This window comes from Gopherus evgoodei, chromosome 7 (assembly GCF_007399415.2).
Source record: "Gopherus evgoodei ecotype Sinaloan lineage chromosome 7, rGopEvg1_v1.p, whole genome shotgun sequence".
Lineage (NCBI taxonomy): Eukaryota > Metazoa > Chordata > Testudines > Testudinidae > Gopherus > Gopherus evgoodei.
This window is the reverse complement of record NC_044328.1, coordinates 85,686,010-85,830,188: the sequence shown is the minus strand read 5'-3', so window position 1 is coordinate 85,830,188 and position 144,179 is coordinate 85,686,010. Positions and strand designations below refer to the sequence as shown.

Sequence of the window (144,179 nt, the reverse complement as noted above, 5' to 3'; positions counted from 1 at the left end):
AGATCAATTTATCATCCTCCCCTTTATAACAACCTTTTACATACTTGAAGACTTATGTTCCGCCTCAGTCCTCTCTTCTTCGGACTAAACAAACCTATTTTTTCAATCTTTCCTCATAGGCCATGTTTACTAGATTTTTCATTAGTTTTATTGCTCTCCTCTGGAACTTCTCCAATTTGTCCACATCTTTCCAGAAGTGTGGTGCTCAGAACTGGACACCATAATCCTTATCAGTGCTGAATGGCGCAGAAGAATTACTACTTTCATCTTGCTTACCACACTCTTGCTAATACATCCCAGAATGATGCATATTGACTCATATTTAGTTTATGATCCACTATAACCTCCCAATCCATTTTTTGTAATACTCCATCCTAGGCAGTCATTTCCCATTTTATATTTGTGCAACTGATTATTCCTATCTAAGTGTAGTACTTGCAATTATCCTTACTGAATTTCATTTTATTTATTTCAGACCATTTCTCCAGTTTGTCAAGATCATTTTGAATTTTAATCCTGTCCTCCAAAGTGCTTGCAACCCTTCTTGGGTCTGTATCATCCACAAACTTTATAAGCATACAGTCTATGCCAGGGGTGGGCAAACTACAGGCAACGGGCCAGATCCAGCCCAAGAGCCATACCACACAGCTCGTCCTGCTCCAGCGCAGGCATTGGGTTGGGGGCCGCACCATGCTCTGGCTCCAATGTGCTCCAAAGCGGTTCCGATATTCCAGATATGATGTGTTTTGTCAAATGAGTCAGATACTTGCTGCGAGTTGGCAGCCACAAGTGCCTCATTAGCAGTTTCTCCATCAGGCTAACCCTCACTGCAGCCCTGTTTTTCAGGAATCCTCCGTATTGCTGTTTAAAAGCAGGAAGCATTGTACAGACCGGGAAGTCCCTGATGTTAGTAAGACAACAAGCCTAGGCTCAGCGCAGCTAGTGGCTAGAGACCTTGCAAATCATTCCAGCTCATTCTTTCATCATTCCCAGAGATCCCTAGATAAAGGCACCTCGGAGGGTTGTTTGGGATATTCTGCTACAGCATGGGAAGAAATGCAATAGGTGTCAAGGATCCAGTTTTGATGAGGCTGAGTTGGATCACAAACATTTCCTTCCCTCCCATTTCCAACCAACCCCCTGTATCCTGATCTCAGCAGACAAACAACCTCTTACACAGGGGGAAAGAAGAAGAAGGTGGTGACAAATCGAGCTGTGATTGAGGAACGGCTCCTACACAACTGCTCTTCTTTGCAGATCTACACTCCATGTAGCATCTAGATAGAGGGATCTTTAAAGTGGAAAAGGCAGGAAAGCACCTATGTTGATTTTTTTACAAATTTCTTTTCCAACATAAAAAATAACACTGTACAGCAGTCTTGCAAAATTCTACTCGCCTGGGGCAAGTGCCTTTGACAGGCAGTGTAACTAAAATATAGTTAGCTGCTCCATTAGCAAGGTAAAGGGTGAGCGAGCAGATTTTATACCCGAGCTGCCAGCATTTTCAGGACAGCTTTGCAAGGCTATTGTACAACAGCTCATGTTGAAAAATCCTTTTCCAAACTGACATTCTAAAAATGGACTTCCAATGAGCTCCGTCGCCCAATTGTTTAGTATTAGCTGGAATTTGTATTGAAATCCAATGGGATGAAGGCAAAATACTGAGCAAGTTTCAGTACCCATTCAGCAAGGCTTTTCAGCATGTGTGTCACTTCACCACCTGGCCAGAGTAAATTGTCATCTCTCTATTCCTTAAAGTTAGGCACATGCTTATACATCTTTTCAAATCAGAGTCTTCACTAAAGGATTATGCTGAGTGCTCCTTACACCCCAGTCCTGGGAACCCCTAACTTTACTACTTCGATGATTGACTTCAATGGAATTACTCATGGGAGGGAAGTTAAGCAGGTCCATAAGGGTTCGCCTAGCAAGGAACATCTCTGATTGCAGTGGAATTACTCAAGAAGTAAGCTCCTATTCAGTTTAAAGAAGGATGGCTGTAAGGGATTATATCAGCTGCTGTGATACATATACACTAGGGCTGTCGAGCGATTAAAAATTAATTGCAATTAATCGAGCTAGTAAACAATAATAGAATACCATTTATTTAAATATTTTGGATGTTTTCTACATTTTCAAATATATCGAATTCAGTTACAACACAGAATACAAGGTGTACAGTGCTCACTTTATATTTATTTGTATTACAAATATTTGCACTGTAACAAAACAAAAGAAATAGTATTTTTCAATTCACCTAATACAAGTATTATAGCGCAATCTCTATCATGGAAGTTGAACTAGAATTATGTAAAAAAAAAACATGTATTCAAAAATAAAACACTGTAAAACTTTAGAGCCCCTAGCCCCTCCCCCACAACCTCAGCTCACTGTGCTGCCAGTGCTCTGGGCGGCAGGGCTGAAAGCTCCTGCCAGGCAGTGTGGCAGCATGGCTGGCTCTGGCTGGGTGGCACAGCTGCCAGTTCTGATGCTCTGAGCAGCATGGTAAGGGATTGGGCAGCTGTGGGAGGGGGGGTTGAATAAAGGGCAGCGGGTCCTGGGGGGCAGTCAGGGGACAGGGAACCAGGGGGGTTGGATAGATGTGGGAGTCCCAGGGGTCGTGTCAGGGAGCAGGGGTGTGGCTAGGGGTCGGGGCAGTCAGGGGACAGGGAGCGGGGGAGTTAGATGGGATGGGATTCCTGGGGGGCAGTTAGGGTGGGGGGTCCTAGGAGGGGGTGGTCAGGGGACAAGAAGCAGGTGGGGTTGGATGGGTCGGGGTTCTGAGGTGGGCAATCAGGGGGCGTGAAGTGGGAGGGGACAGATAGGGGGCAGAGGCCAGGCTGTTTGGGGAGGCACAGCCTTCCCAACCCGGCACTCCATACAGTTTTGGAACCCAGCCAAAAGGTTTGCCCACCCCTGCTTTAGAGCTTACAAATCCACTCAGTCCTACATCTTGTTCAGCCAATCGTGAAGATAAATAAATTTGTTTACATTTGCAGAAGATAATGCTGCATGCTTCTTATTTACTATGTCACCTGAAAGTGAGAACAGGCATTTGCATGACACTGTTGCAGCTGGGGTCGCAAGATATTTACATGCCAGATATGCTAAAGAATCAAATATCCCTTGATGCTTCAACGATCAATCCAGAGGACATGCGTCCATGCTGATGATGGGTTCTGCTCGATAACAATCCAAAGCAGTGCAGACCAATGCATGTTAATTTTCATCATCTGAGTCAGATGCCACCAGCAGAAGGCTGATTTTCTTTTTTGGAGGTTTGGGTTCTGTAGTTTCCACATCAGAGTGTTGCTCTTCTAAGACTTCTGAAAGCATGTTCCACACCTCGTCCCTCTCAGATTTTGGAAGGCACATCAGATTCTTAAACCTTGGGTTGAGTGCTTTAGCTTTCTTTAGAAATTTCACATTGGTATCTTCTTTGCATTTTGTCAAATTTACAGTGAAAGAGTTCTTAAAACAAATAGCATGTGCTGATCATCATCTGAGACTGCTATAACATGAAATATATGGCAGAATGCAGGTAAAACACAGAGCAGGAGACATAAAATTATCCCCCAAGGAGTTCAGTCACAAATTTAATTAACTTTTTTTTTTTAACGAGCGTCATCATTCTATCTGAAGCATGAAGAGGCATATGAATCTTTAGCACATCTGGCACGTAAATATCTTGCAATGCCAGCTACAACAATGCCATGTGAATGCCTGTTCTCACTTTCAGGTGACATTGTAATTAAGAAGTGGGCAGCATTATCTTGTGTAAATGTAAACAAACTAGTTTCTCTTAGTGATTGGCTGAACAAGATGTAGGACTGAGTGGACTTGCAGGCTTTAAAGTTTTACATTGTTTTGTTTTTGGGTGCAGTTATGTAACAAAAAAGCTACATTTGCAAGTTGCACTTTCATAATAAAAAGATTGCACTACAGTACTTGAATGAGATGAATTGAATAATACTATTTCTTTTGTTAATCATTTTTACAGTGCAAATATTTGTAATAAAAATAATATACAGTGAGCACAGTACACTTTGTATTCTGTGTTGTAATTAAAATCTATATATTTGAAAATGTAGAAAAACATCCACAAATATTTAATAAATTTCAACTGGTATTCTATTGCTTAATAGTGCGATTAATCATGATTTTTTTTATTGCGATTAATTTTTTTTAGTTAATCACATATATTAACTGCGATTAATCAACAGCCCTAATATATACATACATAATGATACCTACTGCTCTTACATAGCATGTTTCATCCATAGATCTCAAAGCACTTTACAAAAGGAGGACAGTATCATTATCCTCATTTTACAGATGGGGAAACTGATGCATGGATAGAGGAAGTGACACACCCTGAACTCCTCAATCCTAAGCCTGCTGCCCTATCCCCTAAGCTAGGTTGCGTCCCCAAGGATCTATAGCTGCCAGCTGGTAGTGAATACCATGGAGCTAGAGTTGCAAAATGACTTCCATTAAAGCCCACGCACACACACACTTATAACTTTATGAAATTTTCACCTTTGGAACTGAAAATTATCCATGATGCGCAATGCTGAATCTTTTCATAAAGTTGGAGCAAACACTGCTCAGCCTTTTTATGAAATACTAAGGAATGGGGGAGGAACCAATTGTACATTTTCTCCACAGTAAAAATAGTTCTCCCTCAAACTCCCAGGGATAGAACTGTAAACAAGGCTGAAACTTTCATCTTAGAACTTGCCATAAACATAGGCGTTAAAGAGTAATATGTGCTTCCATTGACTGAAAGATCGTAAATCCAGACGGGTCTGTTCTGATTTGAGCATATAAAAATGCTGCTGCTTCTTCATTATGCATCTCTGAGTACATGAAGATTCAGTTGTAAGATAACAGGGCAGGTCAGACCTTCCTTGAGAAGGACCATTCGGTTCAAGGTTTCAAACATGACAAGAAGATCATGCACGACATTGCATTTGAAAGCTCATATGCAAGAGAGAGGGTGGATATTTGTCAAATTTCATCAAAAGTTTTGAAATGTGGAGGAGGGAAAAACATCAGCTAGATTTTTGCAAAGAAAAAAAAAGTGTCCTTGTTTTTCCACCGGCTCTAGAGCTGGTTGGAATGGTTTGTATTTGTGTGGAAAGCTTCTCAGAGAAAAGCTTGGCCAATATTTTCACAGAACTGTTTGTCTTTCTTTGGACCAGCTGTAGCATGCGATCACAGGCAGGCCACAACCTTGCACTTGCAAAAGGGGCAGCGTTACGGTCATGTGCATAACCCAAACTTAGACGTTCCCTACTTTCCAGAGGCATAGCTACATAGTACAGAATAGTTTTCCATAGAACACCCAGTCCTAGTAGACCGCAATTAGAAGCTGACGTTTTGTTCTGTTTGTACAGCACCAAGCACAATGGGATCCTGCTTCTTACCTGGGGGCTGCTAGATGACACCACAAATAATGGCAATATGCACAGCACCAGTATTCCTGCAATGCTGCCAGTCTGGTGCACTGCAGCAGAAGTTTATATTGTTGTAATGAAAACCCAGCTTTCCTCCTCTGTCTGTTCCTCCAGTGCTCAGAGTTAAGGAGGTAACACTTCAACGTGCTCTCCTGGGCCATGTCTCCATCCTTCTCTGAGGCTCCTGGCAGGTAAAAGAGCACTTAGCGGTAAGTGCTTAATCTGTGCCCTCCTCCAGTCTCAGCAGCGTGTCCAGTGCTCATGCCTCAGCTCTCTCCACCAGAGATCACGGTCCAAACAAGGTGATGGTGCAGTGATCCGGTGCTGATCATCCCCCTGCCTCCCCTTCTTGCAGCTGTCAGAAATGCACTTTGAACTCAACAGCTCAACCAGACTCAGATGCAGATGACCCCCCGCCTGTCCCCACACCCTCTCCGCTGGCACCCACAACTCTTTAGTACCAGCCTCAATGGGAGAACAGCATGAATTCAGATTCGCTCTTCTCCAAGAGCTTAATAGGCAAAGGATACAGGAGCAAACAAATGAAGGCAGAGATGGGAGGGGTGGAGAAAAAAAAAATCTATGGTGACCAGCTCTCTGTAGTGTTGGTAAATATGCATGGAAATGTTTATAGCAGGGAGATTAAGTTTCAGTTTCTATCTATTAAAATGTCCTCAGGGTTGAACAGAGCAGAAAAAAAGAAAAGCAGATGTCTTGTCATGTCTGAGTGATAAACGCTTATCTCAGAAAATATGAAGAGGTTATTGTTCGGAGCCCCCCGGCTCCCATTCCCCTGCACCGCCCCTTGTAACAGGCAGCATTTCTGCCTACATTCCAACGACACATGGTTTGGGTTTCACCAGGCTTGGGAATGAGCAGAAAGAAAGGAGGAGGAACTATGCCATTGCAGTTCAAAGTTTAGAGGAAATCGACTCCTTTTGGCCAGCCAGCTCATAATATTTAATAGCAGGAACCACAAAGCCTAGCATTCCACCCCAAACAATGGTTTTGTATAAAAGTTATGCAGGCACTGAACAGAACAGACATCTGTACTGGATCAAGCACACCAAAAGGAAACACGCTCATTGCAGTAAAGCCAGGCTCCCTGAGCCGGGTAACTTACACCAGGTGGGGCTGGGTTATACATATTCCAATATAGGGCTTCCTGTTTTCAATGGAGATTTTTTGGAAGCCAAATGCCCAGCTGAGAGGCCTTGTTTCTTTCCTGCAGTTTCCTGTGCTTACCCTATCCCTGGCACAAAACTGACAAGGACCTGAAGCCAAAGTGGGGAGACCAGAAGCTAACGGTCTGACATTCACAGGTGACGAACTCCTGTGACTCCAGACAAAGTCTATGGTTCTTTAGCTTTTCTGAAAATCAGGAGCTGAGTTAAAATGTTTCCAGGCTTTGTCCCCCAGCCCCAGCTCCACTGAGCACTCTCTTACGTAACAGGCATTTGTTGGGAAATACTGGTTTATACTTAAAATCTGAAACCGTGGTTAAACCCCTTCTGCTGCAGAAGAGGCATGCTAGTGATAGTGCAGATATAAAACAAGGTATTACAATCCTCTTATTAAGCATCCTAAGTCCACTTTACATCGTGCAATCAAGGCTGGTCCCTTACTCACATGAGCAGCCCCAGTGAATAAGGGTTTGCAGGAGTGGACTCTACATGGCCTCATCGATCTTCTACATCTCTAGGTTCCATGATTCTCTGCCAGTTTGCAAGGCTATCTGGTGTTCATGGCAGAGTTTAGAGGAACGCACTGAACGTAAGATGAACAGCAAGAAAAATAGATATTCACAGCACCCGCCATAATACTAACAGTATTTAGCCCTTACAGCTTCAAAGTGCCACATGGAAATGTTGACTAGCTACTTCACGCAGCACCCTCGTAGGCATTATACCCCCTTTGGAGAAACGGGCAAACAGCAGGAAAATCCTTCAGAATGTGGAGCCCTTCCATCAAGTCACTGAGAGTCCACAAGCAGGTATCTCAGCACCATGGAGGCCTGGCCCCCCGTGACTTGTCCAAAGTTACACAGTAAGTCAGTGGCAGAGACGCGATTGGAGCTCAGGAACTCCTGAGTCTCAGCCCTGGGCTCACTCCTTTAGACCATGCTGACCTTCCCTCCACCTTCACCACTACCAAACATAGGAGCATATTGAACTTCTAGGCTGTAAATTACTATTCAGGTCTAAATAACCCCATCGCACTGTAGCCGCAACATATTCTAACAAGGCTGCACACTAACTTAGGGCACAATGCTGCAAAGGGATCCACCTGCCTAGGGTCAGTGAGTCTCTGCACAGCTTTGCTAGGGTCCACCTAAGTAGATCCCTGTGCATGATCAGGCCCTGAAAAACTGAACTGGTCAGGGCAGGTTCCAGGTCTGTGAAGCACCACGCACACCTATGCCCCGGCTTAAACAAGCCTCATTCTTTAGTTGGCCTGTAGCAGATCAAGTTGGCTTTTCTCCAGCATCTAATGACAAACTGGTGATTGTTATTTTCCCCACTAGATTGGCAAATTGAGAAGATAATCTGAGGCCAGAGGGATATTTTTGAGAGTGTGCATTTTTCTCAAAAAGTGACCAAAAGAATAAAGGGACAGGTCCCAAATCCTTGCACTGAAGATTGCTACTTGGATACAGCTAACACCACTTAGACAATTCTGACACAGATTCTCAACCCCTTCCCTTTATTTCTCCTTGGGAGTTGTAACCGTTCCTACCACACCTCAGTGGTGGGAACTGGTGAAAGCAGTAAAAGTTTGTGTGTCACACTGAACACATTAGCGAAGCAAACAACACAGGCTGAGCCATCCATTTTGTGCTTCTGGCCTCAGGTTGCACAACACAAATAACCAGGGCAGATCATCACAAATTATTTATTTATCTGATCATTGTAAGATTAGTGTGGTAGGCATCACAAGATGATTTACTACTACAGATCATCAGGCAACATGCTGGGCGGAGGCACAGTAAGTATTAAAGTTTGAAAAATAGAAGGAAGGATCTGTATTTTAAATAGGTGGATCAAGTTTTTTCTGCTGGGAATTTTGTTCACAGCACCAGGCATTATAATGGGAACTGCCCTTAGTCAGTTGGGCAGCAAAGACAGTCTATGTGTTAGTTAATTGTCTAGCATCCAGCCGATCTCCAGGACCTAAGTTCTAACTGAAAATTCCTCTTAATTCCTGCCAGAGGGATGCATCTGTCATGATTTACAGAAACACAGTTTCACCTTAAACAGGAGACCTTTGTTAAAATAAACCATGACAACTACAGTTTTCCACACAACTTGCGTTCCTGCTTTGTCTTCTTTATATACCAGGGACTGTATCCTGTCATGAACTTTATACAGCATATAGAGACCTGTAGTGACTAAATAATATAATGCACATAAACATATTACAGCACTCAGATTTCCAGCTGGCTGGGCTTTGATATTGCTTTCTTCATTTTAAACTCCATCACACCACCTCTTCCATCCCCTTGCTCCCCAGTGGGTAGCCTGATGGCTTAAACTGATCCCTTCCAAACAAAAGAAAACTAGAGAGGTTATCTTCATGGTTTAGGCTCCAACCTTGGAAATCTCACTTTAATACTAGTTTGTCACAAACAGGCCCCATGAAGCCACGCTAGTTCCTGGAATTATCACAGGGGAAACAGCAAGCTAAATTGATTGAAATTCGCTTGACTTGGGCAGAGTTACAGTAGGATACATTTGGCCACATACTTTTATTATGCTATTTTCTTCATAGGTACAAGCAGCAGGAAAATATGCAACTCCAAACACAGCCCGGGGAGATACATGCGCTTTATAACACATTCTTTCCAATCAATTCTTTCATGCTATTACACCATTTTCAACTGGCCATGTGACAATTCAGCCACCCACAAGCCATTACACACTACCAGCCAGATCTGAGCTTGTGTAAATAGCCATTGCAGCTGCAGCAGTTTACACTAGGTGAGAAGCTAGCCTTACAGGTGTCTCTGCAGTCACCCACAAAGCCCTGTTTGAGTTAATGTCTGATATCCAGATTGGACTATTTAAACCAAACAACGGCTGATGACAAGCATCCTTTAAGATGCTGCAACCCACAAAAGTAACCCAACTGGAAAGCACACACATCATTGCTGGACTCATTCAGATTTAAGAGAGCTTGTGTACAGACCCTTCTGAGCCAGACTTGTTCCGTGGCAGCCAATGCAGAATCTGTGGCTAGGAGAGAAGCATCAGGGGTCAGCCAACACAAGGCTGCGTAGCAGAAAACCTCCCATTCCAATATGGCCTTGTTCACTCCATGCACATATCAGCCTTGATCCTACAAGTCCCTGTGCAACGCGCCATGTTGTGCTAAGGACACAAGTGTGAGTGAAAGGCATCTGTGGCCAGGATCCGGGGTAAGCTCTAATCATAGTCCTTTGCATTGAGCAAGAGGTTCAAAATGCCTGTGCTCCTGCTCCATTTCTCATGGGCATCCAGGATGGGACATGGGTAGAGAACGGGCACGGAGACATGGACATAAACACGACCCTCATTCTGCTGAGATACTTAGCTACAATCCAGGAGTGTCTCCATTCCGCCCACATTCCATGCAATATGATTGAGCCTGGTAGGGAAAAACAGACTCTCCCTCACTGTATGTCAGGAGGAATCTTAACACTCCACCTTCTCCTCTCAGGCTTCATTCCTGCTAGAGGGCAAAAAGAAACTTGGTGGCCATGCTCATTAATACCAGGCCAGACACCCCTCACCTGCCCATCAGTTTTTATCTTGGGCTCGTGAAGGCAACCTGAATCGGGGGCTTCACACTTCTAAGATATTTTTAACAAAAATCACAAGGCCACTCTCTGGAGTGAAAGAGATGGTCCCCCCCAGTGCACAGCATCCTTCTGCCTAAGCAGTAGCAGCGCTGGATTGTATGCTGTGCCATTCACACTCATTGCACTGACAGCCTATTTTAGGGGCCGTAAGTAATCGTAAGAACATAAGAATAGCCATACTGGGTCACACCAAAGGTCCATCTAGCCTAGTATCCTGTCTTCTGACAGTGGCCAATGCCAGATGCCCCAGAGGGAATGAACAGAATAGGAAGCATCTAGTGAGCCATCCCCTGTCACCCAGTCTCAGCTTCTTGCAAACAGAGGCTAGGGACACCATTCCTGCCCATCCTGGTTAATAGCCATTGATGGACCAACCCTCCATGAATTTATCTAGCTCTTTTTGGAACCCTGTTATTGTCTTGGCTTTCACAACATCCTCTGGCAAAGAGTTCCACAGGTTGACTGTGCGTTGTGTGAAGAAATACTTCTTTTTGTTTGTTTTAAACCTGCTGCCTATTAATTTCATTTGGTGACCCCTAATTCTTGTGTTATGAAAAAGAGTAAACAACACTTACTTACTTTCTCCACACTAGTCATGATTTTATAGACCTCTATCATATCCCCCCTTAGTCATCTCTTTTCCAAGCTGAAAACTCCCAGTCTTATTAATCTCTCCTCATAGGGAAGACATTCCATACCCTTATCATTTTGATTGCCCTCTTATGAGCCTTTTCCAATGCCAATATATCTTTTTTGAGATGGGGCGACCACATCTGCACGCAGTATTCAAGATGTGGACGTACCCACAATCAAACAGGAGAGTCCCTGTCGCACGCACCCTCCTACAGTCACTTGTGTAAGATCTCCGCTGCCATTTGTATTACACACATGGCCCAGGGCTGCCTCGTCTCTCCAAGATTCGGCTGAACATGAGCATCGGGTGGGGTAGAGTTACAAGTCTGCACGGTCTTGGTAATGAGTTCCACATGTCAGATGGGGGAGGGGGATGTGCGAGGGTCAGCCAGTGTTTCATTGACTGGAGGACATGTGAGTGAGTGGGGAGAGATGGGGAAGGGATATTTCATTAGGCTGGGATTTACAAAGAAGACTACAGCTGGGAGAGCAGAGAAGACTGCTTTAACATGGTCTCAGCAGCAGCCCATTCCCTATGCACAAGTCCTCAGAAGAAGGAAAAGGGAGGATGTGAGAGAAGGAAAAGGTGGAAAAAGTTTAGAATGTGACCTATTCCTCCTTGGCTCACACCATAAGCTTGACTGTGGGCTGAGCAGGGATTGTTATTCAAAAGGTCTATGGCACAGAGGCAGACAGATGTACATACTGGAGCTGTGCAAATAGGTTTTTTGATTCGTTGGCTGAAAAAGTGGGGGAAAAAATTGTTATAGGTCAAAGCAAAATCAAATTTCTGTTGCAGTGTTTCATGGACTGAAAAAATAAAAACAAAATGCCCTGTCAGGTTAAATGAAAGGCCTCAGCTGTGAGGTGTTTTAAATTAAAAAAATGGAAGTAAATTTTGAATCCAAAAATCAAAAAACATTTCATTTAAAAAAAGTTTAAATGAAACATTTTAATTTAAAAAAGAATTGGGATTTCCCCCTTCAACCAAACAATACAGCGAGTTATCCAATGGTTCAATCAACTCGATTCTTCAACTTGCAGCAAAAGCCAGTTTCAGATGAAAAATGTTGCCCGACTCTGGGCATGTGACCCGGAGATAAACTTGGGAGAAAGGTTCAATCTAGCTGGCAGGTAGAAATGCTCTGCGTGTTACACCAAAAGGAGCAGCCCTCCTGAGGAGAACTAGACAACTCTGATCATGCTGAAGGATCAGAACCAAGATGGCAGCTGGGGTGGAGGTGTGTGGGGGTTCGGTGTCACAGATCAGTCCTAACCTAGGGCTGGGAGCATGTCTGAGAAAGCTATTCCTGCTGTTTTGGGAGGGTGAGGTAACTGTGCAGGAAGGAGGGAATTCTCCTTGGAGGAGGAAGGAAGCATCAGATGTAGACTCAAAATGATCTAGGAAGAATCCAGCAGCCAACAGTCAACATGCAGGAAAGCTCAAGCTGAGGAAACCAGCCTGGAGAGGGAGTCACTGGGGGAAGAGGTTGGCTGTGGGAACAGGGGAAGGCTCCCGTGAAAACTCTGTTGAGATCAGCCATGGGTTAGCAGCAATGAGGTGAACAGGAAATGAACGAGTGGGTGTATCTTTGTATCTGGATGGGAGCCCAAGCATGTTGTGTCCTAACTCGGCCTCTCTAAGTTCTCTAACAAACCAGGGACGTCATGGAGTGGCATGGGAGATGGAGGGAACACATCCTTGGGGTGCTCTGCCTTTGTGTGTCTTCCTCACACTCTCACAGATACTCTCTTCTGAACAGATGATGATTTGTGAAGTTTTTTTTCCCCTGGACAGTTTTAGTGGTGGGATACACCTGATGAGGCTAAAACCTAAAATGATAGGCTTGTCTCTTCTCTAAAGCTGCAGCTCGTCAGAGAGGGCCTTGACCTCGTGGGGCACATCCTAGCCCATCCACAGCTGGGAAATGGCAATGCAACGTTAATGATCACCACCACCTAGAGCATGGATTCTTCTGGCTCTCTAGGTACTTACACAGACTTTATCACATGGTATCTGAGCACCTCATCATCATCCATGGATGTTCTCCTCACAACACCTCGGTTAGGTAGGAAAGTATTCTCATTTTACTAGTGGGAAACTGAGGCACAGGGTAGACTTAAGTGACATGTCCAAGCTGACATAGGAAGTCTGTAGCTAAGCCAGAATCCATGTCCTGTGCCCTCACCACTACTCCATCCTTCCTAGCTATCAAGGAGTGACTGTCTTCAGGAGAGCTTGGCAGCAAAGAGATGTGGAGGAAGTGCTCCTGACAGAAATAAAGCACCCAGGTTAGGACTCAGGAATTATTGAGTGGTCATCTTGGCTCTCCCACTGACTTGCTGAGTCTCCTGGGTGAGTCACCTCACCGCTCTGTGCCTTGGTTTCCCCTGTCACTAATGCAGCATATACTCCTGATTATCCTGAGCTTGTGAGGAGCTGATCAAGTCTGCACAACACTTTGATCACGTGACATGTCGTATATGTGCTAAGGACGGTCATCAGCTAGGAATCGAGAGAAACTGACCAACAGGGAGGTTTGTGTGGGTGTCTGTGAAAACTCTGCAGCTGGATCGGGTGGGCACGATTCCCGTGATTGCTCAATGGTAAGAAGGCCTTTGCTGCATAGGCTGGGACCTTAGATATAATGCTACAATCCAGTCTCACCAGTGGGACCCAAAGCAGCCCTCCAGGCATGAGGCAGCTTTTTGCTGGAGTTTTGAGCTTTCCTTACAGCCATTTCACAGAGTAGCCACATGGGGACATCTGAAGAGATCAAGGAAAAACTCAGCTCCTGGCCCTTGGACAGCCCATATTACCTCAGAAAGCCTGCGAGGGAGAAACGCCGCCTCGTGATTCGGATCCCTGACCTGCTCGAATAGCAAGTTGTAGGAAGAGAGATGGTCCAAACTAAAACCCGTCCTTAGGCAGGATATGTGAGAACCTCCCTGGGGTTAAGCTGGCAGTGCAAGGATCTGGGATCCATTGTACTGTATGTTACCCTGTGAGACTGAATCAGGCCTATACTGCCAAAGGCAAAAGGCCTGGTTCTCCACCGGTTTGCGTAGTAACATACATTCACTTTCCATGTCTGCACATCAGAATGTCAGCACTACACACGTGCTCAGCACACGTGGACCTGACGATGCCAGGCACAGTGCAACGGAGAGCCGGGCCTGTGATCTTAGCGAGTGCCGAGGTCCAACAAGCAGGAGCAAACCTGACCTCTTCAGGCTCCAAAGACTCAACCGTGAGAGAACTTCCTCTTTCAGACGACGGTGTGCAAGTTTTCCTTTCTCAAACCTCAGCTTTGCACTGCTGCCACTGGTTACATAAGACTTATGCTATGAGCAGCTCTTGGCTCATTGCATCAGGTTTAACAAAAATTGCTCTTTATATTGTTCATGACTGAGCCCATTATGTTGCTCCCTTTTATTTTTTTCCCCAACTTTACCTGATTAAGAACATTGTTTGTAGGCGGTCTTCTTGCATAATCTGGGTGCTGCTGGAAATAGAGGTGGGTGTAAGGAACAATAGCTATGGGAAAGGCGTATGCCCAGACCTCACAGGTATTTAGGCACTTAAGTCCCATTAATTTAAGTGGGAATTATGCACCTCAATATCTTTGGGCCTTAGCCTTTTTGGAAAATGCTCCTTCAGAGTTGGACTATACCCTGGGAAGGGAGTTTGACATGCCCAGTCCTTGGAGCAGTTATACAGCTACTGAGCTTAGAATAGATTTTCAAAACCAGGCCTCAATCTCACAAGCCCTCACTGGGCATAGCCTGCCGTAATCTATTTTACCTTGTTTTATCCAGCCTATTTAGTGTGATGTGTAGTGCACATGCTAGCTCATCAGCGTATTTTGCTTTGTGTCCACTTCTGAAGTGAAATAACGGCCTACAAAGGCAGACGCCAAGCGTCCAGTGTCAGTACTGTTGCCAGGTGTCCGGTCAGCACCGCCGACCAGGCCAGTTAAAAGTCCAGTTGGCAGCGCAGCAGGGCTAAGGCAGGCTCCTGGCCTACCATGGCTCTGCACAGCTCCCAAAGGCAGCAGTATGTCCCCTCTCCAGCTACTATGCATAGAGGCAGATAGGGAGGTTACACCCGCTGCTCCCACCCCAAGCGCTGACTCTGCAACTCCCAATGGTCAGGAACTGTGACCAATGGGAGCTGCAGGGGCAGTGCCTGCAGACGGGGCAGTGCACAGAGCCTCCTGGCAGTGCCTTAGCATAGGAGCTGGAACAGGGACAGGCCATTGCTTCCAGGAGCTGCTTGAGGTAAGTGCCGCCTAAAGCCTGGACCCCATCATGCACTCCAACCCCCTGCCTCAGCCCTGATCTTCCTCCAAACCCCTTGATCACAGCCCAGAGCACCCTCCTGCACCCCAAACTGCTCGTCCCCAGCCCCATCCCAGAGCCCGCACCCCGAGCCAGAGCCTTCACACACCCAGCGCCCCAACGCCCTCCTCTGATCCCCCTTCCATATTCCAAACCCCTCAGTGCCAGCCTGGACCACCTTCCTACATCCCAAATTCCTCATCCCTGGCCCCACACCAAGGCCCACACACCCAGCTGGAGCCCTCACCCCCCACACCCCAACTCCCTGCAGCCCCCTCCCACACCCTAAACCCCTCATTTCTGGCCCCACCCTGGAACCCACACTCCAGCCCAGAGCCCATACCCCCCTGCACCTCAAACCCCTGCTTCAGCTCAGAGCACTTTCCCATACTCCAAACCCCTCAGCTCCACCCTCCAGCCTGGATCCCCCTCCTGCACCCCAAACCCCTCATCCCTGTCCCCACCCCAGAGCCTTCACCCCCAGCCGGAGGCCTGACCCCCTCCTGCACTCCAACCCCCTGCCCCAGCCTGGTGAAAATGAGCAAGTGAGTAAGGGTGGGGAGAGTGAGCGACAGAGAGAGTGGGGGATGGAGTGAGTGGGGGTGGGGCCTCGGAGGAGGGGGTGGGGCAGGGGGCAGGGCAGGGCAAGGGTGTTCAGTTTTGTGCAAGTAGAAAGTCCACAGCCCTAAGTGTCTCTTTATGTTACCTGAGAAGGACACAGTAAACTTAAACAGTACTTGTAAATGGCAAAACTATTCTCTTCCCAGGATTTAGTCCAACTTTGGGGCCACATCTTCCCATGATACTCAGCCTCTGCCAGAGATATATTAAACATTGTGAAGCACCCAAGATACTAGGTAATGGGGCCATATAAGTATTGCAGATAAAGAGAATCAAGAAAGAAGGAAGTGTCCGCTGTCTGTGTGTTTGGAAAAGGGAAGAAAAAATATAAGCGCTAAATGAAGTATCCCTAAAGAAATAGTTACACCCAAGAAAAACAGAAAGCCCCTTTTTGTAGCTGTGATGTGAAAGGGGGTGGCAGAGTGGTCTCTGTAACAGGTTTGAAATGCATCATGCTCCCAGGAATTGCAGCCCATCGATATTTCTGCCGGAGAGAAATTTGGTTTAATTAAGTTTATTCTGCATGGGTCTTACAGATCAGGGCTTAAAAACCTCCAATGTCCTTCTGCTCTATATGGAATTTAAGATGTACACTCTAAGCCTGGCCAGCAAGAGCATGCGTGCAATTTTGCACATGCATGTAATTGTACATGCAGCATGTCAGATACTGGATGATGCACTGTACAAATGCTAAGACCTGAGTGCACACTGAGCCAGCCCAAGCCCCCATTTTTGTTCTACTTCAGCACCATGTGAAGCGTCATGTTTGCTCGCTGCAGTAGGGTGGATTTCACCCACCTTGAATAGTCCAACGCTTTGCATGTGCAGGTGCTAGAATTTGCCCCAGAAAACTCCATTAGCTGCAGCTGGTTTTGAGGGTACAATTCCTAACATGCAGCATTAGCATTAGAACTGGCCAGAAAACAGACTCCCAGTTCCAGGGAAAAAAATTGGTGGGGGGGGGGCGGAATTCACCCCAAAATGGAACAAAAGTCCAAAACCTCAATTTTTACCCCCGCATACTGGAAGGCCTTAATAATTCATTCAGAAAACACCAAAACCTTCTCACTGTAGGATCGTTTTGTTGTTCCTGAAGTAAAATAGACTCCCCAGGAGCCATGCTACCAAGTAGCCAGGCAACTGGCAGGAAGCCTGCTTTGTTGCCATCAAAATGTCATTGACAACGACATGTTCCTGTGGTCTGTTTCAATTTTGATGAATCCGCATTTTTCGATGGCAAGCCCCAGTTAGAATATTCAAAGGGAACCTGCAGGCATTTGCACCTGCCAAGTGCCTGTGCAATAGTGCACATGTAAAGGAGAGGCTACTCAGGGGGAATCCAGCTTGAAAGATCCAAACACTTTCCTCCTCCCTTCTGCTATTTTGTAACATGCTGCACTGCACAATTCAGTGGTGCATGAAGTAATTCCAGTGTGTGAGAGATATACATCTACAAAGTGCCTTGAGATCTTTCAAGGCTATAGGAATGGAAGTGAATTCCTGCATGGGATTAAATTTGATGGTCACCATTCTAACCTCTTTTCTCTGCTATTTGTAATACTGGCTGTGGAACATTATCAGCCCAGCCAAACCAGAACACCTGGATAGTGTGATCACTCCCCACTAAACCTGGACAGTATTTATGGAGACAACACTGCAGTGACCACGACTGGTGTGTCTTTCAGGGAAAATGGGCAGCCCTATCCCTCCCATACACCCCTTCCCCCCACCCCCGATACTGTAAAGTCTAGAAATTAAGACACAGGAAAGGGACTCCGTGGACCGGCGCAGAGCAGGGGCAGTGTTAAAAGCATGTCAGGCATGACAATCCCATAAACTGCTACAAAACAGCAATATTGGATCTAAAGGAATCCCTCTGCCATCTTTGCAGGATCACATGTTTTACATGCGAACCCTTGATCCTAGATGATAACCTTGGAAAGGGCCCTCTCGAGTCAGCTGGTCCAGCCTGTGACTCAAATGCTCTGCACAATTCCATATACGTCTCTGATCAGCGCTCTCGACTCAACCGAATAAACGTTTCATGCAGTGAGCAGAGACTTAGCTGCACATCTTGTGTTGATGTTAAGGGACAATGAATGGATACATCCCCTTGAAGTGTGCTTCAATTTATACCCTCAAGGAGCCTGATTCTCACTCACACCAAGGCCTAGTCAACTTACAAATTTGCACTCATTCATGGCTTTAGTTCAACTAGTGCAGCCCCCCGTGTGGACACACTGGGTTTTTGTCATTTAGCAAGGATTGCCTTAAGCTAAACCAACAGTGGCCATTTTAAAATCCATTTCCACACTGGCGTATGCACAAGTTTACACCGGTGTAAAAATCTATTTTAGTGAAACCACTGTGAATTTGTCAGTAGACAAGGCCTTCAGACTCTAGACCACTCTAACAGAGCAATGGGGCCTTAAATGGGTGTAACTGGTACCTTTATACTGCCAAAGTGACTTAAATAGGGGCTAAGGGAAAGTGAAAATCAGGCCCTCAGTGTCTACTCCTAAACTAAGTAACTTGCTCATTTGAGAGAGGGTGAGGCGATGTCATATCTCTTGTACACTGGGGCATTTGGGTTTGAAAAGAACAGTCACCAACCAAACCATACTGAGGAATTCAGCTTGCTTTGATAAAAGAACCAACACTTGAATGTAAAAGTCTGGCTCCCACTACTGGGTGAATCTGGCAAAAAGACAAATCCTGTACTCTGTGCATTAGCAGAATGCAAGGATTTAACGAGCACCCTACTGGGCTCCTGGGATGGATAAAGGAGGGGTGAAGCTTCCACTGCTGCTGCCTTGATCCGATCTGCGAACAAACAGGGAATGGATAGCTGTCCCTGAGGCTGAAGACCTAGCACCTTTCACTAGTGCTAAACCTTCTCCAAGGGACTGGAAAAAAGAAAGCCGTCTGTCTGTATGCAGGCGTACGTGCACACACACGCACATGCACACACAAAGACTGGTTGGCTGAGTATTGATTGCCATTTCTTTGTCTCCATGCTTTGGTTTGTCCCAACAAACTCAAAGGTCAATACACGCTAGTTGAATTATCCCTGGGAATATAGATTCTTCGAGTTGCAAACTTTGGGGCCGGGAGTGTCTCACTATGCTTGCATAGCACCTAACGCAATGGGTCCACAATCTGAGCTAGGCCTTCTACGCGTTAGCGGAATAAAAGTAAACAAATAATAATTTGAGAAATTTGTTCAAACACATTCTTGCAGCTCTGCAGCTCCAATTATCTTAGGACCTAACATATTTGAGACAGAAAACACCCCCAAATCCCCATTTGCCTTGAAGTGAGGAAGATGCCCCATTTCCTGCCCATTTAGAAAACACAAGGCTACACAGAAGAATAAAAAGCTAGAGCAGCACTAGAACAAGTGCACACATATACTGAACTTGCTCCAAGATACAAAGCAGGACTTGGGAGATGCCCAGGGTTGAGAGAACACATAGTTCTCCCCTTGACTTTCAGGCTCCTAAATGCATGGAGATAAAATGTCAAGTTATTCCAAAGCAGTTTGACCCTTCACAAGAATGAAAGGAGACAGATGGCGTAAGGCTGAGCAGCAAAGGATTTCTAAAGATTGGCAGATGGAAAGACAGCCTAGAAAGACTGGGAGCATGGGTTATTTTTTCCCCTTAAATGTCATGTCTGTTCTTCCCTGAAGGACTTGTTAGAGGTCTCAGGTTTGATTTATTTATTCTAGGGACTGCCTCATACCTCTACTGAAGGAGGTGGCATTTTGAATATTTAACAAAGACTGCTCTTTCTCCCAAGGGTTTATTAGGCTCTGGAGTTATATTGGTGTTAAAATAAAATTTAAAAACAACTAGTTTAAAACTGTGGCTAAAAATGCCTCTCTCACTCAGCCAATCAGTTCTCAGCTTCTTGTCTCCTTTGAGATAATATCGGTTCGTCTACATGATGGAACATTTCTAATCCTTTACATAAGAACGGTCCTACTGGGTCAGACCAAAGGTCCATCTAACCCAGTATCCTGTCTTCTGACAGTGGCCAATTCCAGGTGCCCCAGAGGAAATGAACAGGTAACCATCAAGTGATCCATTCCATCACTCATTCCCATCTTCTGGCAAACAGGCTAGGGACACCATCCCTGCCCATCCTGGCTAATAGCCATTGATGGACCTATTCTCCATGAATTTATCTAGTTCTTTTTTTAACCCTGTTATAGTCTTGGCCTTCACAACATCCTCTGGCAAAGAGTTCGACAAGTTGACTGTGCGCTGTGTGAAAAAATACTCTCTTTTGTTTGTTTTTACCTGCTGCCTGTTAATTTCACTTGGTGACCCCTAGTTCTTGTGTTATGAGAAGAAGTAAATAGCACTTCCTTATTTACTTTCTTCACACCGGTCATGATTTTATAGACCTCTATCATATCTCCCCTTAGTCATCTCTTTTCCAACCTGAAAAGACCTAATCTCCTTAATCTCTCCTCATACAGAAACTTTTCCTGACCCCTAATCATTTTGATTGCCCTTTTCTGAACCTTTTCCTATTCCAATATATCTTTTTTGACATGTGGCAACCACATCTGCATACAGTATTCAAGATGTGGATGTACCATTGATTTATATAGAGGCAATATGATATTTTCTGTGTTATTATCTATCCCTTTCTTAATGATTCCCAACATTGTTTGCTTTTTTGACTGCCGCTGCACATTGAGTGGATGTTTTCAGAGAATTACTCAGTGACTCCAAGATCTTTTTCTTGAGTGGTAACAGGTCATTTAGGCCCCGTCATTGTATATGTACAGTTGGGATTATGTTTCCCAACGTGCATTGCTTTGCATTTCCCAGTGTCAGGAAAGCCATGAGCCCTAGTGCAGATATGCTAGCTGCTGCTGGCATTCTCAGGCCTCGTCTAATAGGCCATGTTCTGAGCAGGGCGAGATGATGCAATGTTAAATATCTACAGCCTGTTCAGGCGTGGGATCCTGACATTATGACCACTGGTGGAGCTGAAACTGCCAACCCCAGTGGGAAGCTTTTAGAAAATATGTCTCGTGTAGAAGGGTAAAGGCCACATGAATTACTATATTTTATACAAACCCAAGCTAAAAAAACCAAGCAGTCTCCCTTATTTTGACAAAATCATTCCAGCCTTCACTATGCAGCATAAAAGGAGAACAAAGAACACAAGCCCACGTTTGCATATTAGTTTTCAATTGCACTTAACACTTGAGGGTCTCCCAGTATTTAAAAATGTGTTTAACTGAAAGCACCACTGTGCATGGGAGGCAAGTTTGTAGAAATTTTGGTGGTGCCCAGAACCTGCCCCCCGCAACTCCACCCCCTCAAACTCCGCCTCCACCTGCCTAAGACTCTTGGCGGGGTTCCAGGGGGGAGGTCTGGGGTGCAGGTCCTGGGCTGGGGATTAGGGTGCAGGAGGGGTGAAGGCTTTGGGAAGGAGTTTGGGTGCTGGGTGCAGGCTCTGGGCTGGGGCATGGGGTGGGTGTGCAGGAGGGGGTGAGGGCTGCAGGCTTTGGGATGGAGTTTGGATGCAGGCTCTGGGCTGGTGGTGGGAATGTAGGAAGGGGTGAGGGGTGCAGGCTCTGGGCCGGTGGTGGGGGTGTAGGAAGGGGTGAGGGGTGCAGGCTCTGGGAGGGAGTTTGGGTGCTGGGTGCAGGCTCTGGGCTGGGGCAGGGGGTGGGTGTGCAGGAGTGGGTGAGGGGTGCAGGCTTTGGGACGGAGTTTGGGTGCTGGGTGCAGGCTCTGGACTGGGACAGGGGATGGGTGTGCAGGAGGGGGTGAGGGGTGCAGGCTTTGGGATGGAGTTTGGGTGCAGGCTCAGCTGGGGGTGGGGGTGTAGGAAGTGGGAGGTGGTGCACACTGGGGCAGAGGATCAGGCTGCAGGGGAATGAGGGTTGGGGCTGAGGACGAGGGGTTCATGATGCGGGGGGGCTCAGAGCTGGGGCTGAGGATCAGGGTGCAGAGGGATGAGGGCTCTGGCTGGGAATGAGGGGTTTGGGGCGTTGGAGAGGCTCAGGGCTAGGGCAGAAGAGCAGGGTAAGAGCAGCTTGCCTTGCCATTAGTGGATGGCAGGCGCTAGGACCCTGGAGCAGCAGACAGCAGTTCTGCTGGGAGCCAATCTCTGGCAGCATGAGGAGCAGGCAAGGACACGGCGGAGGGGGGGACACAGGGAGAGGGATGGAAGGCAGAGGCCGGGACCCGCTCCAGGCAGAGACGCAGCGGGGCGGGGTGGTGGGGGGAGACCCGCGGGGGCTGGGGCCGGGACCGGATCCAGGCAGGGCCGGGGGAGAGACCCAGCTCCAAATATTGCTGGAGCAGGGCACCCAGCCCTGAATATTCCTGGAGCCCCGGCACCTCAAGCCCATATAACCCGCCGCCTATGCCATTATGCTTTCCCCAGCTGCCACAGTGAGAAGTCAAGACCCTCTCTATGCAGGTAGCATCCATGAGCTTGTAACTTACCTCCAGTCTCTCCCAGGTACTGCACGAAGGTGTCAGCGACTGGGAGTGAGAATGGACTAGAATAATTCACAGTCAGTCCACAGCTTCTCTTCTACACCAGCAATTCAGTCAAGGTGCTGGAGCTTGCAGTCTGCGTCACAGCTCGTCACCTTGGACTAGCAAACATTTCAAGGGAGACTGCTGAACTCAAATTAATATGCAAATTAGATACAATTAACTCAGGCCTAAACAGAGACTGGGAATGGTTGGGTCATTACATTAATTGAATCTATTTCCCTATGTTAAGTTCTCCTCACACCTTCTATGGGTCATCTTAATTATCACTTCAAAAGTTTTTTTTCTCCTGTTGATGACAGCTCATCTCACTTGATTAGACTCTTCCCGTTGGTATGCATACTTCAACCTTTTCATGTTCTCTGTATGTATAAATATCTCCTCTTTGTGTGTTCCATTCTATGTATCTGAAGAAGTGAGCTGTAGCTCACGAAAAGCTCATGCTGAAATAAATTTGTTAGTCTCTAAGGTGCCACAAGTACTCCTGTTCTTATTTCAAGAGCCGTTACCAATGAATAAAGTTGGGTTGAGCTACAATTCACAGCTGAAGCTTGTTCTCACAGGTATGTCTACACTACGGGATAATTCCGATTTTACATAAACCGGTTTTATAAAACAGATTGTGTAAAGTCGAGTGCACGCAGCCACACTAAGCACATTAATTCAGCAATGTGCATCCATGGTCCGAGACTAGCGTCAATTTCTGGAGCGTTGCACTGTGGGTAGCTATTCCGTAGCTATCCCATAGTTCCCGTAGTCTCCCCCACCCCTTCGAATTCTGGGTTGAGAGCCCAGTGGCTGATGGGGCAAAAATCATTGTCGCGGGTGGTTCTGGGTAAATGTCGTCAGTCATTCCTTCCTCTAGGAAAGCAACGGCAGACAATCATTTCGCGCCCTTTTTCCCTGGATTGCCCTGGCAGACGCCATAGCATGGCAACCATGGAGCCCGTTCAGCTTTTTTATTTTTTTATTTTTACAGTCACCATATGTGTACTGGATGCCGCGGACAGAGGCGATACTCCAGCACTACACAGCAGCATTCATTTGCCTTTGCATGATAGAGATGGTTACCAATCGTTCCGTACCGTCTGCCGCCAGTGTAATTTGGCAATGAGATGACGGTTATCTGTCCTTCTGTGCTGTCTGCTGCTATCATGGGTGCCCCTGGCTGAGATCGGCCGGGGGCGCAAAAGCAAAACTGGGAATGACTCCCCGAGTCAATCCCTCCTTTATGGTTTCTAAAAATAGAGTCAGTCCTGCTTAGAATATGGGGCAAGTGTACTAGAGAACCAGTGTATCAGAGAGCACAGCCGCTCCGTGTCAGATCCCGCAGAAATGATGAGCTACATGCCATTCCCGGGGGGTGCCCCTGCAACAATCCCACCCGTTGCTTCCCTCCTCCTCCAACCTTCCTGGGCTACCATGGCAGTGTCCCCCCCATTTGTGTCATGAAGTTATAAAGAATGCAGGAATAACAAACAGTGACTTGCTAGTGAGATAAAATGAGGAGGAGGCAGCCTGCTGGTGCTATGACAGTCCAGGCAGAACATTAAGCGGTGCGGGGGAGAGGAGCCCAGCATGCCGCTGCTATGATAGTCCAGGCAGTACAAAATCTTTTCTTTACACAGAAAAGGGAGGGGGCTGATGGAGCTCAGCCCCCAGTTGCTATGATGAGGATGGTTACCAGCCGTTCTGTCCCATCTACTGGGAATGACCAGGAATCATTCCTATTTTTACCCAGGCACCCGAGGCCAGCCAGGGGTATTCAGCAGTTATCAAGCATGGGCTGATGGTGACGACGGATAGCAGTCATATTGTACCGTCTGCCACCGGGGAGGGAAGAAAAGTGGATACTGCTCTTCACTGCTGCAGCATCGCGTCTACCACCAGCATTCAGTAGACATAGGGTGACATTGAAAAAAGTCAAGAAACGATTTCTTTCCCTTTTCTTTCAAGTGGTGGGGGGAGGGAATAAATTGACGAGCTATACCCTGAACCACGCTGGACAATGTGTTTGAACCTACAGGCATTGGGAGCTCAGCCAAGAATGCAAATACTTTTCGGAGACTGCTGGGGACTGTGGGATAGCTGGAGTCCTCAGTACCCCCTACCTCCCTCCATGAGCATCCATTTGAGTCTCTGGCATCCCGTTACGCTTGTCACGCAGCACTGTGTAGCCTGTAGATTTTTTTTTCAAATGCTTTGGCATTTCGTCTTCTGTAACGGAGCTCTGATAGAACAGATTTGTTTCCCTATACAGCGATCAGATCCAGTATCTCCCGTACAGTCCATGCTGGAGCTCTTTTTGGATTTGGGACTGCATTGCCACCCGTGCTGATCAGAGCTCCACGCTGGGCAAACAGGAAATGAAAATCAAAATTTCACGGGGCTTTTCCTGTTTACCTGGCCATTGCATCAGAGCTGAGATTGCTGTCCAGAGCGGTCACAGTGGTGTACTGTGGGATACCGCCCGGAGGCCAATACCGTCGATTTGCGGCCACACTAACTCTAATCCTATATGGTAATACCGATTTTAGTGCTACTCTCTCGTTGGGGAGGAGTACAGAAATCGATTTAAAGAGCCCTTTATATCGATATAAAGGGCCTCGTAGTGTGGAAAAGAGAAGACTGAGAGGGGGACATGATAGCAGTTTTCAGGTATCTAAAAGGGTGTCATAAGGAGGAGGGAGAAAACTTGTTCATCTTAGCCTCTAAGGATAGAACAAGAAGCAATGGGCTTAAACTGCAGCAAGGGAGGTTTAGGTTGGACATTAGGAAAAAAGTTCCTAACTGTCAGGGTAGTTAAACATTGCAATAAATTGCCTAGGGAGGTTCTGGAATCTCCATCTCTGGAGATATTTAAGAGTAGGTTAGATAAATGTCTATCAGGGATGGTCTAGACAGTATTTGGTGCTGCCATGAGGGCAGGGGACTGGACTCGATGACCTCTCGCGGTCCCTTCCAGCCCTACAATCTATTAATCAAATGCTTCTCTAGTACAGCTCTATTTACACCATTAGCCTTACACCAGGAAAATTTGACCCAAACTCCTTAATCTTCACGTTTTCTTGCCCCTTTCTAGGATACCTGCCACTATATTAAGCACTACGCACAAACATCACAATACTCCAGTAAGCTGCTGCAGATGTGTACACACGTCCCAATTCTAGCCAGCGTGGCATTTTAAACACCTCTTTGCCCTGACCTATCTCAGTTCTCTCCGGCCCCCTCTTCCACAACTCCCTTTAACTCTTTTTTGAATTGACAAACAGGGGTGCTCAGAGCACTAAGGTTTGAAATCTTGCTAGCCAGGGGGAGATTTCAGTAGGCACAAATTGGAGCTAGTTGCCAAATTTCCAATGACAGCTAAAAGGAATTGGTGTCTAATTGTCCCTTTTGCCTTTGAAAATTGGTCTCTGAATTCAAACTCTTGATGCGATTCTTAAGGCACTGGCAAAGGAGGGGATCCAACCCCCAAACCTCTCAAGTTTCACAGACGCAGTTCGTTCCTAAAGCCATTGAGCACAGCTGCTGGGATGGGAAGGAGTCCAGCAGGCCTGGATTCTTAGAAGTTTCCTACATCAGAACCATTACAAAAACCATCCCGCATCTCTTCTGTGTGGTGTTAACTGCTGTCTAGCAAGCTCTTTGCACGTCGCTGCTGGCAGTTTTCCTTTTCACTATTAACAAGCCCCTTGTTCAGGTGGGGAAATGACTCACTCTTCTAGATCACTGGCTTGTGTGTTATTTTCCCCTGCCCCTTGGAGCGCAGCCTTGCACTGGTGCACGTACTCAGGAGTGATGGAATGCTCCAAAAACAGGCCAGTCGGTAGAGCAAAACCTGCCTGGAGCAACCATCCGGGGGACTAGGAAAACAAGACATCAGTGGGCAAACGGAGGTGGTCTTTACAAGGGGAATGGAACCTGTCTTGGGATCCCTTCAAGGTGATGTCAAGCAGCTGGTTAAGGCATGAATACAGTCCTTAAGGTAGGTTTTACTGCATGGTTAGATACACCGGTAGCTACAGTTCTATCTGCATTGACTCTTGAAATGGTTTCGGTCCCTTTGATGGTTTCGTATGCTTTGGGTGGGGGAGGAGATTTCAAATCAGACAGAACAAACGGAGGACTACATGGAACCATGTGCTTACAACAGCCCTTAGCCCCAGTTGTCTTTAGTGCATCATGTTGCCTGTCTTGCTATAGGGCTAGACTGTGACTTGGTCTGTGCCTGGACAAACCAATAAGAGTCCCCTTGTGCCCGCACCTGGAGCCTGGGAACATGGCCGGGGCTACCTGCTTACTTAGTCCCTCCCCAGAGCAGGGGGGCGAGGAATGAGTGAAGCATTAGCTTCACTCCTGCACCTTTTGGCCAGATTAGCTGACGCAGCACTGCGGGCAGCAGGTAATTACTGCTGGGAAAGACACCCATACAGTAAATTACTACCCCCTGGGAGCAAGAGGGAAGCAGGGAGGTATGACTCAGGGGTGTGTCTGTCACAGTACCACCCGGAGTGGAACAGTCCATTCACCATCCCTTGCTCTAGGCAGCTCCCTAAAGTCACAATCTAGCTCTTCATTAATATGAATTGAATATTGAGATGATGGTAACATCTAAGCAGTAAAAAAGGTTTCTCCCTACCAAGGCTGACGTATGCACTTACCTTTGGGTTTATCATCTCACCGCATGCTCACTTTTCTGGAAATACCAGCAGGCTCTCAGTTTGTGGGATGAGCGTCAGAGTCGCTTTGCAGAGTCACCCATACTACTCAGAACACAATGTTCTTATACCATAAAATGTGTATTATTGATCAATACTCTGGTGCCTTAGAAATACCCATGATAGATCCATTGTTCAATAATTATAAACTCACTCATCCAGTGTGGTGGACACTGTGCAATCATACAGATGACAAAGGTAAATCCGACACCCCGGGCCATTCCCCCATCTATTAGTATTAGATATCCTATGCGACATCCCAGATGAAAGGGTCTCACTCATCCTAGACGTGAGGACCATTGGTTTGGCTGGTGAGAACCTGATGAGTTTTGCTGCTCTTTCAAATGTGTTGTTTGCGCTCCGTCAGAGCCAGGGGCTACCACCACCCAATACACACCACTTAAAAGCTGGCACAGGCCAGGATGAGAACAGCACAGTCCCATGATCTGGCATCTGAAAACATTTTAAAATTAAAAGGAAAAAATACAACCTCTGCTCTTATTGATGTGAAATGCAGCCCAGCCGTCGCTCATTTAGCAGCCCTCAGTCAAGCAGCACGAAAGGTATATCCCACCAGGAGTGTGACATGTTCTGTTTGGAGGCACCGCATTCGTGATGGACAAGAGCGCAGGGCCCAGGCAGTTTGACCTCATGGCAATGAGGTGGAAAGGAGGGCTATGCAAGCAGCGTTCTACATGAGCGCTTAGCACGCTGTAAGAAGTGGAAGGAAATACGTCCTAGCAAGCCCTCATTTAGTGTCATGTACTTTCTGCAGTTCCTTTCCCGGCACTGTTAATTACCAAGATATTTGCATCTAAAGGGAAGCCACGTCTTTTACAGCCAGATGGCCCCTTCTGTCTGATTCACTGAGGGATGCCATAGTGTTGCTTCCACGCCGGCATGCAGAAAGGGTTTTAGAGCTAATTCAGGCATCGCTGGGTCCAACATGGCACCTGAAACACCCTGATAATGCAAACCTTCAACAGAAAATCCATCACTGGCTTTTAACTATCAAATGTGGAGGCACAGAAAGGGGCCTTCGTTTGAATGTACGCGCAGGCTGTCTAGTGGGAAAAATATAGTGCATGACTTCAAAGGAGCTTCATCGCTTTAATAGGCGGGAGAGAAAGGCAAATGACTCCCAAATCATTTTGCCAATTTCCAGTGCTATTAAATATAATCATCTCTGCTCCCTTTAATCTTTGCTTCCCTTCTGGGACCTGGCAACAAAGGAAGTGCAGTAATGAGACGCAAAAGCAAGACGTAATTGCAGCAGAGAATGTAACCTCCCAAACACACTGTCAAACTGCAATAGACTCCACTTTTTATGGCAGAGGGGGTGGCGTAAGAGGCAGGGAACTCAAGGATACCCATGGCCCAAACGCAAGAGAGGGGAAGAGCCGGTCCACTAGTCGCCAAGTTTGGAAACCTTTATCCACCCGGGATAGTACTTTCCTGTTGGAATAATCCCATTTAAATCAATGGCATTTGACCTAGCCCTGCCCACACAATGTGCGGATTAAGAATCAAGAACAATAAGAAATCAACATGGCAGACATGAAGTGGATTAAAACCAGGCTGACTGGGGACTCAGCATCGAGTAGGCATAGTACCAGGCTGGTCCGATAATCCCACTGAAAGCAATGGAGCTAGTTGTGGAATAAGGACCTGCTCAAGTAGAGCACAGTCTGAGGGCCTCACTTCATAGCAAGGTTCCATTTATAAATAGTTTATAAGGGGTTAATACACGAGTAACGTATTTTAATAGATGGTTAGTCAACTATTATAGAGTCCAACCAGTTGCTTATTACTACGTCTTATAACCTTTTCTTGCACCTAATGATTTTCTTATAACTCTTCTTATGGCTAAAGCATGCTCTGAACGTCTATTAACCCTTTATGGGAGTGTTACAGCCACGTATAGGAGGGTTATAAGTAAATCAGTAGGTGTTAGAAAAAGTTATAAACCACGGTAACAAGCACTTTGTACATAAGTTTGTAAATCACTGCACACTCTCCTATTACCCAAATGCAGCCACCTCTGCAGTGGAACATCACAGCATTTAACAGCATGTGGCTGCGCTAGGCAGAAAGGCGTGGATTTTTGTTCTGTTTGTACAGTGCCTAGAACAGTAGGGTCCTGATTAGAGCTGGTCGGATGTTCTCTGATGGAAGGTTTTCCATCAGCAATCTCCAATCAGTTGACATCTAAATGTTCCATGAAGACGGTTCAGTTCTGACAAGATCTGACAGAAATCAAGCAGAGTTCCTGTAGACACCAGTCTTGCTTTCTGCCATCTCACCCACCAGCTCCTCCAAAGTTCACCAGGTGGGCTAATGGGGCGCCAGGAAGCACAAGCAGAGTTGGGTCCCAGCTCAGTCTGGCCTCTCAGGGCTTCCAGGGTCCAGGCCAGCCAGCCAGCAACAAAGATCCCTGCTCTGATGGTTTCACAAACTGAGGCCCCAGGCCTGCCAAAAGGTCTGCATGAGGTCTATGTCCAGTGACTAGAGCTGCCGAAAAGATTTTCAATTCCCAGATTTTGACAAGCTTTTTCATGATTATTTTTCACTGTTTTCCACCTAGCTCTGTTGGTAAAACAGTTACCTATTCCCATAACTGATGTTCTTCTGGGAACATACAGGCCCAGCGTTTTAAGGGTTGTGCAGGAGTCCTTTAGGCCATGGAGCTTATTGTCCATCTGTTCTGCAAGCAGGGCTTGCCCATTGAAGGGAAGGTCTTGCATCGACTGCTGAGCCTCCATGAACAAGCCAGAGAGGAGCCGTCAGAATGCCCAGCGCATGGCGATGTCCGAGGCCATTGTTCAGGCGGCAGTGTCAGTCGCATCCGATGCTGCCTGGAGCATCGCCCTGGCTGAAGTCAAGCCCTCCTCCATAATAGCCTGGAACTTCTTCCTAGAAGCCTCAGGAAGGGAGCTCTCGAAGTTGGCCATGGCTTGCCAAATGTTAAAATCACAGAACCCCAGGAGGGCCTGATGGTTGGCCACCCTCAACTGGAGGGTGGAGGATGAATAAACCTTACGCCCAAACAAGTGTAGTCTCTTAGAGTCTTTGTTCTTAGGGGTAAGCCCCAGGTTGACCTTGTCGCTCCCTGTGATTAACCGCTTCTACTACTAGGGAGTTGGGAGCAGGGTGGGTGTACAGGTACTCGTGGCCTTTGGATGGCCCAAAGTACTTGTGCTCAGCCCTCTTGGAGATGGGTGGCAGGGAGGAGGGAGTTTGCCACAGGGCATTAGTGACCCCATCATGAAGGGGCAGAGCCACCCTGCCTGGTGCTGTCTAGCAGAGGACAATGAAGAGAGAGTCCAAAGGCTCCTCTACCTCCTCTGCCTGGAGACACAGGTTGGCTGCGACCCTCTTCAGTTGTCGCTTTAGAATCATCCGGAGGAACCGGGGGAGGGGGCCTCGTTATAACCTTGTCTGGCAATAATGAGAACGATGCCGGTGCCGTAGGGTCCTCCACAACCATTGATGGCCCAGTGGCTTGTTCCCCTGCTTTCTCTTGGACCTGCGGGGTCCTTGTGCCCAAGGCTTTGTGCACCACAGGAGGGTGGAAGAGAGAGGCAGCTAGTCTCTCCAAGGCTCCAGACACTGAGTGGGTGGCCTCGGAGGGCTGGGTGAGCCCCCATGAGTTCCATGGGCACCATGGTGCTGGCCACTATGCCTGAGGTCACGGGGCAGGATTTGGTGCTGACAGTGTAGCCGGTGCTGGTACCAGAGCTTGTCCCACCATCAGGGAACCTCGCTCCGAACCAGGGCTGGACAGAGCAGAACGGTGGTGGTCCCAACGGGTGACAGTAACTCTGCCTGGAGTCCGATTTGGAGCAGGGTCTTAGGGACCAGTGGCACTCGACATATCCGCAGCGGCTTGGAGCTGGCAATCTGTCTCTCATACTTGATGAGTGATACCAGGATGAGGAGCAGGACCAGTAGTTGAAATGGGCCTGGTGCTGGGAAGCACCCGCAAGCAGTGATTCCCTCCTAGTGGATTGGCGACGGCCCAAGGACTGCCAACGTCAGTTCCTTGATGGGTCCCTGGAGCAGTACTGCGGTCTTGGAAATATCAGGTGCCGGAACTGGTACTCCTGCTGGGGCCGCATGCCTCCAATGGTCTGCGCCCAGTGGCCAGCAAGCTGCGCCTCGAGCCTCTCTGCCCAGACCCAAGGTCCGGAGACTAAATGGGGCTGTGCTGCGTCTGCCTTTTGTGATCAGAGGCGTGGCGGCTATGGGAGGGTGAGTGCTGGTGAAGTGTTACGTGGATTGGGGATTTCCTCCGTCTTCCAGCTGCAATGGTAGGACACTAAACATTAAAGATAAGTAAAAAAGCTATTCGAGTAATTTACTGGAAAAGGATAATCTAATTAATGGAGACCTCACTGCAAAATCCAAGGACATCAGAAAGTCATCCTGCCATCATACAACTCAATCATTGATTGAATGAGTTAAGAACTAGAGGAAAAGTTAACAGAATTAAAGCACTTAAAAGTGAAAGTTAATTACGGAGTGTTTGCAAACTTCTCAAGCTACTGCTTCCACTTGCCTGTGGACAGATGAATTTTTTTCTCCAGCTGAGTTACTGAGCTACTGAACTAGTCCCTATTTCAGTGCTTGTCTATATGGGGACATGCAGGAAAATCAATCCAAATCAACTAATGACGGATTTAAAGTGGATTCATTAAACTGCATTAAAACCCGGTATGGATGGACTGATTTAGAATTTAAATCTCCTAAATTTGGTTAAAATAAACTTAATTAAGACCACTTTAATTCTGAGTGAGACCATCCACACTGGTTTTGTGCAGTTTAACTAATCCACTTTACAAAGTCACACCATTAGTTAATTTGGATTAATTTCCCTGTGTAGACAAGGCCTAATACAGTACAAGCAGGCACAGCTCCAGCTCTCCCAGAACCACTGCTAGAAAGGGATGCATAAAACTCCATTGCCAAAGACTGTTCTAGGGGAGCAGGGGGAAAGTGTTCAGAACCATTCCAAGCAAGTGACTCGGTCTCAGCACTGCTACTCTGGTCAGGGACATTGGTGCAGATCTCACTAGCTTTCACTTTCCCTCTGGATCCAGGAAACCCCCAGGCTGACTTCTCCTTCTTCTCCTTTCCTTTCCACCTCCTAATCCCATTCTCTTTTTTCCACTGTGGGAATCCTTCGAAAACACAACGTTCCCTCGGGGAAGCCAGGTCTGCATCTCCAGCAGCAATCCCCCACTTTCCCCACCTTTCTAGCCTAATGTGTTTTATTGATTTAATCTAGTAATTTTATCTATCAAATTTATTGATCTCATAGATTAGCTATTATACGTGCACATATCAACCACAATCTAGCCACTATGTTTACTCTTTTTAAACAAAAACTGCCCCTCCTCCGTGGAGAGGAAAGAAACAAAGACAGAGAAACTTATCATGCTTTCTCAGCAGTTCCTTTCCTTATTCACAGAGGGGATTCTTCTACCCAGGTTCCCAGCTGTACAAATATCTAATGGTTTTATCCCAGCTCCCCGCGCTGGTCAGACTCCTTGGATGGTTTCAGTATTTCAACAAACAGCGGGCATCAAGGCTAATTCCTCACTCTAGTACTTCAAGTGCAGAAGGTGGGGGCCAGCAAAGATTCTAAAAATTTATACTGGGCCACTCCAGGATTGTATTAAACTCCCAAGGTTGCAGCTTTTCTCTGACCTTGGATTGGTAGATGCTGCCACCACCCAAGTGCAGAACCCCTTTGAGAGCCCAGGAAGGTGCATTTGGGAATTCCTTCCTGGGGGTTACCCTCAACCTCTTTCACCCCAGGGAAGAGCTAAGAAAAAAAAAGGAAATCAGCTGTTTCCACCAGCTAATTAAACAACATATGCACAAGCCTCTTAAGACACAAAAATCCAATTCTGTTCTTGAAAAAAGGTAAATTTTATTAATTAAAAAAAAAGAAAGAAAATACATCTGGGAACTCAGGCTATTGCTAGATTTTAAAAGAGCAACTACAAGGATTAATCACCAAGAATAGCTTTCTTGAGGTCCAGCTTAAAGGTTACAAGCAAAACAAAAGCACCTGGGGTTAGCATAGAGGAATCTAGACATTTCCTGATCTACTTACATATCTGGGGTTTTAAATGAGTAGTTTCTAGGTATGATACTGAAGATTTTTTTCATACCTGTTCCAAGCTTCTTACAGCAGAACTGCTGTGCTGTCTGCCTCTCCCCAGGAAAACAACAGACAGACAGACAGACAAACAAAAGGGGAGTCTTTTTTCAGTTTTAAAAAGTTCTAGCCTTCCCATTGGCTCTTTTGGCCAGGTGCCGCCTCATTTCCTTTTACCTATGCAACACAGTGAGACTTTTTAACCCTTCACAGGTAGAGCAATTAGAGAACAACTATCAAGAGGGATTTTATAGCTACTGTCTGGCTGGGTGTCCATAAAAGAGACCTACCTGCCCCCACCTTCATTTATCACAGCAGGCTGTCTGAGAAATGTTGCAGCAACACTACATCCAGTCACCCAGTCCTGGTCTAGCATGAGGTGGGAATGTCACCCTTTGGAGCATCTAGTATTACGTTCTAGGGCAATCCATCTGGTTGATGCAGAGAGCACTACTGATGGGCCAGGGCTACAGATGCCACTCATTCTTCAGAAGGAAGGAAGGGTTTTTCTGTACTCAGCATCTAGTTTATCGTCCAGTCAAGTGTGTTTGAGTCTCAGCACTCCACTGATTGTTCCTTTTTAAGATCAAGTGATCTTATAAATAATAGATTAAAGAAAAAACAGACAATATACAAGTCAATCTCTCCCCCAGGAAACATTAAACAGGATCTTTAAAAAGGCTTGTGGGAGGAGGAGGGAGGGGAAAATAAATCTATCTTTAAGCAAAAGATCAAATGGCATTAAAGCTATTCCTGTAACCGGCTGCTTTAATCAGCTCAACCGTGTTTTGGTACAACAATATTTGAACAGGACATCCTTGGGATCTTTAGTCCCTGAATTCTCTGTATTTCACTGCTGCATTCCTCACACTTCTACATGAAGTTGCAGCAAGTTCACTGGGGTTTAATCCCAGTTTCCCATTAAAGGCGAACACCTCTTACAAACACTAAATATCACAATTCCACTGATTGCAATTGTAACATTCTCAGCTCCTCTAGCCTCCTGGCAATCATTCTGCTGGACATCATCTCCCTTGGTCCTTGCATCTGAACCTCCCTTGCCAGCTTTCCCTATTGACTTATCCTCTTGGTGCAGGGATTTTGTTTTGGAGGATCACATTCAGCCTGTGCCCTGCCCAGCATTGAGCGTAACAGGTAAGACACCTTGTCATCAGTACTCAGCGAGCTGGAAGCAGCCTGGACCAGGAATCCAGATTTTCTTTCAGTATGGAGAGGCAGTGTGGTTTAGTGGACAGGACTGACGGGAAGCCAGGAGACCAATGACAATGACCTGCTAGGTGACCTTGAACAGGTCACTGCCCTTCTCTGTGCCTGTCTTTCCCTCACCTTCTGTCCGCTTACACAGTAAGCATTTTGGGGCAGGGACGGTGTTACTGTGTGCATGTACAGCACCTGGCACAGCAGGGCTGCGATCTCAAATGGGGCATCTGACTGCCTGGCAAACAAAAGAATTATGGCCTTTTAAAGTGGCACTGCAGAACTGAGGGGGGGGCGTTAGGTCTATGCAAAGAGACCAATACAATATCTTGCTATTCCAAACTCCTCCGTAAGCAAGACAGCCTTCTAGGGCCTAAACTCAAGACCAGATGTTTTCATGACCAGCTGCGGCAACTGCATTTAAACCCAAGCAGTGTCCCAGGAAGAGGATCCCTTCCCAAAGTGACCCAATACAGCGACCGAGCAAGCCGCACAGGGAACAGCTAGCCACTCTCCCATGGCAGAAGAGTAGTGTAGTATCTATGAATTGTTTCCTTTCCTCTTCACCCTCAAGTGAATGTTGCCCCGCCCCTGAGAAGGCATTGATAGGTGGGGCAAAGGGAGACATCTCCCTCTTTAATTCAGAACATGATGACAGGAGCTGAAGACCAGATCAAACAGCCAGAATGCTACAGGGGGGAGGGAAGATACTATTTAGGCTCCACAAGTGGCCCTTTGCCCCATCCCCATACCAACTTCTCTGGGAATCCCAAAGGGTCAGAGGTTGCGAGGGAGCTGGAGAATCCATGGTTAGGTAGAGAGGGGAATGCGACTGAGGGGGAGCCCCTGGATGCAGCATCATCTGCCTGCAGGCCCACTGGGACTTACCTGTAGGAGCTGGCTCCTAACTTGTCAGCAGTCAGTCCTGACAATTCCTGTGTTCCAATGCCCTTGGGGAGGAACTTTGCAGGCTCCGGTGAGGAGATGGGTAAGCAAGGCTCCAGAAGGAAGCTGTGCTGCTGGTGGAAATGAGAAGAGATAGCTTGGAGTGGCTGGACATCTATATGAGCACATCAGTTCTCTGTGGACTTCAGGACATATACAAAGGTCAAGGAATAAAACCCCTGGACAAAGCACAGAAAGGCAACTCCTCTTCCTCAACCCAACCGCTTGGGATCTAGGAAGCTCAAAACTTTCCCAAGACTCTTTAGTTGATCTGGCTTTAGGCAGAGATCATACTCACTAGCATTGATCCATGGGAGAAAGCTACTAGTTTCACCAGCTACATAACAACTGGAACAGTGACAGGCCAGTTCAAAAGTCACTGGCATGATTTAATCCTTTGACTCTATCCTGGGATTCACAACAAAACCCAATGGCAATAATGAGATTCTTACACTGCCAACACTTGGCCCCAGTGATCTCCCAAAGCTCTCTGCTGAGTCAGCTGTTTACAGCAGGATAACAGCTTGGATCAGTTGGTGTCCTCCACCTTCTGTCCCTAACTCCTGGAAAGTGTCCATATTTAATGAGATGTGGACATTTACTACTGCCTTTACCAAACATTTTTTTTTTTTAAATCTAGCAACAAATACCAACAGCTGAAGTAAGAAAACTGTCTCCAGGGCAAAGAACAGAGTCTCTTGAACCAAGCCCAACCTTGTCGCAAGATTGTACAGTACAACCTTGCATCCTGAGGGGTGAGGAAGGAATTCAAGAGTGAAAGCCAGCTTGATGTCTCTGCAGTTAGCATGTGGCACCTGGCTACACTGATAATGCACTACACAAGTTAACACAGGCAACACCTTGTCCTATTACTGCCTCACCTACATACAGTGGATGACTTCACAGAAAGGTCCTCTAACTGGGGTTCCATGGGGATCCTATTCACTGAATGTACAAAGCGAAGTGGTGAGACCACTCAGATTTCCAGAGACCCTTTTCGCTTGCTGTTTCAGCAGTGATGGAATTTCCCCCTCCATTAAGAATAAAAATAGGGCATCAGGAAATTCATGCTCCATGGCAAATTGCAGGAGCGTGCACCAAGGCCCATTTTTAGCTTTCCAGTAAAGGCTATGTGAGTGTGACAATGGAAACTTTCCTGAGTGCAGCAGACTAAGTGTTTTCATAGGCCCACGCTGGGGGAAGTCTGAATGGAACAGCTCCCAGACAGTTGTTAAGAAAATACTCACCGAGGGAGTGTAGAAGGGAAGTGAAGCAATGCTAAATCTCATCCAGGCAGCTATTCTGCGACTTCTGGAATTAACTCTTCCAGCAGGCAAACCAGCACTATTACCAAAAGTTGCTGCTCCTCCACTGTGCTGAAGGCTTGCAAAATGATTTAGACCCAGTGCTTATTTGCCATTTTCAGAAATGCACACTAATGTGGCCTGCTAACAGTTTAGCCATACCAAGAGTCATTGTGCTCTTCACTGAAGCTGCATTAACAACATGGAAGTGAATTATTGGCTGTGTAAAAAATGCTCACAAGGAGTACAAATGGCAAAGGGGCGCAGAAGCGATAGGATTCTGGGCACTACTCACCATGCTAATTTAGCCTGGTTGTTTTTGTGATGATGAAGGATCCATGGGATTCCCAGCATCCACTGCACTACTGGAGAAGAGAATGTTTATGTCCTAAGTGATGTACAGAGCGTAAAGTAATTTGGAGTGCTGCTAGGGAAAGGCCCCATTGTTTAGTGTATATCCAGAGTACAACTGTCTCCAAAACATTCCCGTCTGAAAAATCCTAAGTGACAGGAGCCAGTCATTCAAGCCAAGGTAAAGCGAATGCCAGAGAGGTGGGAAATTTGTAACTATACACTGATGACTTAATTTGCTGCAGTTAGAAAGATGAACCAAAGTATGCTAAAAATCTACTTGAACAGAATATTAGTTCTCTCCCCCTTTAACAAACATACTGTATTTAGATCTATCATTTGCTCTTCTATAGAGCTCAAAGCACATTACAAAAGTTGTGTGTCATTATCTCTATTTTAGAGACTGGGAAACTGAGTCACGGAGATAATGAGATTCTCCCATGATGACTGTTTCGTTTCAGAGCTGGAAACGAAACCCAGACCTCATGGCTCACAGTCCAGCATGCTATCAACAGCACCAAGCTGGCTCTATGCGAGACAGCTGTTTGTTGGGTTCTGGTTTTTCCCCAACACCTGGATTCATGTGAGCCATCCATGTTCTTCACATCAAATCAGTGCTGTGTGGAATAAAAGTAACAGAATAAATCATCCCATTGGAAATGCACTTGGCACAGGGTGACCTTTTCTAAAACTTGGAGAAAAATTGCATCTCTGCCTTCTTAGCACCACAAAGAGGCTAATTCAAGTTGCTTAGGCTTTGAAAAGCAGTTTAAAATTTTAATGCAGATGTAACTTTTTTTTTTCATTATTAAAAGACCAAGAAAATATGTGATTTGTACCGCCAGACTGGTAAAGACAAGCACAGCTTCTCCATAGTGCTGAGTTTAATCTTATTTTTTAGTTAGCTGACAGGCGTCTGGTTATGACACTGCAGCTAGAGGTAATTTCTGCTGGGCACCCAGCCTCTAACCCAGAACAATCAGCATCATAGTGCTCTGTGCTTTTACCTACTTAGTTATGAGCTAAACTGTGGAATTGGCTTTCCAATTCCAGCTCCCAGACAGGAAGGAAAGTGGGCAGTGCTTGAAGTTTCTTGCGTTTTCACAGATCATGCTTATGTTTAACATGCTCCATATCCAGAACAGCCAAAAATCCATTTGCTGCAGCCTTTAGGCATATGTAGCTCCCCTAGGGACCAATCTCGGCACAAAGAACTGTTGCTAAAAGTTTAATGAGGTCATATGTCTGGCAAACTTAATGCCAACAAATTAAACTACTTTTTTAAGAACTTGGCTTAGGGTTTGCCTTGGAGATCCAAACCAAAATCCTTAACCCCTGGTTGTCCTCCCAGGAGTCACCCAGAGCAAAATCAGCAAAACAGAGCCCTTTTCAGATGTATAGATGTACATTTTAGAATAAAATTACAATCCATTCCCTCCCTCCCTCATCTATTCAATTGCTTCCTGAAATAGTAGTTTTGCAAAATGATCATTGCAGATTGTCCAGTGCCACGAAAATGAGAAATTTAAAAGTGAGAGGAGATTTAAATCATTCGGTGGGGGGGAGTATTTTGTTTTAGGTTCTGTTAAGATACTTTGTCAGTCTTTCTGAGATCACAGAAACCTGGAGCTACATTAGTAACATGAAATGTGGAATTTCCAAAACCGCCTGAGTGAATTAAGAAGGCAATTCTCCTTGAAGATCCATGGCACTTGGGTTCCTAACTTGAGAATACTGTCATGATATAATTCCCCACTCTGAACCTTAGTGTCCAAAAGATGGGATACCAGCATGAATTCCTCTAAGCTTAATTACCAGCTTAGAACTTGTAGCACTGCCACCAACCAGGAATTCCAGTGCCTGGTACACTCTGGTCCCCCCAAAACCTTGCCCGGGGACCAGATCCTCTGGATCTTAGCACAAGGAAAGTAAACCCTTTCCCCCACCGTTGCCTCTCCCAGGCTTCCCCTCCCTGGGTTACCCTGGAAGATCACTGTGATTCAACCTCCTTCTCTCTTCCCCTCCCAGATTCTCCCTGAGAGAGACAGTACTCCTAACACAGAGAGAAATTAGCCTCTCTCTCCCCCTTCCCTCCTTTCTCCCCATCAATTCTCTGGTGAATCCAGACCCCATCCCCTGGGGTCTCACACCAGAATAAAAAAACCAATCAGATTCTTAAACAAGAAAAGCTTTTAATTAAAGAAAGAAAAAACAGTAAAAATTATCTTTGTAAATTTAAAATGGAATAGGTACAGGGTCTTTCAGCTATAAACACTGGGAATACCCTCCCAGCCTAAGTATACAAGTACAAATTAAAATCTTTTCAGCAAAATACCAATTTACACTCCTTTCAGCCAAATACACCTTTGAACTCCTTCCAACCAAATACACATTTGCAAATAAAGAAAACAAACATACGCCTAACTCGCCTTATCACCTAGTATTTACTATTTTGAATCTATAAGAACTTGTATCAGGGAGATTGGAGAGAAAACTGGTTGCACATCTGGTCCCTCTGAGCCCCCAGAGTGAACAACCACCAAAATTAACAGCACAGCACAAAAACTTCCCTCCCTCAAGATTTGAAAGTATCCTGTCCTCTGATTGGTCCTCGGGTCAGGTGACAGCCAGGCTCACTGTTCTTGTTAACCCTTTCCAGGCAAAAGAGATATGAAGCACTTTTGTTCTATTAACTCTTATTTATCTGTTTATACAATCTCTAATGCTCAGGAGAATAAGACAACGTGTATTGATCCCACCTACCTACATACACACACAAGTATCTTTGAAATTAGTTCACTGTAAAAACTAAAAGGAAAAGTATCTACATTGAATGTTACACCCAAATTGCTTTTATTGAAAGCTTCAATCAAAAATACTATACAAAATGTTTATATCTCCAAGACGTTAATATATTTACACTATTAAGAGCAATACAAAGCATTGTTTGATAAAGTTTTAGATGAAAAGCACTTAAGAGAATCAAGAAACTGGAGAAAATTGAAATTGAAGTTAACTAATGAGCATTCCAAGACATTTTGATTCAATTGACAAGATCCAATTACAAGTTCTCATTCCATGAAGCCACTTTTTATTTTAAATCATTTCTGCCAGTCAAATTAGATCAGTTTAGGGATAGCCCTCCTCCTTTAAAAGCAGATTTTCATTTTTTTTTATTTTTCTTTCTTTCTCCATTAATGAAAATGATGTAATGACGTCAAAACAGAAGGCCAATGAAAGTTTCTAGAAAGAGCATTAAAAAAAATGGCTGTTATGGGAAAAAATATCACTATATTGATTCCAGTAGATGAATCTAAGTGAAAATAATGATTTCTCAGATTCACAGCTTGGAAATGGAGAAAATAAGCATTCTTAGTCTGTGGTTATGCAGAAAGAGATTCAAATTCATCAACCAAAGATGCTTGGAAACAAAACAAAACCACTGGCTGCTTGCAAACCAAAGGGAGTGAAATCTATTATGTGGCTCCAGCTAGAAGGAGTTGGAGATGTGGGAAGCACTTGCATAGGAGATAAGGAACTTTCTGGGCTGGGAGAGACAAAGAAAAGAGTTTTATCCTAGTGGAAATAAGCATCTCTCAGTCAGATTTAACAAGGTTTCAATAGAATTCAGGGGGACACAGCCTTCGCAGAAATAGGTGCAAGAAAAGGGCTAGTTTTGCATAGCCCTGTATGAAGACAGACATGCCAGCCAGGCCTCAGGCAAACTTCCATAATGCCCAGAGGATTTGGAAGCTTTGTGGAAGAGGAACGAGGCCAGGAACCAGTGCAACTGAAAGGGTCAGAAATGCAGCAACTAGGAGGATTTCAGCAACCAGGTGATGCTGGGGCTTCTGCAGCCGATTTCTCAAGGTGGGTAGGTAGTAGTGACACAGCAAGCAGTTACGTCGGGGGAGGTCATGGGTGAATGCTAGGAGGAGTATTAGCAAAGGTTCCTGTGCAGTCACATACTAGACACATGCATAGAGCCCTGACCGTAGAGTCTATGGGGAAAAAATATCAATGTGAACTGAAGTGCCGTTCTAGCCGTAAAATATCAAGATAAAATTGATTTGAGACAGTCAGAAAAAGTAAAAGGCTGCGGTAACAGTTCTGCTATTTATCCTCCTCCCCACAACTCCTTTAAAAAAATGAATCAAGATTTAAGGAGAATGTTCCTTGGGACCATATTGTTTCTTACTAGCTGGTGCATCTCATCTCGCCTTAGGCCCTGCTATTTTCACTCTCTACACAATGAGTAGATCCCACATACTACTATATCCTTTGTGCAAAGGACATTCAGATTCGCTCTTCATCAAATTCCCTAGGAGCCATTTGGGACTTGGATGATGGAGAACCTTCTAGAAGCATGAGTCACATTCTCTGCTTGATGCTTGCTACAGTTTTAGAATTGAGGTACACGTCCATCATTTGGGCATTCTTTGCCTGTGCGCAAATCCCCCAGCACACACGCAGACACCAACTATAGATCAGCAAATCTGGTACAGCACTTTCCAGATGCTTCACATTCCCCAGATGCTCAGATTAACTAGTTTAACTCAGCAGCAGCTCTGAGAAGTTAGGCTCTTCCCTTCCGTTGCACTCCACTTGTGCTCTCAACAGAGCTGGCGCTAGGCATAAGCGGACTTCGGGTTTGTACACACTAGTGCTTACTTTGGTATAACTTATGTCACTCAGGGGTGTGAATAAGCCACACCCCTGAGTGACCTAAGCTACTGCTGCTCGGGGAGGTGGAGTAATGATGCTGATGGGAGAGCTCTCCCCCGTCAGCATACAGCATCTGCTCTGGCAGCACTACCGCGGCGCAGCTACAGGCGTACAGCAGAGCTGCTGGAGCGATTCTAGTACAGATTAGTGCTAAGTAATTGCTTAGGGTCCCGATCAACTCACAGGGGCCCCCTATTCGCATTTTATTATGTCCTGTGGAGACAAAAATATTCCTGCTTAGGGCCCCCATGGGCTAGCACTGCCTCTGCTCAAAGGGGATTTAACTCAAAGGATCACAAATTGTTAGCTGTGTTTACTGAAATAAGAGAATTTTATTCTTACAGTAACAAAAAAGGGTATTTACAGATGCCACTGGCTGTACATTTTATTTTAATAAAATAAGTGATTCCATCTGTTAAAAATGATTCACCCAAAGTATTAGAAACACACAAACAAACCCCCAAGCCTCCAGACAACGCCAGCTTTGTCAGCCCCTCGTGGAATCAATTCCCTTTACTGTGCAGGAGCTTCTGCTGATTCTCAAGACACTCCTTCAGCTTGTCTTCAGTCAGTGTCAGTCTCTGCTCCAGAATGGAAACAGTCTGCAAAGGGAAATAATAACATAAAGAGTGCTGCTGAGTGATATATGAAAATAAGCCACATGCTGTACATTTACCGCTAAATATATAATATATAAATATATAAACAGCTGCTAAATATAACGTATCACTAGCAATTCCAGGGCTATTCTCCGCAATCAGAATTTTCAAAGAGGCTTCAAGCTCAGCAACTTCTACTGAGGATAATGGGAGCTGCCGAGCTCAGTTGAAAATCTGGTCCTAGTTGTGGGTGCTGAGCACTTTCAAAGCGCGGGCCCAGATTTCTTCTTCACTCCCTCCCTCTTTTTGGTGGAGTGTTGTTTCCTTTGACATATAGGCCAAATACCAGGGAGCTCATGTAATAGGTGTACACTTTACACCCCTGACATACAGGTGTTTTGAGTAGTTATTCCCTTTCTTGGCCTGTTGTCTTTGATTTCATGTCTTAGTTCCAATTCTTTTCTCCTTTCCTGATTGCTGTGTCAGTTAGCTTAGAGATGGGCTGCTGATTTATGACAAACAAACAGACCAGAAATTAAATGATAAGCAAAAAAATCTAACGAAGTTTAGAGTAGGCACAATTGCAACAACAATGGTAAATATTCTTAGATATGCTCTGTGACATTACACGCCATATTCTTTATGAAATATGCTTATGATATGGATATGACACAACTGATATACTTTACGTAAGATATCATTGGACAGGTTATGATTTATTGAATGTGATTATCCAATCTGTACGCCTGTATCATTTCTGTATCTGAAGTTAGGAATATTGACTATCTGTATTTCAAATGTGTTACTCTGAGTGTCACCCCCAGCTAGCCCTTCAGGTACAATAATGGAAAAGCTACACAGAACTAATGGGCCATTAGCAAAGACAATGGTCTGTGAAAGGGCTTAGTCTTCCTGTGGACACTCCAGACAGCCTCAGAGTAATGGCTGCCACAGCCCTGCAGAAACATGGGTCTGGGCCACCTGGTATTGGACGCACCCCTTGGAATGCCAACGTTCTTCCTGGGAGACAAAGGGTTCCCATCATACACAAGAGCTATATACGGCAGGGGAGTGACATCATCATGGTTCTCCTCTTCCTCCCCACCCAAAGAAACACTGAAAAACACCTGGGAGCAAGAACTGAACTGAGGGGAGAAGGCTTGAACCCAGGCTGGGAGGGCGTCCAGTCTGTAAGTGGAAATATCCGAAGTCTCAAGCTGCAGGCCAGTGCAGCTGCCTTTCAAGACTTTCTGTAATCTACCTGTGACAAAATTTAGGGTGAGAAATTATATTTTGTAATCTGTTTCTTTAGTGAATCAAATTAGTTTGCGTGTTTTGTTTTATTTGCTTAGTAATCTGTTTTGTTCTGTTTGCTATCTCTTTAACCACTTAAAATATGCCTTTTATAGTTAATAAAATTTGTTTTATTTATTAAACCGAGTTTCTGTAATTTCTAACTGGGGGGGGGGGCATGTTGTAGTACATATCTTCCTCCACATTGAGGGAGGAGACAAATTTATTAGCTTGCGTTGTATAGATTTCTCCACAGCGCACTACAATATACCTTTGGGTCTGCACTCCAAGGGAGGTGGACACCTGAGTGCTGGGGCAAGTCCCTTAAGCTGAGGCTTCCCAGAGCTGATCTCAGCGTCTGTCGTTTTGCAGTTGGGTGTGGCCCTCCCTGTATGTGTGCTAGAGATGACTTAATAGCCTGGCTCAACAGGACAGGGTAAAGGGGGCCCAGGCTGGCAGAACAGGTGGGCTCAGTGGTATCCCAGCACATCAGGTGGCATCTTAAAGGAGGGCAACCCATGACATGCTTATCTTAAGATTGTTTTGTGCCCTCTAAAGAGAATGATTAATGCCTTATAAATACGATCACCACTAGTTCTCCCTCATAGCTCTAAAAATCTAGATACAGACATGCAAAGTATGCAGGAAGCATATTTTAAATTACATGGAGATAAAATTTTCTGCTGGAAGTCATTTATTGATTACTTTGAAATAATCAAGGATAGTCAGCAAGGTAAAAGTGCATTTCAAGGACACTGGAGCAGCTGGTAATATTGAAACATTAGATAGAGAAAGCATTAAATATAAGTAATCAATATTTAATCACTAAAACACAATAATTTCACATATTTTTTACTAGGGCTGTCACTAATCCCAGTTCAATCACACGATTAACAAAAAAAAATAATCGCAGTTTTAATCACACTGTTAAACAATAGAATACCAATTGAAATTTATTAAATATTTTGGATGTTTTTCTACATTTTCACAAATATTGTATTTTGTGTTGTAATTGAAATCAAACTGTATATTTTTTTATTACAAATATTTGCACTGTAAAAATGAACAACAAAAGAAATAGTATTTTTCAATTCACCTCTTACAAGTACTGCAGTGCAATCTCTTTGCTGGGAAAGTGCAGTTTACAAATATAGATTTTTTTTGGTTTTTTACATAACTACACTCAAAAACAACAACAAAAATGTAAAACTTCAGAGCCTACAAGTCCACTCAGTCCTACTTCTTTTCAGCCAATTGCTAAGACAGACAAGTTTGTTTGTTTGCATTTACAGGGGGAGGGATAGCTCAGTGGTTTGAGCATTGGCCTATTAAACACAGGGTTGTGAGCTCAATCCTTGAGGGGGCCATTTAGGGAACTGAGATAAAAATCTTTCTAGGGATTGGTCCTGCTTTGAGCAGGGGGGTAGACTAAATGACCTCCTGAGGTCCCTTCCAACTTGGATATTCTATGATCCTACAGGAGATAATGCTGCCCCCTTACAGACGCATAGACTTTAAGGTCAGAAGGGACCATTATGATCATCTAGTCTGACCTCCTGCACCACGTAGGTCACAGAATCTCACCCATCCACTTCAATAACAAACCTCTAACCTATGTCTGAGTTACTGAAGTCCTCAAATTGTGGTTTGAAGACCTCAAGCTGCAGAGAATCCTCCAGCAAGTGACCCAGGCCCCATGCTGCAGAGGAAGGCGAAAAATCTCCAGGGCCTCTGTCAATCTGCCCTGGAGGAAAATTCCTTCCCGACCCCAAATATGGTGATCATCTTATTTACGTCACCAGAAAATGACAGCAGGCACGTTTGTAGCCAGCACTGCAAGGTATTTACGTGCCAGATATGCTGAACATTCGTATACCCCTTCATGCTTCAGCCACCATTCCAGAGGACATGCTTCCATGCTGATGACGCTCATTAAAAAAAATGTGTTAATTAAATTTGTGACTGAACTCCTTAGGGGAGAATTGTATGTCCCCTGCTCTGTTTTACCCACATTCAGCCATATATTTCGTCTCGGATGATGACCCAGCACATGTTCATTTTAAGGACACTTTCACAGCAGATTTCACAAAACACAAAGAAGGTACCAATGTGAGACAGTTATCTAAAGATAGCTACAGCACTCGACCCAAGTTTTAAGAATCTGAAGTGCTTCCAAAATCTGAGAGGGACAAGGTGTGAAACATGCTTTTAGAAATGTAAGAGAACACACTGATGTGAAAACTACAGAACCCTAGCCACCGAAAAAGAAAATCAACTTTCTGCTGGTGTCATCTGAATCAAGTAACAAAAATGAGCATGCATCGATCTGCACTGCTTTGGATGGTTATCGAGCAGAACCCATCATCAACATGGACACATGCCCACTGGAATGGTGGTTGAAGCATGAAGGGACATATGAATCTTTAGCCCATCTGGCATGTAAATATCTTGTGATGCCAGCTACAACAGTGCCATCAGAATGCCTGTTTTCACTTTCAGGTAACATTTTAAACAAGAGGTGGGCACCATTATGTCCTGCAAATGTAAACAGACATGTTTGTCTGAGCAATTGGCTGAAGAAGTAGGACTGAGTGGACTTAACAGGTTCTAAAACATACACTGGTTTATTTATGAATGCAGGGTTTTTTTGTACATAATTCTACATTTGTAATTTCAACTTTCATGATAAAGAGATTGCACTACAGTACTTGTATTAGGCAAATTGAAAAAATATTCTTTTTTTTTTTTAAATCAAAAATAAATATAAAGTGAGCACTTTGCATTCTGTGTTGTAATTTAAACCAATACACTTGAAAATGTAGAAAACATCCAAAAATATGTAAATAAATGGTATTCTACTATTGTTTAACAGTGCGATTAATCGCACAATTAATTGTGATTATTTTTTTAAATCGCCTGACAGCCCTAATTTTTACTTTATCAGTTAAAACCTAAAATGAGAAGCTCTGCTATAAACACTGATAAAACACTCCTCACACAAATGAAACTGGTGTTTATCCAAAAAACACTAGAAAAACACAAGAAATGGTTACTAGTATCCAGGGCCTTCTCTACACAGAGCAGTAATGCAGACCATCAGCAGGTTGGAGGGTGATTTCTATTAGTAATTCTATTGGCTACTGACTCCTCAAACACAGCAGCAGATCTAGACATGAGAGGAACACCACATATCCCCCTGGATAGTTGAGAAGTGGAATCAGTTTAGCTAATGACTGGTTAATCCAGCAAATCTGTTTTGGCCTGGGTCTGAGGGTGAAATAGATAAAAATATAGAGCAAAGAGTTAATGCTAGGGACAAGCACAATGCCACTAAGACATCTACAGATGGATGCTATAGACACTGTTGGAATTATTTTCCTTACTATCCTCATCATCGTTAAAGATTTTACAATACATAATCTGTATTTTTTTTAATTGAGATTTGAAGAGTTTACAGCTTGATCTTTTAACTTGAGGAGTCTTTATTATTTCAAATACAGTTTGGATGAAACTTGTTTGGTGGTTTTATGATAAGCGGAAGCTAGTATTTTGGACACAGTTTGGAACATGTTACCTTAGAAATGTTTGGCAGAGCATTAGCATGTATTGTATCAAATAGAAAAAAGCTACCTCTTAAGCTACCTCTTAAGATTTTATTCTGAATCACACACATTAATTTATAAAGATATGTTTTCATTCTAGCAAAAGAATCTATCAGAACAGGACACAATGACAAAAGTCTTTTAGTGGAAAAGGAATTAAAGGCATCCTAATAACTTAATTTTAGATATGAGGATTTTCAAACCAAAAAGCACAAAGGGGACACTGGAATGATTACATTTTGGCATTATGAATACGTTATTTCATTTTCTTCAGTCTTCATAATCTCATAATGATGCTGTCAGTATAGTAAGGCCAACATAGATTTCTAGACCTAATGTAAGAAACAATCCAAGTCCCACAGAATAGTTTGTGATCCATATCCATGCCAATGTTCCTGGTAGTATTTGCCATATGAAAAGCAGTGCTGAAGCACCACAATATTATATTGACAAACATCAGGATATAGACTTAGACTCATAGACTTTACGGTCAGAAGGGACCATCATGAACTTCTAGTCTGACCTTCTCCACACTGCAGGCCACAGAACCTAATCCACTCACTCCTGTAATAAACCCGTAACCTCTGGCTAAGTTACTGAAGTCCTCGAATCATGATTTAAAGACTTCAAGTTACAGAGACTCCACTATTTACACTAGTTTAAACCTGCATGTGACCCGTGCCTCGCGGTGCAGAGCAAAGTGAACCCCCCCAAATTATGGCTGAAGTTTTAGGGTGTAATACTCCTCACAAGGCCCTCACAATTCTCATGGACACTTATGACAAACATGGCCAAACTGCACTGGTGTTAATCATGATATATTTATCTGAATCATACATTTATTGTTGAGATTAAGGAGTTACCTGGAAGTATCTATCTGAGCAAGGCCTGCTTCGAGATATTATATAGGCTTGTTAATATATATTGGAGTAGCTAAAGCCTTGCTCACGAGTCCCTAGGGGAAGACTGATACATTCGAAACATACAAACTAATCAATGAAAGGAAAGAAAAAATACAAAGGAACTCAAAGCCCCAAGAGAGGGCTTTTTCATAATTACACCAAGAAAAATGGGCTTCAAAAAACTAACCGATGGGGTGGGCCACATGATTCAATGTCATCAAAACAATGCATGCTGTATTATAGCAAGGTAAATTCTGAAGGGAACTGCATATTGAAGGACTGTAGACTGCAGTGTCCTATTTTTAACCAAAGTGGCAACATGAGAGTTTGCTTAATTATTCTTTATTGTATTTAAGACAAGATCATTTTTAGAGTACTTTAATGGTTAGATTATTTTAATATTATATTGGAGTTTTATTTAAGGACACTGCATGGGATATTTAAAGATGGAAGCTGTTCTTAACTTTGATTTTTGGTCTCCTCCCCTGTGTGTTATTTGGTGACCTTTCAGACGTTTACACTGTTTTATAGTATATAGAGAAATATATACAATATACTCCTAAAATTATCTGCTTTAGTTTAGCCACAAACATATACTGAATATGCATAGCCAAATATAGTTCACAGTGATCTAAACACTGATGCTGTCACAGTAGCTCTGCAGAATTAGTCATTTTAAAGGCATTCAAACCACTTTAAACATATTTAGTCTGTCAGATTTCTTCTTCAGTGGACATGGACAACAGCCCAGGTTTAAAGTAATATCGTCTAGAAGCCAAAGTCCCAGGCCTGAAAGATGCTGTGCACCTCGGGCCTAATCCAAAGCCCACTGAAGTCAATGCAAAGATTCCCATTGACTGCAGTGTGGGATTGCATCAGGCAATTTCTGAGAGAGCTCCTTCTCACTGAAGGCCAATAGAAGCTGAAGGTCCTCAGCAGCTCAAGGGAGGTGCTCAGCACAGGAGCAGATCTTTGGATTGTATCATGCAGTGATACTACAGTGAGACATGAGGAGCATAAGGGTGGTATTTAAGCAGTTTTAGAAGGAAAAAACCTTCCACATTTCCAGATTATAAAGGACTCAAAACAAGCATATTTCAGAGAGTTGCTTTCAGCAAACAGTAGCTACAAGAAAATAATGCAGAGCACTGTCAATATCCTGCAAAGAAATGAAATATCCTGAATGAGTCAGAGCTCAAAGCTATTGTATCATCAAAAGGGAGGACTGAGAATATGAAAAATAGTATCTTGGTCCTCTAGATGAGATTAAGACGTCAAAAAGCAACAGTTTCTCCAGTATTTCAGAGGTTTTTCAGACTGAAATGTTTCTAAAGATATCAAATAAGGAACACAGCACTGGAATCAAAACTGAGTTATTTAATATGTTCTAAAAGCTTTTCTTCTGATCTCTATTATCCACTGGTGTGTTTGTGTAGTGACAGAGGCACAAGAGCCAAAATTTGAAACTATTTGAAGTCATCAGTGAATTTTACTGAACCACTTGCTTGTTCTGTACTTAATGCATCTCAGAGAAGGGAAGGGCCATTTCATTCCTTTGCATTATGTATTTTGAATAATATTTCTGAATGTAAGCACAATAATGATTTTGCTTTACTTATTTTAGACTACACACTTTATTCTGAAGACCACTTTCAGTTTGAATTAAACTCATTCCCCTCCCCACCCCAATTGCATTTTTACACTAGTGAATTTCATTTAAAAACTTACCCTCGCCACAATCACTTCTGGAATAAGTGAAATGATCTTTTAATCTCACACAACCTAGATTGTCCTGACTTCCTGGTGGGGATTATCTCAGGGCTTTAGGAACTCTTCTAAATTTAACTGTGTTGTTTTTCCCCTGGCTTTAATGCAGGATTAATTTGGATGCATATGAAACTCCATTTCCTGTGGGTGGATTCTCTCAGCAATTTATGAATTTTTATGATAACTTGATTCTGACCTCGGTTTTCATTTGGAATAGACACATCTTTCTTCCCACACAAAATAGAAGCTATTTCCCCCAGCAAGTGCCCACTGTGTACCAGCGTTACATATATTTGTCCTACTGATAATGGCAACTGCGGGTGTTTGTGATAATGGCAAAGTATATTAACCCTGCATGCTAATCATTCCAAATTAAGTTTTCCCATTACAGCTGAGATATTCATTCACTGACCTTCTGCTCTTACAGAGGAATACTTGAGCTGTAAGTGCAGCTAAGAAAGAGTGTGAGATAGCACACTTTAACACATATTTGAATACCAGCTCTGCTCTAGTTACATTAACATATCCTAAAGCAAACGGGTTTTGAATGAAAAAGCTACCCAAAAGAAAACATCTTTGTTGCCTCATAAAAATGTTATGAGAATATTCATTCCAACTCCTCATCTGGACACATTTGGTATGACTACACTGCAATTAAACACTTGTGGCTGGTCCATATCAACTGACTTGGGCTCAGGAGACTCAGGCTACTGTGCTGTTTAACTGTGGTGTAGTTGCTTAGTTGAGCCCAGGCTTGGGACCCTCCTCACTTCACCCCGGACAGGGTCCCACAGCCCATGCTCCAGCCCAAGCTTAAACATCTTCACTGCAATTAAATAAATCCATTGCCTATGCCCCTTGAGCCCAAGTCAGCTGATGCAGGCGAGCTGTGGGTGTTCAATGCAGCATCAATGTACCCATTGAATTGACTGCTGCATCTTTAAGTTTAGCCCATTTCTGAGAACAGCAAAGATATGAATTTAATGCTGCTACTCAGGAAAATGAAGCCTAAAGTTTTTAACTTTTTATCTTTGCAGGTCAAATCTAGAACAACACTCATATTTAAGATATTTATATATAGAAAAATGCAAAAACATTTGCAAAGTAAATCAAAACTAAACATGATTCTAGTTAATATTCTAAATACATAACTCTTGCTTACATGACATCTTAAAACCACTTCATCTACAAAGTAAACAAAGGAAGATGGAGTAACATATTTACTCCCAAATAAGAAAATATAATATTAGTTAAAAACATTTGCACAAACCAAGAGTAAAACATCATAACATCATGCACAAGAAGCATCATCATGGACATTAGCTACATCAAATTCACCTACTCTGTCACTGCTAAAAGTGGTATGCAGCAGCCACTAGTCCCTTCTCATACAGCTTTCTAGAGTTAGTTAACATACTTCACTGAAGAGTCAACCCCGCTTCAGTACGTCCAGTTGGGCAGGCCATAGCGTCTCTACAGCTTCATCACTTCTACTTCCAGCTGGCATCTGGCAGGAAGAGGCCTCTTAGAAGAGTCAAAACAGTCCTACAGTCTCATAAGTAGACAGCACTCCACTTCTTCATTACAGCTGCTCTCGGTGGAGGGAAGGTACTGACAACTGGTGAGCACACAACGTAACTTCACAAATTTGCAACATGGACCAAAGAACTGTGCGTTGGCCGCAGCACAATTCTTAACTTTCAGATGACAATGTTCAACTGGTTCCCTAGTATAAATGATCGCTCAGCATTGTGAAGTCATGAAAAATCATCTTTTCTCCCCCCCGTAAAGTACTATTTAGGATATAACACTATAAATCATTTAAGTAAAGAGAGACATTAGAAGGGGGGAGGGATAGCTCAGTGGTTTGAGCATTGGCCTGCTAAACCCAGGGTTGTGAGTTCAATCCTTGAGGGGGCCAGCTGGGGCAAAATCAGTACTTGGTCCTGCTAGTGAAGGCAGGGGACTGGACTCAATGACCTTCAAGGTCCCTTCCTGTTCTATGAGATCAGTATATCTCTCTCTGTTAAAAAATGAATAGGAGATCAATGTGATGTTTGCAAAATTTCCAACCAAAGTAGTTTATCACAAATACAATGTGTTCCCCACATTATGTTAATTAAAAGGTTAGAGCTGAGTAAATTCACTGAGAACAAAAGAAAATCATTATCACAGTTTTACTCCAACCTTCTCAAGGTAGTGTATCAGAAATATACTAACGCTCCCTCGATGCTAAACAATTAAAATGCCTGGGAAAACTGGGACAAATGTGCAAATATATAGCATGTGGAAATATCACAGCGGAAGCCTGTCTTGTTTTCTTAAATGCGTGGTTCCGCTTATGAACGTAAAGCTTTTCTAACTGGTGCTATTCAGGCATATTAATTAGACAGTTCATTGTAAGATACCAGTAAGATACAGCTAACATACTCCTGGTCTTTTTCCAAGCAGATCCTTTGTGTACCTTTAATTTTACGGAGACACCAGAATTTTTTTTTTAAGAACCACTTGAAATGCAGTGGCATTTATATATTTTAGAGAGAGAAGCCTTTTATATCTGGAATCTGAATTCAAACATGCAGCACCAGTCAAGAGGTAGATCGACACTTCACTAGGCAACGGGCAGCATGCAGATGAGCTGCCACCAGAGCAGCTCAGGAAGAAGACTGGTACTCAGAGTCACAATCTCCTTCCCAGTTTACTGTTGCTCTGGATAGAGGGCATTGCCTCAGGGCTACATCCAGCACAGGTCATGTTACCTGGTCACCAAGGCTTCTCCCAGTCCTCAACTACCTGTGTGAAAAAAAGTAGTGGTGGCTTCGCAGAGCCTACTTCCCCAAGTGTTGTAATCCATGGTCCACGTAGCCTGCACAAGACAGGAAGAGGAATTTTACACCCCTTTACTCCCTTGCATGGATCCAGAGAGCTACTGATGATCTAGGGCCAAGGCCTCAGGGAATGGTAAATTTAACCAGACTCTAATAACATGGCTAGTTATGGCCTCCAGACTTGCAATGATAAAATTCCACAATCCTTTGGAGACCCCTGACTCCACAGAAGCACAAATTCAGTCCTTTCTGACCTCCTCTGGCCTCCTATTCTCCACACATGCCTCTCCTCTCGGTAATAAGAGTAATTATTTCTACTGTTCCCACCTGCAGCACTCTGAAGTCTTAGTTGTGTGTTGTCTTGTCTCATTCAGCCAAAGTCACACATTCTAAGGGGTACAATACCATCATAGTGCTTGCAAAGTTATGGAATTGTTTAATATCATTAAATGCACAAATCTACTCTCACATAAGTATACCGGGTGCAGCTAAGGATACAGACAGTGTCAAGTGAAGATTAAAACATTAACATTAAATCATTTTAGTGCTATTCTGGTGTTGGTACAGCTTGGAAAACTTTTTCCCTAAATGCAGCTATTTTTACCATCTTTTCAGACTTCATTTCCAACTTTATCCTATGTTCTAATTTATTCCTCCTCCACTCCTCTCCCTGCTAGGTCTAAAATAACATTTGGAATTTCTGAAGTTACTGAACCTCTTTTTAAAAGGTATGTTTGCATTGCATAGATCTATTTTAAACTTCACATACAGTGTTTACTACAGTATTTTTCCTCCTACAAAAACACCTGTACAGTAGAAATGGAGCCCATTACACAACAATTAGAATTGTGTATCACAATACATAATGAAAGATAAAGAATGCATTCCAATCCTACTACTGGTGAAGCACACAAATACTAATAGTTCGTATAGTTTCCATTTTATTAATGTGTACAACACTGGAGATGCTAACCAGAATGGTTTGAAATAGATCAGCAGTGGGATCTAAAAGTACTCCCCCTACTTCCCACCCCTCCTGCCCCATCGTTTTCTTGTATTTCTATTGAATAGCATTATGGTTTTTTTGAAAGAAAATGTTTTTTGGTTTTTACCTCCCTATTTCCACTCAAGATGTAAGTGTTGCAAGATTCAACACATTTAGATAAAACTAGGACTATTTTGACAATCCACCCCAACCTCCACACTTTTCAATCACGTTCATGTTCCTCAGGAGCAGAAGACTGAGTTGGAACGAGAATTAGTGTTATATATGATACGATACATTCAGATTCTTCTGAATGCTATGAAAAGGACAGGATTTCTTTTTAATATGAGAAACAAGGGAGACAAACCTGTTATATAAATGCATATAGAGACTAATTTTTATATCCCCCTTAGACAAAAAAAACTTAATTAAAAGACAGGTATGTGCACTTGAATAACCATACCACAAATATAACCATTAAGATAGCTATGAAGCCACTTGTTAAATCCTCTCACTCAGCCTTTCCAAATCACAACTATGAATTAATCTTCTTTGCAATATGTCATCAACATGCACAACCCTGTAATACGTGGCTTCTCTCTGCACCTCCACATACAATATTTAATCTTTCCATTCCACATGGTTACCATTAAGAAATTACAATTTTCTAACTGGAGTGATGAACTGGTGTTTTGTTGGAGGTTGTGTTGATTTTTCGTTGCTGGTTATGTTTTGTTATGCTGTTAGATTTGGATGTGTTGCATGTTCACGGTGGGGATTGTTTAAGTGGAAATGGTTTGCAAGTTGTTTATCATTTTAGGAAGCTGGTATTGTAATGTTTAGAGTATGTTATTTAAGTGATACTGTAAGTAAGAAGTGTGTTAAGATTTTTTCAACAGTTAAATGTTTGTGGTTGAAGTTAAAAAAATGTGCGGAATTAGTGGAGGCAGGAGTTGTGTGTGGTGGATGTGGGTGAGGTAACGTGGTTAAGACAAAATAAATGCTTAAAAACTTTAAAAAAAAAAAACAAACCCACACACAAGACAGGGCTGTGGTGAGACCCAGATATGTGCAAGGGAGAAGCATGGTGGAGGGAAACAGGACAGAAGCTGTTGGGGAAAATGTTGGAACTTCAAGTATGTTTAACGAGTTAGGGAAAGAGTAGGATTTGAGCAGGGGAGGGGACAATGGAGCTATGCTGATTTTACAGGCTGAGGATCTAGAATTGAAGTTAATTCTCTTATGCAAGATAGCGATGCACTCCCCAAAAGGAAGAATACTATGTGTAGAATCTACTGACAAGGTTTTTTTAAAAATATGAATTGAACACATAGATTTCCTTAATTTCCAGAAATTAGTATGCTACTAGACCACCTCTACCATGATCCATGCAGGCTTTCACACTTTGGAAAAGGAAAGCTTAAAGGACACAAAGAAATTTATTTTAATGTTTGGAACCCCATATGGTTGTGAATTCACAGAAAGTGGTCTTAATTTTAGTATATGATTTGTAACCACTGCAAATTTAAATTTTACAGTGCTTTGAAAGCATAAAGTGGTTATATAAAGGACCAAGAATTAATTGCTGCAAAGGTTACTGCAAAGGTTACTGCTGACATACATTTTAATAGAATAATCTAGATCTGAATTTAGATTGTTATACTAGCCCCTGTGATGCATGACCAGAAAGGGTTAAGTGTCCTGCAGGATGAATGACTCAAATTCAACTCTTAAAGACATATGGGGAGATAATGTTTGTGGTTTTATGTTTACATATAAATTGGTAGTGGTCAACAATGTAATCAAACAGTCCCTATCTATGCTATATTCTGTTAATTCAGAGATCAAAGGGACATAAATGAACTGTAAACATAGGCTGTTCGCTATATTAGTCTCTCTTTGAAATATATAGCAAATCATCTGCAAATGGTGGAAAAACAGGCAATTGCCTTATGTTAATCTGTGTGAATAATTAAGAAATGAGAGTCTATTGTTTGCCGAGGGACTCTGAGCTATTAAAGAAGGCCTGAACTAAATAAAAATGGGTTGGGTCCTAATCCTATCATCTCAGATCTGCTTAAGCTTTATCAGCAGAAGTTTAAGTCGCAAGATGAGATCCCAGTTAGGCTGGTACTCCCTGGATATGATATTGGACATTGGACTATAACCTATGGACTAAATTCTAAAAGAACTCTTTGCAACTACAAAGCTCATCTCTGTCATAAATCTGAACCTCAAGAATTGAACTCATGTTTTTATGTATATTGAGCTGTTAAACATACTCTTTTCTTTTTAATAAATTTTAGATAATAAGAATTGGCTGTAAGCGTATATTAGGGTAAGATCTGGAATATTTATTAATATGGAAATGGGTGTGATCCTTTGGGATTGGTAGAACTTTTTTATGTGATGAAATAAGATTTTCATTAATTTTCATCATATCTGACTTGGGTAACTAGGTGGAGCCCTGAGGCTGGGTAACTTTACAGGAACTATGTTTTAGACTTCTAAGTAATCAGTATGGTAAAACAGAAGCTGTTTAGTGCTGGCTTGGTAAATCTAAGTATTGAAATATCCACCAGCTTTGGGGTTGTCTGCCCCATTCTTTGCAGTTCACCTTAATTGAGTGACCTCAGCTGACTCCCCATGGGACTCTGGTCACACAACCCTACATTATTCTCTAATGAGCTCCAAAGTACTCTCTTAAAAAAAAAAGTTAAGATTAGCTCCACAAAAGGGGATAAAATATAAGGTGGGATTTTGCAAAGCCATCAGCACTGGCCTAACTCTGCTCTCAATGAAGCCAGTAGAATGTGGCACAATGCATATGCCATAGATGTTGATTTCAGTAGCCGTTTGTGTTTTACCATAAAGCAAGATAATAGTAGAAGGAGATGGGATTATATTTAAATTACAGGTTTTGTGGACTGTAAACTTCTTTATGTCCTTCCAATACTTATCAGAAACAACATTTTAAGGATATTGTGACAATTTTTTAGATAATCCAGATATCTGACACTCTCCATCATTCTACAGAGATTTACCAATAAGCTTCTGTAAAACAGATGAGTTTTGAGACTATTCACATTTTTACTTAAAGGATCTATTTCAGAAAGTCCCTATTTCACTTGATGACCGAAGATAGCCTATTATCATGAGCCTATAAAGCATTTCATACCTGAGTAAGAACATCTAACTGTCCCACAATATGCTCTAGAGTATCTGCAAGACTTGTCTCCTCCTCTTGCTGGTGCTGGTTTCTGGCAGATTCTTGTATTTTGTTTTTCTTAGGAGGATCACCGCAATCCATTTCTGATTGCTAGGAAAACAAAGAGACACTATATGTTAGCACAATGCAAGCAACAGAAGTATTTCTGCCTCAGGGATAGGTGGCAGAGAAATATGATCTGTCCTGGAGAACTGAATCTGTGCTATGAAAAGTGACTGATGGTGTTGCTAGAAATCAGGAAAGCTACCATGGACTTGTGTGACTTAGGGAAAGTAATCTCTGGAATATGGCAATAATAGCAAGATTCAAGTTACTAAAGATTGTGAAGAGCTATGTTTTATTAGGATGGAAGGTGCTACAGAAATATGAAGTGTACCTGAAGAGAGAGACACCAGGGCGACAATTTGTATACTTTTGCACACACACAAACATGATTATAAATAATATACAAGTTACCATGGTGATGAACATCTCCTACAATTTTAGTCCAACACTGTAAAAAGCAGAGAGGTTTACATCAATAATACAGGGAACAACAGGCTCTCTTCTCAGATCTATTGGCTACACTAAACTTGACTTCTACAGTTAAGCATGTAAAATTAAGCAAAAATGTTCCAATACACATGTAAGTTAAACAGGCATAATTAGGTTCAGCCATTTTAATTTTGTTTAGATCTTGAACTGTTTCTCTCTCCTCACAAAAACAAGTCAACTTTGAAGTTTCAATCTCAGCAGTTTTTGTTATGCAAGCTTGATAATTTCACTACATAAACTAACAAACATTTTTGCTAAAACTTCCCCCGTCCATCCTCCTTAAAAGGTGATCTTTTATGTGAGACAAGCCCCATAACTTTATCTATCTTCTGGATGCAAATGAACTGGTGTCAGTTGAATAAACTGAAAGCTGTTTTTTGTAATGTAAAATCTAGCTGCTGGAGTAAGTGATGCTGAATGTTCCAATACTTACTACTTTACATAAACGATCAGAATTCGACATGGATTTGAACCTAAACTCCAGATCCAGACATCCTCAGAATCTGATCCTCCAACACCTTGCACAGTAATTGATAACCAAAGAAGAATGTTAGCATATTTCAATTGCTTGAGACTAGTGTAAATGACTGCAAAATGTCCAAGCCAGAGAACCAGGCACTCAGACTTTAGATTGCTGGAAATCATGCTGCTCAGGCGCATCTCTAGTTAGAACGTGGCTAATGACTCCTTGCCTTCTTCACTCCTGACTACAGTATTAATAATCTGTTTCTCTGAGTAATACTGTTAATTCAGTCACAGCCCTACTTGATGTGAGTCACTTGAATACATAATACAACAATGCTGTAATTTTAAGACTAGGACAAGTTCATACCCCATCTGAAATATTTTATATATTTCAGGTGTGTGTGTGTGTGTGTGTGTGTGGTGTGTGTGTGTGTGTGTGTGTGTGTGTGTGTGTGTGTGTGTGTGTGTGTGTGTGTGTGTGTGTGTGTGTGTGTGTGTGTGTGTGTGAGATATATATCAATAGCCCTGCTCCCTAACAATCCACATTAATTCTACATCCCTTAGCTTTTGACGTTAGAAAAGCATAATTGTGAAACATTTGTTTTAAGTATTAATTGCATTGCTTGATGCCCTGCATTCCTTCCAGCTGTTACTCAAAATAAGGCCCTGATCCTGCACTTGTGTAATTCACTGTCTGCATAGAACCCCACTGAAGTCCATGGATCAGCAGACCATCTGAGCAGATCACAAATAAAGTCAGAACCTCATTTGTACACAAGCTTTATTTTAAGCAATGAAGTTGTTGGGAAGAGGGGGAAACCAGAGCCCTACAAACAATCTCCACAATTTGTATATTAGATCTGTTCCAGGAATGTTTAACCACCAAGGATTACATTCCAAACAATGACAGTTTACTAATATAAGTTTGCTCTAGCACAAGCTAATCAACTCCAAAGGAAACCTGATAGAATTGCAATTTGTCCGAGTTTACTTATAAGAAAAAATTGACGTGCCCAGTAGATGATCAGCATAAACACCCACTCCCACCAAAATATTCTACTGTTACTAACTAAACTAATTTTATATTCTGTTTGACTGCTCTATAGTTACTCCATACCCATTCCTGTGTATCTGAGCTTCAAGCACACGAACATTACACAAAATCTTCACTTAAAATATTTACGGCTTTCATGTCAGAACCCATTAGAAGAAGCTGACTCGTTGAAGTAGAAAAATAATTGTACTGATAAACTGTTATCCTTCTACCTTTAAACAAAGCAAGAACCTGACAGCTTCTCTTTTTTTAAAAAATGGTTCAACTTATAATAATCCTGAAAAAATACTTATAAAAGTTTTTTTTTTTGGCACTTGGTATTTAGAGACAGTCAAGAAATTAAGGTTTAAGAGCCCACTGCCTCAACATTTAGCTGACACTATCATTATTCTATGTGATCTTCCCTCCCCAACAAAATCACCACTTTTCCTTTTCTGGGGTAAGTGAAAGCATTTTCATCCAGATTTCCATCTTGTTCAGATTCTGGTAGAGCTATTAGACTCTAAAAATATGGATTTGATTAAAATGGGACAGATGAGGCTCAGAAGCCTTTAAACGACACTATTGCCTGAAACATCCTAAAACAGAAGTCAAATGAGAGTTTTGCCTGTATAAGAAACAGAACCAGTACTTTGCAATGCAAAGGCTGCATACAGTAATTAATAGATTTTAAAATATACCAAATCTGAATGGGGCCTCTGAGATTTCTGTTGTGCCCTAGTTAGGGGGGAAAAAAGGGAGATAAATTATTTTTTTTTAAATGAAGGAAGTTCTCCTTGGTTTAAAAACAAATAGATGGGAAAGAGCCTGTGCTACATAACTGTGTGCTAGGCTGAGTGCAGTTCCTCCAGAAGCAACTTCCAGCCCTTTTGGCTCAGAGCAAATACAACAATGAGATGGGGGAGGGGTATCTCAGTGGTTTGAGTATTGGCCTGCTAAACCCAGGGTTGTGAGTTCAATCCTTGAGGGGGTCACTTAGAGGGATTCTGGGGCAAAATCAGTATTTGGTCCTGCTGGTAAAGGCAGGGGGCTGGACTCGATGACCTTTCAGGGTCCCTTCCAGCTATGAGATAGGCATATCTCCATAGGTTGCTGCTGCATTATTGGGAAAAAAACCTGCCATTATAACTTGTTACTATGTCCCCCAAATTACAGTGATAAATATCATTGTGGGGGTCTCAGGAGAGCCTGCAGGAGCTCTCTTGTCCTCCTTTTGTTTTTAATGAAAAGCCCAAATACTTGCAAACTTTTCCATAACAACCACCACCACGTTGTGTCTGGGATACTGGAGTAGTAACATGGCCTACTGGAATTTTGTACCCAACTGAAGAAAAATAAGGAGAATATGAATATCAACACTGTTTTCCATTTTGTCACAGGGCTATTTTTGTTCCTTTTACTGTGCTTTAAAAAAAAGCAGCAGCTATCTTGTATTTAATAGATGTATAGGGCACGTGGTAAGCTGGTGACTACAATTGGATTGGAAGTAGGTTCAAGAGCCCATTCTTCAAGCAGATGAAAGAAAAAAATGTTTTCAGCACTGTAAGTGTCATCATTACATAAAAAGACACCTGTACTCCCTCACTACTAAATTATAAGGTAACATGCCAGCTGAACTCTGGGAAAGGACACTAAAGACAATGACACTGCTGTGGAGGTTTAATCTTTTTTAGTCAGTTCAAGTGAACAGTTTATTTAGCACAACCGAGTAAATGTATGTGCCATTAAATATCTTATACAACATCTGCTTATCTAGCACTGAAAGTACACCTCTACCTTGAGATAACGCTGTCCTTGAGTTTAAAAACTCTTACCGCATTATAGGTGAAACCGCACTATATCCAACTTGCTTTGATCCCCCAGAGTGTGCAGCCCCGCCCCCCCGAGCACTGCTTTACCACGTTATATCTGAATGCGTTATATTGGGGTAGAGGTGTATAGCGAGAAGCAACTGAACATTAAAAGAAGAATGAATAAGCAGTTTTTGAATACAATACAGCTCCTAGCACTCACTTAAATGGCACACTTCAACTACTTGGAGGGCCATGGAGACAGGTGAAATAAATCAGCCTTCATTCCAAAAGTCTTCACACTGAAACTTTTTATGAAAACTGTTCTAACTAGAGCGCACTCTACTAAGCTACTGTACTGCTGGGTCTTGGATGAGTCAATTTTGGAACATATAAGTCAGTGGAAAATATAAATTGATAAGTATTATATAAAGTTACAGATAGCTTCTGAAAAGCTAATCTTAAAAAGGGACACAATCAGCTTAATCACATTTCTATCTGAAACCTTCATACTGACTATTGTTACAATTAACACTCAAGATTAATAAACTGAAAGTAGGAGCAAAAGGTTTTCTGGTTTTTTTTTGCAGTCTATTTTATCCATTTGACAACACCCTGCCTCTAGTCAGTTTCACTGTTTCTCCTTGACTATTAAGTTTCTCCCTTACTTGACAGACCCTCAGAAGCTAAAAAGGGGAGCTAAAAACTCACTTAAAATAAAACAAAAAAAGGAATTAACATGAAGTCAGACGACACTACTGAAAGGGTACTTTATAAAAAACTGGAATTTTATAAATAATGTTAATTTAGAAAGAAAACAGTTGACAGTCCTTTAAACTATGGATAGTCTGATATTAGAAACATTAGACTATGTTTGAGGGCTCGTTGAATAAAACAGGAACTAATGAAAAGAAAATTGGGTAGTACAGGTTGTCCTTACTTGGGTTCTTATTATGCAAGTCAAACAAAGAAGATATTTAAATCTCCTCTTTCAGAGTCATTTTCACTACAGGTAAAACGTTATTTTAAACTGCATCTGTGGGAGAGTAACAGTGACATCCAGTGGGAAATTTCATTAGCTTCAAGATAAACTAATCAGGAAGGTCAGGAAACACACTGAGAGACTACACAATACCAGTTCTTGGGCACTCCCCATCGTGAGGTTCTCTTGTTCCTCCCTGCTCATGGAAGCAAAATTACCATTATCCAAACAAATACAAAACATGATTTTAAATGTGTAAAACCATTCAAAAGCAGACTGTTGAGAAGTTAAAGAGGGATTCTCAACAAAACTAGGTGAATGGACAACCAACAGCATGAAATTCAATACTGAAAAGTGCAAAAGGAAGGCATATTGGAAAAAATCATCCCAGCTATACATACAAAATGAAGGCATCTAAATTAGCTGTTACCACCCAAGACAGACTTTGGAGTCACAGCAGCTAGTTCTCCAAATACCTCTGCTCCATGTACAGCAGTGATCAAAAAGGCTAATAGAAACCATTAGGAAGGGATAGAAGAGAAGAAAAAATATAATAATCCATAAATCCATGATAGGCTCACACTTTGAATATTATGTCCAGTTCTGATTGCCCCACCTCAAAAGAGAGATAATGGAACTGGATAAAAGTTTAGTAAAGAGTAATAAAGGTGATTCAAGGGTATGGAACAGTTTCCATATGAGGGGAGAGACTAAAATGAGTAGGGCTGTACAGCTTAGAAATGAGACGACTAAGGGGGGATATGAAAGAGCTATAAAATTACGAATGGTGTGAAAAAAATTAATTGAAATGTATCCTTTACCCTCTCATACAATACAAAAGAACAGGGGTCACATGATTAAATGAATAGGCAACAAGTTTAATACACACAAGAGGAAGTACTTTTTCACACAACACACAGCTAACCTGTGGAACTCATTGGCATGTGATATTGTGATGACCAAAAGTATAACTGGGTTCAAAAAAAGAACTGGATAGGTTTATGGAGGATAAGTTGGTCCATTAATGACTATTAGCCAGGACAGTCGGGCTGCAACCCCATGATCAGGGCAACCCTAAATCTCTGACTACAGGAAGTCAGGAATGGAAATTATGTGTGGAGCATTCCATAATTGTCCTATTTTACACCTTCCCCTTGAAGTCTGATATAGGCCACCATTATAGACAGGATATTGGGCAAGATGGACCATGGTCTGATAATATGGCAGCTCTTATGCTTCCTTGTCAAGTCAGTGTTAGCATTTGAATTTCTGGAATGCTCAATTCGGAACTATTTGCACAAATCAACATCTGTAGCTAAGAAAACACAAGCTGTACTAATTTGGAGGAAACACTCAGATACACACCATTATGGCTCATCTCTAGAGGCAGCCTGTTAGTCTAGCACACAACTCGTTTTGATTCTCTAAAATTAGAGCTTATCATCAAACACCATGCGTGTTTTTGTTTAAGATATACTTCTACACCGTGCGAAATACAGGATAAAATCAGATAGCCCACATGTGCATACATCAACTTTATCGCAAATATTTCAAATGGAATCCTCTTTTCCTTTGCTGGCACACGAGAATGTTAAGTTATAACATTATACATGGCTCATCTACATTAGCGTCCTTGGTTTTTGTAACCATGGAGTATTCTTTCTAGTATTCCATGATATATGGAAGATAAAGACATTAATTCAATCAACAAGTAACTTTAAAACTCAAAAGGGACCATTGCAGAATGTCTGATCAGTGTAGGAAGATGCATCAGGCTAGGCACTGACAATTTGGAATATTTCCAGTGAAAGGGCATCATCATCTAGCTTGCTAAATAAGGAACAAATAAAATGCTGATGGGGAGAACAGCTAATGGCCAGTTAGCAATCTTACCACATGTATTTCAATAATCAATTTAAGACAGAGCTTATGAACAAAAAGGGGGGGAAATGTCTTCTATGAAAATCTAAATTTTTTCCACAGACATTTGAGTGCCCAGTCGCTCATTCCTTTAACACCCATTTCCTCCCCAGCATTTTTATATAAAAAAAAACAGATCAACAGTTCCTCTTTTATACAGATGGGCATTCCCAGCATGAGCTTCTCTTTTCCCTACCCCTTTCCTCCTGTTTACCTTGCTCTTCTCCTTCACTTTCTCACTCTCACCCTGTTCTACTCAGCTGTGCTTTATCTTTAGCAAACGTCACTTTGCAGACTAAGAGACAACTGTTATAGATAAGTTTTTAAAGGTAATGTGCAGAAGCATAAAAAAAACCAACAGAATTCCAACAATGTCTCTTCAGAGTGACCAATTTCCATGGCATCCAGGCATTCCATTTGGTTTGTATTTTGTGCCAAAATTCCATGGTATCCATGGTTTCCATCCATTATTATGCTCACCTTTTCTGGGCCATATTTTCCTTGTTTCCATGCCAGAACTGGAAGAAAAGAGCAGTCTGTGGTGTTTTTCCAGGCAGGAGAGTATATCTAGTAGTTGGCTCTCAGTCCTGTGGTCATTTAAAACACTATGTGATTTTGGCAAGAAAAACTTTACACTTCAGATTACTTATAAAGACTAGTGAGTACTTACCTCCTTAACAGAAGCAACAAAGTCTTGTGGCACCTTATAGACGAACAGACGTATTGGAGCATAAGCTTTCGTGGGTGAATACCCACTTTGTCTGACGAAGTGGGTATTCACCCACGAAAGCTTATGCTCCAATACGTCTGTTCGTCTATAAGGTGCCACAGGACTCTTTGTTGCTTTTTACAGATTCAGACTAACACAGCTACCCCTCTGATACTTGATTCCTTAACAGATGTTTTGGAGTCTGTGTCTAATGCAGGTTGAGAGACTCAAATGATGGGATAATAAAAGCAAACAATGGAAGAACTAATTCCATGGTCTTACTATGGAAAGTAAAACATAGGAAGAGATTTTTTGGTGAAATGTCATGGAAAGTTTCCAGGTCCTTTTCCACTCCAGTAACAATTTGAACTACCTAATTACCACAGTGATCAAAGAACCTGCCAAATCCTGTGTGAATTTGTTAAGAAGACTACATTGGGAGGTTGTGGAAGCTTTTTCACTGGAGGTTTTCAAAAGGATGTGGCTGGATAGCCATCTGTCTTGGATGGTTTAGATATAACAAATCCTGCATCTTGGCAGAGGGTTAGATCAGATGACCCTTGCAGTCCCTTCTAACCCTGTGATTTATGATTTTACGTACGTGCATACCTTTGCAAGTTACAAAATGTTATGACAAGATGTGCAATTACAGAGCCAAATGTCGGGTGCCCCCTTTTAAGGATAATTCTTTGGGAAGGTGGAACTTCAAGTACTATCAGCTGGTCCTAAAGAAAAAGCTCCATTCTATTAATAGTAAAGAGAAGCTAGAAGTAGGATTCACATCAGAAGTTTTCACTAGGTAGGATAACAGCCAATTGTATTGATTTTTAGATTAAGGCTATGACTTATTCCTTCCTGTTCTCTCAGATCAGGTGATTAGACTCTTCTTTTTGTTCCTGCTACTTCCCAACCCCAGGAGGGAGGTCTTCTGATCTCTGATCAGAGGAGGTAGTTTTAGTTTTACCTTCCCAAACCCTCCTTGGCCATCATATCTCTCTACCACAATACAGTCTGAGCATTTTTGGCAAGAGACATCAACACCCTGTTGCAAGTCCTGCATGCACACAAGTGACCCCTGATGGTCAACATGATATGTGACTTCAGAAGGATAAAAAAACAATACAAATTCAGAACAGTTTCTGTGCTTAAGGCACCCTGACATGAATTTTGTACTAGGGCCAGGAGAGGAATTTGAACGGGAGAGTTAGTCCGAAGGACTTCTACCACAAAGCCTACTGACTACTGTTTTATAAACCACTTAAGATAATTCAAGGTAAGTATATGAATGAATAGCTACCAACACACCAATATTTTAGGTGCTTATGCACAAGTGTTCTAGATGTATGTGTAACTGGGTGCTTTTAAAAATCAAAAGACATAGGCTCAATGATAGAAAGTAAGACACACATGAATGACACCTTCAATAAAGCAGCATAGCAGAAGCTGCTATGATTTACATTTACTGTCTCACTTTATTTACTGGTGTCATTAATTCCTTTGTAGTCAAATAAGAAATTACAACAGTAACAGTTTCATTTGGTATTTCATTCACCTTAAACTATTAGTGCAAAGAAACAGTCTATGGTTTTACAATTAGCTAAAGGAGTGAATCATTTATGCCACCCCCCTCTCTCTAAAGCTGACATAAAATAATGGTTTGGGGGGGGGGGAACAAATCTTGCTTTTGTCTCTCTCTGAATTATGCCTGAAGTATTAAAATAAGCCACAAAGCAGCAGCATAAGTTGGTGAATTTACATTAATTAGCCTGAAATGGCACTCCTGAAATAAAGGTAATTTTCCCCTCTCCAATAATGCCTTGTCGTGACTTGCTTTATTGTCCAATAGGCTGAACACTCAATAAGTGCCAGATATTAGCTGAAGAACAAGTCTACTCACTGCTACAGGAGGAAACCAAATGTTGGATTATTCTCATTTGTATTTCTGCAAAAAAAATTGTCTAAGCAGAATACTCTCTCTTAAGGAAAATAATTGTCTCAGACTTGGCTATTAGTATCTATTAATCTTCATATGGTTAAAATCAAATCACTCAATGAATCTTCAAAAGCAAAAGCTGATGCCGCATAGCTCCTGCTTTGAGTAGAGAACATGGAAAAAGGTGAGTAAATCTGAGGCTAGGGAAGACTATGAGAGTGTTACAGCTCAAAGTAAGAGGACAGCATAAAGTTTTAGCATCCCTCGCCACTAATACAGTCAACGCAGCAGGAGTAAACGCAATAATTTCCAGGGATGAGTACTTTAAAACATGGGGAATACTATACGCTTGTGAAAAGATCTGTCATTTTAGTTGGCTACTGTGACATTATTGATATAAACTGGGACCATATAGAACATGGGTTGCAACCAAGGTCCTGTAGTGGCACCAAATCTTATGTAAAGGGGGTCATATAAGGTGTCCAAGACCAAGTTACGGATTACTGGTTATGATTATGCTGTCTGTATGTCTGTATCATTTTGGTAGTTGAAGTTATGAATATTGGCTGTATGCTGTCTGTATTTCAAACTTGTGTTGTGCTACTGGGAAAGATCCCAGATAAGTTGGTGTCAGCTCTGTTTAGCCTGCTTGATGGCCCATTAAGGACCATCACCTATACAATTGTCCCATTGAGAGAAGGCAGTTATGCCCTGTGACTCAGCAGGGTGTGCAGAAACTGGCCCATGTGACTGCAAACTCCATTTTGCTGTAACTTTCCACAGCGGGAACAAAGGAGTGTTCTTACACCTGGAAAAGCCTATTTAAGGTGGAGGCCTCATCTCCATTTTGGCTTCAATCCTGCTTCTTACCTCTGGAGGGATTTTGCTACAAGCTGAAGCTCTACACAAGGGACTGAGGACCCATCCCAGTAGGGGATGTTCTCCAGAGACTTGATTTGCACCTGCAGTTTACTCCATCACTGCTACAAGCCTGAACAAAGAACTTTGCCATTACTGTATGTAATTGATTCCATTTAATCAATTCTAGCTCTTATCTCTATCTTTTTCCCTTTATGAATAAACCTTTAGATTTTAGATTCTAAAGGATTGGCAACAGCGTGATTTGTGGGTAAGATCTAATGTGTATATTGACCTGGGTCTGGGGCTTGGTCCTTTGGGATTGAGAGAACCTTTTTCTTTTACTGGGGTGTTGGTTTTCATAACCATTCATCCCAGGACGGTTGGCACTGGTGGTGATACTGGGAGACTGCAGTGTCTAAGGAAATTGCTTGTGTGACTTGTGGTTAGCCAGTGGGGCGAAACCGAAGTCCTTTTTGTCTGGCTGGTTTGGTTTGCCTTAGAGGTGGAAAAACCCCAGCCTTGGGCTGTAACTGCCCTGTTTAAGCAATTGGTCCTAAACTGGCACACTCAGTTGGGTCCAGCCAGAACCACTACGTCACAGCTACCAAAAGCTAAAAGTGCACAAAAGACTAGAAAGCTGTTTCAAGATACTGTACCAATACTGTTTACATAAGCCCAGATGTTTAAATACTATTTAGATATTGCTGAACTTAGCATTGCAATGCTTACCTGATTTGGGAGTCTATGTCCCATTTTCATTGCTTGTTTTAAAAAGTTTGCAATCAAATATACATACTTTGCTCACTCTGTATCTGAGGTAATGCTTCATGAAAAACATAGTCTTGTTTGTCTAGCTCTGTACAGGTAAATTCAGACAATTTTCTAACATCCAAGATGCAACTGACTCCCTCCTTTAATTGTGTCTTGTCTACACCAAGTCTGATGCTGCTGCAAGGTTTATTGCGGTGTTTACTCTAGTGGTCACAACAGTGGGACTCTTTCCTCCCACATACCCACTCCGCAAACCACCCAATTTAGTGCTATGGGTGGCCTCAGACTAATAAACAGTCTTCACAACTCAAGTCACTGTACCTTCAAAACAGATACAGAACTTACAGCGGTAATGTAAACTTCCACAACCAACATGTCTCAATCCTAACCTAGAATGTCTTCTGCAAGAAGACAGCTCTGTTTATATGCCCTTTCAACCCATGCCTGTCTGCTGGAGGCTGCTAAAAAGGTGCCATCAACTGTGGATTTTAAACAATTTAATTAAATCCCAACTTCGAGAATCATTTCTCTAGAATGCTTTGAACTTCTTGTTGCATATCAAAATGTTTTTAACCATTCAATATGTAATTCATCAGCTCTCTAAGAAGTAGAATAAAAGCAATCATTTCCCACAAAATGAAATTTGTAAGCTTTATTGATGTAAGGCTCCTGATCAAAAAGTAAAATATCAATTTCTACAGCTATGAGTACATATTTCATACGATTTGGCTTAACATAGCTTAGCATATATTATACAGTCAATGAAATTGGTAATAAAGGTCCAGTTGTCATTTCCAATTTGGAAAAGGTTACATGTATGCAAAACAAAAGTGCACAGAAAAAAATGCAGTTTTAAATCTCTAATTTAAAAGACCCCTGTACTCACTATGCTCTGCCCCTCAACTAGAAAGCCAGACAAAAAACATTTGTTAGTAAGAATAAACTCTGAAATTAAATGACAATTGCCTTTTCTAAGAGTACAACTTGTAGCAACAGACTTCCTTAAAAAAGTGGCATCTGAGACCTTGGCAATATGGAAATTCCAGGCTAAGGGATTCAGAGACATTTACAGGTAAATATTTTCCTTCTTGTAACTCTGATACCTGACTCGAGAACTACTTAGCAGCTCCCTTTTATAGAAAATGGAATATGGAAGGAAAAGATTGTTCAGGAACAAGTGCCTCCAGCACTTTACAGATAAAGGTTGCATCTGCTGTGACATGTCAATGTCTAAAGGCCCAGTGAAAGAATGCAAAGAAGCCCAAAATATGAAAACGCAAATCTCAACCTGTCTCATGGCATCCTCTCTCTTAGCCAAAGATGGACACAAAGACCTGACACTGCTTGTGTATTTGTAATGCTTCTGGGTAGTAGTTGGAAGGTGGGTCAAATTATCTTATAGATGGATTGTTTTATTTCGTTAATGTTTGCACTACCAATTAATATTATATCTGTTCACTGAAATATTTCTGGTAAGATGTAGTCCTGTGACACCCAATGCTGAGGATGCTGAAGAACTGAACTTGCAATGCTCTAATTCCATCATCTGTAGAAAGCATGCACCCAAGTGTGAACATCCATTCATTCATTCTTTTTATTTAATTAGAAACTTCTCCACTGAGTTTTTATTAATCAGCAAGGATGGGAAATAAAAACCCAGGAAAAGTGAAACAATGAGATTTTCATAATGTGACTTCACTCAACCCTGACAATGGTACTTTATGCATTACAGCTTGTCAGACACTACAGTTTAATATGGGCCAATAAAAAGATGTGCAGGAATTGAAAATAGTATATTGATTCTATGTTTCTATAGTTTTATAGAAGATTCGGATTGGAAGAGACCTCAGGAGGTCATCTAGTCCAACCTCCTGCTCAAAGCAGGACCAACTCCAAGTAGATCATCCCAGCGAGGGCTGTGTCAAGCTGGGCCTTAAAAACCTCTAAGGATGGAGATTCCACCACCTCCCTAGGTAACCCATTCCAGTGCGTCACCACCCTCCTAGTGAAATAGTGTTTCCTAATATCCAACCTAGACCTCCCCCAACTGCAACTTGAGATCATTGCTCCTTGTTCTGTCATCTGCCACCACTGAGAACAGTCAAGGTCCATCCTTTTTGGAACTCCCCTTCAGGTAGCTGAAGACTGCTATCAAATCCCCCCCTCACTCTTCACTTCTGCAGACTAAACAAGCCTAATTCCCTCAGCCTCTCCTCGTAAGTCATGTGCCCCAGCCCCCTGATCATTTTCGTTGCCCTCCACTAGACTTTTCAAATTTGTCCACATCCTTTCTGTAGTGGGAGGCCCCACAACTGGACACAATACTCCAGATGAGGTCTCCCCAGTACCGAATAGAGGGGAATGATCACTTCCCTCAATCTGCTGGCAATGCTGCTACTAATGGAGCCCAGTATGCCGTTAGCCTTCTTGGCAACAAGGGCACACTGCTGACTCATATCCAGCTTCTCATCCACTGTAATCCCCTGGTCCTTTTCTGCAGAACTGCTGCTTAGTCAATCAGTCCCTAGCCTGTAGAGGTGCATGGGATTCTTACATCCTAAGTGCAGGACACTGCACTTGTCCTTGCTGAACCTCAGATTTTTTTGGCCCAATCTTCCAATTTGTCTAGGTCACTCTGGACCCTATCCCTCCCCTCCAGCATATCTACCTCTCCCCCCAGCCTAGTGTCATCTGTGAATGTGCTGAGGATGCAATCCATCTCATCATCCAGATCCTTAATAAAGATGCTGAACAAAAAATCGGCCCCAGGACTGACCCCTGGGGTACTCTGCTTGATACCAGCTGCCAACTAGGCATCGAATTGTTGATCACAACCTGTTGAGCCCGGCAACCTAGCTAGCTTTCTATCCACCTTATAGTCCTTTCATCCAATCCATACTTCTTTAATTTGCTGGCAAGAATACTGTGGGAGACTGTATCAAAAGCTTTGCTAAAGTCCAGATATATCACATCCACTGCTTTCCCCATATCCACAGAGCCAGCTATGTCATCATAGAAGACAATCAGGTTGGTCAGGCATGACTTGCCCTTGGTGAATCCATGTTGACTGTTCCTGATCACTTTCCTCTCCTCCAAGTGCTTCAAAATGGTTTCCTTAAAGATCTGCTCCATGATTTTTCCAGGGACTGAGGTGAGGCTGACCAATCTGTAGTTCCCTGGGTTCTCCTCCGTCCCTTTTTTAAAGATGGGCACTATATTTGCCTTTTTCCAATCGTCCAATCAGAGACATTTGTGTAAATATTGCAAGAAAGGTCTGCCACACATTGCATAGTTATCTGCTAACATATTGACAGTTCTAGTCCTGTACAAAACTTTTAGATGTCTTTGTTCCCTTTAATGCACAGGTTTTGAAGATGCATGTTTTCTATAAAGAAAGATAAAGCTGCTGCCATCAAATCCAGTTTGAAAAAAGAAGACCCTCCCCAATTTATTATAGGTTACATAGAGAGATATACACAGTTACGATTGCCTGACACTTTCCATTATCAGACTCTTGTTTTCAGCTGCTTATAAGCAACACTGTCAAATTTTAATAATTTGTGCTGAAATTTTCCATGGTGTCTGCCTGTCTCAGGCTGAATTTTTTTTGAAAGTTTCAGCCATTCCAAAGCATAAGATAGGGAAACATGTTCTCAAAGAGGAAACAGAAATTCCACCATGTGGCATCATGCTGACATCCACCGAGAGCATCAGCAGGGTTGGAACCTTTAGATTCATTGCACTGAGCTAAAAGAGTAACTGATAGCAGCAGTAGACTGTCATCCACTAAGTGGAGCAACGCTAGAGGAGGGGGTTAAGACTCCCACTGCACCATTCTACAGTAATCAAACATTGCACTATCACTCCTATTCAGTGCGGTGTTTTTGGCTATTCCGGTAGAATTTAATAGCGGTTTATTTGAAGGGCAAGGTACAGTATATATTCACATCTGATTGTGCAGGCCATTATCTGTTAATAGGAGTTCTAGTTCCATGCAGCTAGATGAAAATTCACACCAAGCAGGGATGCAACAGCAAGTAGAAAAAAATTGTTGAAAGGGAAGTATGAGCTGATGCCAAAAATAGAGATAGTTACTAATTTGAAAACCAAGAGGTCAGAACAGAAAAAACATCTGACATATGAGTAATTCAGGAAGAACTTACTTACACAAAGAATGACTGGATAATGGAATGAATGCAGCACACAGCAATAAAAGCAATGTGATAGACCACAGGGCAAATGTGGAAAAGAAAATGGTACAAAACACTACACAGATTTAGCTGGGAGTAAAATGACACAGGTAGATTTGGATAGTCGATAAATTCACAGATCTTAGCCTCCTCTAGGATACTAGGCAAGGGTGCCTGCTACTTCCATTGCTTTTTGATTTGGCTCTTGAGCCCCTGGCAGTAGCTATATAGGTTCATCTAGATATCCGAGGCATATAAATGGTTCCATGGAATATAAACTGATGTTCTGTGCAGCGGATGCCCTTTGGTATATAGTCAAACCAGAAACCACTATTTCAGCTCTCCTATCACTAATTCAAAAATTCAGAGCAGTATCTAGTACTAACTAAATTGGGGAAAATTGAAACTACTGGAAATCTCCTGGTTATCATGTAGAGGGCTTTTTCCCAATGGAATTTCCATAGGCAAACAAAAGTAACAAGAAACATTAATGAACTATTTTCTCTCATATAACTAGTGATACAAATAGGTGGCATCCTCTCTCCCTGAGCCTGTGGAGAAGGGTTAATACAATAAAAACGAATACTCTGCCTAGGCTCCTCTGTATTCTAAATAGCCTATCTGTAAACATTCTTCCATCTTATTCTAGACAATTTAACAACAAATTATGAGAGCTTTTTGGCGGGGTCCAGGTCAATGCCCATGACTACCATTTAAAAAGCTCCAGTTCCCTTTAGTCTGGGTAGGGTTGGGCTCGCAGACGTGCAAAATTATTATTATGCTTTTATCATGTCAGATGCCAAAGTGGGTCCAGCATACTAACCTCAGTACACTCGCATAGGCAGAAACTTAATGGGTATTGATGAATCACAGTTAACTCACACAATTAACTCAGAAACATTAACTGCGATTAAAAAAATAATTGTAATTGATTGCAGTTTTAATTGCATGGTTAAACAATAGAATACCAATTGAAATTTATTAAATATATTTGGATGTGTTTCTACATTTTCAAATATATTGATTTCAGCTACAATACAGAATACAAAGTGTACAGTGCTCACTTTATATTTTTTATTACAAATAATTGCACTGTAAAAATGATGAGATAGTATTTTTCAATTCACCTCATACAAGTACTGTAGTGCAATCTCTTTATTATGAAAGTATCAGAGAGGTAGCTGTGTTAGTTTGGATCTGTAAAAAGCGACAAAGAGTCCTGTAGCACCTTATAGACTAACAGACATATGGAGCATAAGCTTTCGTGGGTGAATACCCACTTTGTCAGACACGTGAAAGTGCAACTTACAGATCTGGAGGTTGCATAAAGGGTCTGGGCTATCCTAGCTAAGAGGTACCAATTCCATCCTCACCATTATGCAAGAGCATCTATCTGGGGTAACCCAGCCTTGCATACTGGGGGGAAAAACTATAATTTGGAAGAAGTGGCTGAGCAGGCATCATATGGATTCCCAATAAGGGCTGTCTCTCTTTTCTAACACTTAAACTAGTGACTCTCAACCAGGAGTACACAGATGTTTTCTGGGGGTATATCAACTCATCTAGATATTTGCTTAATTTTACAACAGGCTACACAAAAAGCACTGTTGAAGTCAGTACAAACTAAAAATTCAAACAGACAATGACTTGTTTAAACTGTTCTATATATTATACACTGAAATGTAAGTACAATATTTATATTCCAATTGATTTATTTTATAATTATATGGTAAAAATGAAAAAGTCAGCAATTTTTCAGTCACAGTGTGCTGTGACACTTTTGTATTTGTGTTTGATTTTGTAAGCAAGTAGTTTTTAAGGGAGGTGAAACTTGGGGCATGCAAGACAAATCAAACTCCTGAAAGGAGTACAGTAGTCTGGAAAGGTTGAGAGCCACTGACTTAAGAAACTACATGACCTGCCAATCTCAGCGGAATGGCAATACTTACAACAAAAACACTTGATAATGCATCAATTTGGTCCAGAAGCTCTAGGACTTTCAGATTCTAAATCCCTAGATCTGTTCGGAACTTTGGATATACTTCATGAACTCCACAGGCCCATGTCCACTATGTATGCTTTACTAAGGCAGAGGACCTCCACTGGTCTGGAGTTTGTGAGAGCCTGAGAAGGGGAGTAATGACAGACCTTTAAAAAAAAGCATATTACAGAAAGTTTAAAATGTTTCTGTGGATTTCAGGCTATAACTGACACCACAAAAGATTCTATTCGAAATGCACTGGACGCCACAGATATTGTACAAGATGAGGGGCCTTGCCTTCGGATATTTGTTGGTGCTGTAATAAAGAAAAAGGAATCCTGATGCAAATGTTATGTGACTGTCCAGCAGCCAGGCAGCTGTGGAAAGACATGGAACAAGAATGGAAACAATGCGTGGCTTGAGCAACCAAACCTGAGCTGAAAATTATATCTTAGGGTATATACCTACTATGCTGAGTTTAACTCCAACAGAAAGATGTTGGTTCTTAAGAGCTGCAATGATTTCTAAGCACATGATTTTACAAAAAAGGAGTAGGCTTATGCCCAGAACAGAGCAGTGGTATTCGGACATGTCTGAGTTAGCAGCAAAAGAGATAGCTTATCTATGTAGGGAGCAATGATATGAGTTCAAAGAAATTTGGACCTCCATTTCTCGATACATTTGGATAAGGAATGCTGAGATAGGTAGAATGGAAGCTTAGATTTATCTGAGCTGACTTCTCACTTTTTCCCCACCTCTTCCCCCTCCTGGCCCATCCTCTCTTCCCCTTTTTGATAATTTGTGCATGTAGTTTTGTTGATTATTATTACCCCATCTTAACATGTTATGTCTGAGTAATATTCTCTAATTTTGTATTGTCAAAGCTGCAAGACCAGACAAGTTAGAAAGATGCATAACTGCATTATATTGTTAGATATTTGAAATGTGCAGTATTTGCTGACATAAATCGCTTACAGTTTGTGTACCTTTTTGTATTTTTACTGTTTGCTTCTTTATGAAAATTAATTTAAAAAATCATCATACTATCAGTGTCACAGATCTTGGTGAACTATATGCTTTACTTCTACATCATCATTATAATAGGTAACTGGCAAGTAAACTGTATTTGAAAATAATGGTTTTATGCCTTGTCATATATTGCATTTTTTAATATTTTTGAAAAAGACATCGCAGTTAAGCATATGAAAGTGAATGCACTTAGATGGCAAAGATAACATGGAAGCACACAGCAGAGTTAAAAGGGTAGAGCTAATGTGTATCAGAAGACTATTCACTAGGGCTGTTAAAAATTATTCAGTTTCTTGGTTGTTTGGGAAGGATTTTATCCAACTTATCAAGTAGAGCCATTTTTACTGAAGTTACTAAGAATCAACATTAAACTCTTCCATAGGAAGATGTCCCAGCTCCTTTTATATAGAGCCATTTTAGAATGACAGATGCTGAGGAATTAAGACATTCCTTGAGTAAGCGACCATGGGAGGAAGTATTAAATGCACTAGTGCAGTAAGAGTTCCAAACCTACTTAGCTTTTCCAACAAGATAAGGTCAGGTCAAGTATACTCAGACCAGAAAAGCATCTGTTTAGAAAGAGAACAGGCTACCGTCCCTTTGGTTACAATGTACTGCAACTATACTACTATTGTTCGTGAGTTTGCTATATCATTAGCTTCCAAATTTCACAACCTGTTAAACACAAATTGAAAATTAAGATTACTACTGGAAAATGTGTTACTGAGCAGCGTTCCCCTTAAGACATGTAGAGGATGTGTGCGTATACCCATGCATCTACCCACATCTACACCCACACAAAATTATAATTTAAGAAGGATATGAGGACTATTTGTTAGTGGAAGCACGAAGCCTGGAGACTCATTTTGCACATCTGAATATATAAGTTCAGTCTTTCAAATAGGCACATCAAACATTCAGTCATATCCAGGTGTGTTGTTCTAAGTTACAGTGACTAATTTAATACATGTGCTATATAAACACATCCATAACATTTCTAGACTTGAAAGGATTAGATGTTTACTGGTAAATGTTGATTTCATTGTACATACAAAATGAAGAAAAAATATTTCACCAATAACCAAAATTTAGATCCAGAAAGGAAGAAAAATGCTGCTTAAGAACTTGGAGTTTAAGGATACTTACTTTGTATATTTTGACATGGGATGTTGAAATTTTTGTTTTAATGGTCATAATGGTTTAACTTTTTGAATCTCAACATCTACAGTCATTAAATTATTGTGTGACCCCATCAATAATTCACCCCAACTTTAAAAAATTAAATAGATAACAGAAAAAATGCTTAAAAATAAGTATCAGTATTAGCTGTTGAAATTATTTAAAAAAAATTAAGTTCTGCAAAGCTCACTTATTTCAAAAACCAAGACTCGGCAGACAGACCAAAGGCACCAGGCCTCATTCTGGAATACGTATACACCATGTTTTTTTGTTTTGTTTTGTTTTGTTTGTTTTTTAAACAAAGTATTGACTCATATGGTCGCAAAATTCACATCTGAAGAGTTATAGCACACTTTCTCTGCCATCAGTGAACATCTTACCTTTTGCCATGTCCATCATCATACTCTCAGATCTTCACACTTTTAAAACTCCCTTATCCAAGACCATGTCTCTCCCTTTCCCACAGCATGTAAAACTTTCCCCACAGTAAAAAGAATTTCATAGAAGGGCCTAGCACAAACTTGGCAAGCATCAGACAAAAAGGAAGGCTTTCAGAAAGTAAAAATCAGCAGAAAATACAGGTTTACATTCTAAATTCCATCTCAGCCTTATCTAGTGTAGCTACTGCACTGCAGTAATATCACATACTTCAAAATCCAGATGCTAACATGCCTAAACAAAGGCCAATATTTGAGCTTAAGAAAAAAAGTCTTTATTTAAGATACTGAATTTTCCTTATTTTCATATGTATGAACAGTTATATTTACAAATTTAACTCACAAACTACAATCTTTGTTCACCACCACCCATTTTAGCACACAAATAAAGATAAATATCTAAGCAGTTTCCAAATGCCAATGTGATATCAATTGTTCAGCATTTGCTCTTCTAAGAATTTACTATACATAGTCTTCCTAGAATCTGGAAAATAATACCAACAAATATATCATATAATGAAATACATATGCTAGTAAAATCACGTCAATGACAACTATGTAAGAGAATTACCTCCCATCAATATGCTTTCTTTATACTGACAAGAAAATATGACAGTGTAATTAACTCTCTGTGAAGAATAAATTATAGGATTAAAGATTTCAGATCACATGTTCCAAGAAGATGGAAATACAGTCTATGGGCCTCATCCTGTCATATGCACAGCCTCCTGTGCCCACAATGATCCCCACTGATTCAAGCAGCCTCTTCACAGGCATAAGCATCGATCCATTTGGAGTCATTTGCAGGATCCAGTCCTAAACTCTTTCTCCAGACTCCCATCCTGTAACTGCTTACATGCATGCTTAGCTTTAGGCATGTGTCATAAACAGATAGTTAAGGGTTAATAGAACAGGAGTACTTCATGTCTCTTTTGACTGTAAAGGGTTAACAAGTTCAGTGAGCCTGGCTGTCACCTGACCAGAGGACCAATCAGGGGACAGGATACTTTCAAATCTTGAGGGAGGGAAGTTTTTGTGTGTGCTGTTAGAGTTTGGTTGTTGTTCACTCTGGGGGCTCAGAGGGACCAGATGTGCAACCGGGTTTCTCTCCAATCTCTCCGATACAGTCTCTTATATGTCCAGAATAGTAAGTACTAGGTAGATAAGGTGAGTTAGGCTAATGTTTGTTCTCTTTATTTGCAAATGTGTATTTGGCTGGAAGGAGTTCAAATTTGTATTTTGCTGAAAGGATTTTAATTTGTACCTGTATACTTAGGCTGGGAGGGTATTCCCAGTGTCGATAGCTGAAAGACCCTGTAACATATTCCATCTTAAATTTACAAAGATAGAGAAAACAGTAAAAATTATCTTTAATTAAAAGCTTTTCTTGTTTAAGAACCTGATTGTTTTTTTATTCTGGTGAGACTCCAGGGGACTGGGTCTGGATCCACCAAGGAATTGGTGGAGAGAAAGGAGGGAAGAGGGAGAGAAAAGTTAATTTTCTCTCTGTGTTAGGATTACTTTCTCAGGAAGAGTCTGGGAGGGAGAGAGAGAAGGAGGGGGGAAGGTGCATTTTCCTCTCTGTTTTAAGATTCAAGGAGTTTGAATCACAGTGATCTTCCAGGGTAACCCATGGAAGGGAAGTCTGGGAGAGGCAACGGTGAGGGAAAGGGTTTACTTTCCTTGTGTTAAGATCCAGAGGGACTGGGTCTTGGGGGTCCCTGGGCAAGGTTTTGGGGGGACCAGAGTGTACCAGGCACTGGAATTCCCGGTTGGTGGCAGCGCTACAAGTACTGAGCTGGTAATTGAGCTTAGAGGAATTCATGCTGGTACCCCATCTTTTGGACGCTAAGATTCAGAGTGGGAGGTTATACCATGACAGCATGTAAGTACCCCTTGGACTTCACTCACTAGTCACATGCTTAAAGCTGAGGTCTGAAGTGTTTAGAGGATTGAGGTCTAAAACTAAGCTGCTTTTGCCTGGAACCATGTCTTCCTAGGAGCTTACAAAGCACGTAGCGTGACGCCCCGATCCTGATTTGGGTCTCAGGGAATTAATGCAATGCTGCTAACATCACCACCTGATCCAGTTCGTAATTCAGACACAAAAGCTTTTTATTTTTTAATTTGACAACCTTAGCTTTCAAGTTACCATATAGAACCTATGATTGACTCATTTAAATCAAGTGTTGTTGTAGCCATCTTGGTCCCAGGATATTATAGACAAGGTGGATGAGGTAAAATGTTTTATTGGACTAACTTTAGTTAGTGAGACACACAAGCTTTCAAGCTTCCCCAAACCTGAAGAAAAGCTCTGTGTAAGCTGAGTCGAAAGCTTGTCCCTCTTACTAAACAGAAAATGGTCCAATAAAAGATATTACCTCACCCACTTGAGGTATCACATTTAAACAAACACATTTAGAGCTTACAAGCCCAAGTTACATATACGAGCTTTAGTTTTGTTCACACAAGGCATAAATAAAGGGAATACGTAATGCCTCTCCTTCACCTAGCAAGGTTTTTATGTCATGCCCATTAGTGTAGTTCCTTATGACCTTCTGTTCCAGATGTGCTAGCTTGAAGTGGGACAGGGCACTGAAATAGACAAGAATTCTATTTCTGAAATGAGCCAAGATACCCAAACCTTAAGAACATAAGAACGGCTGTACTGGGTCAGACAATGATCCATCTAGCCAGCAGCCTGCCTTCTGACAGTGGCCCATGCTTCAGAGGGAATGAACAGAACAAAATTCCTTTTTGAACCCAGTTATCCTTTTGGCCTTCACAACATCTTCTGGCAACAAGTTCACAGGTCAACTGTATTTTGTGTGAAGTAGTAATTCCTTTTGTTTTAAACCTGTTGCTAATAATTTCATTGCGTGACCCAGAGTCCTTGTGTTATGTGAAGTGATAAATCACTTTCTCCACACCATTCATGATATTATAGACATCTTACAATATCTCCCTCTGAGTTGTCTCTTTTCCAAGCTGAATAGTCCCAGTCTCTCCTCATACGGAAGCTGTTCTACACCTTTTATCATTTTTGTTGCTCTTCTCTGTACCTTTTCCAGTTCTCATATTTTTTTCAGATGAGGTGACCAGAATTGCATGCACTATTTAGGTGCGGGCATAACATGGATTTATATAGAGGTATTATGGTATTTTCTGTCTTGTTATCTATCCCTTTCCTAATGGTTCTTAACATTGTTAGCTTTCTTGAATGCTAATGCACCTTGAGCAGATATTTTCAGAAAACTATCTACAAGGCCTCTTTCTTCAGTGATAATAGATAACTTAGCCCACATCCACACTACTCCGCCGTATCGGCGGGTTAAAATCGATTGCTCGGGGATCGATATATCGCGTCTAGTCTAGACGCGATATATCGATCCCCGAGCGCGCTTACATCGATTCCGGAACTCCATCAACCCGAACGGAGTTCCGGAATCGACACGGAGAGCCGCGGACATCGATCCCGCGCTGTCTGGACGGGTGAGTAACTCGATCTTAGATATTCGACTTCAGCTACTTTATTCACGTAGCTGAAGTTGCGTATCTAAGATCGATTTTCCTCCCCTAGTCTGGACGAGGCGTCAGACCCAATCATTTTGTATGTATAGTTGGGATTGTGTTTTCCAATGTGCATTACTTGGCATTTATCAACAGTGAATTTCACCTGCCATTTTATTGCCAGCATCCAGTTTTGTGAGATTCCTTTGTAACTCTTTGCAGTTTACTTTGAACTTAGCTGTCGTGCATAATTTTGTATTACCAGCAAACTTTGCCACTTCACGGTTTACCCCTTTTTCCAGATCATTTATGGATACATTGGCCAGCACCAGCCCAGTACAGATCCTTGGGGAACACAGTCAATTACCTCTCTCCATTCTGAAGACTGGCCATTTATTCCTACCCTCTCTTTCAACCAGTTACTGATCCATGAGAGGATCCTTCCTCTTATCTCATGACTGCTCAATTTGCTTAAGAGCCTTTGGTGAGGGATACTGTCAAAGGCTTTCTGAAAGTTCAAGTAAGTGATGTCCACTGGATCCACGTTTGTTGATTCCCTCAAAGAATTCTAATAACGTGGTGAGGCATGATTTCCCTTCAAGAAAGCCATGTTGACTCTTCCCCATTATACTGTATTCACCTATGTGTCTGATAAATTTGTTCCCTACTATGGCTTCAACCTATATACTTCGTAATGAAGTTGGGCTTACTGGCCTGTAATTGGAACTGAAGCTGATTCAAGTGATAGGTTACATACCACAGTTAGTAGTTCTGCAATTTCATATTTGAGTTCCTTCAGAACTGCTGGGTGAATACCATCTGGTCTTGGTGACTTATTACTGTTATATTTATCAATTTGTTCCAAAACCTCCTCTACTGACATCTCAATCTGGGATAGTTCCTCAGATTTGTCACCTAATTCCGCAGGTATGGGAATCTCCCTCAAACCCTCTGCACTGAAGACAGATGCAAAGAATTCATTTAGCTTCTCCACAATGGCCTTGTCTTCCTTGAGTGCTCCTTCAGTACCTCTATCATCCAATGGCCCCCACTGTTGTTTGGCAGGCTATCTGCTTCTGATGTACTTAATTTTTTTGATGTTAGTTTTTGAGTAGTTTGCTAGTTGGTCTCCAAACTCTTTTTTGAGCTGACTAATTATACTTTTATATTTGACAAGCCAGAGTTTATGCTCCTTTATATTTCTCAGTAGGAGCTGACTTCCAACTCGTAAAGGATGCATTTTTGCCTCTAATCACTTCTTTAACTCTGTTTAGCCATGGCGGCATATTTTAGGTCCTCTTAATATTTTTTTAATTTGGAATATATATTTAATTTGAGCCTCTATAATGATGTGTTAAAAATGTTTCCATGTAGCTTGCAGACATTTCATGCATGACTGTTCCTTTTAATTTCAATTTAACTAGCTTCCTCATTTTTGTACATTTCCTCTTTTTCAAGTTAAATACTACTGTGGAGGCTTCTTTGGTGTCCTCTCCCCCGAGCCCAGGATGTTCTCTCACAGATAATGCTACTCCTTCACCAGCACGACTTATTCTGTCATTCCTATATTTTTGTACACCAATATTACCGTAATTAACATTGTTCCACCAAATTTCTGTGATGTCTATCAATATCTTCATTTAATACCTGGCACTCAAATTCACCCATAAGAACATAAGAACGGCCGTACCAGGTCAGACCAAAGGTCCATCTAGCCCAGTATCTGTCTACCGACAGTGGCCAATGCCAAGTGCCCCAGAGGGAGTGAAGCTAACAGGCAACGATCAATTGATCTCTCTCTTGCCATCCATCTCCATCCTCTGATAAACAGAGGCTAGGGACACCATTCTTTACCCTTCCTGGCTAATAGCCCTTTATGGACTTAGCCACCATGAATTTATCCAGTTCCCTTTTAAACAATGTTATAGTCCCAGCCTTCACAATCTCCTCAGGTAAGGAATTCCACAAGTCGACTGTGCGCTGTGGAAGAAGAACTTCCTTTTGTTTTAAACCTGCTACCTATTAATTTCATTTGGTGACCCCTAGTTCTTGTATTATGGGAATAAGTAAATAACTTTTCCTTATCCACATCACTCATGATTTTATATACCTCTATCATATCCCCCCTTAGTCTCCTCTTTTCCAAGCTGAAGAGGCCTAGCCTCTTTAATCTTTCCTCATATGGGACCCTCTCCAAACCCCTAATCATTTTAGTTGCCCTTTGCTGAACCTTTTCTAGTGCTAGAATATCTTTTTTGAGGTGAGGAGACCACATCTGTACACAGTATTCGAGATGTGGGCGTACTATGGATTTATATAAGGGCAATAATATATTCTCAGTCTTATTCTCTATCCCCTTTTTAATGATTCCTAACATCCTGTTTGCTTTTTTGACCACCTCGGAGCACTGCGTGGACATCTTCAGAGAACTATCCACGATGACACCAAGATCTTTTTCCTAAATTAGCCCCTGTCATATTGTATGTATTGTTGGGTTTATTTTTTCCAATCTGCATTACTTTACAATTTATCCACATTAAATTTCATTTGCCATTTTGTTGCCCAATCACTTAGTTTTGTGAGATCTTTTTGAAGTTCTTCACAATCTGCTTTGGTCTTAACTATCTTAAGTAGTTTAGTATCATCTGCAAACTTTGCCACCTCACTGTTTACCCCTTTCTCCAGATCATTTATGAATAAATTGAATAGAATTGGTCCTAGGACTGACCCTTGGGGAACACCACTAGTTACCCTTCTCCATTCCGAGAATTTACCATTAATTCCTATCCTTTGTTCCCTGTCTTTTAACCAGTTCTCAATCCATGAAAGGACCTTCCCTTTTATCCCATGACAGCTTAATTTACGTAAGAGCCTTCGGTGAGGGACCTTGTCAAAGGCTTTCTGGAAATCTAAGTACACTATGTCCACTGGATCCCCCTTGTCCACATGTTTGTTGATCCCTTCAAAGAACTCTAATAGATTAGTAAGACACAATTTCCTTTTACAGAAACCATGTTGACTATTGCTCAACAGTTTATGTTTTTCTATGTGTCTGACAATTTTATTCTTAACTATTGTTTCGACTAATTTGACCGGTACAGACGCTAGACTTACCGGTCTGTAATTGCCAGGATCACCTCTAGAGCCCTTTTTAAATATTGGAGTTACATTAGCTAACTTCCAGTCATTGGCTACCGAAGCAGATTTAAAGGACAAGTTACAAACCTTAGTTAATAGTTCCGCAACTTCACATTTGAGTTCTTTCAGAACTCTTGGGTGAATGCCAACTGATCCCGGTGACTTGTTAATGTTGAGTTTATCAATTAATTCCAAAACCTCCTCTAGTGACACTTCAATCTATGACAGTTCCTCAGATTTGTCACCTACAAAAGCCGGCTCAGATTTGTGAATCTTCCTAACATCCTCAGCCGTGAAGACTGAAGCAAAGAATCCATTTAGTTTCTCCGCAATGACTTTATTGTCTTTAAGCACTCCTTTTGTATTTCGATCGTCAAGGGGTCCCACTGGTTGTTTAGCAGGGTTCCTGCTTCTGCACTTAAACATTTTGTTATTACCTTTGGAGTTTTTGGCTAGCAGTTCTTCAAACTCCTTTTTGGCTTTTCTTATTACACTCTTGCACTTAAGCTGGCAGTGTTTGTGCTCCTTTCTATATGCCTCACGAGGATTTGACTTCCACTTTTTAAAGGAAGTCTTTATCTCTCACTGCTTCTTTTACATGCTTGTTAAGCTCTGGTGGCTCTTTAGTTCTTTTACTGTGTTTCTTAATTTGGGGTATACATTGAAGTTGGGCCTCTATTATGGTGTCTTTAAAAAGAGCCCATGCAACTTGCAGGGATTTCACTTTAGTCACTGTACCATTGAACTTTTGTTTAACTAACCCCCTCATTTTTGTATAGTTCCCTCTTTTGAAATTAAATGCCACAGTGTTGGGCTGTTGAGGTGTTCTTCCCACCACAGGGATGTTGAATGCTATTGTATTATGGTCACTATTTCTAAGCAGTCCTGCTATAGTTACCTCTTGAACCAGCTCCTGCGCTCCACTCAGGTTTAAATCTAGAGTTGCCTCTCCCCCTGTAGGTTCCCGTACCAGCTACTCCATGAAGCAGTCATTTAAAGTATCGAGAAATTTCATCTCTGAATTTTGTCCTGAAGTGAAATGTTCCCAGTCAACATGGGGATAAATGAAATCCCCCACTATTATTGGGTTCTTAATTTTGATAGCATCTCTAATTTCCCTTAGCATTTCATCATCACTATTACTGTCCTGGTCAGGTGGTCGATAATAGATTCCTAATGATATATTTTTATTAGGGCACGAAATTTCTATCCATAGCGATTCCATGGAACATGTGGATTCGCTTAAGATTTTTACTTCATTTGAATCTACATTTTCTTTCACATATAGTGCCACTCCTCCCCCTTCACGACCTGTTCTGTCCTTCCGATATATTTTGTACCCTGGAATGATTGTGTCTCATTGATTGCTCTCAGTCCAACAGGTTTCTGTGATGCCTATTATATATCAATATCCTCCTTTATCACAAGGCACTCTAGTTCACCCATCTTATTATTTATACTTCTAGCATTTGTGTTCAAGCACTTTAAAAACTTGTCCCTGTTTATTTGTCTGCCCTTTTCTGATGTGCCAGATTCTTTTTTATGTGACTGTTTATCATCTGATCCGGCCCTTACTTTATTCTCTTCCGTCCTCTGTTCCTGACTATAACCTGGAGATTCCTTATCATCACTCTCCCCTAAGAGAAGTCTGTGTCTGATCCACATGCTCTTCTGCAGCAGTCGGCTTTCGCCCCATCTCCTAGTTTAAAAACTGCTCTACAACCTTTTTAAATGTTTAGTGCCAGCAGTCTGGTTCCACTTTAGTTTAGGTGGAGCCCATCTCTCCTGTATAGGCTCCCCCCATCCCAAAAAAGTTTCCCCAGTTCCTAATGAACGTAAATCCCTCCTCTCTACACCATCGTCTCATCCACGCATTAAGACTCTGAAGCTCTACTTGCCTACCTGGCCCTGTGCGTGGAACGGGGAGCATTTCTGAGAATGCCACTATAGAGGTCCTGGATTTCAGTCTCTTCCCTAGCAGCCTAAATTTGGCTTCCAGGACATCTCTCCTATCCTTCCCTATGTCATTGGTACCTACATGTACCATGACCACCAGCTCCTCCCCAGCACTATACATAAGTCGGTCTAGATGCCTCAAGAGATCCGCAACCTTCACACCAGGCAGGCAAGTCACCATACAGTTCTCCCGGTCATCACAAACCCAGCTGTCTAGGTTTCTAATGATCGACTCTCCCATTACTAACACCTGCCTTTTCCTAGCAACTGGAGCTCCCTCCCCCTGAGAGGTAACCTCAGTGCGAGAGGCAACCCCAGGACCATCTGGAAGGAAGGTCCCAACTATGGGAAGGTTTCCCTCTGCTCCCATTGACTGCTCTGCTTCCCTGGGCCTTTCTTCCTCCTCAACAGCACAGAGGCTGTCTGAGCGGAGGTGGGACAATTCTACAGTGTTCCAGAAAGCCTCATCAACATACCTCTCTTAGCTCCTCCAGTTCCGCCACCCTGGCCTCCAAAGTCCATACGTGGTCTCTGAGGGCCAGGAGCTCCTTGCACCGACTGCACACATACATCACCCGCTCACAAGGCAGGTAATCATACATGCTACACTCAGTGTAATAAACTGGATAGCCCCCACTCTGCTGCTGGGCTTCTGCCTGCATTGTCTCCTAGTTAATGAAAGGGTGGTTTAAAGAAAGGGGTTTTGGAATATGGTTTGGGTTATAGGTTTTAAGGGGACTACAAGGGAACAGGTAGGACCAACAAGGGACCCCCACTCCCTTCGCAAAACTCCTTGTTAGCAGCCCCTGGTCGCTTGTGCACGGCTTTATAAAGCCCTGGCCTGAGTTAATGCCCCACCCATTGATTAAGGCTCAGCCAATTACCAGAGGCTTTGAGCTTCCAAACTTTCCTTTGAAGCTCACAGCTTCCAACTGCCAGTCACAGCACACAGTCCTTCAAAACAACCAAACAAACAGACAGACTGACAAACACAAGCTCAGCACACATCACACAGCAGGTAACCCCCAAACAAAAAAAAACACACACACACACACACACACACACACACACACCAGACAGTAACTTACCCCACAGATGCTGTATTTGCTCTTCCTTCACCTGGAGAACTCCCTTGCAAAACTCCCTATTAGCAGCCCCTGGTCGCTTGTGCGCAGCTTATAAAGCCCTGGCCTGAGTTAATGCCCCGTCCACGGATTAAGGCTCAGCCAATTACCAGAGGCTTCCTCGACAGTCTTTCATTGGACTATTTATCTTCAACCCCTACCTGTACTTTATCAAATTCTATCTTTTCCTCTTTGCTAGAATATAGAAAACCCCCTTTAATAGAGCCTCCCCTCAGGGATGTGTCTGTCTGAACCATGTGCTCTCATGCACCTGTTGGCTTTCCGTCAGCCCTTAGTTTAAAAACTCCTCTACAATCTTTTTAATTTTACATGCCAGCAACCGGGTTACATTTTGATTTAGGTGGAGCCCATCCTTCCTTTATAGCCCAGGTCCCTAAAGTCTGGGTCACAAAATCATAGCAGATTAGGGTTGGAAGAGACCACAGGAGGTCATCTAATCCAACCCCCTGCCCAAGGCATGACCAACACGAACTAAATCATCCTAACCAGGGCTTTGTCAAGCCAGGCCTTAAAAACCTCCAAGGATGAAGATTCCACCACCTACCTAGGTAACCCATTCCAGTGATTCACCACCCTCCTAGTGAAATAGTGTTCCTAATATCCAACCTAGGCCTCAACTAGCTGATATCTTATAAAACTGTATCTTATAAACGATGCAGCAATTTTATTCCCCCCTACCATCAGGATCAGAATGGAAGTCATTTTTAGATCAAGTTCTGTTTTGAGTCCACCACAATGATTCAATGTCAGGACAATTTGATCTCAAGTAGTCTGTTGCAAAGAGTAGTAGGAAGATAGAAGCATCATGCATAATTTAACATGCAATCACTCGTTTCTTATATCCATCACTCGTGTTAACTTGCTTCTCCTCTCTCAAAGAGGCTATCAGAAGAGCTATCTGTTTTTGTTTACATTACCCCTACTTTGGTCATAATACATGTTTTCACAATGCTTAATAAAGTAGCAGGACTTTGTAGCCCAAACTCATTAGGAAACACATTTATTGATTTAGGCTAAAGGCAAAATGACACAGGAAGTACTGAAGTATAATGCCTAAGTGTATCCCCAGTATTGGTAAGGAATAATTGACAATAACCCTTGAAGGGATAACTTGGTAACAAGGTTCAAGGATTCTGCAGACAGCCTTTTTAAAAAAAACAAAAAATACTCAGTACAGTCATGCAGCAGAGGTGGAAAAGATTAAACAGCTTCCCTTTATAGTGGGTGAAGTTATTGTTCTTAATCTGGAAAACAAAAGCTACTTATGAGAAAAGCAAAAACTGCAGTTTTAAAGTTTGATTTTGTAAATTTTTTGAGAGGTGCGTTGAGCACAAGGATGAGGGGAGAAAGGAAACTATAACCTCTTAAAATCATAATAAAATTTATCTGCAGAAATATCTTGTTTTTAAACCACTCTAGCTTGCCTAAGACAAAACACAGCCCTTACATATAAGGGAGGCTGAATATACCTCAGTTTTAATGCTTGCAACAAACTAGAGTTATAAGAAAGTGCTTAAAAAAAAACTCAGATTTTACCTTTAAAGAAAGTATTATCCAAAACTAACATTTAAGGATAAGAAGTTGTCAAACTGATGTGCAAGTGCAATGTTACGGAAACTAGGGCTCAGCGTTCAAGCTATTTACATCACTTAAAATAATAAATCAAATCACCTCCAGAATCATTAACCTCTTTTCAAGAACCATACCTGCTATGCTTTACAGACCATTTCACATCAATTTTAAAGCTAGACAACCTATGGAATTTAAATCAGCACTTGGGCTCTTCACAAGGAAAAATGTATTTAATATCCTCTCATCCTCTTACAATCCAACCTATAACAGGAGAACTATGGATTCTTAAAATGAAATACTCTTAGTAACCCAATGTATATCAGGATACTGAAAACTGAGGCTGTTGAGCATTTTATTTTGAAACAAAAAGAACAGGACCATAATTTTGATTACGTGTAGCAAATCCACTGATAAAGCACTTGTATAGGTCCTGCCTTCACTATATTTATAAGTAGGTTGCAATTCACCTGTTCACAGTATGATTGTTATACACATGGTAAGAACAGTGACAACCCTGAAGACCATGAGTGTAATCCTGCAACCACTGTAGTCAAGGGGGGTTTGCTACTGATTTCAATGGGGCAAAGATTTCATCTGAAGGTCCACTGTTCTGCTAAGAATCAGAGCAGTCTCTCATCCACATGGCAATGCCAGAACATATTTTAATCAATTCCCGTGATACAACAATTTACACTGTGGTTGGAATCACAGTGATATAGCATGGAAGTCCTGAATTGTTTTAATGGACTATCCATTCTCAGACTGTGTCAGCTAGTGTTTTTCTTAACTTCCACTCTTACTAACCCCTATGCAGTTCCACCAGCTGTAGTGCTAGCATGGAAAGGCACCTGACTGTTTTTAACGAAGATGTCTTCTAACCATGGTCACAGCAAGTGAAGTAGACATGGTGGTTAAACACCATGCCACTTCTTCCCACATGGTGCAATGGTATAATATTTTTCCTAAAAGTTTCACTGTCACTAGGCCTCATACTAAAACTTCACTCTGAATCTAGTTATGCTTCACTCCAGTATATGCAATTTCTACTGGTCTAATATTTAGAATGCAACAACTTTAACAGATAGATTATGATGCTTTCCCTGGAAGTGTTACTTCCCCTTGCTCCTCTGTCCAGTCGAGCAAAGAAGTCTCACCTGTCTCATGAGAAAGAAAGGAACTGAAGTGACTGCAACTACTTTTAACATGGAATGAAGAGCTGATCTTCCAGACACAAGCATGCATACAACAACGATGAGCACAACCAGTGGCCACTGGAACTCTGGGGCGGGAGAGGAGATGGGAGAAGAGAGGGCTGAGTATAGAGACGGAAGGATCTGCCTGGTACACTTGCTTCTTTTGCAGTGACACACTGCTTTTAATGAGTGAAAGGGCAGCAGGGGTTGGTGATGGCAGGCCATCTGAAATTAGGGAAGACATTAATAGTCTAAAATCCTCTAGTTCATTTTAGTAAAGTGACAACTATGAGGGGATATGATAGATGGCTCTAAAATTATGAACAGTGTGAGGGGCAAAAAAAGTTATTTACTGCTTCATATAAAACAAGAATCAGGGTTCATTCAATGAAATTAATAGGCAGCAGCTTTAAAACAAACAAATTAGTACTTCTTCACACAACGCACAACCTGTGGAACTTGATGCCAGGGGATGTCACGATGGCCAAAAACATAACTGGGATCAAAAGAGATTTAGATAAGTTCATGGAGAATAGGACCATTAGTGGATATTAGCCAAGATGGTCAGGGACCCAATCCCATGCTCTTGGTGTCCCTAAGTCTGACTGCCAAAAGCTGTGACTGAATGACAGGGGATGGACCACTTGATAAATTGACCTGTTCTCTTCACCCTCTCTGAAGCATCTGACACCAGTCACTATGGGGAGACAGGCTACTGAACTAGATGGGCCATTGGTCTGATCCAGCATGGCCTTTCTTCTATTCTTATTACAAAAAATATTTTAGCAATTCTGACACAAGCCTAATGGATTTATTCATAAGACTAGACTTCAGTTGCTGCTAATATGTTTTGTTTTCTTTTAAATGAAACATCCAGATGGTAATTATATTATTAAGAGCAATTCTATTCAGGTTATTGCTTATATATTTCCCTTTCTAAGGCCATATTATTCATCCAGTTCTTTAATTGCACTTTTTATGGGGTAATCAGAAACAATACCAGCCTCATCAGTAAAACAGACTTTCTGTAACTTAAGTTAATGCTGGAGAATGAGATGCAGCCTGAAATGCAGCCAGACACCTCATAAGGTGTAGGTAATGCTAATCAAACATCCTCTGAGTTTTCACATTGAAAAGGGAAATAGCTGGCTCACAATATACGCAAAAGCTAAAAAAGTGTTAGAAAGATTATCGGTGAGCGGTGCTCACGCAGATTTCACGAGCTATTATTAGGCACTTGATTAGAATTTAGCTTCACTTGGTAATGACTTGAAACAGGGAGATCAGCTGGTAGGGAAGAGAGAAGATAGCTCTTCCTGCAAAGCTTCAAAGAAAAACTAGTGTCTCCTCTCAAATATATTATATAGGTAGGTAAACTAGGGAAGTCAAAACATCAACAATAATCATCAGTGTTAAATGTAAGATGGTCTGACCTACCAGATGGTGAAGAGTTCCTGTTACATTAGTGGCATACTTCTGAGTTTTCAATATATCTCCATAATCAGCAGCATCAAAGTTAGTTTTCCATACCATCACCTGCAGAATAAAAACCAGCTGGCTAAAATTAATCCTTTTAAAAATCTCAATTTACATATATACATTCATTTTGCTAGCAGTCTGGAAAAAAGTGTCAGCACACCCAGTGTTCTGAGAGGAAAGCTTTGCCAGCAAAGAGCAATATAATAGGCTTTGGCAAAATCAGAAAGATTGTATTCAATAGAGAAGTTATATATGGCTTATCTACATAAACTTTACTTTGCTGCAAGATGGGGCGTGAATCTATCCCACAACTAGTCTGCCATGGACTAGCCTGTCTGGACCCTACTGATGCGTATTAACAATATGTTAATGTGCTTTGATCTACTCCTCAATGAAATGGGACTAGACCAGAGCGTGTTAACATGCATTAACAACGTCCACCTGTTCAGTCAGTCCACAAAAGGCTAGTAAGAAGTAGAGTCACACCCAGGAAACTGCAAAATTGTTTGTGTGGACAAGCCAAGCCCATCATTTGAGTTCTCAAAAGATAATGGCCTTTTCTGACCTCCCTTTGGTCAAGTATCCCCTGGAACTGGACTGCTAACTAGGTAATACTAAAAATGTTTGAATACTACTAAGAAATCCACTGAGAAGTTATAATTTTACATTATATTAATCTTCAGGAATGGACCTAACTACCAATACTTACTTTATTACCTATGGATTAGCACTCAGGAGAAGAGGGCTTAGTTGGCAAAGTAAAATGAGACTTATGGAAATATACTGTCTACCAAAAATGAATCCTAACAAGCAACTTCTCTCCATAATAAATTACTTATCCACTGTAAATACTTTTGGAGAGTGCCAAGACAAAAAAAATCTGGCTTCTCTTCATAAACTGACCATTTGAACATATGAAAATGAACAGGGAGGAGGGAAAGGAATTCCTTAAGACAGTGAATTCCTATTTAAATTGGTACATGTTTAAAATATTTTAAGCTAGTCAACAAATAAAAGGACTTTTAAGTATCTGTGGGTTTAACATTTGTGGAGTCTATTTTAGCTACTAATTAAATACCAAAAATATTTGTGGTGTAAAAAATTGTTTACAGTTTTATTTCCATGTTTTTAGAAATATTAATCGTATTTCACATTATACTTCCATAGTTACAGAAACTTATTGTGCAGCTTGAAACAGTAGCCAAAATAGAAAGATACCTTTGTGTATAACCTAAAGCCCCCAAAAGACTTATACCCAGGCTTAATTTCACACAGAATAACTCAGACCATAAAGTCAAGCATATGTATAAAACTTTGCAGGATCAGGCTATAGGCATTATGTATTTAACTTCCACAAATAGCATTTTAATTCTAACCTTAGAGGAAAATTTTACTGAACACATTCATAACAGACATGTGCAGAAGACTTTAAATATATACACAGTTTAAGAGTTATTTTCTTCCTCCTTGCATTAAAGTTTTGCACATGCACATACACTCTCACAAAATCACCTTTTTGCTGATATTAAGTACAGAAAATTACAGCCAGAAGGGAGGATTTTTCAAAAAGGTCTAAAACTGGAAGTTATATAGGAACTTGCTACTACAAAAGCTAGATGAGTAGGACCTTTTGGAAAAAAGAAAAGATCAAGTGTCATAATTTAGTTTCCCAGCTTACCAGTAGCAAGAGATATTTCTAGACATGAGAAATGTCATCTGAGAGGAAAAAAAAAGGTCTAGCTGCCAGATACAACAGAGATTGCCTCATATGAAAAAATATACAAATTCAAAGCCAAATAAAGGAATCCAAGAAACCTCTGCAACTTACAATTAAAGGGGAAAAACCACCACATATCCAGGTTACCACACAAGTCATCCAGTTATGTAATGGAGAGAAAAATAGCTAATAGTGTCCACTTTCTTCATATTACTTTAAATTGGAAATTGAGATGTATTAAAGAAGTCACTTACAGGCATCTTTTTATGTGATAACTGTTTCTGAAGTGTATCGTTACTACAGCTTTCAACACTATCTCAGTTTCTTCAGAAAAAAGTCAATATTAACAGAAAAGCCACAATACAGCCAGCTTGTCATTTCTATTAATCTCTTTATAAACACACAGAGTTAGGTAATTATTTCGAAAGCAAAACTACAAGTAAAACCTTAATACAATTACTCATTATTTAACAATGCAAGAAAAAGGGGGGGGGGGAAGTAATCAGATCAGTGCCTCAAAAGATGCTGTCTAAAGGCTAAAAAAAAAAAAAAAAAAAGATCTTATTGAAGTAGTAAAGTAACCTTTACAAAAATACATGTTCCATTTCCTAGCAGTGCTTCAGAGGCAGGGGGAGAAGGGATGGGACAGATAAACTATGTCATGAGTTGAGGGTAGAATTTTTTTTATCCTTAAGAGCATAACATTGAAGAAAGCAAGCTAAGGAATAGAGCAAGCCAATTCAAAGGGATTCAGACGCATGGGGCTTATATGTTGATATAAGCCTCATATAGACAACGGGGAACAAGATAATCAGAAGCTATTATAAAGGAACATTAATAAGGAATGTAGACCAACACAAAGAGCGTAAGAGAATGAAAACTTGCAAAACAACTGTCACCTACCCCCACCACACATGCCTGCCTAGCCAATCTCTCAAGTGGTCAGAGGAAAAAGAGTGATATCCCACTGAAGGCAACAGCAAAACTTTAATAGAGCCAGAACTTCACCCTGCAAGCCAAGGTCCTTGAGTTATACCGCAAAACTGGTATTCTCAAACTGTTTGAACAACAACCCTTAGTGTACCTCAGTTTATTCATGAGGAATGGGTATAATATTGACTGACCTCTTGGGGTGACGCTTAGAGAGCCCTTTACTTTACAAATGCTCCAGAGAAGATATTCCATCTATATTTCATTCCCTAACCTTAGACATGCAACTTTCTCAATTTTAGCCAAATTTCAAATGCTATCATCTTAAAAGGTCATCTGTGCTAAAGCTAATTTATCCCCTCCTCCCCAAATTACATAGTTCCACAAACACTTGATTTTTCTGCATCATAATTAATCACATTTTCTGTTCACTCAATTACATCAAGAATCTAGAAAACAGAGTTTAGCGATGTCAGATTAGGCAGATACATCACACACCTGTTCATCTGACCCTCCAGAAGCAAAAAAGTCCCCAGTTCTTGAGAAGGCAACACAGGTAGCTGGCCCCTGTAAAATAAAAACATTTATAGATGAGAACTACAATGTTGAGGTTCAAGATAGTTTTTGTCTGAAGACCTATTAGTATAATTTTAACTCAGTCAAAATCAAACACTTTTTCCTCAATACAGATTGGCAGGTGCTACTTTAAATGAGAAACTTCTAGTAACCTCTTTTTAATTTAAGATACTCAGCTCTTCAATACCAAATAGCCAAGTGTAAAAAGAACTACAGTAGGTGTTTTAGTGAGAAGCAGTTAAGGATCATGTATAAACTTTTCAAAAGTACTTAAACCACTTTGAGCCAGATTTTCAAATGGTATTTAGGAACCCGAAGAGACTGTTTCTGAAAATCCCACTAGGCACTTATCTGCATCTTCAGGCACCTAAATGCCCCTAAAATCTGGCTTCTAGACACTTAATAAACATCACTCCTCATCTTTTAAAGAGTAACCCACCCTTTGTACCTTCTCTGTACATTCAAAATAATGTTTAAGTGATTTTAAAATTCAGATTTTAGGAGTCTAGTTTTTAGTCACATACAAGTGAGAGACAAGGAAAGTTATCTTTCCTTGTCCTAAGTGTAATGAAACTTCCTTCACTTCTTTTTCTAACTTCCATTTTAAACTTCAGTTCATTTCATTTCCTTTTCCCCCTTCATTTATTAAATCTGACTGAAGGAGGGACTTTTTAAAACCCTTCAGTCTGCTTTCATTTTAAAATGGTCAATCCCCTCTTTTTTTTGTTAAACTGGTACTTCTAGAAGTAGCACTTGGAGTTAGTGACCAAAGGGAAGAGTCTATTCCACAGCTACCAAACAATGGCTGGGAGGGGGAAAAGAGAAGCTGCGAATGGAAGAGGAGAGCGTCAGCAACAGCAGGAAACCGTGAACATATACACGGTTACATTTTCAAGCAGGGCTGCCCAGAGGACTCAGGGGGCCTGGGGACTTTGGCGGCGGGGAATCCCCACCGCCGAATTGCCACTGAAGACCCGGCACTTCGGCAGTGCGTCCCGGGGTGGAAGGACCCCCTGCCGCGAGTCTTCGGGGCACTTCAGTGGCGGGTCCCAGAGCAAAAGGATTCCCCAGCCGCCGAATTGCCGCCGAAGACCCAGAGCAGAAGAAGCGAGAGTTTGTCCAGGGCCGCCGGAGCGAGTGAAGGACCCTGCTCCAGAGGCCCCAAAACTCTCATGGGGGCCTGGGCTGCCCTGTTTCAAGAGGTAAAAGACCGACCAGTAATGCAACCCCAAACATTCAAAAGTTATGAATCAGCACCTCCACCCCACAAAAAGAAATAATGATTAACTTTAAAATTGACATTGAAAAAGCACATCTAACTATTTGGGATTCCATTTTTTCTGAGCCTTTAGAAGTCACATTTTCAAGCTTCTCCTCCCCCAACTACAAGAACTAGATGTTTTAAATAACCACCCACCAAGCGAGATTCACACAATCATGTATCTGAAGGAGCTGGTGCTTTCAGAGACATCAAATATTGTGAGAACTGGTAATACTGGGATTGTACCCCTCATCTGCTCAGATCAGTGAATCACACAGAGCATACCAGAACATCAATCCAATTATCTTTTTATCAGCATTTTTTTAAGACAGAGAAACCTGTTAATGCAAAATGGACATGTCTCAACTGATCTGTCCCTCTTAAATGTAATCCCATTCTATGTTACTGCCTTTCTTCACTCCCTGCTATAAATGTATAGCTGTAGCTGGCATGAGGGAGGAGGCAGAGGGGACCAGTGTGGATGGGATGGAGAAAGGATGGATGATTAGGACTGTGCATGCAGCTTGAGGTGGGGATAGCCCAGTGCTTCTCTGCCAAGATGTCAGCAGGTGAAGAGTATCCAATGCTGCTACCTCAATTCGCCAATGTATCAATTTACTAGTACTACAGCACGATCTTGGTGTGCTAATGTCTCTGTGCTGAATCAGCGCGATCTCCTGCACTCCTCCCCCGCACTTCATTGCAGAAGCCCTATGTGACTCCAAAGCCCCAGTCAATCCGCCATGCCACAAACATCCCCAAAGTCCACATCATGCAGAGCTTCATCTCTCCTTTGGAGCCCACTTCTCCTATCCCCACTACCCAGCCTGCCTCCCAAGGCACTTGTACTTAGCAGAGCAAAAAGAAGGGAGGGTAGGCTGGCAGGAAGTGGCAGAAAAAGAGCTGCAGCTGATAAATCTGAGCAGCCCCCTCAGCTAATATTTGCATAGTTCAGGTCAATACTCAGAATCGAGAAAATAACTTGTGTTTCATTTTAAAAGTGCAACAGCAGCCTGTGTCAGAAAATCGCTCTGATGGACATCTAAGTAGCCTGGGACAGTGGTTAGTTAGAGGAACTCACAGAAGCCTGAGGAACATAGCAACCATTTCAACAAGGGAGCATGTTCTAAAATCAGTTTCCTCTGCAGAACTCAGTAAATATTTATACTAAAAGAGCTACACAGAAAAGAGTCACTGTGTCAAACTTGAGAAACTAAGTGTAACCATTAAAGAAAGAAAGTGGGAATTTTTGCTTTAAGTACAAATCTCATGTCTACAGTGCCCTGACCAGACCAAAATCCACACTGAGATCCAGACTGTGTTAAGTCTACCCGTTATGAGTTGTGCAAGAATTCCTCTCCCCTCCACCCCCCGCCACAACATGATGTTGGGAAATGCACAATGATTACCGCAGTTTGCCCTATCACCATTATGTTTATAGAGGTAGACAACATCAGCATCCTTGAAGTCCTGTGGCAGTGATTCTTGCTCCCAGATAATGCAGAAGAGCCATGTGAGACGCCTTGCAGTATGGTAGTCACCCTGCTTACAGATCTCTGCTGGACTGCCATCTGGTGCAGGTGCTTTCCCTTGTGACATTGCTGCTTGATTGTTGTTATTGTCTCAAAATAGGAGACAAGTGCAAGCTCTACTTGTAATGGGCATTGTGGAAGAGCATTAATTGCTTTCTTAGAAATGTTGGAAGAATGACTGAGAAATAAACTAAAAAAAGTTTCCACTTATTTGGAGCAAAGACATGATTTTTTTTTTTTATGGTGGTCGTCAACTTCACTAAAGCTTCTGTAAATCATGAGGGATTCTGGTGACTTTTGCTCCTCGCTGGCTGCCCTGCAATGTTCATTTCTGTCATTTAGTCCTTCCATGATGAGATGAGAGCCAGAATAGTGGAAAATGGTAAGATGTTGTCACATTGCCTGGAGTGGCTCACAATCGACTGTCAAAAAGCTGGGCAGATAACCCAAATTGCTTGTATGTTCTAGAATTAGATTTCACCAATCCAGTAACAAATGTAAACTCCTAAAGTACTATAATAGTCTTATAATGGACAGTCCCTTTGGACACACCAGTCTATCTTGCAACCCAGAAAAGCTGGACTATATGATAAATGGTCACTTACAGCAAAGATCACAAAATATTCAGGCAATTCCTAGTCCCAAGAGACCAGTCACTTACCTCAGATCAATTTGTATCTTAGATCTCGCACCAAAGACAACATTTATAGTCAATCCTGTACTAAGCTAACTAAAGGTTTATTAACTAGGAAAAAGAAAGGAGAGCTATTTACAGGTTAAAGCAAGCAAGCATATATACACAAATGAGTTTCAGTCTAATTCAAAAGGTGACAGTTGTAGTCATCTCAATTCAAAACACCTTTCAGGGCTAAACCACACTAAGCTGCACAGGGGTCTCTCTGCTTATGTTTGGAATCTTTGCTCCTCGTAGTCCAGATAGCATAGAAGAGATTCAGTTTCTCTTTGTCAGGGATTTTTATCCCCTCCACTCCAGAGCACAAACTGATGGGATGAGTTCATGCATAGGTTCCTCCTTCCTGGATGGAGTTAGCAATGCAGTCAGTCAACAGGGTTTCTGCCCTTTGATGCTATATCTCAGTTGCTTCAATGGGACATCTTGTATGCAGGACAAGTATTTTACTTTAATCAATGCTTTCTGTCCTTGTCATAAACGGATAGCTAAGGGTTAATGTTCTTTTACCTGTAAAGGGGTAACACCAGTAACCTAAAACACCTGACCAGAGGACCAATCAGGAAACAAGACTTTCTCAAATCTGGGTGGAGGGAAGTTTGTGTGTGAGTCCTTTGTTCTTGTCTTGTGCCTGTCTCTCTCTCGGCTATGAGAGGATTTCTGTTTCCTGCTTTTCTAATCTTCTGTTTCCAAGTTGTAAGTACAAAGATAGGAAGACCATAGGTTTGTTTTTTTGTATTTACATGTGTGTAGTTGCTGGAATGTGTTAAATTGTATTCTTTGTGGATAAGGCTGTTTATTCATATTTCTTTTAAGCAATTGACCCTGTATTTGTCACCTTAATACAGAGAGACCATTTTTATGTATTTTTCTTTTTTACATAAAGCTTTCTTTTTTAAGACCTGTTGGAGTTTTTCTTTAGTGGGGAACTCCAGGGAATTGAGTCTGTAGCTCACCAGGGAATTGGTGGGAGGAAGAAGTCAGGGGGAAATCTGTGCGTGTTAGATTTACTAGCCTGACTTTGCATTCTCTCTGGGTGAAGGAGGGGGGTGGGGGGGAGCTTGGCTCTCTCTCTCGGTACCTATTTCCAGGACTAGAAACAGGGAGGGTGGAATCCCTCTGTTTAGATTCATGGAGCTTGCTTCTGTGTATCTCTCCAGGAACCCAGGGAGGGAACACCTGGAAGGGAGAAGGGAAGAGAAATGGTTTATTCCCCTTTGTTGTGAGACTCAAGGAATTTTGGTCTTGGGGTCCTCAGGGAAGGTTTTGGGGGGGACCAGAGTGCCCCAAAACACTTTAATTTTTTGGGTTGTGGCAGCTTTACCAGGTCCAAGCTGGTAACTAAGCTTGGAGGTTTTCATGCTAACCCCCATATTTTGGACGCTAAGGTCCAAATCTGGGAATAGGTTATGACAGTCCTGTTTGGCGAGTTACCCAAATTACAGAGGTTTACAATGCAAATACTCAATATAACTTTATACCATGCCTATAGAGGTTATAAGTGAGACCAATACATGCAGCATCCTACAAGTATTGTATAAAAGTCTAAACACATTCTTAGCATAATCAAAATAGATATTAGATTTTAAGTTAACACACAGGTAAGCATGACTGTTTTCTAGCTATGCATTTGTAAATGTTCAGTGAGGCCTGGGGCCATGGCACGAGCTGGGACCACCAAATCCCTTTCCTGTCACCAATAGCTCCAAACAAGGTTGTGTGTTTGCTTCCACTCTTCTGTCCTTTGTTTGGCTATGCTCATGGATGCATCTCATGACATTGATGGAGTATTTATCCACTGACGGGAAGACATTCAAGGAGCAATGCTTCCGTGCTTATGCAGAAGAGGCAGATTTACTCATTAAGAAGCCTTTATTTGCTAATGACTGTGCACTGCTTGCTTGCTCAACTGATGACATTCAGTTTATAACTGATCACTTTGCTCATGCACTTTGATTTCACAATCAGTCTAAAGAAAACTGAAATACTGTAGCAACCTGTGGAAGGTGATGCTAAGATCAACACTCCTTTCAGGTGTATCCTTTTATTTATTTAAAGTGAATTTTGTAATGTGGTATTACACCACCATGGGTTCAGCTCTGGCACCTACAGTTTCAAGCCTAGTAGAGTGAAAATTACCTCTGCTACTTGCTTTAGATTTAGAGTCTCTAGGAACACGTAGACCAAGGGTAGTGACCACACATACATTCATAAGTGCAAGGTCTAGTCTGTTTTATAAGTTTTATTAAAAAGTTACAATTAAAGTTATTACCCAAGTATACAGAAATTCTGTACAAACCTATACACAAGTTACAAATATAGTTATGCTCCCATCCTTAACAACAGTGTTTGGGTCTGATGGGTCGCTCATAGTTTGAGCAACAGTAGAGGGATGGTTCCTGCTGGAGTCTCCCATAGGGAGCTCGATTTTCCCATTATGGGAATCTCATTTTTATAATATGATTCTGTCTATACCTACATTTTGTGCATGTCCATAAAAGGTCAACCCTCTTTTCTCTTATTGCTCAGCGTTCCCTGGAAACTTGAGACCCCAGTTTTCTATAGGCTGTGTAAGTCCCTTTAGTCTCATTGGCACTGACGCAGAACCTGTATCCTGTGGTTAAAGACACATTTCAGAGACAGATGCACCTTTACAATATTTTTATTATCTAATATTAATCTTTTGGGTGATTTTGTGAATTACCACCACTTGGTACCTTCCCCCCGCCCCAAATAATCTTCAAGCATCAGGCTATTTTTCAATCACTGGCTTATGTCATCATTTCTTGTCTCCAAGGCCTAAAATAGCTAAGCTAAAAATCTTGCAGGCCTCGGCCTATCAGTTCTTGAATTTCAGCTTGTCTTATGTCTAATACATGATTCTTCTAAATACTGATCAATCTTATACTTTTATAATCCTAAAAATTAACTCTAACATACAATGATTATATATGACAAACATTTTGATCAATCATACCATCACACAATAAAATGAATAATAAACTAAAATCATTGGCTACACAGGTCTGTGGAGAATTTTTGCTACCCACAGAGTATGCTATCTCAGAATACCACAATTGATGAGGAGATTATCCATCACATAGCCAAGGCCAGCTCTGCATGTGGAATGCTCTCATACCCCTATGGAATGATAGCGGCATCAAAACAAGGAGCAAGCAAAATGTCTACCAAGTAGGCATGCCTCTATGCTTCTGTATTGTGGTGAGATATGGATAACATATCAAGAGTCAATTCTTTTAGATGTTAAATAGTCTTAACTAGTCTTTCACTGAAGTAGTGGTTGAACAGAAGTGTAGTACTAGTCACACAGATTTAAACATCTGGTTTAAAGTATTTTCACAAACTTTTAAGTAGCCCACAGTCTCAAAAGGATTAGGCAGACACTTCTATGCAATAAAGCAGAGTTAGGAAATACTTATCTAAGTACAGACGCAATAGCAAACTGTTCTATTAGGAATAAATAGTGGAGAATACCGGGAATGAAATATTATGACAGACACTAAACAATTACTTTGCAGCCTGCTTCAATAAATGTATATGGCTGAGCTTCTGTCTAAGTCTGGATCAGGTTTCCAGAGACTGCAGATGACTAAGGCTTTTGGGAAAGTTAATTTAACAAGTAAAAAAAAACACACACAGAGAACACAAAATGTATACTTTGACTAAAGTAGAGTTTGAGTAATCTTACTATGTTTCTTCAGGTCACACTGCACCCAGACACGCAGATAAGCAGCTTTTCATTATCCTTAATAAAGTTAAGGGGATGTGCTACTTTAATAGCATTGCACTTATTTTCCCCAAAATCAAGACATGCCCCTTTACCCAGTTCCCCTTCTTCCTCTGATGTGCTTAGAAAATAACATACAATGAACCTTACAAACGCTGAACATATACAAATACATATAGGACAGATAAATTGCTGTTGTAAACCACTAAGCTCGTCTGTTTGTTGTCAAACAGACAACTGCTGCTACTTGCACCCACATTTCTTTGTGCATGCAAATACACAGGCACAACATTATACCTGCACAAGTGGAAGCTATGAACGTTCGGAGATCCCAGGACATCTGTCCATCTATGGTTTTAAGGGGGCTAAATCTCCTGCTAATTCCTTAAGAGGACAAATCCAATGACCCCATGGAAGGATTTGAAATGAGTTCTTAAAACAACTTTCTTGTAGTATAAATCACCTCTTAATGGAGAGGTCTTGCCAGGATTTGACTTGGCGGTTCCAATTACTATATGTTTGTACAGGATTTACCACAATTAGAGGCCAAACAGTGTGGGCTATAGAGACTATTAACAATACAGTAACTCCTCACTTAAAATTGTCCCGGTTAACATTGTTATGTTGCTGATCAATTAGAGAACATGCTTGTTTAAAGTTGCACAATGCTCCCTTATAACATTGTTTGGCAGCCACCTGCTTTGTCCACTGCTTGCAGAAAGAGCAGCTCATTGGAGCTAGCTGGTGGGGGCTTGGAACCAGGGTGTACCGGCAGCGTCCACATCAGCTCCCTCTATCAGCTTCCTGCTCCCTTAAGTTCCCTGTGCAGCAGCTGCCCAGCAGGCTATCAATTGCCAGGCAGTACAGCTGTCCCTCCCCACACTGCCATGTACTTCTCTTGCCCTCTGCCTTGGAGATTCTCCTGGGAGCCTCCTGCTTGCTGGGCGGGGGAGGAGGAGAGAGAGAGAGAAAGAGGGGTGCTAATGTCAGGGTGTCCCCCTCCCCCTGCTTACCCTATCTCCATAGAGCAGGTTGGGGGGACATAACAGGGATCAGGACAGGAGGGAGCTTTCTAGCAGCAGGGGCTGTCTCAACTTGGTGATCTACTTAAAAGGGCAGTGTACTTAGAGTGGTGTCAAAATACTTAAAAGGGCAATGCGCATCTCTCCCCCTCACACAGCGTATGTCTCTGTCTCTCTCCGCCATGCAGTCTCCCCTCTCTCCATTCCTGTTGCATTGTAGAGTGTAGGACTATATTAACAACGTGATAACCTTTGAGGGCTCAGCCAAGTGCTAGTTCATCATTTAACAGTAAGGCATTCCCTGGGAAATATCCCACCTTCTGACTCCACCACCTCAGCCAAGCTTCACAATGATCATTGCATTGTTTGTTTAAAACTTATACTGTGTATGTGTGTGTGTATAAGCATAGGGTATGTCTACACTACCTGCTGGATTGGAGAGCAGCAATTGATCCAGCGGGGGTCAATTTGGCACATCTAGTCTAGACATGATAAATGGATTCCTGAGAGCTCTCCCATCAACTCCTGTACTCCACCACCACGAGAGGCACAGGCAGAGTCAACGGGGAGCAGTAATAGTCAACTCACTGCAGTGAAAACAACGCGGTGAGTAGGTCTAAGTATGTCAACTTCAGCTACGTTATTCACATAGCTGAAGTTGCGTAACTTCGAACCACACACACACACACATGCACACACCGTGTAGACCAGGCCTTAGTCTTTTGTCTGGTGAAAAGAATTTCCCTGGAACTTAACCTCCCCATTTACATTAATTCTTATGGTGAAATTGGATTCGCTTAACATCATCATTTCACTTAAAGTAGCATTTTTCAGGAACATAACTACAACATTAAGCGAGGAGTTACTGTACTAGTAGCCCAGCAATTCTCAAACAGTGGGTCAGGACCCCAAAGTGAGTTGCAACCCCTTTTTAATGGGGTCACCAAGCTAGTGTTAGATTTGCTGGGGCCTGGGGCCAAAGCCCCCCTGCCCAAGGGCTTCAACCTTGGGCAGCAAGGCTCAGGTTACAAGCCCCCTTTCACCCCTCAGCCTGGAGCAGGGGGGCTTGTGTGGGCTCAGGTTTCAGTTTCCCCTCCAGGGATCAGAAGGGGGTCATGGTGCAATGAAGTTTGAGGACTCCTGTAGTAGTCCAACTATCCCTGCAGCTGTATCTTCCCCCAAAAAAGAGAATATTCATACATGTGTGAGCAGTGTGTAGCTTTCCCCCTTCCTTCACCATATTAAGAACTGCTAAACTCTCAATTACTACCACACACTCTCAAGAAGAGAGATTCTAAATAGAATAAGCCAATCAGGAATGACACAAGTGTGAAACATACAATCTGCTTGGAACAATCTAAATATTGGTGCAATTATGAAGGATATGACATTTCTGAAACAAACAAAGAAGTCTTACAAAGAAAGATCAACATTTTGGAAAGATTATAATCCTCCAGGTATTACATACTTCATCTGAAGTTAACAACTTTCTAATGCAAGTTCCACTGTGAACAGCATGACTAATGAACAGGTGGGGAAACGAAAGACAGAAATTTACATCAGACAAGTTATTCACAATCAAGACCAACCCAGATGTCTAAGCTGTAGAACTAGTGTTCTTTAAACGATTTTATCAGTCACTAAATATTTGAGTATATTCAGGTAATTTAGCATGCTACAAAAATCACTCCCAAACAAGCAATGTAAACAGCAAGAACAGCAGCTACCATATGCCAGAGGAAAATGGAGATTCAACATGATGTAGTGGGTTAAAAATAGAACCTGATATAAAAGAATACATGTGTGTACAAATGGAAAGAACAAGGGGAACAGACAGGTCAATAGATGCAACACAATTTGTTGACACGAAACAAACAAACAAACAACACTGAGATTAAGATGCAGTTTTAGACAATGTGTATATTTTGGGATTAGTAGAATCTTTTAAGACTTTTTATACTCTCTCAATTGGTTTTAATACTGCCAATTGAAACAAAAAAAAAAGTGTTTGAAGTATACTTGTAAGGATGAAAAAGTTAGAGCAAGCCATCTCCTCTTCGAGTAAGATCACCCTGTCCAAGTCTCAGACAGGTCTCTAAACTTCCTAGTTTGCACCATTACTCAAATCTTTGGCATTCCAGCAGTTCTCTAGCAGATAACTTTGTCCACCCTTCTGTACTTTAGCAGGAATGCCTCTTGTTATTAGTATTAGCACTCTAATCATGGACCAGGATCATGTTGTGTGAGGTGGTGTATAAACACAGAACAAAAAACCGTCCCCTGCCCTGGACAGCTTAATCTATATATAAAACAAGATATGACAGATGCACACAGACATATAGGGGAGCATGAGACAATATTGGTTAGCATCACAGGCCGTGGTCTGCCTACATTAGCAGGCTTATCATTGCCAAGGTTTTTGTAGGTATCATGTTCAAAGGAGACTAAGGAGGGTTTTGAAAGTGGTAAGGAGTTAGTTTTGCAGATGTTTACAGTGAGATCCTTCCGAGCACAAAGGGCAGCATGGGAGAAAGGACAAAGATGCTCATTTGAAAATGTTACAAGTGGGAAATGGAGGCAGCATCGTGGGCTGATGAGAGATAGGAGTCAATGTGTCGACAGTTAGAGAAGAGAGGTAGTGTGGAAACAGGCTCTGAAGCATATTGAAAGAAAAAAATAAACTGATTATGTCTGGCATGACAGAAAGGTTGAAACCTGTATACAAAGAAGAGGGTGACAGTCAAAGTGATGGGCTAGGAAAGTGATCTTTGCAGCAGCAGCAGCATTCTGAATGGATACAGGAGGGCCAAGACTGCATTTGTCAAGACCAGAGAGAACAACGTTGCAGTAATCAAGTCGTAAGACAAGGAGAGCCTTGACTAGAGTTTCAGCGGCACAGATGGATAAGAAAGGCCATTTCTTAGAGATGTGATGCAGAAGGACTCTGCAAGACTTAGACATAGCCTGGATGTGAGGACCTGGAGAGGTCTGAGTCAAAGACGACACGCAGGCTGCAGACCTGCATGACAGGCAGGATGGTGGTGTTGTCCACAGTGATCAACAAAGGAACAAGAAGGGCACGTGGTGGTGGGGATTAAGAGCCGTTTTAGCCATGTTGAGCTTGAGCTGCTAGACACCCACAAGCAGATGTCAGACAGAAAGAGACACCCCAAGATTTCAGTTTGAACAGGTGACATGTCCAGAGTAGAGAGATAGATCTGCGAATTGCCAGCATAGCAAGGGTAGCTGAACTTATATTTGCAGATGAGATTACCTAGAGTCAAACTACAGAGGAAGAAGAGAAGGTGACCAAACAGAACCCTGTGGAACGTCAAAGAAAATTGGGGAAGAGGTGAGGAGGAACTTACCAAAAAACAGTAAGCGGTAGGAGGAAAATGAGGAGAGAATAGAGTTATGGAAAACAAGGGAGGCCAAGATTTCAAGAAGAGCATGGTTGACAGTGCAGACAGGTCAAGGAGGATGAGAATGAAATGCTGATTTTGAGCTTTGCCTGGGAAGAGATCATTAACTTTAGTGACAGCTGTTTCAGTGATGTAAAAGGAGTGCAAGCTGAATTGGTGAGGGTCTAGGATGGAACTGAGGGAAAGGAACTCTAGATAACTATTTTAAACTGCATGTTCAGAGCTTAGAGATGAAGAAGGCAGATGGGGTAGTAGCTGGAGAGGCAAATACTGTCAAGGATGGGTTTGTTTTAAGATAGGAGAAACTTGTATTGAGGAGAAAAGTCACAAGAGCAGGAGCTTAAGGAGATAAGTAAGGGAAAGAGAGAGTGGGCACATGGGAGATCAGGAAATGGTATCAGATCACTGGGGCAAATGTAGGGGTTAGTCAAGGAGAGCAGATGAGAAATTTCTACAGTAGTCACAGGGAAGAAGGGGAAAGAGACCTATAGGAGAGGAAGACAAGACAAGCCGAGGGAAAAGGGAAGGTCACATCACATTTGTACATTTTCTCTTGGAAGAGGTCAGTGAGATCCTGTTCATAAAGAAGCAGAAGCAGGAAGAGGGAAAAGTTTAAGGAGTGAGTTAAAGGTGACTAAAATGCAGTTGGCACTGCATATGAGAGATTCAATCTAGGTTTGATTTTGTCCCATTCAGGTATTCGAGTTAGGCTTCTACCTCGGTGTAGCAGGGTGGACCCCTGCTCCTGCCCTGAAGGGTTAAGAAACAGCCCTGGGAGGGGGCTATGGCCGGAGAAAGCAGCTTTTAGGCTGGACTGATTGGGGGGAAGTGGCTGCAGCTAGGGCCACACCCCAAAACAGACTCAGTTGGCCCTATAAAGGCAGAGAAGCCAGGGGCAGACAAGAGTCTCTCTAGCAATAGAGGGAGATGGGCCTGGCTGCAGGGAGCTGGGCATAAGGGTACCTGAGCAAAGCAGGGCTGGGGAAAGGCAGAGGAGCTGGGGAGCTCTAGCCTGGAAAGCCCGAGGCTGCGGCCTAGCATTGGGCTAATAGGTACTGGGGGTTGCAGAGGGCAGCCCAGGGGTAGGCCAAGGCAGCAGATCCAAACCCTCCTTGCCAGTGATGAGTAGGCTGATACTGCATTCTGCTCCAGGGCATAGGGTTAGACCATGACTGGCAGTAGCCATATACTGAGGCAAGGTGGAGATAGTGGGTGGGGGTTCCCCAGGGAGGGGAGACCCTAAGACTGAGGGGTTACTGCCAGGAGGCAGCACCCCAGATAAAAGGGCACCGAGGTCCAGGAAGGGACACAGGAGCCGGAGGAGAGGCGGATCACTGGCCTGCAGAGGGCACTCCGGGCTGGCAGTGAGCTAATTCCCGAGGACAACTAGCAGGAGGCGCCGCGGGGGTGAGTCTGCTCGTCTACACTCGGATGTGGTAATATCTATCTCCATATCATCATTCCCATTTGTCATCCTACCATTATTCCTAAGCTCCTCATTAAAGACTGAGGCAAAAATATTTGTTTAGATTTTGGGCCATGCCTAGATTATCCTTAACCTCCACTTCATCCTCAGCGTTTAGCTGTCCCACTTCTTCTGTCTTTGTTTTCTTCTTATTTATATGGCTGCTGCCTCATTGTGTACTTCCAATTCCAAATGAGGTGTGTGGTCGACTAGTCAGTTTGTAACTCTGGTGTTCATAACTCTGAGATTCAACTATATTAACCAATAAGAAGGCACCTTTATTTTAAAAAATAAAGAAAAAGTACAAATGGAAACGTTGATTAAAATCATTTAAAATCAAAGCTTTCCACTTGGTGATTTATATTGCTGATTTAAAATAGCCTTGATTTAAAATCAATCCACCCTAATGCTAATAGAATGGGTATCATAGAAAGGCCAAGTGACAGGGCATAAAAGTGGGAGTTGATGGGCAATGCTGAAAGAGACCAGATGATGGTCAGAGACAAAGCACTCGGCAACAGTGAGAGATCGGTGTCTGCTTAATGGAGACCACGTGAAACACATGGCCCTCTTGGCAAGAAAGTAAGTTGAATTGGGGCAGGAGCAATGCAGTAGGTCCCCTACAAGGCAGCTAGGACACATTGCCCCAGGGAGTGGGAAGAAGACTATTGTAAGCCTTTCAGAATAGAATATTATCTTACTGAACCTTGAAAGTCTTCATTAACAGAGATTCCAGAGCCTCAGGTAGGAGCAGGCTCTATTGCTTAGTGGTTATTGGGGTTAGAGTTTTTCTTAATACTTAACCTACTTAACCCTGCAGTCTTGCAAGCCCACTACTTTTTGGTTGTAGCTTCCTGTCCTCTTTGCACCATCCCTTTATGTATTTGTAGAGTTATGTCTCCCCTCAGTCATTTCATCTAGACTCCTCTCCCTTCCTGCATTCCTTGCACATCCAGAACTCCTAGAGCAGGAGTTCTCAAATTTCATTGCAGCGTGACCCCCTTATGATGACGACAACAAAAATTACTTCACAACCTTCAAAGGGGGGGGTCAAGGCCTGAACCTGCCCAAGCCCCACTGCCCCAGGTGAGCGGAGCGCATCAAAGCCTGAGCTCCACCGCTCTGGGCAGGGGGGCCAAAGCTGTAGCTCAAGGGCTTCCTCCCTAGGCAGGGGGCCTGCAACCTGAGCCCCGCCAGCCAAGGCAGAAGCCCTCAGGCTTTGGCCTGGGGCAGTGAGGCTCAGGCTTCAGCCCTGGGCCCCAGCAAGTTTAAGCCAGTCCTAGCCACCTCCATTCAAAAGGGATCCTGACCCACTTTGGGGTCTAATGTCCTAGAGACTTCAGGAGCAACGCAAGTACGATCAGGCCCGTAGCCATCAAGGGAAAAAAAGTCAGTCTTACAAGTTCTGCATTCACCACCTTCTATTACTAAAAGGAATCGGGATGGATTTTTTGATAACTTGTTCTGTTCATTCCCTCTGGGGCACCTGGCACTGGCCACTGTCAGAAGACAGAATACTGGGCTAGATGGACCTTTGGTCTGACTTAGTACGACTGTTCTCAATTGCCAATCTGTATTTTGAAAAGACTCCTATGTATTATTTGTTAAACATGACTATGAATACACCTCTACCCCAATATAACGCTGTCCCTGGGAGCCAAAAAAAAAATCTTACCACATTATACGTGAAACTGCGTTATATCGAACTTGGTTTGATCCGCCCCCGCCCCCCCCAGAGCGCTGCTTTACCGCGTTATAGACGAATTTGTGTTATGTTGGGTCACGTTATATCGGGATAGAGGTGTACTTCTATATAAACATATGCATAATATGGTTCAATTTGCGACGCTGCAGAGGAAACCAAGGTAAATCTCTGCCATTGATACCATTTATTTTTTAATTACTGAATTTATGGTGTAATATGTCATTTCTTCAACAGAAAGCAGTTTGGCAAAAACAGTAATGTTTCATAGTCAGAGGTGGCAATTGTTTCAAATATTATCTTCACTAACTATTTTACTATTAAAAGGTAAAATAGTACTATTTGTGGTAGCCATCGGTTACACAATAAATATACCTGTTAGGTACTATAAATTACCATTTAGCACCACCACACCCTGTTGTAGTAATTTTGCTCAAAAAGAGTTTGAACATTACACATGCTGCTGCTAAGCCTTAAAACATTCAGTTTATAAAAAGACACCACTGTAACCTGGGACTCATGAATCAGAGACTCAATATTTCTTAGTTTCTATCATCTGTTAATAGGATTTGTGCTTTTATTTCCTCCCTCCCATTTCTGTTTGCTATTCCTATCTCCACTCAAATGCTTAGTTTTTTTTTTTTTAAGACAGTGCCAACAACCCCGCAACAAGCTACTGACCTCAAACAAATTTAGTTTTCCAGCATCAAATTTTATTATAAATAACAATGTTTTTAAATTATAAAAATGTTCTTGAGTACTGCTCTGTTACCTTCTTTCCAACATACACCTCCCATACACAACTCTGCCCCTTCCTCTTACTCTCCTGGTATGTCTTAAGTTACACCTAAATATAATCAAGACAAAAAGTTATTCAGCTTTTTGGAGAATGCCAACACCCCCTCCTCCCCCCCCCCCCCAAAAAAAAACAGGAACAGAAAATATTCTTATCAGATTTCTAAACTACCTGCAAAGCTGGTTTCACAAAAATTAAATCTCATCTACCAGGGGATTCGTGAAGCCCTATAAAAGCTGGGGATTGTACTGTCTAGCAATAAAGAGCTATACGAATCTAATAGAAGAGCAGTCCTATAACTTTCTGTACACGTCATAATGAAGACCTGATAGTTCCTCCCCTGTCAAAGCTAAAACAAGCTTTCCATTATAAGCTTCATTTTTTAAATCCTCCTAAGCCTTCTCACCCAAAATGTTTCATGAATGTCTTCAGACCCAATCACCCCAAACTTGAGGCTAATCAGACATGGCAAGTCTGGCAAATGGAAGGTCTTTTCATCTTTAGCCTGGTCTACACTATGAGTTTATTTCAAATTTAGCAGCGTTAAACCAAATTAACCCTGCATCTGTCCACAAAACGAAGCCCTTTATTTCAATACAAAGGTTTTTAATATCGATATCCCTACTCCTATCGGACGAGGGAAGTAGCACTCAAATCGGTATTGCCATATCGAATTAGGGTTAGTGTGGCTGCAATTCGATGGTATTGGCCCCCGGGAGCTATCCCACAGTGCACCATTGTGTCCGCTCTGGACAGCGATCTGAACTCGGATGCACTGGCCAGGTAGACAAGAAAAGCCCCGCAAACTTTTGAATTTCATTTCCTGTTTGCCCAGTGTGGAGAGCTGATCAGCACAGGTGACCATGCAGTCCCAGAATCAAAAAAGAGCTCCAGCATGGACTGTACAGGAGTTACTGAATCTGATCTCTGTATGGGGAGATAAATCTGTTCTATCAGAAGTCCGTTCCAATAGATGAAATGCCAAAACATTTGAAAATCTCTCCAAGGGCATGATGGAGAGAGGCCACAACAGGGACTCAACACAGTGCTGCGTGAAACTAAGGAGCTGAGACAAGCCTACCAGAAAGCCAAAGAATCAGATGGACACTCATAGAGGGAGGGGTGACTGATGACTGTAGCTATCCCACAGTTCCCGCACTCTCTGAAAGCAATTTGAACTCTTGGCTGAGCTCCCAAAGCCTGAAAGGTCAAAAATATTGTCGCGGGTGGTTCACGGTATGTGTCATCGGCCCCACCACCACCTCCCTCCGTGAAAGCAAAGGGGAAAAAAAATCCTCCTCGCCTTTTGTCAATGTCACCGTATGTCTACTGGATGCTGCTGGCAGATGCGGTGCTGTAACACTACACAGCAGCATCCCCTTCCCTTCCCTTGCTTTGTGGATGGCAGACGGTACAGTAGGACTGATATCCGTCATCGTCGTCCCGTGAGTGCTCCTGGCTGGCCTCAGTGAGGTCGGCCGGGGGCACTTGGGCAAAAATGGGAATGACTCCAGGTCATTCTCTTCTTTAAGCTTTGTCTAATGGAGATTCAGTCCTGCCTGGAATATCATAGCAGCTGGAGGCTGCCCTCCCCTCCCCCCTTTGATCTCTGCTTGCACAGGCAATAAAAAGTCATTGTTGTTTCTGATTCATGCATTCTTTATTACTTCATCACATAAATCAGGGGATAACTGCCATGGTAGCCCAGGAGGGGTGGGGGAGGAGGGAAGCAACGGGTCATGTTGTTGGAGGGGCACCCTCTAGAATAGCAGGCAGCTCATCATTTCTGTGGGATGTCTGGGGCTCTGACGCGGAGCGGCCGTTTGCCTCTCTGGTTCTTTAGTAGGCTTGTCTGATAGTCTAGGCAGGACTGACTTTCCCTTAGACAAAACTTAAAGAAAATGACCTGGGGAGTCATTCCCATTTTTGTCCATGCGCCCCCGACCGACCTCACTGCTGCTGGCCAAGAGCACCCATCACAGCAGCAGATGGTACAGTATGACTGGTAACTGTCTTTGTCAACTTGCAAAGCAGCAGATGGTACAGTAGGGCTGGTAACCGTCTTTGCTAACTTGCAAAGGCAAGGGGATGCTGCTGTGTAGCGCTGCAGCACTGCGTCTGTTAGCAACATCCAGTAGACATACGGTGACAGTGAAAGAAGGCTGAACGGGTTCCATGGTTGCCGTGCTATGGCATCTGCCTGGGCAATCCAGGGAAAAGGGTGCTAAATGATTGTCTGCCATTGCTTTCACGGAGAGAGGATTGACTGATGACATTTACCCATAATCACCCGCGACAAATTTTTGGCCCCATCAGGCATTGGGATCTCAACCCAGAATTCCAATGGGTGGGAGAGACTCTGAACTATGGGATAGCTACCCACAGTGCAACGCTCCTGAAGTCGACGCTAGCCTCGGTACATGGACGCCTACTGCCGATTTAATGTGCTTAGTGTGGCGGGTGCACTCGACTTTATATAATCGGTTTCCAAAAATCGGTTTCTGTAAAATCAGAATAATCCAGTAGTGTAGACATACCCTTAGGAAAGGAGAATCACTTCTCTTATTATGTCAGCTCAAAAATGGCTTGATCTAGAAACCTGAAGTTCTGTTCTGTTACCTGCAATGAGAACTAGCATCCAAGTATTTTTAGAATAGTTGGGAAGTCAATTTTGGAGAAGGTCACTCACTGTAAAACTCCCAAAACTTTTCAAAACTGTTAAGTCCTGACAGAGATGAACTCCTCTCTTTAAGCTTTTGTTAATGAGATAGCTTCTAGCTCTTTTTGTTAAAGATAAATTGAAAAGGAACACCAATCACTACGGTTGGCAGTTCACCAAGTTAATCTTTCCCTCAAAGTCATTCAGTTATTCATGGGCCTTCTGTAACACCCTCCTCCACATCCAGGAAGGAAAACATGTCAGCCACCAGAGCTGGCCGGTAGAATTTCTGCTCCTGACTGAGAGCATCTATGAACACCCTTCCTACCATAAGGGAGAGCAGATGAGGGAATCCTAGACCTCATCTTCAATTCAGTGACTCCTCCAGTGATTTTACTAAAAGATACCATGACCCACCAGTCCTTGAGCCAATGTCACTTTCCTTTCCACAAAGGTAACTGCATACTAACGTGCCTCAGCAGAAGTCATTTTCCACCCATTTATCGATTTACAACCAGTTGAGTAGAGGATAAGGAAGATGTAGCGGCGGAAATTCATCCTACTGATGGGTGAGCACATGATGGCATGATATTTAATCCCTTTTCTCAGGTAAAGAGTAGTATTGACAAAGAGAATTACTTCTTTAAAAATGTTGAGGTAAGAAGCCATTATACAGATAAATTATCATCTTGTCACAGGAAAAACATTTTAGATGACTTCAGGTCACAGCTAGTAAAAAGAGCATGTATGTCAATAAAAAAAGTACATAAATACTTACAAGATACTTATTCACTAGCTTTTTGACCACAATTTTTTTTAAAAAGTTTAAAAATGGAAAAACAAAAAAGCCTCTACTTACTATGTTTCAAGTGGTATCTAAAAATTTCACTACTTAGAAGACCCCTACACACAGACACACATGCATCTACTTCAACCCTCCCCCTTATCCCCAACCCTCCGAAAACCTGGAGCTGCATGCAAATCTGATGCTGTCCTCTTTATATATTTTGACAGCAGATGGAGTAGCACATCCATATGCTGATACACTTGTTTAAAGTGTCTTACAGTTTTAGTCAGTGAAGTGGAGAGTTTCTATAGTGTTACCATCTACCAATCAGGTGGGTAGAAGATGAGGATTATATGGCCAAAAGTTACGTTTGCTTGCAGAATCTTAACTCTGCATTTTTTTGTCTCCTATTTATAAATATAACAATACTAATGTTTTACGTAACTATTTGCTTACAACTTCTACTCTGTTAATGAAGTTGTCTGGAAGAAGTCATTAAAATCTTCAGAGAAAGTATACATACAGGGTACATATTTACATTTTTCTAATGACTACCCAAGAATGACTTAAAGGTCCTGTAACATTCCGTTCCTGTATGATGAACAAATATCAATGGTGGGCCTGTATACCAAGTCTCATTTGTATGAGAGTGAGTGAAAGAATTTCACAACTTGAAGCACTTAAGAATAAAAATGTGCAGCTACAGCATGATATTTTGCAGCTGCAAGATGTCAGCTCAGAGCTACAAACTACAGTCTCTCTAATGATCTTTCTGGTATGAGAGGCCAGCTCCATTATAATTAAAGACAGCAATATAAACTTGGCAATTCTCCCTATGTAAACTAGAGCTAATCAGCCGGTAACACAAATTCCTGGCACTCCAACAGTTGCGTCAAAGCCATGTTGAAGGAACTCAAGTCTTTCTTCTTGAAATTTTTGCTTACGAATAACTGTCCCAGAACAGCAATCAGCTGTCAGAAGAACCACCAAATCTGGATGGACCAGGCATATTCTCCCACACAGACTCACAAGACAAGAATGTCTTCAGAACAAGCTGTTCATCTGGATGACTAATATTTCTATAATCTTGCTCATTTAAAAAAAAAATATATTTGTCTTTTAACACTTCATTTTCAACCACAGTAGTTACTGACACTGACTTAGGAGATGTCTGCACTGCCATCAGAAGTGTGACAGCAGCACATGCAGACATCACCAAGCTAGCTAATTCAGGTACCAAAAGCGAAGAAGCTGCACCAGCAGCAGATGGCAGCATGGGCTACCTGTCCAAGTACATACCCAGGGTCCCAGGCACAGTTGTATAGCCCATGCTGCCATGGCTTCATTGCTACTGTTACTTAAAGTAGCTAGATCAAAGCTACTTACTGTCTCTCTCTGTCACTGGGGCAGTACAGACAGCTGTGCTAAGGTTAGAGAGGAAGGGGTAAAGACACAATACATACCACATAAGTTTTTTCACCCCTCAAAAAGTGTGTGTTAAAACCAGCCTCTAAAATCAACATAGCAGATTTTATTAGGTTGGGGAAATCAACCCAGGGCCAGAATAGGTCTGTTGAACCAGGCCCTAAATTAATACACTATTAAGATTGCACAAGAATGTTTGATTTTTAGAAAAAATGCCCTCTCATCCCCACCTCCTTCCATTACTCCCTAACTGGAGGACCTAGCGTGTTGCAATGCAGATTGTAGCAGTCCATCACTGTAAAAGGAGTTTCCAGCTGTTGCTAATATAATGTAACAAAGAATGCAGAAATCCAGCAGAAGATGAGAGGCATGTCTGATTGATCTAGACCAGACTCAAAACTGAAGGACTTGTATGTCTGTGTCCATATGTGTCCAACGCAAAATGGTTAGTCCCACATCTGACTAGCTGATTCAAGAAGAACCTAGTCATTTTTTTTAAAATATAGCATCAATCCACATAAAACTACAAATGAAGTCTCCTCTAGTATTGCACAATGCAGAGTTTAATGACTCTCAGCTATTCACCTTTTCAGTTCTGGAACTACTCCAGGCCAAGGCCAAATTCGCTCATTTATGCAACCACATGGGGGGAGGAAGATGGAGGCAGAAAGAAAAAGGAAAAAAAAAAAAAAGTGTGTAGAAATCAGGCTCAGGCTCCTAATAAGTAAGTTCATCATTTACTAAAAAAGCACTCTTCCTCTCTCTGCTCCCCCACTTCTCCTGCTCTCAAACTAGGACTCGCTATAAAAGGCACAAAGTCCTTCCTCTTCACTACCTAAGCCCCCTTCCAGTAAATAATTAATGTTCTTGTTCCCCCTAACTTAAGTATGAAAGAAAGCGCGCGCGCGTGTGTGTGTATTTTTACATGTCCTGTATTTAGTGGATAGCTCGTTTTTGTATTTCGCGTAACTCACCTTTCTATACAGCTTCAGGCTAGGGTTTTCAAAATGGGGCCTACAAGAGTTGGGCTTCCAAGTCGGGCTAGAAAAGTCCAAAGCCCTTTGACTTAGACTGTTGGGTTAAAATTTTAAGTTGTCACTAACTTGTTTGCTTTTCATTATTCATGCCTTTGCTGCCTCACTCAGCTTGGACAGTAAAATCAGACTATTTGTTTAGATTTAACATTTAAAAACCAGAAGAACTCCAAGCACTATGAATATAATTAGACCTATCGCAACAAAACACCCAGCAGCATAAATACTAGAATACAAATAAGTTAAGTCTGCCAATCAGGAATATTAAGTAATCAAAAGGAAGATAATTTAACTTAGGCAGCTGCCAAAATGTGAAGACTCCAGAAAAGCTCTCACCTCCAAATCACACCCAGGAACATACCTCTCCTCGTTCCCAGAAACCCTATCAGGCAAAGTAACTGGTCTGTGTATAGAGCCAATTTCCAATACTGATCTCCATGTATTAGCACTTTTTATTTCAGTAGCTGACTCTCAAGGAAAGATTGTTTTTAAATTGTAAGAACTTATTTTGTAAAACAATTTTAATCCCAAATCTAGAACTGAGATGTATACTGTCTCCTTTTTTTTCTTGCTTATGAAAGCAGTACCTTAGATTAATAAGTTACATTTCTTGTCATGTTTTCTCTACATTTCCTCCGCCACCAATGAAATTTCAGGTTTAATTAAAAATCTAATCTAGGAACCTTAAGAGTTATAGGCCGAGAGAACTGAAGCCTATTACTTGACTCAACATCATTTCTCTGTCCATCTGCTGAGTCCATGTGCTTTATGCATTACTTTATAAAAGTAATAGTGAAGATTCTCCTCACCTGATGACCATGAAGAGTATACAGCAGCCTTCCTTCTAGTAAATCCAGAATTTTAAGGGTTGAATCACTGGAGGCAGTAATGAGGTAGTTTCCAGAGGGGTGAAAGGAAAGAGAGTTTACCACAGCACTGTGCACTAGGGAAGAAAATAAATATAAATAAAATAAATACATATATACACACACATAGAGAAACCAATTTATACAATAAATCATGCCCCCCACACACAAACACGTTCCAATACTCTATTCTAATATGTTTAATGTGTTTTCTGATCATAATTTTCACATTATGCAGGAACCCTTTTCAAAGCATTCTACAATGAGAGTCATATTCATGTCTGGGGAAGAGTAAGTTTTGCCAGTTACTCCAAAGCTCAGTTTGGCCCTATGCATTTTAAGTTTAAACCAGAAATTTGAACTGTACACCAAGGTCTTCTCTAACCAGTGAAAAGGGATTCTGTGAATCAAAACTGAACATTAAACATTTTTCCAACGAGGCTCTACTTTTCTCAAATTCTAAGCCATCTTAAAATGAAGGCAAAACCTCAATGCCAGCATCTCAGGGAGAATGTTAAGTAACACTTTTGTGAAAAAAGCTACAGCAAGTGATTTTGTTTTGACTTGCCACTTGTGCCAAAATTTCGTCTTCCTCCAAAATCTGCAGTCTTAGTTTAAGACACTTTATAAGAGCAGTACCAGCCAGCTTGAAAACGTATGTTTGATAGAGGCCCTATTTGAAGGTCTAGCATGAGATGTCTTTATAGTTTCAACAAAACTCACTAGGACATTGAAAGTTTCTTAGAACAGTAAGTAGTATTTGGGGATTTTTAATTTTGAAACATGCATGTCCAGTGATACAAGCCTTTCTACATGGGGACAGAGCCTAAGAGTGGTACTTAGAAGAATTAAAAAAAACTTCAGGAAAAGTCTGAATTAATCTTCTGAATAGCATCTTTTTCAAATCTTCTGCAACAAAATGATCTCCTTATATTTATGTATTATAGCATAAATATGCCATTGAGCATATTTATCTATCTATCTATGGGAACATATAGTACTTCACATAATGTATACTGCTTATTCATATGTGATATTACAGGATACCAGTAACCACCACTTAAAGATGTTTTGAATATGAAGTTTAATTTGTCTCTTAGTTGCACTATCTGGCTCAAAAATGTTCTAGCGCCTTGAATTTAAGCTTTATTATAAAAAGAGACCAAAACTAAATTTAGTTTTTATTTCAGTCCAAGTTGCACTTACCTAGTCTTACTACAAACCACAGATAGAATTTTAAAAGCACATAACACTGCAATATCATTAGATTTGATATCTGAAATAATCTTGAGTTAACACAAAATGTAGATATTTCCCCTTAAATATTACTAACAGTTGTCACATCAACAATTCTTAAAATGTCTTTCAAAAAAAAAAATAAAAAATAAAATAAAATAAAAAGGAGGCCCAACTATACAAAAGGAGATTCTTAATCCAACCCAGGTAACCTGGAAATGATTACTGTCTCAGGTAAACACTTAACTTTCTCATGTAATTGAAATAATGAATTTAATACCATCATGTACATTACTTTCCCAACTGGTGGACAGTGGGGAAAAAAAGAACAAACAAAAACGCAAACATTTCTGGAGACAGAAATTGATTCAGAGATTGAAAATAGAACAAATTTTTACTATAGATATTTTATTTTAGTTCACGTCACTAGAATAGGGTTGTTAGTATAATTTTCTACTGCTAATGAAATGTATATAGCCTCCACAGTCAGATCTATTATCCCCCACTCCGTATACCCATTCAGTTAATGGATGTACATGTATTTTATCAAAGGAATAAGTTTCAGAACAGAGTACTTTGACCAAGCCTGCACAGAAAAGTGACCAGAAATATGGTGGCCAAGAGTGGATCCTCTGAAGCCCAGGACAGGAAATGAACTACTTCCAACTTCAACAAAGAGGATGGGAACTTTCTAGGATGGAAGGAAACCATACAAACCCCGCAGACAGGTTGAGGCCAAGCATTGTAGGCAGCCACAGCTTGTGCCCAAGTACTTCTTGGCAGCCATAAGCTCAGAGAAAGGTCCATCTGTCCTCGTCTGCCATCAATTATTGCTATTTATTATCTGTACTACCTTAGTGACTACGAACCAATTCACAGGTCAGGGACACCACTGTTCTAAGCATTTACAAACACAGAACAAAAAGACTGATTGTAAGCCTCTTGGGGCAGGGACCAAGTATAAAATGATACAACAGATGGATATAGACAGAGGGAGGAGTACTAACAAAGAGGCAATACAGGTCAGCATGACAGGCAGTGGTCTCAGCAAACTTGCAGCATAATTATTGTCAAGTTTTTTTGTAGGCCTCACAGCAAAGGAGTTTTGAGGAGGGATTTAAAGGTGGATGATGAAGTAGCTTTTCAGATATTAATGGGGAACACCTCCCAAGCATATCTGGCAGCATGGGAGAAAGCACACCAGATGTTTGAGAAGTTAACAAGTAGTAGAGGCTGGGATCGTGGGCCGGTAGGAGGCGATCATCAACAGCTCAACTGCTTCCCATACCAGCTCCCACACCTCAAGAGATACTTACCACCACCACTACGTCCTCCCCCAATTCACTAACACTGAGCTTGACAGCAAGAACTGTGATCCAACTCTATTTCATGCTGCAACTAATGATACCAATGAATGGTAGAGGCAACAGGGGAAAGAAGAAGCCCCTGCCACTGACTTGTCCATTTGCCATTCAAAGCTTAGAAGTGTGTATGGCCAATATTAAAGAGATGAAGTCTCTCTCCAATATCCTGGGACCAACATGGTTACAACTACACTGCATGTGGCCAATATCAACCCCCATTTATGATTAGCCCAGTATTAAGGTCATACACACATCTCTTTTTGCAGATTTATCCACTAAAATTGAGTCTCTGCAGTCCAAAGGGTGAACTTAAGTACTGTGAACAAAATGTAAATCATAAACTGACAATGGTCAGCCCATTGAGTACCAGAGATTAGATAATACTAATTTAGCAGCCGTTGACTAGAATATAAATTAAGACAGCCATAACAACCTCAATAAAGGTGGTTTCCATTGTACATCTACTGTTCGATATTCTTCATCGTTTCTTTGTTCTTTATCAACAGTCCTAATAAAAAAATATAGTCATGATGTTACAAAAAAAAATGCGTAGGGTTGTTCCAGTAGACTAATGTAAGCACAATGTGAACTGAAACTTTGGGCACTGCAGAGCCAGCAGAGTTGGATGCTAAAGTACTGTAATCTGGGATCACCTCTGATCTGATGGCTTACTCACAAATCCATGACTTTGAGCTGTAGGTTTAAAAAAAGAGAAATAATGGGAAAAACCTGAAGGAAATCCAAAGGATTCTAAGCTACTATTAGTAATACAACCTCTCTTCTCCCCTGCTGCAAATGATGCCTCCTCCATACCAAAAATTTAAACAAAAAACAAAACGTGGAAAACAAATATTTTGGCAATGTACAATGTGATCAGGATGATTGCCCAGGGTACTTAACTCCATGAAATCTGCATTGCTCTATTTTTTGTGACCTAAAATGTACAATGTGATATAGTAATTTATTCCATTTATACTTATTACATATGGAATAAATTACTATCAACCTTTATTATTAATTTGTATTGTGATACCAGCTAAGAGCCACAGCCACGGACCAGACTCCATTGTGCTAGATGCAAATAAACACAGAACAATAAGTTGATCCCTGCCTCCAAGTGGCTCATACAGCATAATCTAGTCCCTTAAATTATTCTGTTACTAGCCAGAACCCCAAAGACACTTCTATTGACACCATCTGAGACTAATGCGAAATAACCAAGTACAAAGACAGATGGCGGACATGGATGTCTTTCATTAGGCTACTTCTAATTATTTATGCACTTGCTGTAATTAGACTGGTAAGAGATATCACTATAACCTTATGCTGTTACCTATAAGAGTAATGCATCATGCCTAATACACATAACTTCACACTAATAAAATTTTATGTCCGAGTACATTCAGATAGTCATTCTGAAGAGTCCACTATTTATTCCTCCTAGATAATGAGGAATTGAAGGTTAAGTCACATCACTAGGGATGCTAGTTTCCTTATTTTGCAATATTGGCATCAGATTTGCCCCACACAACAGGTCTTAACATATTAGTGAATTTCATTCATACCAGTAACACTGCTATACAGACTTTTTTTGACTGATTTGCTGTACAGGAGTACTCTTCTTAGTGTAGTGGGTAAACAGTTCATTTGTCTGCTCATTAAGTATGTCCAGATTATTTTCTAAGGGCTTGTCTACATCACAAAGTTGCAGCGCTGGTGAGGGGGTTACAGCGCTGCAACTTAGGACGTGTACACATCTGCAGGGCATCACCAGCGCTGCAACTTCCTGTTTGCAGCGCTGGCCGTACTCCCGTTTTGGTCTCGGGTGTAGAGGATCCAGCGCTGGTGATCCAGCGCTGGTAATCAAGTGTAGACACTTACCCAGCGCTTTTCTTGACCTCCATGGAATAAGCAGGTATCCCAGCATACCTGAGGAAGCCTCTGGTAATCAGCTGGTCTCCTTCCCCGGTTTGCTCTCAGCGTTCCCCGACACCCGAGCAAGCAGGTCTCCTTCCTGCGGTTTGCAGGGTGGTTCGGGGAACGCGAGAGCAAACCGCGGCAAAGCTGGTCTCCTTCCCCAGTTGCTCCCGCGTCCCTGAACCTCCGTGCAAGCAGGTCTCCTTCCCTGCGGTTTGCAGGGATGGTTGGGGAACGCGAGAGCAAACCGCGGCAAAGCTGGTCTCCTTCCCCGGTTTTGCTCTCGCGTTCACCCGAACCTCCGTGCAAGCAGGTCTCCTTCCCTGCGGTTTGCAGGGGGGTTCAGGGAACGCAGAGAGCAAACCGCGGCGAAGTTGGTCTCCTTCCCCCCCGGTTTGCTCTCGCGTTCCCCGAACAAGCAGGTCTCCTTCCCTGCGGTTTTGCAGGGTGGTTCGGGGAACGCGAGAGCAAACCGCGGCAAAGCTGGTCTCCTTCCCCGGTTTGCTCTCGCGTTCCCCAACCTCCGTGCAAGCAGGTCTCCTTCCGTGCGGTTTGCAGGGGGGTCGGGGAACGCGAGAGCAAACCACGGGCGAAGCTGGTCTCCTTCCCCGGTTTGCTCCTCGCATTCCCCAAACCCCCCTTGAAGCCGCCCAACAGCGCTGCAGTATGGCCACATCTAACACCACTTGCAGCGCTGGTTGCTGTAAGTGTGGCCACTCTGCAGCGCTGGCCCTATACAGCTGTACTAATACAGCTGTAACAACCAGCGCTGCAAAATTTTAGATGTAGACATACCCATAGTCAGTTTATTGAGACACCCTATAGAAAAGCAGAAAGCAAATTGTAAAACCTTTAACTATCATTTACAAATGTTGCAGCTGGAACAAAGTCATGGCAACAAGAACAGATTAATCAGTGATTGGGTACAACCAAAGCGTTATTCACCTCTCTATCGGGGGGGAAAACCTACTCATCAATTACAACTCTTCAATCCATCCAATTTGACTCTTAAAAATGGATTCACTTGGAAAAAAAAAACAAATGTGTCAGTTTCTTAACATGATTATATATTGAAGGAAAAGACGCCCTCTAGAGGAATTTAGTGATTTCATGGTTACCTGTTCTAAAAATATAATTTTCACATGTGGAATACCTGTAACTTCTATCTAAATCAATGAGTTAGGTATATAATGCTTATGCAAGAAAGAGATTCCAGTTGCTTTGCAGATACAAATGAGTATGACTTCACTGTGCTCATAACCATTGCAAGTTATTAGTTTTAATTTATTATTTCAAACTGAAAGTTTGGTATCTAATTAGGATTTATGCAGTAGCTGGTTTTACAAGATTTCAATAACAAAAGTGTAACAATAAAAATGCTACTCAGGAAAAAGACACAGTTAAATTCCAAGAGACAAAATAATCCTGGCAGTCAAATGGTAACTAAGCCATACTGAACCCAGACAATTTAATCTCTCTAAATCGTAAGCAGGAAGAAATCACTGTAGAACCAAATAATGGTGTGGCTGGAAACATATGCTGTATATCCTGCCACTGCATAAAAGCTGATAAGCAGTTTCAGATTGCCCTTTACCCTAGTTTAAGGATTTAAAAAAAGTTCTGTCTGTTTTAACAGCAGAGGTTTTATACCTATTTCCAAGTTTTACTAATACACACACAGTTTGGAGTAAGCACTTCTCTCAATACACAGACAACTTTGCTAGTGGAGTTATGGCCATCAGAAAGAAATACCCCCTTTAGCTCAGACACTCATATTTGGTTTGTGCTGAAATTCTTGGTTACAACTATAGTGTAACCAATAATATGGTGACATGCATACACCATCCACAAGTATTCTGCACTGCACCTCTTCTGGAAGATCTTTGTTTGCCTTAACATATGTTCAGCAACATAAATGTTGATACATTGGAAAGGGCATACAGAAGAGCCCAATAATGATTAACGGATTGGAAAACATGCCCTTATAGTGGAAGGCTCAAGGAGTTCTATCTGTTTAGCTTAAAGAAAAAGTTAGAGGGGACTTCATCACAGTTAAGTATCAACATGGGGAACAGAAATTTAATAATAGAGGGCTCTTGATTCTAGCAAGCAAAGGTATAATGTGGTCAAATGGCTGGAAGTTGAACCTAGACAAATTCAGACTAGAAATAAGGTGCAATATTTTAACAGTGAGAGTAATTAATCATAGGCACAATTTATCAAGGGTTTACCTCCCTTCCTTTGGTCAGTTTGGAAATGCAATGAGGTAATGCTCAACTGACTGAAGCGGGGGGGGGGGGAGAGGGGGAGGCAAAGCCGAGAGGTAAGAAAGGACAGGATGAAAGGGAGAGACATTTGCCATGCTCTCTCTCTCCCACCTACATCTGCAGACACCACACCCAAGCAACTGAGTGCTGATCAAAGGGGAGAGCCTAACTGAAGAGGAACCAGCCAGCCTGTGGTGAGAAGCATTTAAGTTTGTAAGAACACTGAAAGTGTTCAGATCAGCTTAGAATGCGTTTTGCTTTTATTTCATTTGACCAAATCTGACTTGTTATGCTTTGACTTATAAATCACTTAAAGTCTACCTTTATAGTTAATAAATCTGTTTATTCCACCTGAAGCAGTGTGTTTCATTTGAAGCGAGTCAGACACTTGCCTTGGGATAACAAGCTTGGTACATATCAATTTCTTTGTTAAATTGACGAACCCATATAAGCTTGCAGCGTCCAGCGGGCATAACTGGACACTGCAAGATGGAGGTTCCTAGGGTTGTCTCTGGGACTGGAGGTATTGGCTAGTGTCATTCGGTTGCACAATCTAAGGAGCAGCTTACATGCCAGAGGCTGTGCGTGAACAGCCCAGGAGTGCGGGTTCTCACAGCAGAGCAGGGTAAGGCTGGCTCCCAGAGTCAAGGACTGGCATGACCTAGCTGATAACCAGTCCAGACAACACCAGAGGGGAAGAAGTCACAATATGCTTTAGTGCAAACTGGAATTAATTCAGGGAAGTCCTGTGTCATACAGGGAGTCACACTAGATGATCACAGACCTTAAAAATCTATGAACAGTAAAAACAGCTCTATATATGCGTGATTACAGTTCTGAAGTTTGCAGACTGATTCATTAAAACACTGCCACTAGGAAGGATTATTTACTAAAATGTGGTTAAGCAGGGACATGGTCATTTAACAAATGAGTGCAGCAGTCTCTGAAGGCTAACTCTAGGGACTATCTCATCACACTTAGACTACAAGGAGAACGTCAAGTAGCTTTGAATTTCAGAAACCCTCAGAGAGAAAGGAAGGTAAATTCTCTCTCAACAACAAACAAACAAACAACAAACAAACAAACAACAAACAAACAAACAAACAAACAACAAACAAACAAACAAACAAACAAACAACAAACAAACAAACAAACAAACAAACAAACAAACAAACAACAACAAACAAACAAACAAACAAACAAACAACAAACAACAAACAAACAAACAAACAACAAACAAACAAACAAACAAACAACAAACAACAAACAACAAACAAACAAACAAACAAACAAACAAACAAACAAACAAACAAACAAACAAACAAACAAACAAACAAACAAACAAACAAACAAACAAACAAACAAACAAACAAACAAACAAACAAACAAACAAACAAAAAGACAGTGCTGCTGTTCACTTGCTTCCTTATGGTACCAAAGGACTATGACAGCCTCAGTGGCCTCTTCACACACTTCCTGATTTACTATTGAACATGTTTCTCTCAAAGCGCTCATCTGTAACAAGAGTTTAAGCACATGCTTTTAGAGGTAGATATGAAGGAGGAGCTGGCTACTCAGGAGAAGTGATAGGACAGCTCTGCTTTTTTAGCATTGCTAAAGCTTTCTACACCTTTCAGCAATATGTACATTCACTATTTATTAATAATATCGGGAGGCTAGAGAATGATTAGTTCTCCCAGTCTGACTTATGTAAACAGATGCACAAAGCTGAAAACATTGTTGGGTAGAAAGATAGCACAGGCTATATAAACACCAGAGGTGCCAACAGTTTAATTTAGAGCTGGCAAGTTCTATTTTCATCTTGTAAAGTGAGCAAAAATTCATTGAAGCAAATTTATGTCCTTTGCCTAGCCTCCTAGGGATCCAGTTATTAGGTTAAACACCACAGCAGAAAAAAACAAAACAAGAGAAACAACTCTCTTAGGTCTGTAACTTACCTTGATAATGCTGAAGGAGTCTGTTCATCCTAACATCCCACAGCTTCACTGTGTTATCTGTACCAGCTGCAGCAATGCACGTACCATTGGGATGAAAATCCACATGATTCACAAACCTATAAAGAAAAATCCAACAGTTTAAACTTGAAGGGATCCCTTTCAAGAAGGAGCACTACAGTATGTTCGTGTAATAAAATGGGGGCAGAAGGAAATCTGACTTAAAGATACTAAACACAGCTCAAGTCAACTAACATTTATCTTGTGCTTCTCTCACATCCCTAAGGCAGGATATGATATAGCACTCTATTTTATATATATTTGTATTAAAAAGAATTTGGGGACAATTACATGAGCTCCAGAAGGCTTGCTTCTGGAATTTTGTAGATTCAGATGTCTTAACATTAATTTTCAAAAAAGTTAATATTTAATAGAGGTAATTTTTTTTTTTTTTTTTTTACTAAGATCACAGGAATTCTTAACTGGTGCTTATGAGATACAACATGCAGCCATATCCTTTGAACACACTGTTATTTTTTAAAAGTATAAAATTGATCCTTCGTAAGGTGCTTTGCAACTCTTGCTCCATTGATACAAGCAAGACATCGGATAACAAGAAAACTGACTGCCCTATTAGAATCCTTACATTGCACCATATTAATAATACCACCAAGCGCTTATATAGTGCTTTTCATCAAATTCTTAGATCTGCTGTGTGGAGGAACCATGTATACTAAAAAGGCTTATGAAAAACAACAATATTGTACCATGCCATTAACGAGATCAGAATCAAAGGTCATGACATTAAATACAATCTTAATGACAAATTCAGACATTATCTTGAAACAAGAGAATTGTATGAAAGGGAAAATAAAAAAAGGCAGTATGCAGTTACTGGTGTATTGAGGAGGTGTGCGTCAAATGATGACAAGGAATCGGAACCTAGAAATCATGGGTTCTGGTCTCAGTTCGATCATTGACTTGTTCTGTAACCTTGGACAAGTCCCTTAATCTTGTGGTGGTTCAGTTTCAGCTGTAAAATAGGTATAACACTTCCCTACCTCAGAGAAGACATATAGGAGGTTTGATTAATTTTATGAATGGTTTAGAGAGCCTAGAATGAAAGGTACTGCACAAGGGCAAAGTATTATTGCAAAGACCTTTTACTTTTTGAACTTCATTAATTTAGAGCACAATAAAAATAAAGTTTTGGAAAATCTAGTGAAGAGATGCGAGATTCAAACCTCCTTAAGTTTCCTAGAACTAGAGACCGAGAGAGAGTGAGAGTGTGAGTGTGTATGTATTGGGGAGGAAGGGGGAGGGAGGAGAGAAGAGGAAAAGAAGCCAAACTTGAACAGCTTAATGGGACAAAATCAGAGGGCCCAGATAATCTTCATCCAAGAATATTAAAGGAACTGGTGCATGAAATTGCAAGCCCATTACCAAGAATTTTTAATGAATCGGTAAACTCAGGGGTTGTACCGTACGACTAGAGAATTGCTAACATAGTTCCTATTTTTAAGAAAGGGGAAAAAAGTGATCCGAGTAACTATAGGCCTGTTAGTTTGACATCTGTAGTATGTAAGGTCTTGGAAAAATTTTTGAAGGAGAAAGTAGTAAGGACATTGAGGTCAATGGTAATTGGACAAGTTACAACATGGTTTTACTAAGGGTAGATCGTGCCAAACCAACCTGATCTCCTTCTTTGAGCAGGTGACAGATTATTTAGACAAAGGAAATGCAGTAGATCTAATTTACCTCGATTTCAGTAAGGCATTTGACACGGTTCCACATGGGGAATTATTAGTTAAATTGGAAAAGATGGGGATCAATATGAAAGTTAAAAGGTGGATAAGGAACTGGTTAAAGGGGAGACTCCAACGGGTCGTACTGAAGGGTGAACTGTCAGGCTGGAAGGAGGTTACCAGTGGAGTTCCTCAAGGATCAGTTTTGGGACCAATCTTATTTAACCTTTTTATTACTGACCTTGGCACAAAAAGCAGGAATGTGCTAATAAAGTTTGCGGATGACACAAAGCTTGGGGGTATTGCTAACACAGAGAAGGACCGGGATATCATGCAGGAAGATCTGGATGACCTTGTAAACTGGAGTAATAGTAATAGGATGAAATTTAATAGTGAAAAGTGCAAAGTCATGCATTTAGGGATTAATAATAAGAATTTTAGATATACATTGGGGACACATCAGTTGGAAGCAACAGAGGAGAAGGACCCTGGAGTATTGATTGATCACAGGATGACTACGAGCCGCCAATGTGATATGGCCGTTAAAAAAGCTAATGCAGTTTTAGGATGCATCAGGTGAGGTATTTCCAGCAAAGATAAGGAGGTGTTAGTACCGTTATATAAGGCACTGGTGAGACCCCATCTGGAATACTGTGTGCAGTTCTGGTCTCCCATGTTTAAGAAGGATGAATTCAAACTGGAACAGGTTCAGAGACGAGCTACAAGGATGATCCGAGGAATGGAAAACCTGCCTTATGAAAGGAGACTCAAAGAGCTTGGTTTGTTTAGCCTAGCCAAAAGAAGGCTGAGGAGGGATATGCTTGCTCTTTATAAATATATCAGAGGGATTAATATTAGAGAGGGAGAGGAATTATTTAAGCTTAGTACCAATGTAGACACAAGAACGAATGGGTATAAACTGGACACTAGGAAGTTTAGACTTGAAATTAGATGAAGGTTTCTAACCAGTAGAGGAGTGAAGTTCTGGAACTGCCTTCCAAGGGGAGTAGTGGGGGAAAAAGACATATCTGGCTTTAAGACTAAGCTTGATAAGTTTATGGAAGGGATGGTATGATGGGATAGCTTAATTTTGGCAATTGATCTTTGAATATCAGCAGATAAGAATGCCCAGTGGTCTGTGATGGGATGGGATCTGAGTTACTGCAGAGAATTCTTTCCTGAGTGCTGGCTCGTGAGTCTTGCCCTCACGCTCAGGGTTTAGCTGATCGCCATACTTGCGGCGGGAAGGAATTTTCCTCCGGGGCAGATTGGCAGAGGCCCTGGAGGTTTTTCGCCTTCCTCTGCAGCGTGGGGCATGGGTCACTTGCTGGTGGATTCTCTGCAGCTTAAGGTCTTCAAATCACAATTTGAAGACTTCAGTAACTCGGACATAGGTTAGGGGATTGTTATAGAAGTGGATGGGTAGGGTTCTGTGGCCTGCTTTGTGCAGGAGGTCAGACTAGATGATCATATTGGTCCCTTCTGACCCTAAAGTCTATGAGAAGAGACGTGAAAAGTTTCATTTAATGTGGTTTTGTCCTCAGCATAATGTGGACAAAATGATTTCTAAGAAATGTTCTCATATCTAGGCCACTGCATGGATGTTAAAACGTTTTTAGCTCCATTTACACTAACATTCATGTCACTTTCAAGCCCAGCAGTAAGGGATCTGGAAGGAATGGTTAGTGACTAAAGGTCATTTCTGTGTAGCTAGGATATATGTGACTGTACAGTCAGTCACGATTTAACCTCTGCCAAACAGTGAAAAGTGCGGAAGGCTCAAATAAGACAGCCTTGTGTGTCTTGCCCCAGTGCATTCTACTGGTACTCACCCACCATGCTCACAAAAAGAATGTATACATTCTCTGCTGGTTTTATCCCATAGTTTGATAGTTTTATCATCACTAGCAGAAGCTATTAGTCTTCCATCTGGAGAAAATCTAAAAACAAAGACAGAAGTTATAACAAAGTTCAGAACTAACAAGAAGCTGGAGGGAACAGACAGTATGAGCTAGATCGGGATACCTTACTCATGGTAGGATGCATTTTAGGGTTTGTCTACATCAATATTTAATTCACAGCATGCCGGGATATAAATCTACCCCGCACTAGCCTACCATCCACTAAATGTCACTGTGTACCCTGCTGTTCTCTAGTGTACTTCAATCTACTCACATTTCAAAGCAGGGTAGATCAAAGTGCACTAGGGGATGGTTAGTGTGTAGCAGCTGGGTCCACGGACACTTAGCATATGGTAGATTTACACCCCAGCTTGCCGCAAATGAAATGTTCATGTAGACAAGTATTTACTCTTTGAGTAGTCCCACTGATGTCAATACGACTACTTGAGGAGCAAGGGTAGCAGAATGCAGAGCTAAATCTGAAAAGCTGATTTCTATGATTACTGAGAAAAGCAACCTAAAAGGACTGAAATTATTGAACAGCATGCAGATAGATTAAAAGACTTCAGAAAAAATGGTTAAACTGATTTCAGATCATCTATCCCACTTGTTTTCATTTAAGGCCGTTTCAAGTGCTTCATTTCTAGGCACTGCTTCGGATAATTTCTAGATTCACTACCAGTAGGAAAGGTAATTTATTTGTCCTCAAAATGCCTATATTTCTGGTTAAGGCTATTAGGAGAAGTTCAAACTAGACAACAGTAACTGCAGCATTAGAAACACTGTTTGACAGTACCAGACAAGTGCAACCTTAAGCCACCCTCTCCAACAAGTAGGACCACTGAGATCAACACATCTACTCACATGCATAAATCTTTACAAGATTAAGGCTTTAGGTTGCAATGAAAGAATTATGGCCATGTATATAACATAACGTGTGTGATGTTGCACTCTATGTGATTTTATGAAAATATGCTAATGAGTGTGAATATAATGTAACTGGAATATGCTTCATGCAAAAAGTCTAATGTAAGGTATCATTACAAAGCTTATAATCTACTGAGTGCGGTCCTCTTATTTGTATGTATGTATCATTCTTGTATCTGAAACTAGAAATACGAAATACAACTCTGAGGGCCTATTGTAATTATGCAAAGTGTGGGCCATTAACAGTGTAAATTTGACTGTGGATGGCTCTGTTTGCTTGCAGGCCTTCCTGTGAGTCAGGCTGGGAGGAATGAAGGCTTGGGGTCTCACAGGACATGTGACCATGTCACCTGGTACTGGAGTCCATCTTAAATCTGGTGCTTTTCCATTTAAAAGGAGGGGTGGGAATCCAGGAAAACAAGATTCCCACCTTGTGCCAAAGATATAAAAAGGGGGTAGAACAGAGCAAAGGGGGCTGCCAGTCATGAGAAAACCCCTAGTTACCACCTGAGCTGGAACTAACAAGAACTGTACCGGGGAAAAAGATTGAGCCCATACTAAGGAGGAGTCTAGTCTATGAGAGAAACTTATTGGAACATCACTGAGGGTGAGATTTACCTATATTCAGTTTCTTAAATGTATTAGGTTTAGACTTGCGTGTTTTCTTTTATTTTGCTTGGTAACTTACTTTATTCTGTCTGTTATTACTTGAAACTACTTGAATCCTACTTTTTATACTTAATAAAATCACTTTTGTTTATTAATAAACCCAGAGTAAGTGATTAATAAACTGGGGAGCAAACAGTTGTGCATCTCTCGCTATCAGTGTTAGAAAGGGCGGACAATTTACCCTGTATACACTTTATACAGAATAAAACTGATTTATTTGGGGCTTGAACCCATTGGGAGCTGGGTGTCTAGGTGCTGAAGACTGGAGTACTTGCTGAGTTGTTTTCAGTTAAGTCTGCAGATTTAGGGGCATGGTTCAGATCCTGGGTCTGTGTTGCAGCAGGCTCAAGCCAGGGAGAACTTCTGGAGTCCCAAGCCATCAGAGAAAATGGGCTCAGAGGTAGTTTCAGCACATCAGGTGACAGCCCCAAGGGAGTCTCTGTGACAGAACCTGTCACACCCATCATTTTGTATGTATGGTTAGGATTGTGTTACCCAGTGTGCATTACTTTGAAATTTATCAGCATTGAATTGTATCTGCTATTTTGTTGCCCAGTCACCCAGTTTTTAAAGATCCTTCTGTAACTCTTCACAGGTTGCTTTGGACTTAGTTATCCTGAGTAATTTTGTATTGTCTGCAACCTTTGCCACCTCACTGTTAACCCCTTTTTCCAAATTATTTATGAATGTATTGAACAGCACTGGGCCCAGTACAGATTCTAGGGGGACTCCATTATTTACCTCTCTCCAGTCTGAAAACTGACTGTTTATTCATACCCTCTCTCTCGTATCTTTTAACCAGTTACTGATCCATGAAAGGACCTTCCCTCTTATCCCATGACTGCTTACTTTGCTTAAGAGCCTTTGGGGAGAGACCTTGTCAAAGCATTTCTGAAAGTCCACATATACTATATCCACTGGATCATCCTTGTCCACATGTTTGTTGATTCCCTCAAAGAATTCTAATAGATTGGTAAGGCATGATTTCCCTTTACAAAAGCCATCTCGACTCTTCCCCACTTTATTGTATTTATCTATATGTCTGATGATTCTGTTCTTTACTCTAGTTTCAACCAATTTTCCTGGTACTGAAGTTAAGTTTTACCAGCCTGTAACTGCCAGGATTGCCTTTGGAGACTTTTTAAATCATGGGTGTTACATTAGCTATCCTCCAGTCAACAGTCCCATGGCCGATTTAAAGGATAAGCTACATACCACAGTTAACAATTCTGCAATATCATATTTGAGTTCTATGCTTTTATTCCCCTACATACACTACCACTCCCCCACCAGTAAGAACTACTCTGTCATTCCTATATTTTCTGTACAGTGGTTTTACCATGTCCTATGGTGGAACAATGGCAAAATTCCCATGATGCCTATTATATCAATATCCTCATTTAATACCTCAAGTTCAACCATCTTACTATTTAGACTTCTTGCATTTGTATACAAGCATTTATAAAGTTTGTCAATATCTAGTTATCTGTCTTTGTTTGACTGTTTCCCTTCAGTGCCTAACTACTTTATCAACTTCTATCGTCTCCTCTTTATTACACTAGTGTCTACTTTAATAAATCCTCCCCTCAGGGATGTGTCTGTCCAAACTGTGTGCAGCTTCATACCTGTTGGTTTTCCCCCAGTCCTAGTTTAAAAACTCCACTGCAAGCTTTTTAATTTTACATGCCAGCAATCTCGTTCCATATTGGTTTAGGCGGAACCAGTCTTTCCAGCATCGACTCCTCCTTTCCCAAAAGGTTCCCCGGTTTCTAATGAACCTAAATCCCTCCTCCCAACACCATAGTCTCAGCTGGCATTGAGACCCCACTGTTTGACTATCAAACTGGAGCTGCACACAGAACTGGAAGTATTTTAGAGAATGCTATCATGGAGGACTTAAAAACAAAAAACAAAAACAAAACAACAACAAAAAAAATCTTACCTACTGCCCTAAATTCAGCCTCCAGGACCTCTCTCTCCTATCTTTCCCTATGTCATGTACTATGACTACTGGTTCCTCCCCAGCACTGCTTACAAGTCTATCTAGGTATCTCAAGAGGTCTGCAACCTTTGCACCCAGCAGGCAATTCTCCATGCAGTTCTCCCAGTCATCACAAATCCAACTGTTAAAAAAAAAAAATTTAGAAGTTGCATTTATCTGGGGGTTGGGCAACGAGGATATATGGATCTCTATACCTGTTCAAAATTACTTCTGCTCAGGACTGATTTGAAGCATAAGGCAAGGTTGTTACACCAAAGCCACATGCTGAATGCACTCTTTGTTTTAAGACATACATCACCACCACTGCTTTTTGCCGGCAGGTTGTACTTACTTGGCACAGCGAACCCAGTTTATGTGCTGGCTCAAGGAAAAGAGAAATTTCTGTCTGTGAACTGTCCATACTTTGACTGTTTTGTCATCAGAAGCTGTAACCAAGGACTGTCCATCACTGGAGAACTGAACGCTTCTTACAGTTGCCGTATGAGCCTTGAACACAGTAGATTCTCCTTTGCTGGGTAGAAAAAGGAGTGAATGATTTTTTTAAGTTGCACAAGAGGCTATGACACTATGTTCTAAACAGCCTGAAGTTTGTGTACACAGGACAGAGTGTTTCTAACCGCTATTTCTATGGGCACCATATACATTTATGTTAGGAGGAAATTGTTGACCTATCCTGAGCAGACAAGTGTTTAGGAACCATACAAAACATAGCTCTAAAAAAAACTGCTCTGTTTGATTTTAGTTACTGGAGCCCATCCTAACTTGAGACAATTTATGTTTGTGTTGTCTTTACAGAGGTAAGAAAAAGGACATGTTTTTAATTAGTGTAAATCAAATAGTCTGCTAAAAAGAGACTGTTTACATCAGTGATGCTCAATCAGTATACAAAGACAAAAACAATAGTGGCTGAATTTCTGGGCTGACATCAGGTCTTAACTGTCATTGCAATGAGGAAAAAGAAAAGTATAAAAGAGAGTTTCAATTATAGTCAGATAAACCATTGATACCAAATGGAAGTGTGTCTAATATTACAGCAAATACTTTTTCTACACAGCATCTTCTGAGAAATACACGAGTTACTTTTAATCAGAAATACGAGAAGTGGGACAAAGTGATACCAATTTAAACACAAACAAGCTACAGAATTTAATATTAGTTCTTCCTCTCACCAACATTTTCAAAGTAGTGCAGAAGGTATTTTTCTGGCAAACAAATACAAGACTGCAGAACAAAATTCAGAGAATTTCAGGATTCAGTAGGTACCTGGTAAGTTACCAGTCCTGCACCACTCCCTAGTGTAGGGCGGGCTACCAGTGGCACAATGCTGAACGACTGAAGAGCTCAAGCCAAGTGGTAGGGTTTTCTCATTAAAGCTAATATTTAATGGACTAGCTCCCAAGTGCTGTAACTGGAAATCCAAGTTCTGTTACCAGATTCTTGAACCCTTGGATTCTAAAGGACATGAAGTGCTGCAGAAGGAATGCACTCAGGCCCTGGGAAGAGACAGCTTTCTCTTAACTTTCAACAGCAAACCTCCATTTGACAGGCTCCAAAATAAATCCCATCCAGTCCTAATCTGCCAGAAGACTGGTGGCCTCAAGTCTTAAAGGTTGACAAGCAACAGGGAATTCTGGGTTCTGAAAGCTATATAGACTATCCCCTAGTTTTAAAGAAAGTCTATTGGTAACTTTTTTCTTGCCAATTCAAAACGTTTCAAATTGGCATTTAAATTAAATAATAGCAGTGTGAAGTGGCAAGATTTGTATACATGGTCCAACAACAAACCTAAGGCCCCAATTCTGTAATCTATTCCCTGCAGACAAACTCTGCACCATATACAGCCCCACTTAATTCAAAGAGGGTCCATTTGCTGAGAACAGTTTGCAGGGGCTCCAAGTATTTTACCAAGAGGTCTTTTCTCCATCTAGTGTAGATCTCTGCTTCTTCAGAAACAGACACCTCCTTATCCACAAGGGAGCAGATTATAAGAGCTCACTGGCTGACTCCTGAGAACCTCACAAGGCAGTCAGCAGCCAACCCTCCTGGATGAGCCCACCCTTAATTCCCTGATCTTGCCATGCTTGCTTGATAATAAGAAGGTCTCCAGACACGGTCACAATCATCATTGTAAACTCTCATAATAAGGGTAGAAAAAGTGTGTCATTGAGTTTAAATTCTTTATTTTACTAATTAATTTTAAAAAATAACCTGGATTAGAGAACAGGATAAGTGGGATCAAGGAAGATCTGAAGAGGAAGGAGAAGGAATGAATGAATCTCAAAATGGATAAAATCCATGTTTTCAGAGCAAGACATGCAAATATTAATTTGGTACTGAAAATTTCTGAACTACCTTCCTTCTTTTTTAATGAAGCCAAGACCTTCTCATGCAGTACAACATTAACAGCAATGCTACTGACCTTCATGTTTTGTTAGGATACTCAAGACTACCCTTATTGCTTTTTAAGTTCTCTCCTTACTAAAGAGATTTCAGTGCATTTATTGGACTACATTTAATCAAGCTGTGAATTTAACACAGTAAAGAGACATCTGACTTAAACTTGGTATTTTCCTTGAGTATAGTTACAGAAGTTCAGTGACTGATACTACTAAACATACACACACAAATCAACAGTACTGAAAGTTGCCACATAGTGAGCTGCCTCAAGACAGGCAGAGGTGGAATCATTGCCTTTCCATTCTAGCTTACTTCTGAGATGGCAACCACACACACAGCTTCAATCACTGAACTGATATTTTCAAGGCACTGAGATTTCATCCAGCACAATTCATTTAAATTCAGCCTCCCCAGAAGATCTTGTCTTTCCACACAATTTACACATTCACTTCCAAGAACTCCAGTAAGTGGTGTTTTTTGGTTGAATTTATTTTCAGGATTATATATATTAGCAGCCAGGCTCCGGATGCAGAAGAAGAAACTGTCACTCCCTTTTTTTTGTCTAGATGGATGAACGATGAGACTAAATTTTAATCAAATATAATTTATCTAGCATCTTAAATAATATACATGTTTTTAATATACAAGTGTCATATTTCTTCCAGGGAAGTTCTACTAAACAGAAGTTAACTATCATTGAAATTGCAATCTGCACATTTTCATCCAGCTTCAATGTAAGTATAGCTTAACTTTATCCAATTTCACTGTAAAATGGATCTATTGTACAGTCATGCTGTCATTATGAAGGTACAATGGCACCTCCATATTAAAAGACAAATTGAGATTTGTACTAAAAGCAGGGATTAAACTTTTGTTATATACGAATAATAGTGCATCTTCCCTAAATGTATTACTCACTGAATACAGAACAAAAATTTATAGAATTTACACAAGAGCCTATTAATTTATGAATACGTTTTTTAAAATGGGTCTCGAGACTTGGGGGAGGCAAAGAGGGAGTGTAATTTTTTTTTTTTATTATTCTAGCAAATAGATTCTGGATTTTTTAAATCTGACTCACTTTTAGATTATAGCAAGAACTAGGGCACAGTCTAATTTAGGCTTACTGTGTTAACAAAAAAAATTAATACAATTACTCATAGCCATAAAACATTCCAACAAAAATATAAGTGATTAATTTTAGAATATCTTCCCTGCTTCCTAGGCTGCTATGTTTAGTGTCAATTGCTAAAGAGTACAAACCAAACACAAATAAGAGACCCACCACAAGTCTGCTTCCCTCTCAGGGCCCAGACTCACTATTTCTTTAAAGTCTTTAACAGTAGCACTTCCCAGAAAGCCACCCTTCCCCAGCTCTCTGGGCCCAAATCCTCACACTGGCTACCACATGAAGGGGAAGATCACTTCCCCAGTTTAGTGAAAGAGGAGGGAGACATTCTCAGCTCCATACAGAGGTCCAACAGATGTTACTTGTAGAAAAAGAAAAGTTGCAGACAGAAGCATGATATGAGTCTATGTTGCAAGGATGCCTTTGCCACTTAACGATGTATTTCAGTCGGATCAGTAGTAGATGGGCCTGCTCTGGGCTAACTAATGTACTTCAATCATTTTAAGGCAGCAGCACAGAGAGACTGGATGGTTAAAGGAATGCTAAAAATAATGGTTAGCAGCTGCCAGACAAGCATCTCAAAGCACGTTACAAACATCAAACTAAGTCTTCTAATCTCCCAGTTAGGTAGGCCACCATCACAATTTTAAAATTACGAAAACTGAGGCACAGAAAGGGTAAGGTCCCATGCAAGTTCACGACAGCATAAAAAATTTAGGTCTCTTAACTTCTAGGCCTGTGTTTTAGCCATATACCATCATTCTGCTATTAATGGGACAGTGAGTTATTAACCAGAGGTCATGAAAAGTCAGCCATTGTTTGGTGGGACAACAACAAGCAAGTCAGAAATCCAACTCCTAGAACAGATGCCTATATTACAAAACCTGAGCACTGTATTTGTCAGTGCCAGAGCAAAGCTAAGGACTAATGAGCCATGAAACATGAATTGGGAGGGAGACCAGTAGGTAACTACTTAAGTACAGTATTACAGCAGTGTCAGGAAGTTTACACTGATAATGTCTGTGCTGTACCTGTTCTGTAGACAGAGGATTTCAGCCTCTAGGGCTAACAAGCTAGCATCTTCTTCAGGACTAAATTCACTTTATAGAAGAGTTCTATGCAGAATGGCTGTTGCATCACCTAATATTTTTTCCTTTAGCAAATAACTGATTCCCAACCCCCACAGTGGAGCACTCCTGCCAATGGAAATCACACACAACTTAACATAAAAGACTTAGGAAGCAGGATATACTTACACATTTGGAACCCATAAACGGACAGTTTTGTCTCTGGAGCCTGAGGCCACCAGATGGCCAGAAGGTGAAAACTGAACACACATCACTGCATCTTTGTGACCCACAAAGCGATAGGCTCTCATTTGGGGTCTCATACTCCAGATCATCAAGCACGAATCCATAGAGCCACTTGCTAAATTTAGAGGAAAAAGACTTATTTAATATCTTCTCTTAGTACACGGGAACAATTATATACACTGAAGGGATCAGCAAAGATTTCAGCCCTTTCAAACACTGGTTCTCTCCACTGAATTAAGATCTTTGTTAACCCTGGGGCACCACTACAATTCTATTTTTTATTGGCAAAATCAAACCAACCATTCAGAATCAACTTATTAATTGAAAGTAGGCATGGCAACCCAAGCTAAGAGTTAGCTCATGTAATTCTGTTATTGCAGTAAGCAAACAAAAAAGTACAAACATTGTAAGAGATATTCCAATAGAAGGCAATACACACATGTGCAGAGGCTCTAAGATTTGAGACTCCAGTGTCTCTTCATCAAAACCATTTTTTTTCTGTTGGAGAGCAAACAGCAGTCACGACTTTGCTTGGTTAATTATCCAAATGTAGATACATAAAGCAGACAAGCCCAACACACACACTTGTGACAGTGCTTTGTGCTCCAGAAACCTGGCTTTTCTATGGTTACACAGTTACCAACACATCCTTCTGAGGCACTGCTTCAGATGAATGTTCCCAGCCTTCTCTATGCTACTGTCCCTGATGAAAGTGCAGCTTCCCCTACAGCCTGCCATGTTTTATATGTCCGTAGAGCAGTGGACACTTACTGTGATGTATAATGGCACAGATATTCAATGGCAACTTACAGAAAAATATTAGACAACAAACCTCTAAAATGGTGACAATTAAAATACCTCTTCAAACTAATCCTGCATTTAAACTACAGAAACTTCGTGGGAAAGGGGTTGATTTTTTGTGGGTTTTTTTAAAGCAAACAAACAAAAGACAGACAACTATGTGGTATAAAAATCTTAGCCTGCCAACAGACAAAAGCATCATCTTTAACTCCCTGTCAGAGCACCAAGTGGGACATATCTCCAGTGAACGTAAAAGATTCCTAGAAAAAAAACAGATTAGTTTTTGATACTAGGTTTAGATGCTACAGTATCATAATCACAAGTAGATTTTAGTTCGTTTCAGTTGTGGCAAAGTACCAAATAGCTTTTGCTGGAAACATCCTTTTATTTCGCAGTCATTTCAATACAAAAAAGAATAGTTCTCTCCTTTCTTGGATAGCATTCAGGATTAACCTAGACCCATTTTAGACAGGATGTTCCATTATTCATGTTCCTTTAAAGGGAAAAAATTCACACATTTCCATTCAGTGGCTTTTTGCCAGCAACACCTTTCCCTAAAAACATTAGGATTAAAATAAAGAAGGCAGCTAAAAAATGTGTGGATTGAGGACAGGGCTGAGACTCTAGAGAAATTAATTCTAGTCCTAAGTATGCTACTGATTCACTGTATGGATGAAGTTACTTAACTGCAGTACCACAATTTCCCTATCTATGACATGGGGAAAAACAGCACTTAGTTATCTCTGTAAAGCACTTTGAGATATAAGCAGTATTTTGAAGTTTATTGTTGGCAAGTCATTAATAGCACTGGGTAGGGTAAACACCCCAGTAAAATGGCATCAAATGAAAGCTCACTTCTTCAGCTTAAAAATACACCTCTACCTCAATATAATGCTGTCCTCGGGAGCCAACAAATCTTACAGCGTTATAGGTGAAACCGCATTATATCGAACTTGCTTTGATCCACCTGAGTGCGCAGCCCCGTCCAGCCCGGAGCACTGCTTTACTGCGTTATATCTGAATTCGTGTTATATCAGGTCATGTTATATCGAGGTAGAGGTCTATGAAGAATCAAATATAAAGAATGGGAAGTGTACAGGTTGCTTAAATATAGAGTAGCTGACTTAATATACCTCACTCAAATATTTTGAGTCTTCCTGCCTGCATTTTCATTCATATAAGTGCTGTACCCACAGCACTAGCTATGTAGGACTGTAGCACTGCTCTTGCTCTGCAGTTGCTGGCCTGAACCTAAAAAGAAGAAAGAGCAAAGGAAGGGAGACAGGGAAAAAAAAAAAAAAAAAAAGGAATAAAGAAACCACTGAGAAACAAAAGGAAAACAGGGTAGGAGGGAGTGGTAATTAAGGGTTGGTCTACATTTGGGAGGGGGGGTGGAAATCAATCTAAGGGCTTGTCTACATCACAAAGTTGCAGCGCTGGTGAGGGGGTTACAGCGCTGCAACTTAGGACGTGTACACATCTGCAGGGCATCACCAGCGCTGCAACTCCCTGTTTGCAGCGCTGGCCGTACTCCCGTTTTGTCTCGGGTGTAGAGGATCCAGCGCTGGTGATCAAGTGTAGACACTTACCAGCGCTTTTCTTGACCTCTATGGAATAAGCAGGTATCCCAGCATACCTGAGGAAGCCTCTGGTAATCAAGCTGGTCTCCTTCCCCGGTTTGCTCTCGCGTTCCCCGAACCCCGAGCAAGCAGGTCTCCTTCCCTGCAGTTTGCAGGGTGGTTCGGGGAACGCGAGAGCAAACCGCGGCAAAGCTGGTCTCCTTCCCCGGTTTGCTCTCGCGTTCCCCGAACCTCCGTGCAAGCAGGTCTCCTTCCCTGCGATTTGCAGGGTGGTTCGGGGAACGCGAGAGCAAACCGCGGCGAAGCTGGTCTCCTTCCCCGGTTTGCTCTCGCGTTCCCCGAACCTCCGTGCAAGCAGGTCTCCTTCCCTGCGGTTTGCAGGGGGGTTCGGGGAACGCGAGAGCAAACCGCGGTGAAGCTGGTCTCCTTCCCCGGTTTGCTCTCGCGTTCCCCGAACCCCCCTTGAAGCCGCCCAACAGCGCTGCAGTATGGCCACATCTAACACCACTTGCAGCGCTGGTTGCTGTAAGTGTGGCCACTCTGCAGCGCTGGCCCTATACAGCTGTACTAATACAGCTGTAACAACCAGCGCTGCAAAATTTTAGATGTAGACATACCCTAAGATACACAACTTCAGCTACGCTATTCACGTAGCTGAAGTATCTTAGTTTGACTTACCTGGCCGTCCTCATGGCGGCTAGTCAACTGCCACGGCTCCCTGTCACTCCACTTACTCCTCCTGTCGAGGTGGAGCACAGGCATCGATTCGGGGATCGATTTATCATGTCTAAACAAAACGCAATAAATCCATCCCTGACAGATCGATTACTACCTGCTATTCCAGTGGGTAGTGTAGATGTAGCCTAAGAGAATATGCTTAACTTTGATAGTCCCTAATTTTCATATTAAAGAGTTATGTGGGTTACCAGCATCCTGATAAGGATACTGAAATATGCCTTCTGACAGCCTATTGGACTACTGAATTTCAAGGTGTTTAGCCCTGTTGTATCTGTATGTGTCTACTGGACACCTTTGCCATACCATTTCTTTGTTCACCACCTCTGCAACAGACATAGCAATTCTCTCCAGTACTAAAATGCACAGTGGGCCTCAATGTAACTAGCAGGCCAATGGACATCAGTTGTCTTTCCTGAGAAAGAAATAGAAATTGACAGATTACAATGCAATGCATTGTATTAATGGACAGTGGATGGAAAACAAGCCTTGGTTTAAGTCACACCAAGTAAAAACTGAAGTTTTACCATACAGTGGTTTCAGAGTAAAGTGAGGCACAGAAATATGCAAGACACAGTGTAACACTCAATACTCCTTGCAACTTTGCCAAGATAAACATGCACTCGCGCACACACTTAAAACCCCATTTTTAGAATTTAAGCAAAAATGTGGGCCTTTCAGCCTTGAAAATAACTCTTCAGTGATCTACAAGTGATTATTTCTGAGCCTGTTTTGTAACTCAGCAGCTCTTTTAATTACACTGAAAAAAGAAGAGACTTGTGAGGTGACTATCAGAACATAAAAGGACAATTTACCCAATTGCTTCTTATTGAGACTGAAATCCACACTAGTGATCGCATCACGATGGCCTTTAAAGTGTTTCTCTAGAGATGGATCCTCCTGAAAGACAGTAAAATTTAAAGAATATAGACTAATGTTAATAGTGACTTTAGTACAATAAAAAATAATTACATATTTTTATGACAAGGCTTGGCAATTTCCCCACCCTAAAATATTTCCAGATTTCCAAAAGAATAGTAGCCCAGCACTGGGTGATAAAACAGTGTATGTGCAACTACTTGTATAATTTATGCATATAATTACAAAAACAGTATATGCAGCTAGACAGTTGCACATCGAAGGAAAGGTGTGGGGAAAGGACAAAGACGAGAAGCAGATCAGAAAGACCAAAAATAGCAGCAGGGTGGCTATAACATCACTATTTCACATCATTTGTATGCTTTAATGAGATTTGTGAGACACCAGACATTGGTGTCCAACTACCAAGGTATATTTTTGGCCCACTGGGCTACAAAGCAACAAACCTAGTTGAAAAGACGCCTTCAAAAAGCAAGGATGATTTCAATAAGAATTCATAAAAACAGTTTTGGTTTTTAAAACGCCAGGACTCAGCAGGGAAACCCGCACGGGTCCAGTTACGGCCTGTCTCCCTCACTGTGCCTAAACCAGTCGGTCCCCACCAGGAAGGAAAGTGTTCGCGCTCCTTTTCAAACTGACTGGGGGCTGCACCAAGCACCCCACAAGGCCACCGAGCGAACCTCAAAGGCCCTGCCCCGCAGCTCAGGCCAGGCTTCGGTATCCTGCAGAGTAGTACCCGGCAAAGCCCCCCCGGAGAACTGCCACCACCTACCAGGCGGGGGCCGGGGGCGGGCGGCTCTGCGCTTGGCAATGACTTTTTGCAACATTAACAGGGCTGTAACACCCTCCCTTCGCCCCTGGCCCCACCCGGGCCCCCGCCCAACTTCTCCCCCAGCCCCACAAACTTAGCCCCTGGCCCCACACCCAAGGGCTCCCCGCCCCTACCAGGCCGGCAGCGGCCATGGCGCGTGGCGGAAGCTTCCGGGTCTGTCGCTCTGGCCGCAGCGCCGGTTCAGTTTCCGCGCCTCCCCGGCCGCCTTAGTAACGGCGTCAGCCCCTTAAAGGGAAGGTCGGGCCGAGCCAGGCTTCGCCTCCGACAGGAAAAGCGGCCGGGGCTCGCTTGGCGTCATGCCGGGGCGGGGAACATGGGCGCGCGCGCACGGTGTTTGCGCGCGCATTCGTTTTTACACAATCAGTTCCGCACACCTCTGCTTCCTCACACGTACTGTTCACATGTACATAGATGCAATTCACACGTTACTCCTGAGGGCATTCTATGCCAAAAAAATTAAAAGTCTGCACTAACAAATCAAAAATTCTGTTCAAAATATTTTAAAATTCTGCAATTTTTATTTGTCAGTAAATAAATGCAGATGCTCCAGCATGGCAGTGGGGAGCACAGGCCACTGGCTGCATGAAGGTGGCCTGCAGCCACCACATCCTGGGGACATAGACTCATTGGTGAGGCTCCATCCAACTCTGACTCAGCATAAGGCCTGGGCCTGCCCCTCTGTGCCAGGCGCAGCAGGTGTGGGGCAGGCAGGCTCCAAACATGGAGGAGCTCAGTGTGGGATGAAAGGATTCTGTGTGGGACAATCTTGGTGCAGGCAGCTCCATGGGGAGGTTAGGAGGGTTGCTAAATTTATAATCACACAAAATCAAACACTCTAACCCCACCCCTTCCCCGAGGCCATGCTCCCTGTCCCACTCCTTCCCTGAGGCCCTGCCCCCCATTTACTACATTCCCCCTTCCTATTCTTCCCCATCCTCACTCACTTTCACTGGGCTGGGTTGGGGTGTTGGAGGGAGTGAAGGCTCTAACTGGGGGTGCAGGCTCTGGGGTGAGGCCAGAAATGAGGGGTTCAAGATGTGGGAGAGGACTCCAGGCTAGGGTGGGGCTTGGGGTGCAAGAGGGGGTGAGGGCTTCATCTGGGGGTGCAGTTCCTGAAGTGGGGCTGGGGATAAGGGGCTTGGGGTGCATCAGGGGGATCCAGGTTGGGGGTGGGGCAGAGGGGATCAGGGGGTGGGAGGGGTCTCTGGGCTGGGGCAGGGGGTTGGGGTGCAGGGGAGGATGAGGACTCTGTCCTGGGTTGCAGGATCTGGAGTGGGGCTGGGGGTGAGGGGTTTTCGGTGAAGAAGGGGACTCTGGGTTGGGGGGGGCTCAGGGCTGAGGCATGGGCTTACCTCCAACGGCTCCCAGTCAGCAGCGCAGCAGAGGGGCTAAGGCAGGCTTCCTGCCTGTCCTGACTCCGCACTGCACTCCGGAAACGGCCAGCAGGTCCAGCTCCTAGGCAGAGGTGCAGCAGGTGATTCTGTGCGCTGCTCTCGCCCACAGACACTGCCCCCATAGCTCCCATTGGCCACGGTTCCTGGCCAATGGGAGTGTGGAGCCAGTGCTTGGGGTGGGGGCAGCACATGGAGCCCCATGGCCCCTGCCACCTAGGAGCTGAACCTGCTGGCTGCTTCCAGGGCACAGCACAGTGCCAGGACAGATAGAGTCTAGCCTGCCTTAGCCCTGCAACACCGATGACCAGACTTTTAATGGCATATGCACATTTGCACACACACACCAGGGCCATTTCTGCTGGTGCTTCCCTCTAACTGTGCTCCCAATTGCCACTGCCTCCCAATTCCCTTGCCTGCATGTCATGCTGTGGGCTGCCCCTGCCCTAGTATAGCTCTGCAACAGGCAGGGAGCTCTTAGCTTCAGCTTTTCCAGCATGCAAGAATCACTTATGTATGATTCATCTCTAATCTGAAGGGACCACTTCTGGTAGCAGGAGGACAAAATCACATCTCATCTACGTGAGAGATGTTTCCTAGTTCTAGTCACCAATGCAGC

At 42.1% G+C, this 144,179-nt stretch overlaps 1 protein-coding gene across 2 annotated transcripts; it reads right to left on the bottom strand.

Moving 5' to 3' along the window:
* Window positions 1–39,779: 39,779 nt before the first annotated feature.
* Window positions 39,780–142,457, bottom strand: POC1A (POC1 centriolar protein A). Of its 2 annotated transcripts, XM_030570762.1 has the most exons (11): window positions 142,283–142,457; window positions 141,274–141,358; window positions 137,286–137,457; window positions 132,835–133,014; window positions 128,837–128,944; window positions 125,263–125,378; window positions 116,464–116,597; window positions 94,033–94,101; window positions 90,846–90,944; window positions 57,009–57,149; window positions 39,780–42,456 (listed from the first exon to the last, which is right to left on the bottom strand). In XM_030570762.1, exons 1-11 carry the CDS (start codon window positions 142,298–142,300, stop codon window positions 42,358–42,360), a joined length of 1,221 nt encoding a protein of 406 aa, XP_030426622.1. In that variant the 5' UTR covers window positions 142,301–142,457; the 3' UTR covers window positions 39,780–42,357. The 2 variants fall into 2 exon arrangements, with proteins under 2 accessions (XP_030426622.1, XP_030426623.1); XM_030570763.1 differs by lacking the exons at window positions 141,274–141,358; window positions 142,283–142,457 and adding an exon at window positions 139,277–139,394.
* Between the last annotated feature and the right edge of the window lie 1,722 nt (window positions 142,458–144,179).

Bases quoted from the DNA above. Each gene is read 5' to 3' on its own strand.
- POC1A (XM_030570762.1), bottom strand. The intron at 137,458-141,273 runs GTAAATTGTCCT...CTCTAAATTTAG, and splicing joins TCTCAATAAGAAGCAATTGG to CAAGTGGCTCTATGGATTCG. The intron at 94,102-116,463 runs GTGAGGAGAATC...TTTATTTTACAG, and splicing joins ATACTCTTCATGGTCATCAG to GGGCCAGCTACCTGTGTTGC.